Source organism: Onychostoma macrolepis, chromosome 17 (genome assembly GCF_012432095.1).
Source record: "Onychostoma macrolepis isolate SWU-2019 chromosome 17, ASM1243209v1, whole genome shotgun sequence".
NCBI lineage: Eukaryota > Metazoa > Chordata > Actinopteri > Cypriniformes > Cyprinidae > Onychostoma > Onychostoma macrolepis.
In genome coordinates this window covers 29244943-29348310 of record NC_081171.1, presented here as the reverse complement: position 1 = coordinate 29348310, position 103368 = coordinate 29244943, and the positions used below count along the sequence as shown (strand labels likewise).

Below are 103368 nucleotides of genomic sequence, written 5' to 3'. Positions count from 1 at the left end.
CTACTATGACCATTAAATATTTTGAAACCATTAAGTGTCGTTATCTCTGAAAAATAACTGATCATTTTTTCATTTGCATTTCACAAACATGCTTTGCACTGTGGGATATAGATCTCAGAATACCTGTTAATGTGCCTCAAATTGACACTAATGACCTCATCTGAGGAAAACACTCCTAGTTTCAACATTATTCAGACATTTCTCTCTTGGATCAAAGTGATCCACTTGATTGACTGATTCCACCCTCCCTCCCTCCCTCCTTTTTTATGTCCATATTTAAAGAAATACCCTATTTTTAGCCTTGAATGCATGTACACACCCTAATAAAAACAATTATTAACTATTAGTTTGAATACTTTTGGAGTAATACATTGAGGCTACCGGCATGTAATATAACAACAGTCAACAGGGTTTATGGGTCTAATAATAAAACAAAAATTGTGTCACCTTTCAAATTATACATATGGTTTTACTTGTAGTTGTGTTGTAAATCATAGGATTAAATACTAAATAATGGATTACGTCTTGATTAAATATTGATCAATTGCATTTAATATTTTGGCTATGATCATGATTTATGTGTTTTCTGAAAAATCAGAACTTGCGCTTTGGCACAACATGTTTCAAAGCAACTTCACAGAATTTTAGTTTTATTTAGGAAATTTGGCTGATTTGACATTGAAACACACACACACACGTTTGTTAAAAATGAACTGTAAAAAAACCTTTAAAATTATATTTTTACTTTTTATTTCTATGCCTAATTTTGTAATGCATCAAATAAATATACAATTTTATACATTCATATTTAATGAAATGTGGAATTGTCTGCAATTCGGGTGCCAGATGTCAGAATGTAATGTCTGATTCAATCAGTATATAAGATTGGCAGCGACAGCTGATCCCACAGGCCAATAAATAAGAAAAGTGACACGTTCTTTAAACTATTTGCACAAGTTGATACCTCGTTCCTTAGTGACAGCGGTAAGCAGCTTCCGGTAGCATTCTTGTTGATGACAAAGCATTTCACAAACTCTTGGGAACACCCAGAGAACAGGGAGTGAAAGCACCTGAGGTCAAGGATGTGGAGACAACTGCTGATCTGTGACTCAAGCAGACTCATGTTTGAACTATTCTGGGAAGAACCTGTGAATGTGTACTCATTCTACTTAAAAAAAAAAATTAATGACAAGCATTTAACTATGTCATACTGCCATATGAACCATAAGTGAAATAAAGCGCTACATAATACCACCCAGTCATGTGTCCAAATGAATAGCATAACCACTGCACTATAACACACACGGTTTAGTTTGGAGATGAAAAGTCAGCAAAGTATCATATCAAAGAAAGCTAATGCTAGAGAAACAAACATTTGTGTGGATTTAGCCCTTTGTCAGTTTACACATGTGACTAAGGACTAGCCCAGGTTTACATTTTATTGCCGTGTATTTTATCATGCTGCCCTTTGTATCACATTAATGATCAATTAATGTTAAAGGAATAGTTCACCCAAAGAACATTAACATTTCTTTAAAAAGGTACACATAGGCCTATAGTATTGCCTCGAGTTTAAGTAGTTTGCAAAGAAGTCTGCCATCTCCAACATACATATAGGTCATTAAATAGTACCTTTTTATATATTATAATGATACTGACTACATATTGACTGATTGATCAGACATGACTGAATGTATTGATATCCAATTAAAATGAGGAGACATTTACATTTATTCATTTAGCAGACGCTTTTATCCAAAGCAACTTACAATTGAGGAACACAATAAGCAATTCATCATAAAGAGGCAAATAAATGCAGGACGTGCTTGCAATACGAAGTTTCAGAGTAATACAAGCTAGACAGGGAGAAGTTAAAGAAAGAAAAAGCAAAGTTTTTATTTATTTATGTTAAGATGAAATCAAATGATGATGGAAGAGATGAGTTTTCAGGTGTCGCTTGAAAATTGTCAGGGATTCAGCATTCTGGATATGGGTGGGAACGGTGAACGAAAACGACAATACAATATATTGTGTAATATGTCTTTATAATGAGACATTATATTTGAAGACATACCTGGCACTTTGCATTATTCTTTATAACATCATAAAGCAGGGGCCGCATTAGATCCATTTTTGAGATTATTATTAAAGAAAATCTCCTTTCATTAATTGCAGCTTATATTTACATTATATGTTTGTTTTTGTACATGTGTGTGATTCCAGAAATCATTATTACAGATTATTATTATGCAACAATTAAGGCAAGCAATTGTTAACAGCCTGAATAACATCAACAAGATACTACTGCCCGGGAAACTGAAGCTCTGGTGCCTACAGTTTGGACTCCTCCCCCTCACAATGTGGCCACTCACAGTGTATGAAGTCCCATTAACAACTGTGGAGAAGATGGAGAAGATCACTTCGTGGCTCTGTGTCTCATGAATTGATGTTTAACTAACATCAGCCTCCATGGCAGGGGTTCTCAAAGTTTACACTCAGAGGTCCGAATCTGGATTCTCATCAACGTCAAAAGGTCTGAAATAACTGTTATTAATAAACATGCTTACAACTTTATATAACAATTCAAATTTATATATGCTAATTATCATATTCATGATGTCATCAAGTCATACTTGCATTTACTCTCTGAACAGTAGCCTACTTAATTTTTATACAACTAAATGGCCAATAAACTTCAACTGAATTGCTAAAATCTTAAATTATAACCGCAATACGCAGTATACAGTGAATAAGGCCTATATTACCTTATTTTATATATCATGCCGCACAAAAGTCCGTCTGAGTAACAAACTACGTGCATATTTACAGACGAACTACATTCATGTTCATATGCCCAGACAGTCAACAGTGATAGGTTTTTGGAAATGCTGTTTTGTACTCATTCATTCATAAGTCTGCTGCGGTTCAGTCCGTTAATGTGCTGCTAAGTCTGCCGGTCGAGAAAGACGAGCTGCGTCAGGAAGGCAAAACCTCATGCTTGCAGGGCGAAACATGTGACACTGCAGCACGGGTTCATGCAACCCTGTGTTTGCATGTGTGTGCCACGGAGGTCTGAGTGATACGAGTGCACTTGAAACACGAAGTGGAGGCAGGTCCGGATCGAATTCCCTCCTGGTCCGTATCCGGATCGGAGTCCAGACTAACAGCAAAGCATCCCCTCCATCCACCTGCCACACCCTCACTTCGTCTGCAGCCTTTTCCCGTTCTTCCTGCTTTCGACAATTGCAGCAGTTGATCGCCTCACAGGGGCAGCGGGACAGGGCATCCGCATTCCCATGCTGCACCTCAAAATCTCCAAACACAGAGCCACCTGACACTCTGGGTTTCGGAAACTTAACAGCCAGGTGATGGATGCGTGGTCTGTCTGCAGCTGAAACCTCCCATGCAGGTATGGCCAGAAGTGACGAAGGGCCAACACCACTGCTAGCAGCTCTCGGCGGGTGATGCAGTAGTTCCTTTCTGCTTTCTTCAGGGCCTGGCTGAAGTATGCAATGACGTGTTCTCCATCGTCACCTTCCTGGAACAACATGGCACCAATACCAACATTGCTGGCATCGGTGTCGATGATGAACGGCCGACCTGGACCACAGGACCTGCTCCATCAACTGGAAGAAGGTGGCTGAAGCATTACAGAGGCCAAATGGCATTATCCAGAACTGCCACATGCAACGGCTGATGGTGAAGGCAGTCTTAGATTTGGCCTCTGGAGCCAACTCCACCTGCCAGTACCCTCTCTGGAGGTCAAGGGAGCTGAACCAGCTAGACCCTGCGATATAGTCCAAGGTGACGTCAATTTATGGTAGTGGTTCAGAGTCTTTTTTTGTGACCGCGTTTAAGTAGTCCCCACAAAACTGCCACGAGGAGTCCTTTTTGACGAGTACGGCTGGGGCTGCCCATGGGCTGTTAGATGGCTCGATTACTGCAGTCCTTTCCATCTCCCGGCTCTTTGGTCTGCTGCGGTCTGTTTGACCAGTGCTGTCGCAGACAGATGGGTGGAGCTGCGCCTGTATCAATGTCATGCTGTACTAGCCCCATTCGTCTACAGTCCTCATCCCGTGCAGCAAAGATGTCCCAGTTGCGGTCAAGCACTTCCTGCAACTGTTGACGCCGGCTCCGTTGCCACAGCCCGGCGTGGTGCTAACATCCCTGGGATTAATTTTCAATGTGAGTGCTTGACTATTCTGCCCAGTTGCTTGCCCCCTTGCTTGACCCTAGGGTACATCAACTGCCCTTTGCACCTTCTGTAGGGGAATGACGTCCCAGCCGATCTGAAGGTAAGCCCCAGCTACATTGGTACATGCCCCACTCAGTGTCAAAAACCTAGTCCCATAATACAAGTATCTTCTATGTCAGCCAGCCAAAACTCATGGATGAAAACATTCATGCCCACCATCACCTGAAAGTGCCTTCCTCCTTTAAAGGCTGCCCACTCCCCGGTTACAGTTCTCATCTGCATCGTAGTAGCTGACCACCCAGTTGGAGTTGACTCTTCCGTTCCAGACAGGGTTCCCGGGCAGACAATGGAAATGTTGGATCCCGTGTTGATGAGGGCCCTGCTAGCATGACCGTTCAGAACACAGGATATGTACAAACCCTGGGTGTGGCCCACTAGTGAACATTTTCCATGGAGAGGTGTCGACTGTGGTGGGAGCAGCCGTCCCTCCACCCGACCTCTTGCTCCTAGTTGTCAGAAACTGCAGACTTGCGGGGCAATCACGGGCCACATGCCCCACCTCCCCACAATGGGGCTGCTGCATGGGTATTCAGAAATACAGCCTCTGCCAATGCTTGGGTCAGTGTTTGTGGGGCAGATAAGCGAACGTGCCGTCTCAGCTTCTCTGGAAGCAGGGCTTGCAGAAATGCATAGGGAGCCAGCTTCTCCTGTGAATCTGCGGCGCACTGTGGGTATCCTTACCGCACATTAAAAAAGGCGCTCCCGTAAGAGTCTCATAGTCTTTCTGTTCTGCCAGAGTGAGATCAAGTAGCACTTGTAATGCTGGCCCTGCCAGTGCCAATGCCAGCTGAGCCGTTGAATCTTGCTTACTCCACCCAGCCCTATGTGCAAAATATGGCTCAGGTGGCACAGATCCGTCATACCTGGGCAGCTTAACATGGACAACAGCTCAAAACCAGCACATACACTCCCACCGGCTGAAGCACCGTCATCATCCTGGCTCACGTCCAACTCGCACAGATCTCGTGCTCATCACAGAAGAGATCGTGGCTTTCCCATGTTCGTGCACTCACTCCAGCCACTTCTCACACTCCCAGCGCAGGTGTCCACATCATGGTGGGTTTCCCCACCGTGGCTTCACACTTCGTCTCACATTTCCTCCATGAGGCTGCTTAGATCATGCAGGATGCGTTCGAATTTGCGCTCCGACATCCCACTTCCCACCATGCCTGAAGAACAAAGAGGCTCTGTATCTTAACTTTAATTAATATGCAGAACAACTATGTTACAGGCGCACCAGCCTAACTCACTCGTCTCTCTCTTTTCCGGGGTCTTCTATCTGCCAGTGCAAAAATAAACAGCAATTTCACAATAATTATAAAGTATGTGCACTACAGTATCAATGAATTTGACCATCATTCAATGAATAGTGTCAGTATTCCTGAATTACGGGTTTATGACCATATGAACACAGGCACTGATTTTGTATCATTGTGAGATATTAATTCATCGTTAAATGTTCTGTTAAAAGGTAGGGTAGGTGTAGGCGATTTCAGAAAGGCTAGCGATAGCAAGCTAGCTTTGAAAGCAAGATCCCCATCCTCCCTGCGTAATCGCTCTGCAAAGCCACGCCTCCTCCAAAACACATGAACGTGCTCAGTGCCGGTGAAGGATTAAATGCAACGCTGTCCCATTACCTCATGTCTCATTATGACAGGACAGATCAGAGCTGACAGGAAGGAAAGGGAAAGAGAGATAGGGGCGGGTTTGGGAAAGGTCCTCAAGTTGGGATTCGAACTCGGGACGCCCGTAGCACCGTAGGAATGCTGTCCGCACAGGATATAAAATCTAATCTAAAAGTCTAATCTTTTCTTAAAGGTTTCCATAAGTTGCTACATGTAACAAACGTAACTGACTGTACCTGCAATAACATACAAATGTAATACCAGTTTTATTTGTAGAACTACAATACACTGACAATATAGTTTTATACAATTATTTCAAAATTAAATCTGAAATATTATGTGCTTAGTGTTCAATATGCGTTATGTAATTAAACATAAAAGGTTTCTTGGAGAAGTTGTCACAATTCCTCTGTGGATTTAGACCGTCTCAGTTGTTTCAGTTATGAATTCGATCTCTCTGTGGGTCATATACTGTTGGACTTCTTATTCATTTAAAAAAAAAAAAAAAAAAAATCACTGGATTAAAAACGATATTTGTAAAAGGAATGTTCAAAAATTGCTATACATAAAAACATGTATAAATTTAAGGGTTAATCTTCTACTGAACAATGTTTAACATTTGATTTTCTTTTTATTTTACAATCTGCTTAATGACGTTGTGGAAATATGAAATATCTAAAGTACAACATAATCTTGACAACTGTCATCGATTCTAAAACATGTATGTTTCTGTAAAATTACAACTTATGGAGCAGGTGACATCCAGCGCTACAAAAAAATAAAAAAAAAACCACTCAAAACACCAAAAATATTTAATACTAGCCTAAATTTAACCTTTCCTTTTAATTCTCTGTGTATTAATTTTTTCCGCTTATGCCTATCCATAAATAGCCTAAATAAATAAATCCCTCTGAAAATATGATAGGATTTTAGTTCGAAGGAATTTTTCATAAAAAAATATATTCTATTTAAAGACGAAGTTTTGAAGGTCTGCCACAGAACTTTCTTTTCTTTTCTTTTCTTTCGGACATTGAGCGCTTGGACACGGCTGTCACTTAACATTAGCAATTAGTCTCTAAAGCAGAATAGCCTATTGTTAAAAAGAGAGTAAATATTGCATTTACCTTTTCTGTCCGCTGATCTAAGAATAAGATCGGTAAAGGTCAATATTACCATGATGTAATGTTTCCAAATGCCTGTGAAAAGCAGCGCGCTTCTGGGTTCCAGCGTCGCTGAGACTGAAGAGCAGCACATGCACACGCGCTTTCGGTCTCTTCTACCTCCGTGTGTGTCACCCACCCTCACGAGCCTCTCTCCCCCTCCTCCCTGAGCATGTGGGTACGGATGGATGGCGCACAGGCCCGTCTGAAAGGACAATAAAGCGCAAAGACGCTGGTGAGTTCTTTTTTTTTTTATCTCTGCGAAATGTCGCATTTAGAATATCCGCGTTATGGCGCGGCACAGGAGATATGATGGGATACATGTGCAGCTGTGTTTCACATGAGGAGCTTTTGTGTGCGCATCACCTCCTGCGAACCGCGTCATGAGCAGCATCCCTTTAAACCTCAAGTGTTTCCTTCTTACACCGAGACGCAAACGTGACCGCACGTGCCATTTCTGGGCACGAACTGGGTTTAAGGATTTATTAATAAATCATTTCTAAAACAGCCAGCCTGTAATTTTGATATTAAATGACAATATGTGCTGTGGAAATGCGGATGTAGGTAAAGAAAAATAAGACCGAGATTGGAGGAGATCTGTGTGTCTGGACTTCCGTTTGAAGTCAAAGCGAGAGACAAAATAAGGGAACATTTCTAACTGAAGATGGTCTTCGACCAATGCAAAGGTGTCGATTTGAACTCTGCGCAATGAACTGATACTGAACATGCGATGGCATGCGGTTCATGATGTGCATTTGACCACTATCCATGCGAGGTGTGAATATTCCGGTAACTGATATTACATAATGCATATTTATATTTCATTTTAATATATGCAATTATATTATTGGAGCCTGTATAAAATGTATGATAGCATTGGCTATAAAGAAACTGTTGCACTGTAGACAGTATAAATATGTAATTTGGTAATTCCTAAAGTTAATTCTTCCAGTCTGTTATCTCTACAATAAATCATGATTATTATTATTATTATTGTTTTTGTTACTGCAAATTAACAGTGATATGTGGCATTTCAAGTTGACAGTCTAACACTGAATTATTGTCTATAAAATATTTAAGAAAAGTGAACCTAGTAAAATCTATAGCAACCAAGCCAGTTCATACATGGTTGAACATTATATGATTCAGTCTTTTCAACCAGCCTACTTGATTTGTTTATGAAATTTAACATTATTATTGACTTGAAAGTTACTACGTTGCAGGAAGGACTCTAATCTGACTCAAATCCTTTAAAAACTACTTGCATTGGTGTAACTCAATATATTCAGGCCGAGTCAGTCATATCCTCCAGAATTTAGTATTTATTCACGTCATTACATTGTTTGGAGCATAATAAAAAAAAAGAAGGAAAAATAACATTTTTGAAAAATTATATTTTATTCATATTTTATTCTATAGGACTAGGACTCAGTTTTTCTAAAAAAAAAAAAAATAATAATAATAATAAAATGGCATGAATAGACATCAAAAAGGCAAAAAATATGGGATTTTTTTTTTTTTTTAAATCACCAATCAATTTTTAGGTTTCAGGATTTTTTTATACTAAACTTTAAGGGTGATTCTCAACTAAGTCATAAAATATATAACAAAATGATTTGATATACCATTTTGTTTTATGCAATATGCGTGTAAAAATTTCCATAAACTGGTTTAAATTAAACCCATTAAACAATGCATCTATACGCTATCTAATTTGCATATTAATGTGTTTCTGTTGGGACAGCATGTTGAAAAAAATAATTGTCATAATGGGAGTAATAATTGGCCAGATTTTCATAATATCTAATATTTCTTAAGAAAATCGATATATAATTTATTTTCCTATTCAATTGTTATGTCTCCCAAAATGTATAATAAACATGCTTTTAGTCCCGGTGTCCTCGGATATGTATGAAATGATGTCCTGTTTCATAACAGGAAGTCATATTTGAATTTGAAAACCCATAACATTTTCCTGAGATGTTGCTTTATGACAAACAATTTGATAATTATTCAGATTTAAATGACAATTACAAAATATAATCATATTTCCATAAGGATGTAACATTTTTCACTAAATTAAATTTAGACTACATAGCTGGGTCTCAGGAGGATATTCAGTAAATGAACAGGTCATTTAGATGTGACACTTTGTAGGTTATTTGACCAAAAATGTACAGAACAGCGAAATAATAAGATTTCATTTATAAAATATGATATGATTGCCAGTTTAGTTCAGTCAAGCAATTTCATTTTTAACATCCATATACACTTGCAAAGACTAATAACTTTTTGTACACCATGTTTATCTTCTCAGATCTTGCTGAAGAGCATGTGTCCAAATGTCTAGTTTCCTCACTGCCAGTCCCTAAAATCCAGTCAATGAAGTCCACAGAAACTCTCTCTCCCTGCTCTGAATGGAGCCACCCTAATAAAAGGTTAGGTTACTTCACATAACCCAGATTATTACATATGCACCATGTGATTTTCTCATTAATAGCGATTTACTAGAGATTTGGCACCATAATATTGTATACATTAAGTGGATTAGAGTTGATTTATATAGTACATTAAAACAATTCTGACACATTAGATTTAATATCAAATAATATTGCACATTTTGTCAAAGCATAATTTAATTTGTAATAAATTTTATCATAATTTTGTAATTCCAATCCAATGTCTTTTTTTGTTCAGTTGAAATGGAGGATGAAGATGGTACTTGTTTATTTGATGTTTTGTGGTAAGTGTTGTTACATCCAGTAAAATGAATTCTCTTATATTGTGTGTATTTTAAAGCATCCATAACACAAGATTTGCAAGATATTTTGCTCATATGTTAACTTTTAAATGTTTACTTTGAAATAGTGACCCTCAAGCTCTGAATGATTTTCTTCATGGGACAAATGAGGTACGGAGGGATCATAATATTACGATGTGGCTTTAATCTTTAATGTTAGTAACATTAGTGACTATCTGTTACAGTACTTTTGCCAAAACTTTTTGGAACCTTTGCACTCTTCTAAGGACATATATAGAGATATCTACATGGATAACTTTGAAGAACCTTAAACAGATCTTGTGTTTGTGTATACATTTTTCTTTGCAAATGCAAGTTCTATAAAATTATCCCATGCAATTAACTGTCCCTCCTCCCTTCTGTTCAAACAGCTGCCAAGTGGAGACTTACTCATTAATTCATCCTCCGGAGAGCCGTCACTCTTCACAGACACTCCAGTGAGTCTAGATCGCACTCCCCATGGAAGAGGGAGCATATAGATTTGTTTCAGCTGGGACATCCCAGAACATGCCAGTCTGTCTTAAAAAAAAAAAAAAAAATTTACATACATACATACATACATACATACATACATAATTAGAATATCATCAATAAGTTGATTTCACTAATTCCATTCAAAAAGTGAAACCTGTATATTATATTCATTCATTACACACAGACTGATATATTTCAAATGTTTATTTCTTTTAATTTTGATGATTATAACTGACAACTAAGGAAAATCCCAAATTCAGTATCTCAGAAAATTTGAATATTGTGAAAAGGTTCAATATTGAAGACACCTGGTGCCACACTCTAATCAGCTAATTAACTCAAAACACCTGCAAAGGCCTTTAAATGGTCTCTCAGTCTAGTTCTGTAGGCTACACAATCATGGGGAAGACTGCTGACTTGACAGTTGTCCAAAAGACGACCATTGACACGTTGCACAAGAAGGGCAAGACACAAAAGGTCATTGCAAAAGAGGCTGGCTGGCTGTTCACAGAGCTCTGTGTCCAAGCACATTAATAGAGAGGCGAAGGGAAGGAAAAGATGTGGTAGAAAAAAAAAAGTGTACAAGCAATAGGGATAACTGCACCCTGGAGAGGATTGTGAAACAAAACCCATTCAAAAATGTGGGGGAGATTCACAAAGAGTGGACTGCAGCTGGAGTCAGTGCTTCAAGAACCACTACGCACAGACGTATGCAAGACATGGGTTTCAGCTGTCGCATTGCTTGTGTCAAGCCACTCTTGAACAACAGACAGCGTCAGAAGTGTCTCACCTGGGCTAAAGACAAAAAGGACTGGACTGCTGCTGAGTGGTCCAAAGTTATGTTCTCTAAATAAATTTAGCATTTCCTTTGGAAATCAGGGTCCCAGAGTCTGGAGGAAGAGAGTAGAGGCACACAATCCACGTTGCTTGAGGTCCAGTGTAAAGTTTCCACAGTCAGTGATGATTTGGGGTGTCATGTCATCTGCTGGTGTTGGTCCACTGTGTTTTCTGAGGTCCAAGGTCAACGCAGCCATATACCAGGAAGTTTAGAGCACGTCATGCTTCCTGCTGCTGACCAACTTTATTGAGATGCAGATTTCATTTTCCAACAGGACTTGGCACCTGCATACAGTGCAGTATCTGGTTTAAGGACCATGGTATCCCTGTTCTTAATTGGCCAGCAAACTCGCCTGACCTTAACCCCATAGAAAATCTATGGGGTATTGTGAAGAGGAAGATGCGATATGCCAGACCCAACAATGCAGAAGAGCTGAAGGCCACTATCAGAGCAACCTGGGCTCTCATAACACCTGAGCAGTGCCACAGACTGATCGACTCCATGCCACGCCGCATTGCTGCAGTAATTCAGGCAAAAGGAGCCCCAACTAAGTATTGAGTGCTGTACATGCTCATACTTTTCATGTTCATACTTTTCAGTTGGCCATGATTTCTAAAAATCCTTTCTTTGTGTTGGTCTTAAGTAATATTCAAATTTTCTGAGATACTGAATTTGGGATTTTCCTTAGTTGTCAGTTATAATAATCAAAATTAAAAGAAATAAACATTTGAAATATATCAGTCTGTGTGTAATGAATGAATATAATATACAAGTTTCACTTTTTGAATGGAATTAGTGAAATAAATCAACTTTTTGATGATATTCTAATTATATGACCAGCACCTGTATGTATACATGTGTGTGTATATATGTATGTATGTATATGTGTGTGTATATATGTGTGTGTGTGTGTGTGTGTGTGTATACAGTGAGGAAAATAAGTATTTGAACACCCTGCTATTTTGCAAGTTCTCCCACTTAGAAATCATGGAGGGGTCTGAAATTGTCATCGTAGGTGCATGTCCACTGTGAGAGACATAATCTAAAAAAAAAAAAATCCAGAAATCACAATGTATGATTTTTTAACTATTTATTTGTATGATACAGCTGCAAATAAGTATTTGAACACCTGAGAAAATCAATGTTAATATTTGGTACAGTAGCCTTTGTTTGCAATTACAGAGGTCAAACGTTTCCTGTAGTTTTTCAGCAGGTTTGCACACACTGCAGGAGGGATTTTGGCCCACCTCCACACAGATCTTCTCTAGATCAGTCAGGTTTCTGGCCTGTCGCTGAGAAACACGGAGTTTGAGCTCCTCCAAAGATTCTCTATTGGGTTTAGGTCTGGAGACTGGCTAGGCCACGCCAGAACCTTGATATGCTTCTTACAGAGCCACTCCTTGGTTATCCTGGCTGTGTGCTTCGGGTCATTGTCATGTTGGAAGACCCAGCCTCGACCCATCTTCAATGCTCTAACTGAGGGAAGGAGGTTGTTCCCCAAAATCTCGCAATACATGGCCCCGGTCATCCTCTCCTTAATACAGTGCAGTCGCCTGTCCCATGTGCAGAAAAACACCCCAAAGATGATGCTACCACCCCATGCTTCACAGTAGGGATGGTGTTCTTGGGATGGTACTCATCATTCTTCTTCCTCCAAACACGTTTAGTGGAATTATGACCAAAAGTTATATTTTGGTCTCATCTGACCACATGACTTTCTCCCATGACTCCTCTGGATCATCCAAATGGTCATTGGCAAACTTAAGTCGGGCCTGGACATGTGCTGGTTTAAGCAGGGGAACCTTCCGTGCCATGCATGATTTCAAACCATGACGCCTTAGTGTATTACCAACAGTAACCTTGGAAACGGTGGTCCCAGCTCTTTTCAGGTCATTGACCAGCTCCTCCCGTGTAATTCTGGGCTGATTTCTTACCTTTCTTAGGATCATTGAGACCCCACGAGGTGAGATCTTGCATGGAGCCCCAGTCCGAGGGAGATTGACAGTCATGTTTAGCTTCTTCCATTTTCTAATGATTGCTCCAACAGTGGACCTTTTTCACCAAGCTGCTTGGCAATTTCCCGTAGCCCTTTCCAGCCTTGTGGAGGTGTACAATTTTGTCTCCAGTGTCTTTGGACAGCTCTTTGGTCTTGGCCATGTTAGTAGTTGGATTCTTACTGATTGTATGGGGTGGACAGGTGTCTTTATGCAGCTAACGACCTCAAACAGGTGCATCTAATTTAGGATAATAAATGGAGTGGAGGTGGACATTTTAAAGGCAGACTAACAGGTCTTTGAGGGTCAGAATTCTAGCTGATAGACAGGTGTTCAAATACTTATTTGCAGCTGTGTCATACAAATAAATAGGTAAAAAATCATACATTGTGATTTCTGGATTTTTTTTTTTAGATTATGTCTCTCACAGTGGACATGCACCTACAATGACAATTTCAGACCCCTCCATGATTTCTAAGTGGGAGAACTTGCAAAATAGCAGGGTGTTCAAATACTTATTTTCCTCACTGTGTATATATATATATATTTATTTTTTTAGTTTCAATAGAATGGATTTGTAACTAAGCTTTAAAATGGTGTTTGAATATTTTTAACAAACCTTTAACATGACTGTTGTGACCGTTCTGCAGAGCCCTGCGTCTCTGTTAGCAGATGATACTAGTTCTCAGGACACTACTGTCTCTGGCTGTGTGGATCTCTCCTTTCTGGAGGAGGCACTGCTGGCATCACCAGGATCCTCACTTGGAAGTGGAGGTCCAGAGGTGCAAGAAGATCCCAATATCCAACTTGTGGAACAGCAGAAAGAGTCAGACGAGATCTGCGACATTCTCCAGCAGAGTCTCCAGGAGGCTGACATCACTGAGGACACTCTCGCATTAGAGGCAGGACTTGCCCAGACAGTAGAAACTCTCCAGTTTGGTTTGTCTGGCACATCCCTTCCTTTGCCTTCATCACCATATTTCTCCAAACCTTTGACCCTTCCTGGCTTGAGCTCTTTACCAAAGGACACCCAAACAGCAGTGGAGCCTCCTCAGCCATCTTTATTAGCTGTTGGCCCAGGCTGCCCCTCACTCAAACCTCCAGGAACGCAGTTAATGAGTCTACTTCCTGGGAATGTCTTCCCCGTACCTCCACTCGAGGCATCCTTTTCAATTAATTCAGCACAAAGCACCAGCATGATTATCCAAAAGACCCTACCAACCCGCCAGATGTTGGCCTCCACCGTTACCCCATCAGGGGTCACGTTACAAAAAACCCCTCTACCCATTCAGCCTAAGTTACCAGTCAGCATCCAGCCCAGGCTTGTGCAGATCAGTCCCAGGCCATCAGGACAGAAACCATTGCCAGGATTTGCCTTCATCTCAACAAATGTGTCACAGAGTGTCTTGTTACCCCCTTCTGTTGTCTCAAAGCAGTCCTTACAAGCACAGTCCGCACCAGGTGTCAGCAAACCTGTTAGCTTGAATCTGGTTGGTCAAGGAGGCCCCATTGTCATTCAACCCCAGGATCCTTTTCAGGGCCAGAGACAGTTCTTCCTGCCGAGCCAAACACCTGCATCTTTGTCCCAGTCTACCAGCATCCCAAGGTGCATTCTTGGTACACCAAGCAATCAGGTGTCTAACAAACCCAATGTTGACGGTTCTCATATTGTGACTGTTCGGCCAAGGCAAATCAACTTCAGCCCTATTTTCACCTCCCCAACTGGACAGCTCACCCTAAAACAAGGGGCTCTTCTGTCAGGGTCCTTACCAATTCGGTCAACACCTCCTACAGTCCTCCAGATGCCAACACAGCTAGCAGGGACCTATGCACCTCAAGTGCAGGGGCAGCATGCGGTAGTTCAAAACACTGTTGGAAACCAGATCACATTGATTAATAATGCCAATATGATTATTCCTGATATGACCACCATACCAATAGAAAATGGTCAGTCTATGATACAAAGTCTGCCTTTGGTGTCTCAAGCCCAAAGTGCTCCAATATGTGGACCTGAGGGAAAGGCGTGTCTTACCCAGAATTCAGTGCTTCTCTTGCCTGAGAGAACAACTGAAGATCAACAGGAGAAAGTCAACAAACCGTTTCAAGTGAGTTTCTGTTGTAACAATGTTAGGAATGGTCTTTATTTTCATAAACAGTATTATATTATGTTTCAGAATCTTATTCAATTTTAAAAGCACCGTTGAATTTTATAACAGATTTGTGGCTTATTACATTTGTTCACAGGAGAGCGGATTGCTTCCTCCAGCTTCAGTGGAAGCACCTGTTGCAGAGATTCAGCCTCTGCCCTCTCCAGTATCAACTCTACTACAGTCATCACCAGATATTAGTTGTACCCATGAGACAGTGTTGTCATTATCCCCCCAGCTGATTACCCAGACAGGAGAGCAACATTTTACTGAAGGAGAGCATAACCCATTGAATCACAATCAGGCTTTAGTGCATCCTCCCCAACAGGTAAATTAAAACTGTGCTCTGTAAATTGCATTCAAACACAGATGTGAACTGTATCAGCGTATTAGGAAAGTATCCTCTACTTCTTCAGTAAATACAAAATATGTCTTTCTCTGCAGTATCCACAACAACCATCAGCCAGCCAAGATTTCTTAGCTGCAACTCTGCTTGTGCAAATGGACAACCATATCTCTGCTGCTGTAGGTGAAGCTGAGGACTCGCTCACATCCTTGACTGCATCTGAGACTTTCTCTTCATTGTGTGAGAGTGAAGAGATTCTTATGGCAGCATACCATGGTTCAGAGCACACAGATATTCTGTTGCAGTCTCCTATTGGCCAGTGCTCTGTAAAGACCACAGACATGGACTCCATGAACGGCTCAACAACTCCAGTCTCAGATGGGCAGGATTCCTCTGTGTTGATTGCTCTTGGCGCTGACCCCAAGTGTCAGGAGGGGCCAGTAATGAGTAAGAGCCTTTCCTCTTCCTCAGAGAAGTTGTTTATGTATCTGGAGCAATTGGGCCAAAGTCATGTGTTAAGTGAGTTTAGCAGAACCTCAGAGTCAACCGACCATGAGTACAAGCAGCAATACGGTGAACATGACACAGGTAAATTCTTAAATGAGACTAACTTTCCAACAGTAACAATGAATATTATTGCTGTAGCTATGAAAGAAGAACTAAACACAGTCTTTGTTAGAAAGCATTTTAAATTTCCCAGAAATAGGATACAGGAACTTATGCAATAGAAGATAGTGCTTCTTTAGGACATTTTCTTTTTGTGTTTGCTGTACACACAAATATATTCTTTATAACAAAAAAAACCCATCTATCATCCTTTTTGGTTTCAAATTTATACCTCCCCTAATTAGAGCTCACAGTCCCTAGGAACAATGGGATAATCTCTTTGAATCAGCGTGAGTTACAGGACAAGGTACATCTCGGGCCCAGGCTGTTTGCCCAGGACAAGGAGACCTACTCAACACTTCAAAAGAACCAGGTAAAGGTGCAAAAGAAACGTGAAGTCTTAGTCAAATCATGCTAGATTTCAGGAAGATGTGACATTTCGAATAGATTCAGAATTTCAAAAGTCATTCTGGATTTGAAGTATGTAATTAAAATTCCCTCCGTGTCACAGACTCCAACTGCAAGCGTGGATCCAAAAGAGGAGAAGCTGAGACTAACAAAGAGGCAACACAGGTAAGTAAAAATAGATTTACTCAGTAGCATACTAATTCTATGTAGACATCAGTATGAATTCAAAAATATTTAAGATGCAAAATGTCATAGGCAGGACTGTAGCTAGCAAGAAACTGTGTTGTTAGACCAGCTGATTGGGGAATAAATAGTCTCGCATAGACAGACCTTCAGACTGACGGCAGAAGTTCTGGGAACCTTGGCCGCTTTGAATGGCCAAGGCCCGCCCAAAAGGCCATATGACTGACAGGTAAAGCAACCATCATGTTTCTTTTTGTGCGGTGTCATGTTTAGGGGCGTAGAAATGTCCCCACAGTAACAGACAGGTCTCGTAAAACAGACAGTAAAACTCTCGGACATATTTTAAAGATTCTATGCCGCAAACTTTAAATATTTCACATACTTTTGAAAACCCACTGTTTAGTTTGATTAGCTGATCCTAAGTGCTCTTTGTCACAATTGTAAACACGACGGCTTTCTTCTTCCATGAAGCATTGGCATCACAGTATTTTGGTTTCCTGGCAGAACAGCAAAGAACGCAACACACACATTTCCCAGGAATTCTGTACAATTTAACCAATCTAATTTAAATTTAACCGATGATGGCTTTGAAACTTCTGAAGTGTTTCCAATTTTGTGTGAGATCAGCATCAGACATTCAGCTAACAGTCCGTGGGGGTGACGTCTGAGGCTGAGACTAGAGAATAAGACAATACATTTCAAGGCACCTTAGGTTAGGAATTATATTTTGCATATTGTTCGCACTACAATGTAAATATTTAAACTCTGTCATATTGGCGTCTTACACTGCGGGTTTGAGGTAGTGATGGGACGGTTGATTATGGGAAGGTCCGGACAGCTGGTTTGAAAAAAAATTAAATTTACTTTGTTGTGTGTGTGTACACTTATATGGGATTCGGCAGAATACTTTTGCATCAACTGTAACCTCAACACCAGACAGAAACTGAATGCACATCACACCTCTAATGCATTTAAGTATGTTCTATAACCCAAACAGCTCACCCAAACCTACTTACATCAATTATTATGATCACATACTTGTATATTTTATTGATCAATATGTGATCCGTTGACAAGACTACACGACACGAGTTGTGGTCTCATTGTCAAATCGATTTAGATGACATTAGATCAGATTAGACAGAACTGTGTTGATCCCAGACTGATTACACACTTATGGTGGAGAAGACAGGTCTGATGACCAGATGTCGCTAATGCACATTGTGTTTAAAGCTTCCAGTAATTAACCTTTTTTCAAATGCTTCAGAAAGCCTTGGTTTCCCGTCACTAGTTTGCGGGAAACGGAAGTTCAATCCTCTGTATGTCCTGCACATATAGCAGAATTGATAATAAAGTTGACTTTGAATGCCCAATCCTGATCCCAGATAGCTACCATCCTGCAGAATTCAGTTTCAGCTCCAGCTCTGCACCAACACACCTTTCTGTAATTCTCACGCGTTTCTGAATATCTGATTCACGTGTTTTTGATTAGGATTGGGTTGAACTTTACAGGAAGATCAATCTCAAGGAACAGGTGTAAAGACTCCTGCCTTAGGTATAAAAGCCTTTTGCACCCAGGGACAATGGGCAGAGGTCAAAACAAGACTCTCAAATAAATGCTTTGCATTGTAATGCTTTCCAGAACAGAAATACATAAAAAGCAACACTTCTAAACAAAACAAACCAGGGGTCTCCAACCCTGCTTCTGGAGAGAGCTACTGTCCTGTATATTTCAAGTATAACCCCAATCAAACACAACTGAACCAGCTAATCAAGGTATTTAGGATTACTGGAGCAGGATGGTAGCTCGCCTGGTAGCTCGGTTGGAGATCCCTGCAACAAAGCAAGTTCACAAAGGCTTTTCCCTAGAGCAGGGTTGCCAAACTCAGCTCCTGGAGGACCAAAGTCTTGCGGAGCTTAAATTCAACCCTAATTTAACACACCTGATCCAACTAATCAAGCCCTTTGGGATCATTTATAAAACTACACACAGGTCAGCTGAAGCCGAGTTTGACACCTCTGCCCTAGAGAGAAGAGAACATCTGTTTATAGATCCCACCGCAGGAACTAACCCCGTTTCAGGAACTATTTTGTTCTTTTCACACAAAAGTAACTATTTGGTCTTTTGAGTCATACCCCAAACCTTGTTAGATGCATCTATTGTTAGTACTTTATCCCTCGATCAAAGGAATGCCCGAATTCATTTAATCAATATCACTTACATCTGTCCAGTACAACTCCCAATAATGAAAGACAAACGTTAAGATACAACGGAACCACTGCCAAGCGCAAGGCCATTAGGCATAATAGGTGGAGGCAAGTCCTGAACAAGATAGATATTTTTCTGTGGAGAAATGGAGAGGCATTGCCAAGTCTGAACCCTAGACTAGATAGGTGGACAACCAGAATCAAAGCGTCTCGTTCTGCCTGTTAACTTGGAGAAAACAGGACGTCACCTCTGTATGCAGGTATTCTGAGACTGCTGATTTACAGTAGCTTTTATACATTCATTGATAATATAGGGTGCAACACTGAGTCCAAATGGCACCTTGAGACTCTTGTACGCTTTTCTTTAAGACACAAACTAGAGATGTTAACTATGAGCAACATAAATGCTATAAATAAAGCTCAGGGCTGAGAATCTCAAGGAGGTTGATGTTGCAGTCCTTGTAAGGAGCAATGAGTCATCACTATTATGGTTACTCAAATATACTTTCAGTCACTTTGAATAGAAGTATCTGCTGAATGACTTTTCTACTTAAGATGTCGGGAGTAAATGACGATTGTATGTTCATTATTACGTCCAACAACTGTACACCTCAATCGTTGAAGACGGTCTTGTCTACATCTGCTCCGGCGTCAAAACAATGGCGGACCGTCGACAGCTCACTCAGGGCGGGTCTGTGATAAAACGCTCGTGTCGTGGGAGAGGCCTGCCAAAAATCTGTGAACGACTTGATTTGAGAAAGGGGTTATGATTTATAGGGATTAAAAAAAAAAAAAGACACTGGGTGGATTTTTATCATTATAGTCAAGTCATTATTTATATAGCGCTTTTAACAATACAGATTGTGTCAAAGCACTTAACAGTATCAAATTGGAGGATAGAGTGTCAGTAATGTATAATAAGATTAAACACTCAATTTTCAGTTAAAGGCATTTCATCATTGAATTCAGAGATGTCATTGTCTAGCTCAGTTTAGTTTAAATGGTATCTGTGCCATAATCAAATCGACGATAATCGCTAGAAATTAAGGGTTAAGGGTAATTATAGGGTTGTTGTGTACACTCATTGCCAACACACATTTCAGTTCAAACAACATGTAAAAGTGAATTTTGCATCTGATGACACCTTTAAGATTAGGCCACACTTTTAGGGGACAAGGGTATAGTGGGAATTTGAGCCCTCAATATCTATGGTTCCCAACCACATTCCCCGTGTACCCCGATACTGCTCATTTAGTAAGGACTGCAATTCTTGTAATGGGTGTGTCAGACAAAGGTAAGCAGATGAGTTGAATCAGGTCCGTTTGATTAGGAAGCGTTAGAAAATTTGTACTGTTGGTCTGCCTCCAGGAACAGGGTTAAGAAGGCACTCACCTAGAAATCTCTTTAAATCTTTGTAACACATCCAGCAGGGTCCAATGGAGAAGCTGACCATTGAATAAAGAGCTAATCTACATACTCCAATAAGACTGAAAAAGGGGTCAAACCATTTTGAATGCTAGCTGACCTGAACGTCTGTTGGAAAGGATAGCATCATCATCTTCATGTAAGATGAGACTCCACTAGCAGTGAAGAAAGACCAAGATATGGCATTCTTTTGCTTTGTCTAGGACACCATAGCCAACAAAGAAATGTTTTGAAAAACAAAAAGAATTACATTTTTTTTTTAAATAGGGCCATCCACAAAGTTGCTATTTAACATACACAAATTAATTTAACATAGTACTACTTTTAACATATAAATACTTTGTATGTGCATTTGCAGGTTCAAACAGCAGCTGTTTTTAGACCACAGTGCTGTTCTCAACCCAAACACTTCGGCTCCATTTGTTTCGGTGGAGGATGCTTTGAGACATTTGTTGCCGTACCATACTTGTGCTAGAGCTCTACCCAACCAGGCTGACTTTATTTCAGGTTTGACTCCAATCATGCAGTTTGAATTTAACAATATTTTATAAAATTGTTGTCCTGTAATGGATTCAACAGTAAAATAAACATGAGAAAATATCTGTCATTCTTTATGCAGTGGACAAGCAGTTTGAATGCGTTTCAGTCGTTCTGCTGAAACGAATCAAAGACATGCTGAACAAGTACAGGAAACTACTTCTGACTGAATCCCAGGTAAATAAATGGCATAATTTGTAATAATAAAAAAAAAAACCTGCACCTAACTAATCCAGAATCACTGACCAAAGTAATTGTTCTGAAACTAAATTATTTTGGTTCTCTGGAATATAAGAGGTGGCAGGTCTGAGTTGTTATTGCTTTCTTCAGCAGGAGAGCCCATCAGCAGAGATGGTGATGCTGGAGCGTTTGTTTCTACAGTCAGAGAGAGTCTCACTGGCGGAGGACAGACGCAAAACCAGGAGAGATCCAGGTAACAAGGCACACGATTCTTTTGAGTGCCTTTGTTTCTCACGAGTAAAGCTGGGTTCCTTATATACAACCCTGGAGGACCACTGCCCTACAGCATTTAGTTCAAACCCTGCTCAAACTCAGGAGCCTGTCATTTTTTAATAACGGAAGATATTGATTAGCTTGCTTAGGTGTCATTGATTAGGCTTAGAGCTAAACTCTGCAGGGCAGTGACCCTCCAGGGTCAGATTTGAGAAACTCAGTTATAAAGTGTTGCAATTACAGCCACAGATTACATGCACTCTGACCTGAAACAGTGAAATGTGAACAGGTTTCATTATTTTGGTGGTTCAGCAGAGTCCTTCCTCATGTCCCGAGCCAAGAACTCATCTCAGCACAGCCAACTGTCGTCAGTCCAGACTGGCCTTGCCAGTTGTCCTCCATCTCCACCATCATGGACCTTGCAATCTGACAGACCTCCTGGCCTCAAGACATATCGCTCCAGCAGCAAAGGAGCAATACGCCTCACTATCAAACAAGAGTCAGGATCCCGCAAGGTTATCCACAACTCATGTGATGCCTCACATGTGATCTCTGGGTTTAAACGAAACTACAGCGGGCAGTTAACTAAGGGAGGAGCCATGCAGGGGAGAGATGAATCTCTCAAGCCTCCTTTGTCAAATGTTGCAGAGGACAAAAATGATCCGAGGCCAGATCAGCTAAACAAGATGAAATTGCACCTTGACATGGAGACAATTAGGACAGGTAGCGAGTCGCAGAACCCCTCTGATTCTGTGGCCACTCAAGACTATGTAGCCCCAAGGGTGCAAGGTTTACTTCCAGAGCAGTGCACTCCAATGCTTAAAAGGAACAAGCTGGCTGCTTCGGCAGCAGAGTCTCCCAGTTTGCCTGCATTAGTGGAAGAAGGGGAACTGAGTGAACACCTGCAAAGTGCTTTAGACAGCATCCTGGAGCTGCAAAGGTTGCAGGGATCTGTAGCAGGGGTTAAACCCAAGATCCAACAGCCTCGTGCACTGGATCAGGCCGTCAGCAGCATGCTAGAAGGACAACTATAAGACGGAAGAACTAAATGAAAAGAAAAGCCTGAAGATTGAGGATATTTGGCTTTCACATCCTGCGATCCACATCCAGCAGATTTTTATTCATTCATTTTCCTGAGGAAGAAAGTCTTATTTATTGTGTAAATAGAGTCAATAGAATCTGGAAAGTTTCTTGAATCTTTGAAACCTTTTTGTGGAGATACATTATACTAATTTATAGTCTTCTATCAGTTTAAAACAACTTTAAAAACACAAGTGCAGTTTGTCTATATGTATATGACATTTTGATGTGAATGTGTCTATAACAAGGTTATTTCTCTTTTGATGGGGACTTCGGTTTGCTTGACGCTGTTTGGTTGTTTTTAAAGGTGGGGTAAGTGATTTCTGGTAGCCAATGTTGAGATTTCAAATCACCAAAACAAACACGCCCCTAGCCCAAAAGGGTCTCACCCCTATTTTGATAGCTCCACCCCACACATACGTACGCAACCCAGGCAACGATTACTTCTGTGAAACAAAGCAAAACCAATGTTACTCACCTATCGAGAAGAAACGAAGCAACCTCGGCGTCCGATCGCAGGCCTTCCGAAAATACATACCCCACCTTTAATAGCTCTTTACCAAACTCCCCGGAAGCAGCAAACCAGAGTACATTTGAAAACGGCAGCTTGGGGTACAGTTCATGTGGATGTAAACTGGCCTAACAGCCTTAACCTGTGAAAACTGCCTTATACATCAATTGAGAGAATGTACCAAGGCAAACTGCTTGGTCATAACTCCAGTTTAAAAAACACCAGCCAAATGAACCAAACTGACGTCAAGCAGACTTGGGTCTGCAGTATAAACTCTAGTGTAAAAGCAGCCCACGTGTTGTAAGCACAGACAGTTCAGAGAATGATGTCAGTTCCCGCTTGTTTACCCCCAAAGAAAATATACCCCATTTCATCCTAAAGTCACCAGCAAAACCACCAGTGAGATTTCATAAATGTGTTATCCTGACACAGACTGAATATGTAAACGCAACAGAATCTCCATTGATTATCTGGCAGATGTAAAGTATGCCTTATTCTGTAATGAACTGTACTGTTCCAGTTGTGGTTTAAGACAAGATGCATAAATGCAAAAGCAATAAGTAACAGATGGTTGGTAAAATATGGTTGTGCCTCAATCAAAATACAACATTCTTTTGCATTTCCATTGCTATAGATCATGCAGCTGTTTGAAAAGTATTTGAGTCACTCCTAATGTTCAACACACACTTAATATTGTTAGAATACAGATCTTGTATAAAAATTCCAGTATCTGTTCACCAAAACCTAAAACAGTAACTAGAAACATCCAGTCTAGAGTTAGCTATAGGATTATAGGCTCTAGAATTATTTATGTTAATGTTTTTTCTTGACAATCTACTACAATGTCATGCTCATGTTATGCCAGCGATGATTACTTCTTTATTATATAATGGAGTAGTATGGCGAGGCATTTTATAAGCGTTTCTTTGTCCGGTTAGTTTCGTCACTCGATATACATTACAAATATTGTGCTCAAGTTATACGTTTGTTAACTTTTTATGTATTGCTTCCCTGACAAATGCTATGCACTACTCTTACAGAACACTTAGCCGCCAAACTAAATACTGTGACCGGCCCTAAATGTGACAAGATGTATGTAACAAATTATTTTGCTTGATTTAAACTTATGTACTATACTGTGAAATGTAGCATATTTGGCAATGATCCAAAATGGACATTTGATAAACAGATTGTTCCGACGCCACAATCAAAGAGGCCTTAAAGCTGCAGTACAAGATTGTCAGAATCACTAGATAAGTCACCACTAATGTTAACCCCCACTTTTAGACCCTTTTTCCCTTTCTTTTTTACAATTCTATAGATTATTTATTAAATCTTGATTTTCTAAGTAATAAACAGTAAAACTGCATGAGTGTTGGACTGTTTTATGAACTGCTATACTTCAGGATGTGAAAAAGTAGTATATTATACAGCATCTACAAGGTAAAAAAAAAAAGAACAGAACCTCCAGACAACTCATCCAGTCTTAACATGAAATTTAATTTTTTTTATTGACATTAAGGAAACATACAAGCTTTTAATAGGTTACATCTGGACAAATGTAAATAAAAAGGAAAGCTTTAGTGTTTCTTAAGTTAAATTACGTTAGGCTCAGACTTCAGTGTCCTTGATTTGGCCATTTATATTTGTTTCCATCCAATGGAGCTCAATCTCTCAGGCTGAAACTGCAAATACAACACAAACTAGCACTACAAAATCTTGATCGATGCAAGAATGAATTTCATCCACCATTTTAGCTGGTCTTCAGTGTGTCAGGGGTATATATACACACACCAAAAGATGTTATGCTGGTGTGTTTTGGAGGTGTCCTGACTCTAAGAATGATCATTCATTGTACAGACATCATGTGCTGAGCAGTGCTCAATTTGGTCCAGACTTACAAAGATAAATTAAGTTTTCCTCAACCCCCCCGCCCCCCCAAAAAAGCCTGAAATTAAATCAAAACGATAGAGCTCCATTATAAGTAAAAATGACCATTTTGTTTAGCCTCAAAAGACAAACTGATTTAACACAAACACATTTAATATGGCCTCAAACCTGCAAGAATTGTAAGCTATGAATCTTTTATTCAATTCATGATTAAGAATTAAGAAGAGCAGGTTTGGGCTGGTTAAAACACAGTAGATTCTACTTTTCACAGGGAAATGAGAATGCTTTTCAACATTTTAAACATTAAAAAGTGTGCACATTACGCTTTTTTGTTATTTTACCTATCACCATTTCTGTTCTTGCACTATCCTTGAGTTTAACGCTCTGCTGTTCACCACAGTGGCTTTCGATCCCCAAAGAAACAAGCCTATCTCTTACCCAATCTCCATCTGGTCCCTTAGGGCCCAGTCAAACTGGGGCCACAGTCTAGTCTTAGGTTGTTGTTTTTTTTCTCATTTGGAAGTCAACACCGGAGCTTACCTGTAGCCAAGGCGGGTCAGTCTCTGGTACACACTCAAACGACATAGGACGAGGAGTGTTGCACACGCAGTGGAAACCTTCCTATCTCAGCAGTTGTTGCACAAAGTCTCTTTTTGTTTGTGTGGTGAGGAGCTCAGTTGAGCTGGATTTGCAGGTCCTCACCGTACTTGCGGAGATATTTGTCATGGTTGTGGCTGACGGACCAGAGAGGGGGCAAATGGCGGGGCTGCATGCTGGTCAGAAAGTGTTGTCGCCAGCAGCGCTCCAAGTCCATCAGGCCCCGCAGACCGTGCTCGGCATACACCTGCACTACCTTCAGTCCATGTGGCACATAACTCTCGTTAAAGATCCTGCAAAGGTAAAAGACATCGAATTTCACAACCTAACAACTCAGAACTGCATCTTCACACCCTGTATGTATGTAAACATGACTGGTTTTGTGCTCCAGGCTCACATATAAGTAGCACAGGTATATTTGTAGCAATAGCCAACAATACATTGTATGGGTCAAAATTATCGATTTTTCTTTTATGCCAAAAATCATTAGGATATCAAGTAAAGATCGTGTTCCATGAAGATATTTTTTAAATTTCCTACCATAAAGATCTCAAAACTTAATTTTTGATTAGTAATATGCATTTCTAAGAACTTCATTAGGACAACTTAGCCTGTCAAGTTATGGGTACTACTCGTGTTTCGTCTCCTCTGCGTCACCCTAGCGCCATTTTGGAGAGTATCCACTGAACGCAATGGCGCAGCTCTCCAAAATGGCGCTAGGGTGACACGGAGGAGACACATTGTTGAATAAAATCATTATTTTTGTTTTCTTTGCGTACAAAAAGTTATCTCGTAGCTTTATAAAATTACGGTTGAACCCCTGATGTCACATGGATTATTTTACTGATCTCCTTGCTGTTTCTGGATGTTGATTGTGTTAATTACATTGCTGTCTATGGGAGGGTCAGAGAGCTTTCAGAATCCATAAAAAATATCTTAAAAGACAAACAAAGCTTTTACGGTTTTGGAGTGATTAATGACAAAATTTTCATTTTGGGGGTGGAGTAACCCTTTAAAGAACAACACATCATGATCTAAAGAAATTCAAGAACAGATGAGAAACAAAATAACTGACATGTAACAGTCTGGAAAGGGTTATAAAGCCATTTTTAAGGCTTTGGGACTCCAGCAAACCATGGTCAGAGCCATTATCCACAAATGGAGAAAACTTGGAACAGTGGTGAACCTTCCCAGGAGTGGCTGGCTTACCAAAATTACTCCAAGAGCACAAAGATGACTCATCCAGGAGGTCATAAAGAACCCAGAACAACATCTAAAGAACTGCAGGCATCACTTGCCTCAATTAAGGTCAGTGTTCATGATTCAACAATAAGAAAGAGACTGGGCAAAAACAGCATCCATGGGAGAGTTCCAAGGCAAAAGCCATTGCTGACCAACAAGAACACAAAGGCTCGTCTCACATTTGCCAAAAAATATCTTGATTATCCCCAAGACTTTTGGGCAAATGTTCTGTGGACTGATGAGACAAAAGTTGAACTTTTTGGAAGGTGTGTGTCGCGTTACATCTGGCGTAAAACCAACACAGCATTTCATAAAAAGAACATCATACCAGCAGTCAAACATGGTGGTGGTAGTGTGATGGTCTGGGGCTGCTTTGCAGCTTCAGAACCTGGATGACTTGCCATAATTGATGGAGCCATGAATTCTGCTCTCTATCAGAAAATCCTGAAGGAGAATGTCCGCCTGTCAGTTTGTGACCTCAAGCTCAAGTGCACTTGGGTTCTGCAGCAGGACAATGATCCAAAACACAGCAGCAAGTCCACTTCTGAATGGCTCAAGAAAAACTAAATTAAGGTTTTGGAGTGGCCAAATCAAAGTCTGGACTTAAATCCGATTGAGATGCTGTGGCATGACCTTAAACAGTCCATTCATGCTCGAAAACCCTCCAATGTGGCTGAATTAAAACAATTCTGCAAAGAAGAGTGGGCCTAAACTCCTCCACAGCGATGTGAAAGACTCATTGTCAGTTATCGCAAACGCTTGATTGCAGTTGTTGCTGCAAAGGGTGGCACAACCAGTTATTAGATTTAGGGGGCAATTCCTTTTTCACACAGGGCCATGTGGGTTTGGACAGCTTTTTTCCCTTAATAAATGAAATCATCATTTCAAAATTGCATTTTGTATTTACTCGGGTTATCTTTGTGTAACATTAAAATTAGTTTGATGATCTGAATCATTCAAGTGTGACATATGTGAAAAAAAAAAAAAAACAGGAGGGTGTAAAAACTTTTTCACACCACTGTATTCAAATAACAAATCAATAAAAATGATAATGATCTTATTTTATAGTACAACTGTGAAAATGTCAGGAGCTGCATACGAGTAAAAGAACGCTGCTGCGCTTCTCTCTGAAACAGCACAGATATTTAAAATCGCAGCCTTAGTGATTTGATAAATCACCATGATCGTGATTGATTTTATTTCAGTAAGATGTTCTGCCCCACAAATACATATAGAATGCACTTCTCAAACTAATAGAAAAAAAATTAAATAATTTGTCTTCCATGTTTTAATTCTAAAAGTAAAATGGTTACATTTTAATTTGATTACAATTTTAAAAGGCAAGTTAAATAGTTGTTTCTTCCCTTCACTTGATTACCACAATTTTTCAGAACAATTAAACAATTTCTGAAAATAAAACATTTCATAGAGCCCCATTATTGTAAAAATTGTAACGTTTTATGAATTCTGTTGATTAGACATGCTTTTTAATTATTAAAATTTAAATGAAACCATTAATCATATGGAATACAGAAATCTTAACTGAAAACAAAGAATTTGGGGAAAAACTAAATCAAATTTGGGAAAATATAAAACCGATTTCATATGGCCTTAAAGTTTAACAAGAAAATTTCATTTTTAAGTTTCAATTGTGACACTACAATACTACACCACTCACATTTTCTTCAAGAAATATGAATTTCTAGTTCCAGTTAGTATATAATTAATGTTAAGAGAAACATGTGAGAAAGTTATGAACACTTTATGCTGTTCATGGTGCTTTGTTCTCAAGTAATAAATTAAACCAGATGTAGTAAAGTTATTTGGTTGTTTCTTGATATTTCAGTCAAACTTATTTTACATATTACTACTCATTTTTGTTGCTGGTGAAGTGTGTCCAAACTGCTGACATGTTTAGCTGTTATGGCTTATCGATCACCATTTCAGTCATTCTGAATGAATCAGTTGAATGATTCAATGACTCATTCATTGAGACAGTAACCTGCTGCCACCTACTGGTAGTTTTCGTTTTCATTTCAAAATTAATTTTTATATTTCAATATATTTCAAATATTTAAAACACTTTGTTAATCTCATTATTTGCAGTTGTAATGCAAATACATCTAAATGCAATTTTAGGTGCTGCTTCTGTGACGCTTTTGCAGTGCAACAATGGATTTTGTTCATACTGATTTAATTTTGATTAACAGCCTACAGTGCCTCATTATTCTAATTAAAATTAATAATTAAATATGAGAATGTGACAAAAGATGATATTAGATAGCATAGATAAGTTTAGAAGAAAAAAAGTACTTTATAATAATTAGAATAATTTAAAATAGTTATAGTTTGGTTCACATTTCTGTCAGCCCCTTCCTGTCTCCACGGGTGGTTTTGGTCAAAATAAGCTACCTGGTTTCCAGCGCGGCCGCTCTCTGAAGCATCTCTTGCGTGACCTCCTGCTGTCCGTTGCAGAAGAAGCTCTGCATGACTGACAGGAGCTCCTCCTTCCTGGACTGGGGCATCCCGTCGCTGGCGCTAAGGAGAGCCCTAGCGGCCGATCGCACCCGCCGGCGGTCTGCGTCCTCCAGCAGCCGAATGCCCTCCTCGCAGCCCTGCGGAGCAGAGTGCTCCTCGGCCAGCCGCTGCTTCAGGACCCCGTCGTGCACATTTGAGGCCGCATGACAGGAAGTGCACAGCAGCAGGATGTCATGCGAGTTGTGGTCCTTCATCTCAGCCGGGAAGTGGCGCCTGTATTCGTGTGGGACAATGTTCTTCCTAAGATAGCATGGACAGACAGTAGTTGAGATGACTTAGTTTGGCAAGTCCCACTTTGCAAACAAACTCAAATAAATGGCAGGAAGCACGAGACACACCTGATGTAAGAGTCGGCTTTCCCGCACACCACGCAGACGTTCTCTTTGGCTGTGAGGTAGTAGTCTTTCTGGGAGTCTGGACGGCCTGACGGCTCAAACAGCAGCCGGACGACGAAGGGATCTTCGCTGACCAATTCTGAGATCATGAACAGATCATATTTTACTTGCAATTATTATATTTGATATTATTCAAAGTAGGGGTGTCGCAGTATACCGGTATTGATGATAATCGTGATATTCAAAGCATGAAATATCGCCATTGTGTTAATTTAGATATATCCGCAGATAATATTAATTTCCACTGACGAGGGGCACGATTGCTTTCTAATTACTGATAGATTTCAGCTGGAGTCTTGGCTTTCCATGCATTTTTGCGCCTCCCTTTCTTTACGTGTTCAATACTTTTTCCCTGTGTCATTCCGTTTTATTACGTATAACTTAATTTCTGAACTTATTTGTTTTCTTTTCTTTGTATGTATGGATTGCTTGGGTTGTTACTGACATCTGGTGAACATTTCAAGTCAACAGTGCCTTTAGAAATATATTTACTGCTGTAAGTAAAATAAGTACTTATTTTTGTATTTGCAACCAAGTCATGGTCAATACGGCCTGTGCGTAGCACTTTATTTCTTTGTTCAAATCTATTGCACGATTAAAACTGATCTGTAAAAACTGAGTGATCACATTGCTACATTAAACTCTGTAAAATGTAAAGTTGGTCGCAGTGCCATGCACTCAATGCCTCATCTGGGGCCGTTCTAGACGCACATTAAAACTGAATTAGCAGCGTGCTTACTGCAAGCCTTCATTGGCGCCAGCGCAACTATGTTAAAGAGTTTAAAATAGGGGTACGCAAGTGAACAGATTAAAGTATCAGTTTTGATGTCAGTATTTTCACACTTGTTATTTCATAGAGCTTCAAAGACAGAGAATGCCAGAGTCTTGTGCCCTGTGTTTATCAGTATCCTTATGCTCGTTGGGTAAACTTTATTTAGGTGGATTTGCCAGAGAAAACCTACAGTTTCTCTTACAATTGTATTGGTGGTTATTTATTTTCTGTTAATATAGTCATTCACTCATTTTGTCTTGGTGAGTAAGCAAACGGAAAGGTTGTTCTTGACCAGTGTGAAAGTCTGACAATTATATGCAAATAATCGCAGATGGTGGAAGTGTAAAGATGGCTGTATACTCACTCAACTAGTATGTTTCATCCCCGACACAAAGTTTACATGGCAGGACATTTGGCACAACAATGGCACTTCGACACTTCAATGAAAGTTTAAACAACTTTCTCCTCTATTTTTATTATGTAGTAACCTTATAAAACTAGAAAGCATATCAAACTAAAACAAAATTGTAGGATTTATAAACCCTGAACAATACAGAAAGACATAACCCACTTAAAGACAGTTTTTGCACTGTAATGAAGTGTTAATTTAATATCAGTATCACTAATGTACCGTTATAGTTTCTTAATATTTAATTCAATTTTATTATTATATTGTAGAGTTGTTTTTTTTCATTTTTATTTTAAATTTATATTAAGGCTTTTGTTTTAATTCATTCATATTTTAATTTTGTTGTGCTTTGTCATTTTTTTTTTTAGGTCTATTCAGTGTTTATTATTTCAGTTTTTTAGTAAATCAAGTTAAACTAAAATCTTAGATGTTACCTTGGCAATTAGCTGAAAAAAAAAAAGTTTATATTTTATTTCAGTTAATGAAAACTAACTTTTTAACTTTAACATTAAATATGTGAACCCTGGTAATGATTTTTTTGGGGTCCTCGCCCCCTTCAGTATTATATTATTGTAAATATAAAAGGCGTTACTGCTATCATGAGCAAACTGCATCATGAGCTTAAAGTAAACGGCTTTGTAACATTCACACGTGCACTGCACAACAAGATGAAAAATGCATTTGGTCAGCAATAAGAAGTCATTGTGTACCTCCTATACCCTTCTCCAGGTACCATTTTGCTTTCTTCTTGTCACATGTGCAGAGCGGCTGGCCATCGGGAGCATGAAGGAAACAGTTATCATAAAGGGGTGATTTCCTGAATCAAGACAAACAGCACAGTAGTCACATAAAGGAGTTCAGATCCGAATATCCAAAGCATGTCAAATTTTAATACTTTGTGCAAGAGATTTCTTGAAAGCTTAGTCATGTATTTTATTATCTTTAATCAGATATATTTTCATTGTGACTAATACGACAGCTAATTACAGGAGAGGGCAAACACCTTCTTCATTACCTGGCCGAGTAACCAACTCCCAGTGGTTTGCGTTTGTTCCGCCGCGGGTCTGGAACTTGCTGGTCTCCAGACTCGGGACTCTCCACGGTGGACTTCCGGCTTCTCCTTCTCCTCTCCCCCTCTTCCCCCTCTCCGTTATAGCGCGCCCTGAAGGGCACGTCCACCAGCCCCTGGCAGCATGATGCCAGCTGGACAAACGTGCTTTCACCCTCAGCGGGGAGCCGGGGCTCTGTGTTCATCCCCAGCAGGTGAAAAAACAGGGCAACAGAGATCTGGGCATCATGTGCTGCATAGGCCATCTGGTGGATACAGTATGACAGAGTTTAGTGTACGGACACCACGATGACAACAGTTTCACTACACAGAGTCTATTCCAGCTGGGTATTACAGAATATTTCTAAGGCATTATTGACAATATGAAATTCAAATCAACAGTGAATATCACAATGACTTTGTTGTGCAATTATTAAAAGCACCAAGATTTAACTGCATGCCTTATTTTTAACTAGATTCATTATGCATTTTACTTTTTAAAACTACCTAACAGGAACAACTGTTTGGTTGGAGAACATATTGAAAAATGAAGGCTTATTAGTCATTTTTAACTATTTAATTTTGTTTTTTTTAATAATAATAATAATAAAAATGGTTTCCTCAATTAGAGTGGTTCAAAACTCACCTAACTTTTTTTAGATATGCAATCTGAATGAAAAAAAAAAATAATCATTTGATGAATCTAAGTGGTCAAAAGTGTTTGATTTTTTGGCCAAATGAATGGGAAAGGCCTTAACACAGGGCAATACTGTATTGGTCATACAATGCATAAATAACCTAAAATCCTAAATCAATTGCATAACTTTGTTATTACTACTCCAGTAAGCTATAACTTTAAACAACAACAAAAAGTTAAACTCTTGGTGTTCCCTGTCATAAATGAGCCAAGCTGTGACTCTTTTTGAATGCAGTCAAATGGAAAGATACTGCTGTAAACCAGAGGATCTCCTCCTCACCTGTTCTTGGGTCAACACATCCGCCTCCCAGTCACTGCAGCGCAGCTCCAGCGATTTGTCCAGCGTGACGTTCAGCAGATCTGCAGCCAGAGACTTCAGACTCAAGCCGTTATTCAGCACCGCTTGCCTTCAACACAATCCAGAGCACCTGGATCACCTCAGGTCACTCCACAAGTGCTTTAAAGTCTTACTGAGATTTGAATTTATGACATTTAGAGACACCTGGTAGCAACTATAATTGCCTACCTTATTTACTTGAACAAATTCAGAACTGATTACACTAATGACAGTGTTATTGAACTGAATTGAGCAGAATATTAACACTATTCTTCTGTAGAGCTGCTTTTCAGATGAAACTGAATTAGTTATACAATTCCTGAATTATACAGAATTTACATTTATTTTCCTTTAATGTGAGCTTTTCTGAAACAATCTATATTGCATGTAAATGTGCCTGGATCATTTATTCATAGTAGGGTTGCATGATTTAGTGAAAAAAAAATAATCTAACTGCAATTTTTCTGATAAAATTGTGATTGCAACAATGCATTTTTTTCATAATTATAATAATAAATAAAATAAAGAAATTATATATTCATATAAAAAATATGTTTCACTGCAAATAAAAAAAGTATTCAATAATAATAATAATAATAATAATAATAATTTAGGAAATCACCAGGAGATGCTTGCATGTAAATGAACAGAGTGCTGTGCTTCACTTAAACAACATTAAAATTATAGTCTTCATGATTTCAAAATTGCACTCAGCAATGCTGGGTTTTAGAGCTGCACGGTTCTTGATAAATTGAGAATCACAATTTTTTTTTTATCATGATTCTGAACAAAACAAAATAATGTGTGACAATATTAATTACTGCAGTCGAATGAATTAAACATTTTGGTATATAATATGTATTTAAAATATAACAGACAATATTTAATAAAAATTTGATATTAAAATAATGAAAAAGTGGTTTGAACGAATGATTCAATGACTCACTAAATCATTTGTTTCATTACTGGATGAATCAGCGTTTTTGAACAAATCTCTTGAATGAATGATTCAATGACAAACATTATTTGAAGCGCCTGTTTTCAAAAGATGACTTGCTCTATTTTGATCCCAGTATTTCTGTGACTGTAAGACAGAAATAATACTATGTAGTTGATCTGAATGCTCCGTTATGACTTTTGCAAAGGTTTAATAGACACGGGTGAATCGTTGTCATTTAGAAATTAGATCGCGATCTTTTAACAATTAATAGTGCAGCTCTACTGGGTTTATTTCGATAAGCTGTGCAGCTCTAACAAATAGCAACATTTAAAAATTGACTATGAAGTCTTGGATCAAACTGGGGCATTACCTCTGCCTGAGGGCCAGGTAACGCAGGTCCACGCTGCAACTCAGAGTCAGACCATGATCATGAGTCAGCCGTTTCCCATCCTCATAACATCCCACCCCGACCTTCAGCACACGGGGGTCAGAGAGGACCCTGACGAGACCCTCAGGGAGAGGAAGCTGTGCATCACGAAACGCCAGCAGTCTGACCAGCATGCAGCGGCCGGAGAACGTGGCCAGCTGGAGTAAAGAAACCGCAGAGGCCTTGCCTTTGACAGACACCTGTGAAAGCAGACAACATCGTCTAGTGCTGCCGCTACGCATGCAATGTTTGACTGAGCCACACACAGAACCATGCTTACACGCATGCTTTTTACCCATTCACAGTCCAATCCCAGAACCGGATAGATGGACAGTTCCTTCTGGAAACCAGGCCAGAGCGTCTCCCACTCTTCAGGCGAGCTGACGATCACGGGCGGCACCTCTAACAGCGAATGCGCACGCAGAAGCTTCTGGGCTTGCGGCTCTTGCCTTGCCGGCTGTGAGGCCGTGACGTCCGCTTCGAGCTGGGCTTGAACGGGCTCAGCTGAAGCGTCGCCCTTGAGGGCCTTTCTCTTCCGCGTGCGGATGCTGCGCCACAGGAACAGGCCGCCGAGAGTGGCTCCTAACATCGTGGCCAGAGCCGCGGTGAACGTACTCTGCTTGGACATCGCTGCAGCTGCACCAACTCCACGCTGAAACTGAAAATTAATACGCATTATTAAATGCTCACCGTGGTTTATTTGATAAAAATACAGTCATTTGTGAACTATTACTGCCATTTTAAATAGCCGTTTACTGTATATTTTAAAATGTAATTTATTCCTGGTGACAAAGCTGTATTTTCAGCATCATTACTCCAGTCTTCAGCATCACATGATCTTCAGAAATCACTCTACTATGCTGTTTTGCTGCTCAAGAAACATTTCTGATTATCATCAACGTTGAAAACAGTTGTGCTGCTTCATGTATCTGCAGAAACTGATACATTTTTTTTTCCCAGGATTCCTTGACGAATAGAAAGTTTTAAAAAAAAACAGCATTTGTTGGAAATAGAAATCTCCCATAACATCATAAGTGTGCTCACTGTCACTTTTGATCAATTTAATGTGTCCTTGCTGAATTAAAGTATTAATTAATTTAAAACATTTTTTAAATAAATAATATTTATCCCAAACTTATTTACTAGTGTATCACAGTTTCTACAAAAATATGAAGCAGATAATAATCAGGAATGTTTCTTGAGCAGCAAATCAGCATATTAAAATGATTTCTGAAGATCATGTGACACTGAAGACTGGAGTAATATGTGCTGGTGATAACTGTCCCTTACATTGATGTCCATTTAACCTTTATAGGAGTAATTGTCTAATCTTATTAAATGCATGCACCATCTTATAGAACCATCTTATCTTACATTTCATCAAACTCGATTAGATTATTAAAACAATACAGAGATGCTAAAATGAAATCGGTATGAACTGGATTGATTCAGTAATGAAACGCTACTTGCTTGGAGATGTGAAAGCTCTGCTGTGGAACTGCTATCACTTGCGAAACTGAGCAAAAACAGACAAAATGTTGCATCTAAAATTTAATTTCACTCAATATTAACTTCTTGTGATACTCGTTTTATACCTCAAATCAATAAACATTCACAATTGTGCTGATATTCAGAGAAAGCATCACTCTTGCTCGTGTCTAAATCATAAATATAAAAATAAATAAATAAATCTTGAATTTTGGTGGCATTTTTTCTTCAAGCCTCGTTTGTATCATTTGATGCTGAAAATGGTGTGAAAAAATGTCTGAATATGGGCCAATGAATGACTTCTCAGTCTACCATGATTTACTACAGAAAAACCACACTGAAATCCAGAATTTGTCATTCTACATCCTTTTTTTGGTTGTTAACAGTACTTGGTAACACAAAGTTACAGCAGCTTTATTGTAATGACCGTGACATTGTGGCAGAAACCAAAACTGAGGTGATGAACATAAACTGACGACGCTTCTGTTGTTTCGAGTAAAAACCAACAGTAAGCTTTATTCAAACATAACTATAACTAAAGACCTGCCGTGATGTATTTCCCAAAGTATTGTGTTGACACACTCTTCAGAAATCTACTGTGCTTTCGTGAACACATTTTTACGACCACTATTTAAAAACAGATACAACTGAAACAACATCATTCTGAAGAAGAGTTCGTGGTGAGTTCAGAAATAAATCAACATCTAATTAGACCACTCAACCACTTTAATCGCAGTGTGTTTGTGTTTATGTCAGAGATGCAGCACTTCATTCTGACGGACTGTTAGGACTCGCACATCTAAATGAATCCCTGTCTAACATGTCATTCTCGTGTGAGTGTTGCTGCAGATATACGCACCTGGAAACTCAATAGATGTCAGAGTAACGAGTGAACACTACTGTAGACACTCTCACGCACGCTTATGATGAACAGCTGCAGCGCGTCTTCTTCTGCGGGTTTATTTAATCGGCGCTCGCAGGAAACATTCGCGCCACAGCGACGCCTCTGCCGGAAGCGCGCCACTACGCCAAGACGTTTTATAAACACCGTTATTATTTTGCATTTTGTAGAAAATTAAGCACGGTGATCATTACTGTAACGCTTCTAGATGTTGTACACATTAGGTGTGAAACTTGCCTCAAAAGAGGTTTCATAAAAGAGCATTTGGTGTGAATGTTTTGTTTTATTTGAATGAAACATTGAAGTATTTCATGTTCCACAAAACCAGTCATAAGAGTCAATATTCGAAACGAATCTGAAAGCTGAATAAATGAACTTTCCATTGATGTATGGTTTGTTAGGATCGGACAATATTTGGCAGAGATACAGCTAGCTGAATATCTGGAATCTGAGGGTGCAAAAAAAAAATCGAAATATTGAGAAAATCGCCTTTAAAGTTGTCCAAATGAAGTTCTTAGCAATGCATATTACCAATCAAAAATTAAGTTTTGATATATTTACAGTAGGGAATTTTCTAAATATCTTCATGGAACATGATGTTTACTTAATATCCTAATGATTTTTGGCATAAAAGAAAAATTGATAATTTTGACCCATACAATGCATTGTTGGCTATTGCTGCAAATATACCTGTGCTGCTTATGACTGCTTTTGTGCTCCAGAGTCACATTTGTTTTCCAGAAACACAGATCATCAGTAAAACCAGGATTTCATACCAGGATTTTATATTTCCAGTTTTTCATTTTATTTTTAAAATGTGTATATAGTTATTATTGATGTTTATTTCCGTTTTAGTTACCTCAAGTAAAAAAAAAAATTATATATATATATATAAACTTAGAAAAACTAAAAATACACATTTTATGTTAATATTAAAATTATTTCAAGTATTCAATTTATTATTATTTTTTTAGTTAACGATAATAACCCTGATGCCAAGGAATACCGCCTGCTTTGAAACTAGATATTTGGACCAGCAACTTTTTAAAAAATTATTTTTTAATTAAAAACTGCTAAAAGTACCAGGTACCACACAGGCATGCCTGCCTCAGCAGTGCTGAACAATAATTATTATACACCTGAATAATGACACTGGAAAAAATTTAATAGTCATTAAACTGAAAATACACAACAGAAAACAGAATAATTATTATTCCAACTCATCATACTTGACCAATTATAGATAATTAATTCATTAAGTCCTCCCTTTACCCATTTCATATGCAGGTATATTGATATTGTAACAGTCCCTGTCCCAAATGATGCTGCCGTCCCTGTGCAAGTACAGGTGAAATACATTAAATCATACAATAGAATAATTCATAAACATTTTTCAAGGTGATGTTGTTCAACGGTGACACCTGTGGATAGTTTCAGAAGGCTGCAGCATCTCATTTGCCGCCTCCGAGCTCATTTGAGATCCTTGAGCACACAAGAGCTTGCAGTTCATGGGCCAAACATCTTACGACAATGTTTATTTAGTATCCTCAGTTGCAAAACAATCACAGACGTTAGATACAAGAGCACACAGAAAATCATGAATCCTGTATGTGGAACAGAAGCACACAGAACCGCTTTCCTCTACCACCAACGTTTTATTCAATCTTTTAGATTAAACTTTCCGTAAAGAATTGGAATAATACAATGCAATACTTACAAAATGGAATCAAAACCTAAAAACAGGACCAATCATCTTTACGTCTGATAAAACAAAAGGGTTGATGGGATTGCATGAAAAGCAGGGAAAAAACATTCACTGCAATCATCTGAGTTGAGTTGAAAACACAGGTAATTTCAAGACAGTGAACATCATAGCTCACTAACGCCACAATGTCACATCAACCGTAAGTGGCCAAATGATCGATTAGTACAGTGCTTGTGCTAAAATGAGTATCTTCTTATCGAAATAAAATAAAAGTGGATTGACAGTTGACACTGTCAATAGTGTTAACATTCATAAAAAAATTTGCTAAAAAATTATCATGATATGTAGGCAATAGAAATCAAAGTACTCGTACTATAGTACAAAAAATAAGGTTAAAATGACAGCACGAAAGACAGATAACATTGTCTGGGACCTGTGTGATTTAAAGATCCTCGAACCCAGTCTGGGTCCGTAGGGATTATCTATTTACAAAAGATGAACATCCAAACTATGCATGATGGCCAGAAGACTAAAATTGTATAGAGATGAGAAATGAAAACAGTCCCTTCACGCATATATATGTATATATATATATATGCTCTGTTCCTGTATGCACACAAAATAAGCCTGCACCTTTGGAAAGATTATTTACAGCTCTTCAGTTAAATTTCAAAGCTATTTAAAATATACTTAATGCATAAAAATAAAGATTTTGGCATTCTCTTGCTTCATCCTCTTCTGATTGCGAAGTTCTACAAGAACCTCGTGAACCCGGAAGGTCTGTGAAGTGCCTCGTCCTTCAGGTAGGGAGCAGTCATCCAGCCTGCTAGGGGGCGCTGTGAGAAGGGTTAGTCGGGGTAGAGGGAGTACTGAACAATACGGGGTCAACGTTAGAGCATCTAAAGATTTCTTTTAGCATCATCTTGTCACTCTAATTCATCTTGGACATAAATGCGCCATAAATGCCAGAAGTTGTACTCGCTTTGTTTCTGGGGGGCATCTTCATTAACCCCCTTGTCTCCATTTGTTCATGTTACAAGCAAAAACCAGACACAGACAAACAGACAAAGAAATCGAAAGACGGAGATATGCAGCTGAAGTGGTTTGCGGGGTCGAGGTCTCTCCATGAATGTCCATCGCATTGTCCTTCAGAGTCGCTTTGTGTGCACAGTGTGTCCTTAGAGTTGGATCTCAAACGTCTTGTGGAGCTCGGTGGAGAAGGGGTTTGTGGGTGATGGAGCGGTGCGTTGCTGCGAGCGGCTCTCCAGTGCGGCCCACTGGGCCTCGAAGGCATCGGCCTGTTGATGCGTTGCCACAGACTGCGCGGGTGACGACACTGCCGCCCAGCTATTAGCCCCATTAAATGTGGCATTGACTTTCGGTGGCTGCAGTGCTGTGGCGTTTGTCACCGGAGGTAGGAGCGGTTTGCCGAAGGGGCTGCACACCACCTGGGTGTCAAACTGGCCTGTTGGTGGTGTGGAGAAGGGAGAAGATTGGAGCTGCGCCTGGGGCACTTGAACAGGTACCGGGATGGGCTGAGTTTGCGTGGCAGAACCGAACACGTTGGCCACCATCTGCGAAGGTGTAATGCCAACCACCGGAAAGGCTGGTTGCACAAACGGGATTCCATTGGACACTGGGAAGGACGCCGGCGCCTGAGCGTGGAATGCCGGCTGTCGTGGAGGTACGGTAGGGACCGCAGATGGAGGGATGCCTGGCATGAAGGGTGCAGAAGGGCCGGGAGCCATAGGGGCGGGGCCGGGGGCAGGGAAGGGCTGCTGAGCGGGAGGCGTGTTGGTTCTCGTGATGGCAGCGGGTTGGTGGGCTCGCACAGACTTGGACACCTCCTCCAACCAGCGGTCGGCTTCCGATGGCGTACGTTTGTGAGAGGAGGCAGGTGTAGAAAGATTTGCATTGACAGTGGGTAGGGCTCCCGCTGCGGGTGCAGAATTTGGCCACTCGCTCCCTACAGGACACAAGAAGAAGAGTTTTTGGTAAGTATGCCATTTATTCTGGTAAACAGTTTAGAGCAGGGATCCTCAACTCTGGACCTCCAGATCCACTTTCCTGAAGAGCTTAGCTCCAACCTGGATTAAACACACCTACCTGCAACTTTGTAGTAATCCTGAAGACCTTGATTAGCTTGTTCAGGTGTGTTTGATTAGGGTTGGAGCTAAACTCTTCAGGAAAGTGGATCTCAAGGTTCAGAGTTGAGGCCCTTACTTAACACACCTGCTTGAGATCATCAGCTCGTTAGTTCAGTTCATGGATCTCTCTTCTAACGAGCTGATGATCTCAATCAGGTGTGTTAAGTACGGGAGACATGCAAAATGTGCAGAGCAGGGGGCCCCCAGGACTGGAAGTGAGAACCACTGGTTTAGAGCAGGGGTGTCCAAACTCGGTCCTGCAGAGTTTAGCTCCAACCCTAATCAAACACACCTGAACAAGCTCATCAAGCTCTTACTAGGCATTCTAGAAACTTCCAGGCAGGTGTGTTGACTCTGCAGGACAGTGGCCCTCCAAGACCGAGTTTGGACACCCCTGGTTAAGAGAGTCTCTCACTAGGGCTGGCACTCAGTTCCAAATTCGGAATTGAGAGCTGATTCTGAATTTTGAAATTGATTCTGCTCCGTGGAGCCTTATTCAATGCAACAACAGTTAATTTGCTATCCTAAAAAGTTAATCCATACATCATTTGTTCATACACAATGCGTTCTTATGCATTTTTAAATGTTGAACATGACAGTTTTTTAAGTTGCCAATGGTCAACAAATTCCATCTATCCCAGTGGTTCCCAATCCTAGTCCTGGATTATCCACAGCACTTTTTAGATGTGTCCCTCCTCCCCAAACACCCGAATCAGATTGTTAGCAAAGACTTAAAGTCCTCAAATGGGTGTATAGGATAAGAAAGACATAAAAATTGTGCAGTGTTGGTGGTTCTCCAGGACCAAGAATTTGTAACCAAAGGGTCCCCAACCCTGCACCAGGAGGGCTACTGTCCTGGAGAGTTTAGCTCCATCAAACACACCTGAACCAGTTAATCAAGGTGTTCAGGATTACTTGCAAACAACAGCCAGGTGTGCTGGAGCAGGTTTGGAACTGAGGTGCATTCCATTTTACCTAAAGTACCCTGCGAAGTGGACTTATTCTGCAGGAATGTAGCCCTTCAGGAGCAGGGTTGGCTAGCCTTGGTCTAGCACAGTGTTTTCCTGGTCCTAAAGGACCCAAACACTGCACGTTTTGTATGTCTTCTTAATAAAACACACCTCATTTAAAGCATCAGCTCATTAGTAGAAACTCAAAGATCTGAAACGAGTGTGTCAGACAAAGAAGACATTAAAGAGGACATCGTCTTGAAGCGGCACTCCGTAGACCGATCTGTGTTTGACATCAATACCGCGAGAGCAATTCGAAAGCATGCAGAGCCGTCTGATGTCATACATATTCAAGTCTAACATACCTATTAAACCTAATCAACCCTAATCAAACACACTTGAATGAGCTATTCAAGGTCTTTAGAATTACTAGGAACCTTAAAGATAAACATGTATAGTGATGAAAGACAAAATATTAAATGTCACAGATGTATATTTTACTAAGTAATCCACTATTTTGTAGAGGGGGGTCAAAATGACAATACAGAGTGAATTGGTAAATTGTTCACATTTTCAAAAACCAAATGTGGGTCATTTTACATACAGCTGATACTTTTTTTTTTTTTTTTTTTTTAAAGATGAATATCTAAAGATCAGATATTGTTGAAACTAGAAATTGTGTGATTTTCTATCAACACAATTGCATAGAACATAACTGTCTGAGTGCCATAAATATTATTTTTCTAAAGTTTACATGCCTGTAACTAAGTATTCATGATATTTTAATATCATTTTAGATTCTCATTCTAAATAAACTTTCCTTTTGAAATCTTATTTATAAGGCCCTATATGGTAGCCTGGTAATACCAAACTCTGCTACTTCGCTTTGCTTTGTAGACAGAGTCTGGAAGGGCATAATTGACAAGCGTTTACTTTCTCGTGGGAGAGCGCTTGTCTGAAGTTTAAAATCATTGGTGTACCCATAAGCCAATCACATAACGGGGGACACAATCACAATTATCGCCTTGCCGGTAGATAAGTGAAAATAGCTGTATTTTTTAGTGATATGCTATTTACACAGTGCAAATAGCTTTAGATTCTACTTATTCCATGTTAAAATAGCAGGATATTCTGCTAATCACTTATTGCAAATAGTGGCAATTATCTGCACCTCAGCATTGTAATTCATTATAAAACATTATGCAATAACTTATTGAGTGTAATTTTTAAAATTTCAAATTATTAAATGGATGCCACCTTATTGGGACAAGCCCTCCCTAGACCTACCCTAACCCTAATCATAACCCTAATAATCTGGGAGCTGGTTTGCTATATCAGACTGAGTATAGAAGCGAACTGAAATTGAGCGGAAGTACGAAGTCTGACGTAGTCAGCTACCTATATGGTTGACTCCATGTCCAAATTTTTTTATTTGACCAATGGTCAATAACCAAATGTAGGTATGTAGATTAAATGTGGATTAACTCAGTAAATCACATCAACATTTAATATTTTGGCTTTCACCACCATACATGTTTATCTTTCTTCAGAAAAAAATATTGACAAAATCAAAAATTTGAGCCAGGGACCTTTGGTTGAGTTGACAGGGAATGACCCTACAGCATAAATAGAATATGACCATGACTGTCTGCTTAGTTGCAAACTACAGTTAGCATCTAAAATGAAACAATTCTGATGCATGCTTACACTTGTAAAGTCACTGAAAAGCAGTTTTATGCAACAGCTGCTCACAGCTGTGTAGCCTTACATTACAACCAAAATGAGTTTCTCAGCAACTATTCTGCATGGTCAGCACTTCCTGTGGCAGGAAGCCCAGCTCTTACCTATGTGTGCTGTGGTGGGGGCTGTGTTTGGGGTCTTGGCCCAGGGGTTAGTCTCTCGGACAGGCAGCGGGGGCGGCAGCACGGGTGAGTTAGCTGCAGCAGTTACAGTGACACAAGGCGGCGGGAATGCAGGAACTGCACCGTTAACTACAGCAGCAGACAGGACGTGAAGATTAGAGACAGAGCCGGACACAAGCAGACAGAGTGCTAACACATAGGAATGCGTGCACACACGCGCACACACACACACACACACACATGCGCACACACACACGCACACGGTTGCGAAGACGATTAGATTAGTTCTGCCGCTAATCAGGGTTCTGGGTCTGTAATGACTAGTCTTGAATCACATGATTTTAGTTGTGCTTATTCTAAGTATGGTGACAGCAGAAGGAAAATTCGTCTGTCATCAACATCTATGACATGAGCTTTGTATTAGTAATGGAAAATGGCTGACAAATATACTAGCTAGTTGTCAATGAGTTTATTTATATACTGTATGTATCACGCTTTCCACAGAATTATGAAGCAGCACAACTGTTTTCAACATTGATAATAATAATAATAAACGTTTCTTGATCAGCAAATCAGCATCAGAATGATTTCTGAAGGATCATATGACACTGAAGACTGGAGTAATGATGCTGAAAATACAGCTTTGAATTACATTTTAAAATACATTCAAATAGACATATTTCAAAATTTTACTGTGTTTTTGATTAAATAAATGCAGCCTTGGTGAGCATAACAGCCTTCTTTTAAAAACATCAAAACTTTTTAAATGAATCAAATTTTGAATGGTAATATATATTAAGTTCTGTGTTGAGTATTTTACATTAGGTAAACACTGAACAGCTGACTAATGGCTAGTGGTGCAAACAACTATTCCTTTGCAAACTACTGAGAGAGTGAGGGTGTAGCTGACCTGGAGCAGAGGGTGACTGCGGTGAGGAGGTGGGTCTGGGCATCGGCGCTGAGGAGAACGGGTCCTCTGGAGGCCCACTGAAGGTGGATGTGATCTGAGTGCACAGAGAGCTGATGCTGTCGCACTCACCCTCCATCTCCGGCACTGACAAACACAAACACACAAGATAATATTCACTATTTACATCTGCTGCAGGACACTCTGGTGCTCTGAAGGTGACAGAAGAATACCGTTCAAGTATTAGGTACAAAAAGGGAAGGAGAAAGAGAGGAGGATATCTAATATAGCAGGGCTGATTTTTCGCAGTTTTGATTAACTGATATCGGCTCTTACATACCAAGAATCAATCTTTTAGTCTGTGCTGTTTTAGTTGGATGCATGAACAATTTCACCAAACATTTGTAGTGCACTTACCATCCAATGATCACAATAAGTGCTGTACTTCACTATTTTTGATAGGAAACAAAGTCTCGACTTTCAAATTCTGTCAATTTTATTATGAAACTCATTCAATGTGCAATGATAGATCATTGTAGTACCTCAGTTCAAGTGGAATATCATCTCTTTCTCTTTACTACTAGTTATAGCATGAAATAAACATGAATGAACATCAGGTGTTGAAATAAACAGAGCAACTTACTGAAATGTATCATGTCTCATGTAATCACTTAATCAGTGTTTCAACCACTGAAAGATGTCAAATAAACAGCTTGTAAACAATGTTTTTGCTACAGCTACCGTTCGAACGATTATATTTCAAAAAAACGAATTGTAGAAACAATTATCTCATTAAAAACTTGTATTCTTCAAGTTAGTGCTTTGCGGTATACCTGTTCATACTGAATATACGGGTTTATTTTTGCTATGATATGAATTTTTAAATACTGCAATATTAATATGCTTAAACAACATTCGGAACGCGACACTATTTGAGAGGGGTCCCTTTTCACTGTTGCACCGTGGTGAGGACAAAGCTGTATGCGTTACCAAAGCTGGCCGCACACTAGAGGATTTTAAGGCCGATTTGCACCCCCGAAAGATCGAGAGGTGTGGCCGGATTCGTGGCTTGTCGCAAGAGATTTTTTGTCCCAAAAATCCTCTATTGTGTGGTGTCATTACAATTATTTAACGGCTCCCGATTGAGACCGAGTAAATATCAAACATGTTATATATATACACACACACACATATATACAGGCATAAAAGAAGATAAAACTCTGAAACAGTGAAAATCAACGGAGATCAATGGAGAGGATGTAATGCCAGACTGAAAAGCCTCACCAGTGTTTTTGATGGGGAAGTCTGACTTGCGCTGCATGGTGGAGGGCAGCTCGTTCATGCGCAGCGACATCTGCCGCTTGAAGGGAGAGGTCTTCTGACTGAGCGCAGGGAAGCCCCTGAACGAGCCCTGGCGTGCGAGAGCCTCCACGGGTGCGTGGCGTCGCGGGATGGCGTGAGGATTGGCTTCCTGAGGGGCCAGTGTGGCCATGGGCAGAGGAGGGGAGGATGAAGAGCCATTGGGTCCAGCGAGGGTGACCACAGGGTTAGACACGCTGACAGAGGAGCTGCCCAACACACCCTCAGAGTCTGCTGACAGAGGAAGGGTTAGACCGTCTCACGCAGTGACCATCAAAATGCATGTTACTTGTGACTGGACTCAAATTTGGGGTCCGAAAGATTTTTTTGTGTTTTTGAAAGTAGTCTCTTAAGCTCACCCAAGCCTGGATTTAATTGATCGCCAATACAATACAGTAATATCGTAAAATATTATTACAATTTAAAAGAACTGCTTTCTATTGTAATGCATGTTAAAATGTAACGTATATTACAGTGTTCGGTGTCACATGATCCTTCAGAAATCATTCTAATATACTGATTTGCTGCTCAAGAAACATTTCTGATTATTATCAGTGTTGTAAACAGCTGTGCTGCTTCATTTTTTGTGGAAACCGTGATACATTTTTCAGGATTCTTTGATGAATAGAAAGTTCAAAAGAACTTGAACATATTTGAAATATAATCTTCTGTAACATCATAAATATCACTCACTGTCACTTTGGATAAATTTAATGCATTCTTGATAAATAAAAGTATTAATTTCTTAAAAAAAAAAAAAAAAAAAACGTATCTGACCTCAAATTTTTTAAATAAAAAAAAAATGTATGCTTGATCATAAAAACAGATGCTATGACTGATCCACTAAAAACCACTTGACACAGATTAGTTGAAAGTCATTGCAAAAATGCACCAGAAAAAAAAAAAAAGGGTAAATTTGGTTTGATATTTTGTTAACTAAAGCAGTGGATTTCAAACATTTTGACACTAAAGGACTCACAAATTTGGATATTCCCTGAGGACCGACTTCCTGCAAAACTTTCATCTAAAGAAATTCCAATTAAATTCAGATATACATTATGACACTTAATAAATAATAATAAATTATCACAAGCAGTTTTACAGAGAACAGTGCTCTACAAACGCAAGTGACTAAGAGAAGACAGTGGCAAGATGAAACCATATCGTTTGTTTTTAAGAAACTAATTCTTCTATTCAGTAAAGCTGAAATAAATTAATCAAAAGTGACAGTAAAAGACATTTACAAAAATGTATCATATTTTCCACAAAAAAAGCAGCACAACTGTTTTCAAGACTGCTAATAATCAGAAATGTTTCTTGAGCTGCAACTCAGTATATTAGAATGATTTCTGAAGGATCATGTGATTCTGAAGATTGGAGTAATGATGCTGAAAATACAGCTTTGATCACAGAAATAAATTACATTTTACAATATATTACAACTGAAAACAGTTATTTTAAATTGTAATAATCACAACATTACTGTTTTTATTGTATTTGTGATTAAATAAATGCAGGCAGGGTGAGCACAAGACTTTCTAAACATAAAAAAAAAAAAAAGAAGCTAATCGACCCCAAATTGTTGAATTGTAATGTATTTTTTTTATTTAAATTTAATATAAAACCCATATCTAATACGTCGACATTCAGTTTTCTTTGGATTTTAGGATCCAGAACTATTCGAGGGCACTGTATTAAATCTCTCACACACACCTTTCTTGGCATCCTGCAGCTGTCTCATGACCTCCTCTCGCTCGGCCTGCTCCGTGGCTGTGGTGACGCGGAAGGATCCCTCCCGTGTGAAAGTGGTGCGGTTGGCATCGAAAGTGGCCGTGACCCCGCACTCCTTCTCCCTCTTCTGTTTGCGCTCCAGACAGGCTGCAAACGCACAGCCCACCGCATGGCTCAGACGCTCGCCCTGAGGCCAACGCCAAACATTACAAATACAAAACATAGTCAGAGTCATCCTTCATATGAAACGAAGGCTGGTGGGTTTAATTATATCATATATTGTTTGTTTTCACAGCATTAAGTAAATCATATATAAGGCAATATATTTCAACTCATTTTGGCTCATATGCATATTTTTTCCCCTATGTTTGGAAACAACACCAAGTCTCTTTTGTGCAAGGATTATAAATTATTTTCCATTTTGGTTAGTTTTGTGCAAAAATAAGATTTTTTTATTTTTTATTCCAGTTTCACAGTTTTGAGGTCTCCTTAACAAAAGGTTGCTCGTTAGAAATAAATAAAAGTTATTTTTATAATGAGTGTATAATGATTTTTTTTTTCAGACAGATGCAGATGTAACCTAAATAAATGCATATATGTGATATAATATAAGTAATAACCTGACCTTTTTAATCCAGTTTGCATATTGTATTCTGGTCTATATTGTTGTCATTACACATATGGTGTGTTTATTCTTAAATGTCTTAAAATGTATCCTGAACTTCATATAGCTGTTTTATTAATTTTCTTTCTTGGACACTTTGGAGTTGTGAGTGACATTCATAAAAATGTGATATTTTATGTGGCTGTTTGGACACAAAATGTTATCTTTCTAAAAAATGACAACTTGGCAAAATATTGTCTGTAATGAACAACACAGATCATGTGATGCAGAACTTTTTACCTGTTGCTTGACAAAATGCATTTGAAAGATGTAAAGTAATTCTGAGACACTCAGTCTTCCAAACATAATTTTATATAAAGAGGCAAATAAGAAAAATATGGTCACAAGTCTCTCCACTGCATGATCACAGTGTGTCCATGAGAGTGTATAACAGATATGAGCATCTCACCGAGTCCTTGATGGCCATGAAGCAGTGGCAGATCCAGCGGCGCGTGGTCCCATCTCTGCAGATGTAGGAGAAGGCGTGCTCGAAGTTACGATCCGGCGCACAGAAGGAAACCTTCTCTATCGTCTGGTCCAGAATGAGATCCTGGGAACAAAACAGGCAAAATGCATATCATTCCAAGTGTCATTTATATTTTCCCAAAACAGTGTTTCAGAGTGTACAATCATACATCAACTCATCTGTAGTCATGCTGTATTCAAAATGAGCTAAAAAAGGTGAAAAAAGAGACAAAATGCAAACCCGTAGAAGAGTCTGGGGGCAAAAACTGAGAAAATGTTTAATTACCAGCTTTAAAATGTGGATTGAAGTACTATTTTTATTTTATTAAATTCTAAAAATAAATATATTGCTTAAGTAATTACACTACTGTCCTGAGAATATGAAAAGAGTATTTAATAACAACAATATTAATAATTTTTATAGAGCAAGAAAATAAATACTAAAATTGTGATGCAAATATTTGTGGCTGTGAATAACATTCAAACGTTTTGACGGAAATCTGCACTTCGGAGACTTGTTAACAACAGATTTATAAACGATTTTCATTACAAGCTTGAGAAGATCTGCATCAGTAAGAGCTTGTACATTTTTTTAAAATTCAGCAGCACTCATACGCAGCTAAATAGACCATCTGCCAGACTAAAATCCAGCAGGCCTTCATGCACCAGTGAGCAATAACTGACTCTCACCAGCAGGTGGCAGAAAACGCTGAACATGACAATTGTGCATGAATATACCAGTACTGATTGATCCACACCTCTCTTATGAACACAAAAAAAAGACATTTGGAAGAGATGCTCTTTTCTATGCATTTGCAATGAATGGGACCGAAGCTTTCAGTGACACAAGAGCATTAAAAAAGCATCGTGAACGTGGTCAGTATGATTCACACACGATATTCAAAGTCCATTTACTAAAGATCTTGACATCAAACATAATGTTATTATGAATCAGACATTTCATATCATTTCTGGCTCTGATTCACATAAGCGCTTTGAATCATTCCACTGAAGAAAGTCACGGATGTAAGTAAATGACAATAAAATTTTCATCTGGATTCACTTTAAGTGTACTTTTTTTAAATGGTCAACAGCGAACCCTTCATTATGATCTGTACTGTGTGTATCAGCACTGTAGTGTGGTTATCTGGTGGATCAGTTCAGAGTACCTTTGTCTTGTCATCTACGACCCTCAGGCCATCCGCAGACACCCAGAGCACCGCTCGCACAGCCTTCTTACCCGCCTGTGTGGACACACACAACACACACAGTGAGAGACGGACGGGAAGAGAGACGCACAAAAAGAGAGTTGACTTTCCCATAAGTTCCCCTTGTTGAGGCCCTTCACCCTCTTCGACTTTCACACAAATGCACTTTCATCTAATCAACAACACCTGAAAATAGAGAAAAGTTAAAAACATTGAGTTTTGAGAAGGTTACAGCAGTGTTAGGAGAAGGCTGCATGTCGTATAACGCGAGAAAGAAAGAAAGAAACAGTAGAAGTGAACCGCTCAAACAAACACACATCCTGATTCAGGGAGCTTTGAGTGTTCACACTTACCCAAGTGCAGAAATTGGCGGTTTCTCACACACACTCACACACTTTCGTTACATGAAAGACGACAAGATGAGTTCTGAAACTCAATTTGCCCTCTCGCACACACTTCTATTGCTCCAGACATGTTTTAGGAGCAAACTAATCTATCAGTAGGGGGAAGAAGTGTACACACTCACACACGTTTGAGCCACAAACATACTCTGTGCAAGTACACAAACGCACCTCTGAATGCATCGCAATCGTGCAATCCCATTACGCACACTTAACATTCAATGATTTATAGCTGTGGTGGTACCAGATCTCAGGACTCGAGAGCAGAGGTTGACCAATATGCTGATTTTACAGATGAATTGGCAAAGTGTGGAAAACCGGTTAAATAAACAATGACTGCAAGTTGTACAGAATAACAGCGCCCTCTAGAGATGAAATTAAACCAGCTGCGGATTGCTGTGACAGGTGCCTACACTTTGCATTAGGGAAAAGCCAAGGTTTGTATACAGTACGAGTTATCATTACATAAAGTCATGGTACAATAAATCAACCATGCAGCATTATTAAATTAATAATAGAGTGCTGCAGTGATGACATATTTTTGTAGGCCAAAACCTGGAAACAATTAGCATTTTAGCACTTCTGGGTCCATCGTCCTGAAGCCAATGAGAAACAGAACAAACTGAGACAGACTAAATCCAGAAGAACTGTGGCAACATCTCCAACACGCTTCAAGAGACCTACCTGCAAAGCTGCAGCACTGTTTAAAGTTTTAGGCACTTTTGTAAAAATGCTGTAAAGTGAGGATGCTATCAAAAATAAGTCATAAGTAGATTTTCTTTATCAATTCACTTCTATTAACTAAATTAAATCAACATTTGGTGTGAGCATCCTTTGCATTTAAAGCAGCTTTTGCCCTCGGTGCACTTGCACAGAGTTTTTCAGGAAGCATCTTGGAGACGTTGCCACAGTTCTTCTGGATTTGGTCTGTCTCCGTTTGTTCTGTTTCTTCATGTCATTCCATGTGGAGCACAAACAAAAATCTCACTGGATTATTACAATTACTGGCAAAATGAATGTTTGGAAATATAAACTGATATTTCCTACTAACACACTACAGAAAACAATAGAAATAACTGATTAAAATCATTTTGGCCACCCCATGTATAAAAGACTGAAAGAGTTGACAGAAGTTTAAATTTATTTCAATCAGTTATTGGACATATTTTACAATTTAATTAACAGGTATCTGCAAAATCAGTCGACCTCTTCTCAAGCGGCTGGTGATGTTTCTGTCAGATGTGCTGTTATTCACTCTCGTCTTCCATCACGACAGTAGCTAAACTGAAAGAGAAAATCGACTGCAGAAGAAGTTGACTCTAAAGACTGCTATAGCGCCCTTGCAGCTACACTGAATGCTTCATGATTTGGCATTATGATTATAAACCGAGGACTGAAGCAACGACAGAAAATCAAGCTTGAGTAGCTAGAAGCGCTCGAGTTCATGTACTTGCAGAGAGTATTTTCTGGACGGTACATAAATGCACACAGCAGAACTTACTTTTGCAAAGAAGCCCTTGAAGAACTTTCTGTCCTGGAATGGAGGTTGGTAAGGGGATGTTGGTGGGAGGAAAAGGCAGGAGAGGGTTACAAATGAACTCAGACACTATGTCCTGTGAGTGCGTGTCAGGACAGACTCTGGTTTGACGGGTTTTGGTGGTTAGGAATGACAAAGTGGTGAAGTACGGAGAGGAGAGGAGGGGGAGATCACACCTCTAGCTCACCAATCAGCCGTCAGACTCACCACGTGTGCAGTTTAAGGTTTATGTGTGCGTGTCAATGTTATTGGTGCTGTTACAGTTCTAGGATTATTACTCCACTATGTGAGTTTGATTACTTCACTACTCTTGAAGGAATAGCTCACCCATGATGAATAATCGCTCACTTACTCCCCTCGTGTTGCTCCAAACCCATATGACGCTCTTGACAGATGTTAGGCAAAACGTGTACGCTGCTCTTTTCCATTCAATAAAATGCTGAGCTACAAAAATGAGAAATCACAGAAGTAGACCATGCAACTCATAATGCTGCAACATTTTTTTTTTTTTTGTTCAGTAAGTTACTGATTATTTTTTGATCATCTAACCTCTATTAGTCATCACGAATAGTGCCAAGTATGATATGTCTACGGCTGATTGTAGAAAAAAAAAACAGAATTTAGGAATTATTGTAATTAATATTTGGAATTGCACGTTTTTAGCTTTTGAGGAGCTTCTTATGGTTTTAAATGAGAAAACTAATAATCAAATCAGAAAACTAGCAGAGGCACAATAAACCCTGCGATACGAGTTAACATTTTCTTGATTCATGCTCACGTGAAAGTGCAATAATTCTGATGAAATGTTAAAAGAAGTTTATAAAAATCGAAATTAATAATAGCGTTTATAATTTTCCAACAAAATGGTCATGATTAGTTTACTTTCATGGTGCTTCTTGTGTTTTCTTTTTGTGTTCACTTTCTATGTATGGAAAAGAGCAGCCTGGACACTGCTAAATTTTCTCTTTTGTGTTTCACATAAGAAAAAGACCATACAGGTTTTGGTGAGGGCGAGTAAATCATGGCAGAATTTGATTTTTGGGTGAACTATTCTTTTAAATGAATGGTGTTATGATGTTAGTGATGGCAGCAGTTTTGAGCAGTAGTTCATTAGGATTGCTTCTGATGACCTCACATGGCATCAAAAGAGTCACAAGGAAAGAAGTGATCTTGGCTCCGGTGTTCACTACAAACACACACCACAGCTGAGAGAGGAAGAGTGTGAGGATTTCAAAAACCATTCTTCAGCCACATACACACCAGGCTTATTATAGTCACCTTAAGCTTAAACCATAAAAAAAACATTTCTCATTTTCATTTAGTTTATTTAAAAAAATAAAAATACATTGACTTACTAATAAAAACACAAAAATAACTTAAAGCTTCAACTAAAATTAATTAAAAACTAATTTCAAACTATAATATTTTTTCAATCATACTAAAATAACACTGACACACACTGCAGCTAAAAAGCAATCCATTCTGTACACTCTTCAAAATAAAGGTTCTTTATTAGCATTGATGGTTCCATGAAGAATCTTTCCATTCCACAAAATGTTCTTTATTCTTGATTTAAAAAAGTTCTTGTAAGAACTGTTCGCTCAAAGGTTATCTGGGGAACCAAAAATGGTACGTCTTTCTTTTAAGAGTGTACACAGTGTTTGGTTATTTATAGGTATGATGCAATCTACTACTGAATTCACAAACCACCCGCATCATGTTTCTTGTTTATGTGACTCCAGCGGTTATTCACTATGTCAACCATCGTGTGTGTGTGGGGAGTAGGTCTGATTGCTGTATTTCGAATACTGTACATGTGGAATGATAACTGCGGAAATGCGTCGTCATTCTCTAAACCTTACAGTGTGTATGTGGCCTTTGTAAAACAAGAAGTTCACCGTTCACCAAGCCTTAGACTCACTTCCTCTCATCTACACTGGCTTCATGTCCCTTAACTGAGGTTTGGGTTGCAGTTCAAGTAATCATGAACAGCAAAATCATTATTTACTGAGCCCACATCTTCAGTTAAGGCACAGAAAGAGGTGGAGGCTACATGTTACGAGTTAAAGTTACTGTTTGTTTCCACACGTGTAAGCTCATACACAGCAGTAGAAGGAAAGCGATGCTCATTGGGTTAGAAAAGAGGTTTAAGGGGTCAGAGAGGATCGAGGTGCTTTTAATGGCTCATGTCAACAAACCTGCTTAGAAAAAGAGAACATCATAATGCATTCACTTCAGTACATATGCAAACAGATGGAGGAGGACTGCCACTGATGTTAGACATCTTGAGCAGGGTGGAAAGAACTGAAATACAGAAGCTGGAGGTAAAGAGAAACAGGAAAGTCTAGAGGAAAGAAAGCGAAATATCCTGTTGCTCTTCTTTCTCTCAGAATCAGCCTGCATTTCCACTGTTTGAGAGCTAATGTTGTCGTAACGGTTACTACATAACCGACCTACAAACACAGCGCAGTATGGTCTTCACCAGTCTGTGAACATGTTGTAACTTTCCAAGTCATTTAATTCATTTCTTCATGTCATCATGAGCTGGCTGTGAAGGAACATTCAGAAGATAATAATAAATGAGCATGATTCACATCTGGCACTTGTAAATGATTTGATTTCAGAAAGGACATGGAAAACGAAGTATTTGAAGTAGCCATGCAGCATGACAAAATAAGGCTGTGTAAACTGAATGCACATTATGCACGCACTGAATTTAGCATCTGAAGTGCATACAAGTTTATTATAAATGTTTTGTCTCGGTCTATAGCAGAATGTTTAAAGAAGTTATTTCAGCTAGTTGCCAAAGCAACATTTATCATTTTCATTTAAAGTAAAGAAAAAACTAATGAAAGTGTGAAAAACAAAATTAAAACTTAAAAATACAAAAAAATAATTGTAGCCTACATTATTGTAGGCTCACACATAAAACAGCTTAAAGTGCTTCTAAGATCAGATTTAAAAAAAAAAAAAAATAGTAATAACCTAATTAAAACAACAAATTAAAACTTAAAAATATATATATTTTTTTAAATAAATAAATATAAAAATAACATTTTCAGTAACTTAAAATCCTGACTTAAAAGTTTTGTCTTCACTTGCTTTTTAAAAATGTGAACGCTTGGAGCTCATCAGTTTTAATTGGTAAAAGGTTCCACATTTTTCAGACTGGCATTGGAAAACAGGAAGTAACAAGGCAGTCTGTGGCCTCCTAAATTCCAACCGTTAGAGGTCAAAGATCATCAGCAAACACAAACAGCCTGTGTGTGACTTGGGAAGTGCATGTTTGCTCTCATCCTTCAGAAACCTGAAGGTTAAACTAACATACTGGAACCTCCCGAAAAGCCACCGCTAGACATGACGCTTATATCCTTCATGGATTCATCATCCCAACATGCAGCGCAGTGAAAGGAAAAAAAAATAAATTAGGTACTCAAGCGCATTAGATCTTCACAGGCCAGAAACACGCTTCATAAACACATTTATCATGTTAGCTAGCACAGTAACAATAAACAACAAACACAAGTGGATGACATCAATAAAGATGAGCCTCTGCAGAGACACGTGGACTTCCTGAACACGGGTGGCAAGCTTCCAGTGACAGGAAATCTCATTACATTAGAGAACGCTCCTCACATACACACATGCACACACACACACAGGTCCAGCCATTTGATTTGGTGCTCCGGGTTACAGTGGTGGTAACTTAATTAGTGCTGATAAGTTCTGGGAATAATGAGGTTTGGACTGTCCGAGCGATGGTTTGAGTAGGTTACAGGGTCATGAGAGATGACTTATCTGTTAAAGCTGCCTCTTTAAAGCTTCTATGTCATTAGTTACGTTCAGTGTGTTTGTGTCTTCATGCAAGAGCCATATGACTCTGACTAGAGCTGCATGATTATTCCAAATAAAATCAAAATCGTGATTTGGCTTAATTTTATTATCAAATCATAAATATTATATAAATATTTTTTTAAATGTAAAAAAAGACCTATGTGCTGAATGTTTAAGAGTGAAGCTGTGTTCAATTACACGTGAGCAGCTCATGAGTTGGTGTTTTCAGCATCTCAGTAAATGCTGCTCCACATGAATTCCACCTGCATCTACTCGGAGTTTGCGTTGCTTTAATGTGCATTTGGAAAAACAAATGCCAAAATCATGCCATTCTAGTAATGAGAAGCACTTATCAAAAATGAGGTGTTAGGGTTCTCTTTATTATCATTTTTTAATGCTCTTTTTTATTATGGAGTGAAATATTTCTTATTTTGTTAATTTTTTTAGTTTTTAATAATAACAGTCATCATGCTAATAATAATTTTTTTTTTTTTTTTTAATAATCATTTTGAAAGATTAGCAATTTTTATAAGAAAAGCTGATTTCGCCAAATCATGCAGCTTTTCCATGAAATGAAAGTGCATGGGATCAGTGGCTATCGAGCTCCAAAAAGCTTGTACACTATATTCCAAGCTTTCTGAAACCACCTGAGAGCTTTGTGATCAACAGACCAAAATTTAAGTCTTGCCAGTTGAGGTCATCATTCACTTTCACTGCATAGAAAAGAGCAGCTTAGACACTCTGGGTTAAGAGTCACATGGGTTTTGAAAACGAGTAGATCAAATGACGCAATTTTCATTTGTAGGTGAATTCTTGTTTTATTACTCTCTGTGAAAACAGGCATTCGCAGACGAGTGGGAGTTCATTCACAGATCTGTCAACTCTGATCCTTCGGTTCTGTCAAATGGATTGAGAAATGAAGTTCTTTTCTTTGACAGATTTAAAGTTAACAGGTTTAAAGTTACCTAAAACTTAAAATAAAGCATCCAACAAAATCACTACAACTTTAAATTTAAAACTATAAAATATACATAAATATAAAAAAGAATTATATGAAATCTAAAAATAAAAACTCAAAATATTAATAAAAAGTATCGGATGGTTCGTCACGATACGATACGATATTGATTCTCATACCCAGAGATACGATATTTGCCGATACCTCAAAAAATTAGACTATACGATTACAATTAGATTCGATTTAGGAGTATATCGATCGATATATTGATATTATGATATTATATACCTACTTTAAACAACCATCTACATTTTTATTAACTCACAAATGCAACCAAAATATATAACATGAACATTTATCAGAAATTTTCACATCCTGTACCTCAATTGACCTATCGGTAAGCCCCGCCCCCCCTTAGTTACTGTTGCTCCCTCGGACAAACAAACGGAGTTGCTCACTGTCTTTCAATGACAGCTACAGTGTGAAAACCTTGTCCCACAATGTTTTTGCACAATTTTGGACACAGAAGGCCACCAAATGGGAATTACATATTCCATGGAGGGATTTATAAAATATTTAAAAATAAATCTGGTGGGTAACTCGAAGCGAGGGTTTACAAGATTACAATGTAAGCGGGAGAAGTCTCATCACGATCGCGGATGACAACATGCAGGATCAACACTGTTCATGTATTGCAGGCTACGATTAAATTAATGTACATTTAACCAGTTTAATATGGAGAGGCACTGAAATGTAGACCGTTTGTGTGTTTTTGACCTACACTGTACAAGACGCGAGAACAGTCCGCTATTTATGTTTGTACGTTAGCATGGACTCACTAACTTTAACATTAGCTAGTTTTAGCCAGAGATACCTTGCTAAAGCACAAGATAACATTAACGTTCTGCTTGAGCAGATGAAAACTGTAACTTAATGAGTGTATGACAACCAGAAAATGAACGTTTTTGTCTTCATTTGTATTGGGGTGAATACTTGGGAACATTTTGCTGTTTTGTTTGGATTCAGGAAATGTAATAAAATAAATTCCATTGCCCATCCTCTCCGGATATCTCGAATCAGTATTACAAGTGCCCCAGGCACATCGTTTTACCATTTTTGCGGCACAATCACCACAAAACCGACGAGAACTCGCGATCTTCCAATGCTTTTCTATGGCGCTGAAACCTAAAGATGTCCGAGTTCCGGTCCCCGTGCAACTGATACTCAACTGCTATTGGCTCATCAACGTTCTAGGGGAGGGGCTTACCGATAGGTCAATTGGGACATTCACAACAACAACAACAAATAGGCCTATACACTTAAAAAAAATTAAAATAAATAAATAATAATAATAATAATAATAATAAAGAAAATAAACAATTGGAAAAACAATTCTGGCTGCTACTATGGGCTCAGTGCTAAAACTATTTTCTACAGATAACCAAATTACAAGCAATAGCAGAAAATAAATACAATAGAACAAAGATACAAGTTCAATAAACAGTGCTTTTCAGGTTTTTCAGCTCAGTCTAAAATAAATTTTCAGGTACTCTACAGAAATGTAATAATCAAATGTAAAATAACTACATGGTCTTCACTGTATAAATCAAATATAGATTAATAATTTTTGATGTTACAAAGGTTATTTAGTCAGGAGCAAGTCAGCACTTGTATTTTTCTTTGACAGCATTAGATTTATTATTAGTTTACTTTCACTTTAAGAACAAAAATCACAGATTTAATATAGCCTACTGATACACATGCGTTTTCTTTCTCAACTGTTTACGTTAAGACATATGCCTAACCGACTGTATTTACTAGGATATTCACCAAAACGTGCATTTTGATGTAATTTTGTCTGCATTTATGCATCCATGAACAAAAAAAGCGGAAGCGAGCACAATTCAGTGGACGCTTCAGATGTGTGCGCAGACAGCGCTCGACTGTTCCGCCAACAATCCCAAGCGTCTTTTATGCTCGCTTTGTGCCTTCGGGCAGTCCTTATATCGAGTTCTGATACGAGAACGCACGCGTTGGCGGTAATGCATAGACGGATGTTACGTGAAAATGTGGACAGTGTCAAAATAAAGGTGCCTATTTATACTACAGATATCGATATTTTATGTGTGGCATCGATGCATCGTATTGTCAGACATAATATCGATGTATCGATCCATATCGATGAATCGTTACACCCCTAATAAAAAGTATAAAAGGATCTCAATAATACTGAAATAACAATTACAAGAAAGAAACTGAGAAAAACTGTAAAGGACAAAGCATCACTAAAGTGATTAAACGCAGCAATCTTTTTCAACAGAAGGTCAGACGAAGATGATGATGATGATGATGATGATGATGATACGCTACAACTCAGAGCAAGCCGTCAGGTGGAAAGTGACAAACATCATGACTCTACTTTCTCCAGAGCTTAACCTGGGTGGAGGCTTGTGAGGCCTTGTCAACGTGAAAATAGACAGTGCACTGGACTTCCTTTTCCCTGAAGAATGGAATGTCTTCCGCTGGACGCGGTCGAGACAGGAAGCTCACGCCTGTCCCTCTCTGAGCGGACCGTGTGCTTACGTGTCGAGGTTTGGACGAATGATAAGTTACTTGATAAGGTACCTGTTCTCTGCATTCAGAAGAACGTCTTTATAAAGAATAAAGTTTTCAAAACAATCACGGAAAAGTCTGTGCACTGGCTTTCTATTTTTTGCTGTGCTGGCATTTTTCATTTAATTTTTCAGTCAATCTGAAATGAAATGATTTTATTTGCAAATGTGATGCTCATTAAATGCTTAATTAAATAGCTTTGGATGTTAACAATGTTATCAAAACTAGAAACACTTGTAAACAAAGACTGCTGTTGCATGTTGGTTTGTGGGCAGGTTATGTAGTATGTAGGTTATGTAGGGTGAAGTCAGCAGAAACGCAGTGATTCTGAGAGAGCTTCACAAATCCTCCAGCAGCGTTTGGGTGGAAATCAGATGGCAGTGCAGTGGAGGGATAGGAGGAAAGCCATACAGGGCTCTACATCTCAGAAGAGGTTAAAATAATATAAAAATAAAAGAATATATTGGGTTCAACAGAAGTTACGCTCAGTTTGGGACCAGTAAGATTTTTAAATGTTTTTAAGGAAGTATTTTATGCTCATCAAGGCTGAGTTTTTTTTATATTATATATGTAGATATATAATAGATATATATAAAACAGTAATATTTTGAAATATTATTACAATTTAAAATAATGGTTTTCTATTTTAATATATTTTTTAAATTGTAATTTATTCCTGTGATCAAAGCTGATTTTTCAGCATCATTACTCCAGTCTTCAGTGTCACACGATCCTGATTTATTATCAATGTTGAAAACAGCTTAATATTTTTTTGGAACCTGTGATACTTTTTTCAGGATCCTTTAATGAATAAAAAGTTAAAAAGAACAGCATTTATTCAAAATATAAATCTCTTTACTATCACTTTTTTATCCATTGAACAAAAGATTTTGATTTTAAATAAACGCTGATCTTTTAACTTTCTATTCATCAAAGAATCCTGAAAAAAGCATCACAGTGCCTAATGTTACAGTAACGTTTGTTAAGGGACAAGCTGACAATCAATTTCTTTGTAATCACCATTATGACATAAATGCTGTCGACTGAGCTCAACTTATATTAAACATGAAGCTTTTGTTTTGATGCATGACAGCATGAGCAAGACCAGCAGAAGAGGAAGAGAACAGCAGGAGGAGACAGACACGCTTTAAATAGATCACTTGGTGTCGACTGCAGGAAAAAAAAGAGTTGTGGTGTGAGCAGAGGAAGACACAGACTGAGGAGACTGTTCGGGTGAAGAACAGGAGATGTCGTCCCTGCACTGATGAAGGAAGTCTGTGTGCGTTTGTACACCTACCGTCTTCAATCTCTTGACGGCATCTTCACAGATGTGCATGCCACGAGACTCCTCGACCTCCACGTGCCCCAGATACTACAGACACACACAGAGAAACAGTAGTTTAGCTTTGAAGCATTGACTCAGGGTTTCCTGTTCCAACAGGAAGAGGTCACGCAGTCCCATCTATTCCTGCTGGAACTACCGGAACGGTGGCCGCTGACACTCAATGTGCGGAAACAGCGGCGCCCTCCTCTACCCACGGCAGAGCGCTCTGGTAGAAGACATCACTGCGTCTCGCCCCAAAGACTCCTGGGACTGAGGTCAGACCAAGAGGCGGGCAGCTATTGTACTGACAGGAAGTCCTTCCCCTTCCCCTAGTAAAACACACAGACCTCAGGAGCTACTATTGTCAGTTTGTGACATCAGCAGAGTCACATATGAGAGCAGCTAGAGAACCACGAGTCATGTGTGCACCTGCTTATCAACCCTGTAAAACCGGAGATATGAATTAAGAGCCTGTAAAGTAGGGTTGTGGCGATAGACCATAGTATCGTGTATCGACGATAGTCAGAGATATCGCCTGTGGCTGATGCCTCTGACGATAGCAAGACGATCCATCATATTTCTTTTTCCGTGTTTTTACAGTGTTGCGCGTTCTAACTAATTCCGTTGAGTTTATGAATCAGAGATGTAAACAGGTAAGGGAGGAAAAGGTGAGAAAGTTGCACGGATCTGGGGCATGGTCCACACAGAATTTCTTTTAAAGATATTTTACATGCTGATTTGTAGTTACTTTAAGGAATTTTTATAATATTTTTTATTACCTTATATGTCCTAAACTAAGTTTTCACCGAGAAAAAAACAAAAAAAATTTTAACATCTTGTTGCAACACTTTACAAAAATCAAGACTGAATACATTTGGTCAAAAGCTCATGTTATAAAAGATGAAGTGCTATGCAGGCTGTTCAAGACAATATTGGCAGATTAGACGGCAATGCTGACCTTAAAAGCAAAATGTTTGCCCTCTCTCTCTTCAAGATTCCCACATCTCAGACCTCAAATACATTAAATATTACCCTTTTTAGACATAGATTTTGAATTAAAGAGTAAAGAAAATACTATACAAAACTCATTGAAACAACCAGTGACCGATGAACACTACTGTAAAGTCTCATTTTTTAAAATAGAATAGTTTGAAACTAGGGATGCACGATATTATCGGACCACTATCGGAATCGGCCAATAATGGCTTTAAAATGTAAATATCGGCATCGGCCCGATATGAAAAATTATGCCGATATGTCTCGCCGATAAGAGGAATAGGTTAACTCACATGTGCTCAGGGTGTGCTAGCGATTAGATCACGTCAGCAGTGTGGCTCATTCTTGAAGCAAAGTTTTGTCTGAATGATTAGATTCACTGTTTTGGATCGCTGCATTTAAACTGAGAACGCACATATAGAATGACAGCCTCCCCCGGGACCTAATGCCCCCTCAGTAAGGAATTTTAATTTTGTAGGGGGCGCTGTTAGCCTACTTCTAATAAAATAAAAGTAAAATACACAAATAACATTTTGACTGTGTTTCTGATTAAATAAAGCAGTAATTGATGTCATAAAATCACGAGTATCTGATTTAAAGTACAGAAGCTATAGCTTACATGAATAAAAAAAATATCACAAACATGACACTTGCAAATTAAATAATTCTATATAAACTGATTTATTCATTAATGTGTAATATGTTATATATTTTTAAACAAATTATGATCTCTAAAAGATTTTCAGAATTTTTACAACTCTTTTGCTTTAGACCATCTCTACAAATGTTAAATCTTAAAATAAAATGTTAAGGTTACTACTGCATCTTTCAGAGAGAAAAAAACGTACAAAATCAGCAGGGGATCAAATAATTTTTTTTCCCCCCACTGTATATGGCTCATATAGGTTGCTATAGTGAGAATATAGAGGATAAACACCATAATTTCACTCAGGGATACAAACGAAGCAAAAATATGCAATTTGATGCAGATGTTTATATATTTATATGGCCAAAAAGTAAGATGAAATTCTGATAGCTTGTAATGTAAATCAATGAGATCTTTAAATCACAATATAACTGACATATAGAATATGATACAGTAGGATATATAGGGTTAAATATCAGCAACTTTCATTCAGGAAATCTAGTTATGTTGGCAAAGGCTTAGTTTACATAGACTGCTGTAATCTGACTATATAAAATAGTGCTAAAGCATTACATTAACCAAAACATTACAATTCTGTCATGTAGTTTCAAATAGGGATGCACCAAAATGAAAATTGTTGGCCGAAGCCGAACAAAATGAAACACTTGGCCGAAGGCCAAATACCGAACACGTTTTTGTTTTTGCATTTTTCCCTCTATGTAGGCCTATTTTGCCATTTTTTTCAGCATTGCGTAAATTAAATGGCCAAAATGTGTTTTGTCCTGCTTTTCAAATGAAAAAAAAAAATCAAATTACAAAACGATTTAAAAATATTTACTTAACACTGATCATTTTTTAACATTCAGACATTATACCAAAGCAGCACAATTTAACTTAAAATTAATAAGTTACTAAAATAATATTTTTTGGCCATTTTTGAGACCCCCTTCTTGAATCAGGCATGTATTTCTTACTGTACAAATAAATGCAGCCTTGCTGAGCAGAAGAAACTTATTTTAAAACATTAGAATATATCCCAATTTGAACACTGTGTGAGAATGTTATAATAAATGTATAGAGCTGTTGTAGGGTAATTATTATTATTATCATTATTATTGTCTTTTTTTTTTTTTTACATAACAGTAAAATTACAATACTAACATTTATGAATGTTGATGGAGTTGTTGCTTTTTCTTAGATTTTATTTTGGCAGAAACCTGCAGGAAGATCTCAGTGCTTCTTTTTGTTGACAACAGCATTCAGATATTTAAATGATTCTCGTTATGAATTTGGGAAGATGTTTGTCGCATGCTGTCACATCTTTTAAAAAAATTATAGAAATGTTACTGAGCAAATGACGAGTAACAGTGCTTCAGTGCAGATTTTTCTCGCGCTTTGGACTTTGAACCCTGGCGCCACGAGCTCGTGCAGCACTGTTTGAATACATGCAATTTGTGCGTGTTTTAGAAAACTGCATTCTGAAGTTAATTTACTAATCGTTTGAGGCCACTTCGCGATTTCAATCATCATAGTAACCAGCAACAACCACCCCATCCTCTTCTCATCGAAGACATGAGATGCAGCGCTAAGCAGTCTCTCGCTGTCGGTGCTTCGTGCTTGTAATGGTTTTTGCATACTCTGACAGTTTTAAATACTTTCACACTGCTGACATGTTTGCTGCATTCACATCATTGTTCGGTACAATTTATTCAGTCTTTTTGCTTATTCGCTTATATATTTTTTTTGCTATTTTCGGCTAAACAATTTTGGTTGCCGAACATTCGGTGCATCCCTAGTCTCAAACCTCTATGACTTTTGTCTGTGGAACATATAAGGAGATATTTTTACAATCAAAAATGAATATGCATATTAAAATAAATAAATAAAAGTTTATTTTAAGCCACTGACACAAGTCCATATTACCATCTACATACATGAGTGCATTATCGCATTAACTGGCTCTACACGAAGAAGAAACACGCTCTCACATTTTGAAAATCTGACTATTAGAACAAATCAGAAATGATTTAGATTTATCCAGTGTTCAGATGATTGTGTGATGCTCTGATGTTTGACATTCATTTAGAGAGCTGGCAAATGAGGTTTTAAGGTCTGGTCTCCATCTGACATGGCTTCTAACCTGGCTCTGAAGCAGTTATTGAGCATGAATGAGAAAAGCAGCTGTCTATAACCACCAGAGCAGCCGTTTTCCGTAGTCTGTAATAGAACAGAGCAGTGATTTAGCTGGGAAATGGGCACAGAGTTATTCATAGAGCTGCTCTTCTTCAGCAGTCACCGCTTACGTGAGTGAGTGTGTCCTCAACACTACCAAACCTCTGTGTCAACTGCTCATCACATATGTTAAAAAATGTAGGCCTAGTGTTAAAACAAAGCCAGGTATCAAACACACGATCTTCAGAGTTCAGACTATTTTAGTTAATGATAACTGGCTGTAAGTGTGAAGCTCACCAAAAAAATGTGTCTGTTCAAGTGCAAGACATGAGAGAGAGCTCAACACAGTACTCGCACGCTCCAGATCTCACTTCTTGCACTTGAATATTTCAATTGGAGAGGATTAAAAACGTGCAAACGGCAAACTTTCGTGACGACGCAACACTGGCCCGATCAGGACAGTAGTTCTGTCAGGATAGTTCGGTCCACTGTCCCGAGCGTCGTTCACGCTGACCGCGGGCCATCCGGGAGTCCGCATTATCAAGTCCTGCATATATTTTGTACAGAATTGATTTCGGCTTGGCAAACATTTTTTGCAAGGCTTTACAACACACATTCTGGGGTTAGTGTTTATTAGATTTCCACTGAAATTTTTAGTGGCTTGTAAAATGGAGACAAAAATGTCACTAATGTGTGTTGGGGCCTGAGCTCAGAGCTGAGTAACTGTATGTCTTCAGCTTTACCTCCATCTGCTTCTAACACACATCTATTCATCGCAGACATCAGTGACCAGCCACAGAAAGATGAACTGATTAACACTAGCAATATGCAGAAGAAAGTCCTGTATAATGGCTTTATCAAGTCCACCAGACTCGGATCAGACATACTTCACAGGGACTTATGGACACTTCATGCAGTCTTTTAATGGTAGAATTGTATATTCAACAAATAAGACTAAATAACTATAAACACTTTACTTGAAGCCTTTATGTATAATGCATTATAATTATTCATAATGTACATTGTAACGCAATATATCTTCTCATAAATAACTGTAATCAAAGTCAAAAAGCACCCTCGTTACATCTGAAATAGGTTGTTTGTCATGTGTTTCAATGCATTATACTTTCTGATGGAATAGATAAGTATTATAATGTTTTATATTTCTAGTTACAATTATTCACAAGATCATATAATCACAATTATTATTATTATTATAATACAAGGTGCTTTACAAAGCATAATTACTGCATTAAAATTACTTTTCTAATGCATGTAAAATGAGCAAAGTGATACCTAATGATCAAAGACCAAAACAACCGATTTCACTGATGTCATACTCCTTAAAAAGCACCTCATGTAACAAAAGTACAAACCAAATAAAACACTGACTCACTGTACACACACTTCACATACTGAGCTGTATGAAGTATATTTATGATCAGCAGGAGGAGAAATAAGAGCTCAGATGATGTGAGCGAATCTAGGACACAACACAAAACAAACACACGCACACACACACACAAAGACATCAACCCGCCATAGGCCACCAATTTACTGTGACCTTACGCTACGGTACGATAAAGCAGACTAAAAGCACAGAGGCGAATAAGCAGCTCTACAGGAGAAGAGGAGCGCTGATGGTCAGAATGAAGAGGAGTCTTTGGTTTCAGGCTGCTCCCTCTGTGGGATCGTGGGTAAATGTGGTAAATCAGAGACGCATCAAAAGCAGGTTAAGGACGCCGCGGGCTGTGCAGAACCACTAAAGATTACAGCCAATCACATGGTGTTTTTTTTTTTTTTGCATCTCTTTGCAACTTATAAAAATATAAAATCAAAAATAATTGAAAACTAAACTTGCTAATCAACCATTTCTAATTTAATAACCTTTGAGACACAATTTAAGATTCAACTTTCCTGCTTAATTTAATTGCAGAAATAAAATTAACACTGCACGTCTACCCATACCCATACAATCTCAAAATAAATCACGTAACTCAAATGATTTGACTTATCAGGCACACATTAAACAATGACATACACAGAAGAACACTTACTAATGCTGTGCTTTTATTATATTTGTTGAGCTATTCTTGTCACAATGCCTGGTTTCCATGTCAAAAACCATATCGAGAATTTTCCAAAATGGGTCACACACACTGTGAGGTTCCTGGCATGGTGTGATCTGTGTCAGAGTCAAGGCACAACAGCAGTCGACAAGTCCCTCAAAGCTCTAGTAATCTCTAGCATTAAGCGCATGAGAATGATTGACAGCTGCAGGTGCCTCAGCAGCACAGGTGTGTGTGTGTGTGTGTCCATTACCTTGACGGCGAAGCTGCATTTGCCCCCGCGAACGGCCTCCTCATCTGTCTGCCACTGGTGCGGCCGGCTGGACTCTGGCACGTAAACGTCTTTCTTTCGCCGGAAACTCTGCCGTAGCTTATTCATCGCTCAACCTCCTCCTGCAGACAGACAGACGGAGACGTTTCAGACAGATGAAACAGACAGACATCTGATTATCTGCTCCACTGATGACTGAAAATTAAAAAAATAAAAACAAAACAATAAATACAGATTATTTCACAGACATAGTATCAAAACTTCAGAAGTCAATAACAGCACCAGTATAGCGCTCAGATACCATACTGAGCATTTATTAGAAAAGTTAAAAACACTGGCATCGTTACCTTGAATTGTGGTCAACTAATATAGATTGTTTTTGACGGCTAATGCTGATATTTTGGAGAGAAATTTGGGTGATGGCTGATATGATGCTGACTATTTAAATGCACATTTATTTTATATAATATTCACTAAATTAGAAATAGATCATTTGAAAATGAATCAATAGGATAAAAAACAGCAACATAAACAGATTATACTTAAAGGGATAATTCACCCAAAAATGAACATTTTACTCAAACTCATGTTGTCCCAAACCTGTATGATTTTGAAGAATGTTGGTATTTTTATCTATACAACTGGACATCAATGGCTACCATCAGCTGTTTTGTTACCAACATGCACAACATTCTTTAAAATATCTTTCTTTCAGCTGTTGAACACACAAAAAAATTCACACAGGTTAGGAACAACATTGAGGTTAAGTAAATGACAAAATTTTCATCTTGGGTGAACAATCCCTTTAAGGAACTTGAATTATTGTATTTGTCACAAATAAAGACATGAATAAAAATATGAATAAAAAGGAAGTAAATACTGTAAATCACACAAACAGTACATGCGTTTGTATGCAAGCTTCAAATGCAGAGGATCTAACGGCTGGATTCAGGTATTGGCGTCCTCAGCGCTGTCAAAATAAAAGTCCCACAGCCAACAAAAAAAAAACTACGCTTTGTATAGAAGTAGCTGTTCTTCTGAGATGACTACTAGTAGTGGAGACGACTACTGTAGCAGTGTAGAAGCAAGGAGTTTTACATTTCTCTGTCTACTTATCATAAACACAATTCTTCTCTCGCTAACACAAAAGTGAACAAGATCCGAGCGGCGTTCACCCCTGAATGCACCAGCACACACACACACACGTGTGGAGTCACGCAGCGCTGAGTCACATCAGAGCCACTGCAGTCAGTCAGTCAGTCAGTCACCTGCAGAGCCAGACAGCAGACAGACTCACACACACACACACACACACACACACACACACACACACACACACACAAAGCACAAGTTTCAGAGAGAGCAGCACAGAAACAGGCTGAAGATTCATTGAGTGAGCCTTTTACACTCAACAGAAGCTCAGATTTCAACAGCATAACGTGACGCTCATTTGAATGAGCCAGGAGAGGCGCATAACCCCACACACACACACACACACACAGGCAGTGAGAAACAGCTTGTCTCGAAAGGAGGAAAACACAATAGCACATTAGCATGAGAAGCCAGTGCCGAGCCCAGCTTGTGTGTGATGTGCGAGTGACAGAAACAAAAACCACACACACAGGTTTGCAACTGTAACCAAACATAATTACCCACATGCCATTTGATTAATAGAATTTTTATAATTATTTTATTCAGCAAGGTTGCATAAATTGATCAGAATTTACATTAAATATATTTATTTATTTTAAATAAATGCTGCAAACTCCCAAACCTCAAATATCTGTAAAAAAAAAAGTATGTTTTTAACAAAACATATTTGGCAGCACATCTGTTTAACACTGAAAACAGTAAGAAATGTTTCTTTAGCAGAAAATCAGCATATTAGAATGATTTCTGAAGGATCATGTGACACTGAAGACTGGAGTAATGATGCTGAAAATACAGCTTTGATCACAGCAATAAATTCCATTTTAAAATATGTTACAACAGAAAAATGTTTCTTTAAATTGAAATAATATTTCACTGTATTCGTCACTAAATAAACACAGTCTTGGTGAGCAGAAGAGAAGTCTTTCAAAAACTGACTGCAGGTTTTGAATGGTATTGCATATAAACCTCGACTCTTCGCGAGCAGCAGCTCCTCTTTCGTCACACAGATATTCTTTCCCAGTCTGAAAATGCAGAGTAGCAGAAGAAAATGCAGAGGAAAAAATGTTAATAAGCAGAAAAGCTTAGCGCGCGTGTGTGGGACATCAAACGGACGGACCGGTGCCAATGAGTTCATCTACTGTCAGAGGACAGAAACTGTGAGAAACAGAAGAAAGCAGCACAGAGGAAGAGGAGAGAGAGAGAGAGAATCCTTCATAAAGCTGAAGTTCAGCAGCTTTCCTCCGCTCGTCTGTATTTAGGTCAGAGTGACTGCAGGCCGCGGGCGAAGCTCTGTCACTGAAAAACACCACTCCACAGATTTCTGCCACCACTCATCACTGAAATCTCCTCTCTGCTGACATCACTCTCTCCGTTCTGGTTCAGTCAGAAGCTGATCGTATCTCTGGAGGTCACAGGGTCGCTGGACTGTTGGTCGTACAGTAGATGCTCCTGCCGCAATTAGTGGGCTGAGTAACTGGCCAAAGCTTACGCAAACGTCACTGTTGGGTTGTGATGCCAGGATAAGTCATGCTAATTTGAGAAGGAATCAGTTTTCTTTCTTTTTTCAGAAATTCCGTATTGTTTGTTTTAATTTTTCTGAATTTATGATTTAACTAGCGATGTAACAATTAAGCGCGAGCCGGTTGGAAATCGATTCAAATATGTGACGATTCAAATCGGTTGAGATGCAAAACAAATCGCGAATCAGTTAGGGGTAGGAGTTTATATGAAAGTACGTCTGAGGGGAACAGACTGTCTTTTCTTTTCATCGTGCCTCTGTATAATGCATATTAAAGTTCATAAGTGCAGCGCTGCTTTGTTTACAGCGGAAACCAAGGAAACGCTTAAAGTGCCACCTGCTGGCAGAGAATGAATCTGTGTCTCATTCAGCTCGTCTGCCGTTTCGGTTTCATGCAGATATTTTTTATGTATAGTGTCACAAAACTGAAGTCAAACCATTCTGTTTTTGCTTTAAATTTTTAAATTATACAATCTAATTTAAATTAAAAACTGCTCATGCTGCATGTATGCAGCATCTTTGTTTGGATCATGATTAAAAATGCAGTGGTTGCCGTTTTAAAATTTAAATGGAATTTTTCCATTTTAAGTGGAAAGAACACAGACAAAGCCTTATTTTGTTTATATACTGTAAAATAATTCTGTAAAAATTTACAGTAAAAAAATGGCAGCTGTGGTTGCCAGAATTTTACCATAAAAAAATGTTAACAACATTTTAGGTTTTATGGTTTTAACTTAAATTTACAGTTAAATACCGTAATTTCATTATCTGATATCATGTTAATATACCAACCTATCGAAGTACTGAAATCTGTTTTGTATCTTTGTAATACACTGATAACCACCAAATGCAGGTAATGATGAGAAAGTCACATGATGAACCAAAGCCCATCACAAACGGCTTTTAAATAATAACATATATAGAAGGTGCACAGTGTCATTCACACAAACACTAAACACTATCATGGTGAGACTCATTAAACTGAAATATGCAATAAACATTAATTTAACAACATTAGATGTAACATACAACCCTAATAAACATAACTGATAAGAAAAAAACTAAGAAGAAACAGTTATTTCAAAGAAAAAAACCCATCAAATTCAAACTAAATTTGAAATGCAACGCTGGGAATTCTGGGAACGTAAATTTTACAGGAACTTACCGTTAACCATTTAACATGTTTTTACTGTAGCATTTTCACAGTTTTTTACCGTTAAAATCACGGTCATTTTTTACAGTGTATGAAGAGGTTTCTTTTATTTATGTTACTTATTTATTTGATTTGGGGCTTGTTTTAAAATTTCTATTTAGTTTTGTTATGTACATTATATTTAAATTTTGTTATTTAGCAGATGCTTTTATCCAAAGTGACTTACAAATGAGTCTACAGCTCAACTTTTGATTTATTCATCCAAAATTATACAATTTCTTCTGTTTTTCGTGCTTTTCTTGTTTTTTAATGTAATGATTATTAGAATGACTAATAAACTATTCAGGTGTTTAGTACAACAATTTCCTCATATGCTCCTTTTACATTTCTTGGTCTCTTGAGTTCACTCACCAGACACAAGCTCTCTCTTCGGTGCCTGTAGCAAATCGATGCATCATACTATCATACTGGATGACGACTGAAGCTGCATCCGACTCTCTTGCACATTATGACAGACTTCCTGTTGCTTTGCCACTGAATTGTCTTTTTTTGCTCGTTTCATGTCTCTCTGTGCAGTGTGTGGGAGAGTGAGTCTGGTGTCAAGGGGGTGAAATAAAAGCCAATGAAAGAGAAAGAGAGAACGAGCGTGAGAGCCGGTGGGAAACAGAAACACACAGAGTCATGTGAGGAGGCTTAACTTCACAGCACAGCCACTAACAACCTTCACACGTTTCAGCTCTAACTGCCGTTAAATTGATGGATTTATTTATTTAAAAGATCCATCTGTTATTTACAAGTTCCATTCTTTCACACACCATTATCAATATGCTCTTACAACTCTGAAGTAATTTGCAAGGAATTTTCTAGTAAATACAATTAGAAATTACATTTACACAGCAGCCCTGGAAATACAGTAGGCTAAAAGTAAAAAAAAAAAATAATAATAATAATAAATACACAATTTAAAATCCAGGCATTTCAGAAAGGTAGAAAAGAATAATTCATATTTTAATTGGGGAAATAGATTTGAGTTCTGAAACTTGCAGTATTGTTATTGTAGAGCAACCTTCTCATGTGTAAATATCATCCTCAACCTTTTCATTCTCTTTGATTTCATGACCCCTTTAAATTGTTTTATGAATTCATTTGATCACCACAGGTTTGGTGATAAATTTGCTTAGAAAATTGTATAGAAAATAAAAACAGAATCCATTAATGATTAAGCAGAAATCATAGATTTTGTAAAAAACATATGTAAAAAAAATTAAATGGAGCTAAGAAAATTTATCAGATTTCCCTATTACATCCAATTTAAAATTTAAATATTAAACTGTTAAAGTGTAATGAATTTAAATTGATTAGACAATTTATGATTAATAAAATGTAATTTAACCAATACAACTTATTCTTCACGTAAAAATGGGCACTCCCATTTGTTAATTTTATGGGTCTTGCTTCCGGTCTCATTTACTTCCAGCTATTTTTAGCTGCGCGTTTTGCTGCTAGATACTGCAAATCGGTGTGTCTTACCATATTATTTTATGAACACACTGGTTTGTAATGCTAACAGATTTACCGTTTACTGCACATTGTTATTCTTCTCGTTATTACGATTATGGATGCCACGATTACATAATCGTTCAAAACCGCGATTACAAAAATAAATAAGCAAACAATTAAAAATGCCCACCTGCATTATTCTGTGTGCTTAAGAGGTGTTTGCAGCGCGGGGTTTAACAAACTCAAACACACTGGATAAAAGACATTGTCTAACTGATAGTCGTTGTCACTCTGTTGTGCACAATAGATATGTTAAACACCAAACGTGTCAAAAGCTGAACAAAATAGCTGTACGTTTGAACTGCGCGCCACACGGACCTTTTATCCGCTCGCCTCAAAAGAAAACAGCGCAGCGCGAGCTTCGAGATTCGAGCTTCGATTTGTAATTGACTGAATGTCTTTAGGTTACTGTTTTTCAATGCAAACACCATGGAAACCATATAGTTAGGCTACTTTTTTACCATGGTAATGAGGTGTTGTACTTTTGGTTATGACCTACAAATGTATAAAAGATGAGGCTGTTACAGTTTTCACAATGGTACTGTTTTTGTTAATAAAAATATATGTACATCTGCATCCCACCTCAAGCTCCTGTTCTATTTCTGTTGCATTTCTAAGAGACAAAATTTGTAATATTATTACTACATGTTCAGTGCTACCAAATCAGGTGCTGGTGCCACTGCTCTCGAATGTTAGTCTGGAGTCCTGATAATATAAATTGTACTGTAAAATGTTACTGTAATTTGAAATTTCGTCTATTTAATTGTAAATGAAATATATAGCTTTAGTAAACCATTTTTTCTTTTTTTTTTTTAATTTTAGTTTTAGTATAACATTATTATACTATGCATAATATTACCTTTTTTTGTTTAAAGATGAAACCAAGCCAATGTATAGTTGACATTTGAGGCTCAATGCTATAGAAAAGCAATAAAACTTCAGGAAGAGTGTTTTCAGCCTTATATATATATATATAAAAATATGGCATGCAGCTTCAAACAATGGCATATATAAAAATATGGCATGCAGCTTCAAACAATGGCATAAATGTGTTCAAATTAATCGTTATTAATAAATCGCAATTACAATTTCAAGGGAATAATCGACAATTATGATTTTTGTCATAATCGTGCAGCCCTATTATAGAGGCTAATGAACCGGAAGTCTCGACCATAGGCTTACTTCCTCGTTTAGGAATAAGGTGGATACAACAGAAACCAGAAAAATGTAATAAAAATTCATTAAATGGAATGAATGAAACAGACTTCAAAGGGGGAGTTAACCAAGGAGTTAACCATTGCTCATACTTGCTTGTTGTAAGTTAAGTTTTAATTAAGTGTCAAAAGACATATGAAGGTGTCCATGAAGTAAATAAATGAGTAAGTGAATAAAATAGAAAGAGAAGGACTGACTGAATGAGTGAGTAAACGGTGTGAGTGAAGGATTGAAGGGCGAGCCTCTCTCAGCCTGTTGTCTCTCTGTGTGTGTTAATGAGGCCATTAGTGCAGTAGAAGAGCATTGAGCTGAGCTCTGGCCAAACACAAGCCACTCGCTGCCTCAGTCACGCGGCTCAGAGCACACACGAGCGCTGGCCTCCGAGAGAACCTATTTAAATCATCTCTCCAGGAACGGAAAACACTTATTAATTCCTGCAAAAGGAACCTGGAGAGGAAGACAAAAGCGCTTTCAGACAGACAGAGAGAGAGAGAGAGACGCTCTCAGAAAAGCTCTCATTCCACACAACAACACGTGGCTCTGCTCCATGTCAGACGCCTCATGAATGAAAACTCTCCAAGATATGCATTTAAGCTGGAAAAAGCCATTTCAGGCGTCACTGACCACTTATGTAATGATGGAAAAAATATTTACATGAAGCCTGAAATACTGAGAAGTTACTATCAATCAGACAGCGCTGATTAGAGACAACTATAAATAAGGCTGATCTCTCTGAAAGAATAACACTGTGGCTCTGTACTGAAACCTTGCTTGCTTTGTTTGAAGATCTTGATCAGCCCGACACAGCAACACTGACTCAACCAATGCCATGCTTTAGGGGCAGGGCTACATGTTTTCCCAACCAATGAGTGGCAAACACTTTTTATTAAAGGGGTCATCGGATGCGCATTTTCCACAAGTTAAAATGATTCTTTAGGGTCTTAGTGAAAAGTCTATAACATACTTTGGTTAAAATTTCTCAATGGTAGTGTAAAACAACACCCTTCACCTGTCAAAAACAGTTCTGTTCACAGCGAGCCGTTTCGGTGCATGTCCCTTTAAATGCTAATGAGCTCTGCTTACCCCGCCCCTCTCTGTGTGACGTCACTCTGCCAAGAATCTGAGAATGGCTTAATCTGAGAAAGGGGTTATGATTTATGAGGATTTAAAAAAAAAAAAAAAAAGCACTGGGTGGATCTTTATCATTATAGGGTGGTTGTGCGCACACACATTTAAGTTCAAACAACATGTAAAAGTCAATTTTTCATCCGATGACCGCTTTAATAAAAATAATAACAGTAACACTTTACAGTAAGGTTCCATTTGCTTACATTAGTTAACTACATTAGTTAACGTAAATTAACAATGAAAAATAATTCTAAAGCATTTAGTAATCTTAGTTAATGTAGATTTCATGATTTACAAATACATTATTAAAATCAAAAGTTGCATTTATTAATGTTATTTAATGGACCTGGGGAAACATGGACTAACAATGAACAGTTGTATTTTTATTAATTAACATTAACAAAGATAATATATACTGTGAATAAATACTGTGACAATGCATTGCTCATTGTTAGTTAATACATAAAAATGTAGTTAACAAATGAAACCTTATTCAAAAGTAATAATAATAACAACAACAACAACAATAGTATGACCATTTTCTTTCATGTTTTTATTTTAACATTAAACCTCTGTTGTGCTACAACAGAGAAATGATCAATTGTGAATTACATTTCAAAGATTAAAGTGTCAATGTTTTTGGCCTCCTTTTTTGCTTACCAATAAATTTGTATTAAATCATAAATACAGAAAAATTCAAACAGACAACAGAATAAATAAATATTTAATTTTGTTAAATTATACAAGTTTCATGATTTAAATTATTTAGACAAGCTTTCCGATTACAAAAATTTTATTTAACCATCATTAAAACAGAAAAACTGAAATGGGAAGGGGGGAAAAAAAGGATTTTGGGGGGAAATAAAAAGATTTTATAGGGCCCTAAACAAGGACACTGTAAAATAAAGTGTTAACAAAAGTACTACACCGCGCTAAAACTAAAACTTTTCATTATTATTAAGTTGTTTTTTTTCTTCTTTTTTTAATGCAACGTAATGAGGTCATGCGATGCGTATTGCTGCATAATGCCTATGAGTCAATGACGGCAGTGAGTCAATGATCTTACACAACAGGACACAGTTAAACGGGAAGTGAAAAAGGGCTGGGAAGGAAGGGAACCCTCTTCTGGATCTAGAACGTTGTGTAACTGCTGGTTCATTTCTTTCTGAGCCATGACAAACAGCCAGTTTTAGAAACAGCCGATTACAGCCAAGCAAAGCAAATCTATTGAAACGCACAGAGCGTCGCACAGAGGAGCAGCCAGAACAGAGGACAGAACGATAACCTTCACTAGAAATATCACAGCCATTTACAAAATACTCAAAAAATGTATAATAATATTGCCAGCTGATATTATTGGCAATATTTGAAAAAATATTTTCATTTCATCACATTCAGACCACACAGAATGTCACTGACAAGTCTTACGCATAACATATCAGTCAAGGCTAATCAGCTCAGTAAATCATATCTGCTTGTTTGTTTTTGATCCATGTATAAAGTAATTAAACAATTGAACAAACCACTAACAAACTACTACTGCTGCCACAATATTTGGTCTGGTCTATGAAATAAGTTATTTTTCTTTTCCAAACTGTGGCAAAAGAATCTCTAAAATGTTATTATTATTATTAATAATATTAATATAAACTACTACTACTACTAGATATCAAAGTTGGCGCTGTCCATATCACAGAAAGGCTTGTCACAGTTGACATGATGTTATGAAATAAACAAGAGCAATGGAGGCCTGAGTTTATCCATCAGATCTGACTGAACTGACAGCTCTTTTGTTTCTGTGTGTGTAGGGCATCTGGGTTACACACAGACCACAAAACTGATGGGACCAGCTCTGCTGTCAGACAGAGATCACATCCAAAGCCTTCAGACGACACGCTGCTCATATCACCATCTCTGTGAGTAACCAAAACCCCCACACACACACACAAGGAGCAGTGTACACATGCAGGCCTGACACACACTAGCTTTCCAAACTCGGTCTCAAAATACAGGTGTGAATCTAAAAAAAATTTAAGTGTCCTAAAAATTCAGATGTGGTTGTCCTCATTGTTTATAATCAAACCGTTCCCCTTTTACACCTGTGTGTTTTCCAGAAAGCAGATAATGTGACACACCCTGCTCAGCAAACCTCAACTTCCGGTTCCAACAAGGAGGGTATGAAAACTGAAAAACATAGAAATGCATTACAGGAAACAGAACTCGAGGCAGGTCTATTGCTCTTATATTGACTTGAAGCACAAATCCATTTCGACATTTCAAATTTTATGGTTATTATGTCAAAGATCGCGATTTCACGTTCAGTCCCTCATTTTAATATGGTGTGGGATTAAAAGCATGAAAAATACAACTTTTATTTAGGCCTAATTATGAATGGATTATAAACAGCAAGCGAACAAAGTTTTATACAAAAAGCGAGCAAAGAGCATTCTCTTTAAAAACAAATCTGTCTATACTGCAAAATTAACCTCATATTTACATTGTTTATAGCGAAACAATTCATAATCAAGAATTGAGCAGGTACTTGGGACTGCCATCCTGTGGAAAGGCTGGTACTGTTACAAATTTAAAATTGAAGTATCAATTTAGTGTACTTTAGTACCTGTACTTTAGATAACACTACTTTACGACTGTAAAGTGCCTTTACACTAAAGTATCCACAGTGGCTCCTGGATTCAGCGAACGTCTCAAGAAAATACACAAAACTGACTGAACTTACTCCAGCACTCGTTTTAGGTACCAATAACCACGGGTAAGAAGTAAGTTTTGGTTAAAAATGAGAGTTTGGGGTCTATATGATATGTTAACCTTGCTTTCTGCAATAACCCCTGATATTATGATGCATTTTAGTCAAATAGATCACATGTGGAAAACACTAAACACTGGTGTAAATTAGAACTGAATATCACCAACAAAGTCATTATACAGAGGCCTTGATTCATATCGCGACATAAACCACCAAACAAGATGAAACACTGTCACTCACGTGCAGCAAAACCAAACAATATCACCACCACAAACCAAGAAAAAAAAAAAAAATGTCTAAGTAGACATATTAAAGAGGCAACATACAAAGTCAACCTCCATTCAAGCAAAAACATTAACACTCTTCATTTCTAAACTGATTAAAAAAAAAAAATTAAAACAGTGGTATACCTACAATTTCAAAATTTCCAGATTACCGTTTCCTTTAAAAATAAACTTTTTTTAATCCGACACAGAGGATGCAAGTACATATAAGTTCACAATCGCAGACATTACAGTTGAGATGTTTTGTATTTATTATAATTCATCACTGAATAATAGCAGATTGGGGGAATGAATTTCTTCAATTACGTTCACTCTTGGGTCAGCTTAAACCTTGCTGTGTTTGGCCTGTATATTTCACAGACATGCATATTTCATAGGGCTGGGTTTTGACAAATTTCACGATTCGATTCGACTCTCATTCACAAGCATGCCGATTCGATTTGATTCAATATTGATTGCTACAGCGATCTGTCACTCCACATTAAACAGCACCAAAAAAACTAAATTTATTGTTTGAATACTGCAATACAAAGGACATAAATTGAAATCTGAGACTTGGTTTCATATTAAAAGTACCAACGCACAATGCTTATTGCGATTTATTGGATGGGAGGTGCGCTTCAATGTTCCATCCATTAATTGAAAAGTGAAAACAGGCTAGACTAATCGATTCTTGGGGTTTAAGAATCGATATTATTTCGTAAAAATGAGAATCGATTAAAATCCTAATATTTCATATTCCAAAACGAGGCCATCAAAACTGAAGTGCTGCCAGTCATAACCAAAGTCTTATCCAAGATCTAAATCAAACAGTCCAAAAAAATGAATGTAATACTAGAAATTACTAGATGAGCTATTAATTGTCCAAAAGTGAATGACTCCTGGAGTTCAGATACGCCTCTGATTAGGGCTGTGACGGTCGCCGTGACAACCGCATCACCGTGATGGTCGGTTGTCACCGCGGTTGTCTATTGCCACCGGCGGTAGTGCACGTGACGTCACACACTCTATAACAAGCATAATACAAAGTTTTGTTTACAAGTGTAATAATATACAGTTGCAGATTGTTTTATTTAGACTATAAATCTATGCTAATTCACTAATTACCTCAAACACCATGCAGGGCATTTCCTTTAGATTGGCAGGTTTGAGCGCAGGAAAATACAGTTTATTCTGCATTTAGCAAATTTATTTCGTGATGAGCGATGGACCTTTTTGGGAAACCAAATACTAAACTTAAACAAATACACGCTTGCTTGGTGGCGGAACAGTGCACTGTGTCTAAACCGGACGCCGCGTCGCAGCACAACAGGTCGAGTCTGTCTACAGGACATCTGAACTTTGTGTCAGTACATCATAAATAGGACGAGGCAGTTTACTGTGAGGGATTTGTCGTGTCGTATCGCACCTAGGTTCGCATCTAGTGTAGACGGCATCACTGATTATAATGGGTTCTCTCCGCGGCGCTCGCGTGAGGTAGACAGTGTATTTAACTTTATTTAAGGCTACTTTCCTATTTAACTGTATTATTTCTTTGATATTTATTTTAGTGTTTTGCAGGCTGAGTGTTCACTGACGGAAGTGCTAAAGTAAACAAGCACATTTGTTAATAGATGATTGAGCCTCATTTATTTATTTTTGTGATTCATAATTCATATATATATATATATATATATATATATATATATATATATATATATATATATGTCTGATGGGGGCATCTTCACCCTTAAAAACTCCATACCAGAATGGAGAAAGAGCAGGAGGGATGGACAAAAAAATGGAGAGAGAGAGAGAGAGAGAGAGAGAGAGAGAATCAGTGGGGGCTCAGCATGGTTAATTCCTTTAATGACTCAGACAAATGCAAAGAAACTGACTGACACGTCATGTTAACAAACCGTGCGTCTGTGTGCTACACGAGACAGAATCACACACGGACAGGTGCAGAGGCAGATCTCTCCAGTGCCGTCAGTCTCACGCTGGAATAACGCTCTGTAAGCTGCTGAAACTGATCACTGAGCTTCGGCTGGGAACCAAAACCCGCTGAGGTGCCTCCTGACACACCAATACCGGACATCAATAAGCGTGAAAGAAAGTGCAACCCGGCTATCTGAAAGGTGCGCAGATGCGCTCTCTTCATAAAAGCACTGAGACGTGGCGACCTCAAAAGGAGGAAACACATCAAACTAACAAAACACTTTAACCCTCAAAAACCGAGACAGCCGCCCACGGCTAAAAATAACTATTGTTCTTAAATGTTTAATACATTTTGAACCGCTAATCCTATCTGAATGCTTTAAAAAGTGTCGTGAAGCAGAGATTTGTCTCAGTTGGATATTCAGAAGCTCCGCAGCGTACGTGATTACGTCATCACATTTTGACAACATTGATTGGTCAGAAGAAACCAATGTATTTCGTCCCTCTGAGCCAAACAGGGACGATTGTTGAGGCTAAGTCCCACCCTGTGCCCAGATTGGTTCAAACTGTCACATATTCAACCATAAACATAGGTTTTGGTCTTTTGAACCATTGTTTGGCTTGTTTCTATGGGAATTTGAGCAACGCAAAGTGAAAGTAAACAAACACAAAACAACACATTTGCATGAGAGCACTCTGAAAAAGCCCAGAAAAACACAGGACAGAGCACTTTGGCATAAAACAACCAAAAGCAAGGCTGAAAAAGCGGTACATATGGGATAAAGCACTGGAAATTAGGTATTCGCGTCGCGAGGCGATGTCCCGGTAAAATCGATTCTGACGCAAAGTGCAGCCAGCGGATCGATCCATTTGGCTGTTATATTGTGTAAATAATACTTATATAGTTCATAAAGATCATTTGCACTCTATTGCACTCTATATATTTCTCACCTGTTTTGTGTGTAGTTTGTGAATCATTTGCACTGCTTGTATTTTTGTTGCACAAGACAATTTTTTCACAACTTGCTGCACTGTTTGTGTTTGTTGTTTATACTCAGATTGAATTTTTTACTGTATTTTGTTATTGTATAACACGGTTTCCATTTTCTTTACTCCCTAAATGTTTTTTTGGACACATCTATATTGTTAGTAAAGTAAATAGAATTTTTCACTGAAAAGCGCCTATAACAATATTGTAATAAATGGCTATAACTTGCTTGGGGAATGTTATATGTAGACACAATTTTATTTGGAAGTGTAAAACAAAACAAAAAATCAAAACTTCAGGAGTTTCTGTTTGAGTACACAGTAAAAAAACACCCAATTATTAAAAACTGAAAAAACAAAGAAAAGTACAGGCGTGTCAGGTGCCCCAAAAATGTTCTAGGTCTTTAAGGGTTAACGACCGACACCCGGAGCAAATGAAAGAGTTCAAGCAGGTAAGTTTCAATGTAATATTTAATATTTAGATCTTTTGTTATGAATATTATTCCATATTTTAATTTGAATGTCGGACTGAAATAAATGTCGCCATTAGTGTAGTTAATCGTTAGCATAAGCGCGGCTAACGCTAATATAATGAGCATTAGAATGAAGTTTTTTTTATTAACTATTTAATGCGCCTATAACTTTTATTTGGGTAAAAAAAAACAAACAAAAAAAAAACAGGAGGACATTATGGCAGTTACTGTTGTCACACACCAGAGGCTTTTAGATGAATTGTGAATCTAAAGTATGCATGTTAGAGAATGTACAAATGGTTAACAGTGTTTATGTCTGGCTTTTTTTTTTTTAGCTAGTTAGTTGTTATTCTTGGCTGGATAACTAGCAGGTTTTAAACCCCCTTTAAAATTAAATATGTACACAATTTGGGTTAAATGAAAGTACAGTCAAATTTTATCTTCTGTATAGACTTTACAATAATCATTAACATGACTTCATGTTATTATCTAACATCAACATACAGTGAGTGAACAATATATTTTTACAACATGAATTAATGTTTGTGAATGTTATTTAATACAAACACTTGATTATTCATGTTTGTTCATTGTGCATTAAAAAATTTTAACAGATTGAACTTTTGATTTTATGTATTAGTTAATTTTGAAAATCAACCCCAAGAAGAATAATTACTATATAACTATTGTTTATTGATAGATCATGTTATCTAACAAATAGAATCTTATTGTAAAGTGTTTTAATACTAGTTTCCATCTATTTGATATACACTTGTCTTAAAATGTATGTTATCTAAATTTATTATAAAAGCTGAGGTTTGTTATTTACTGAAATGTTATATTTGAGCTGCAGGCTGAGGAAGATCATGAAGCACCAGCAAACCCTAAAACAGACAACAGTTTACAGTTGTTTTTCAGTGGCAGCAGACATATGCCAGAACCTTTTGGGTGAAACTTGTTTACTTTTTTTTCATACTTTTATTACTTGTGGAAAAACTTGAAACAATTTTAAATAAGCATAAAGAATGGCATTGATTTTTGTACGGTTTATTTTTGTTTAACCATTAATAAAAATAATGTGTTTTTATATTAGCATGTTTTTGTGTTTTGCTTTGGTACCGAGAACCGTAGATTTTCACTGGTATTGGTACCGAATACACAAATTTTGGTACCGCGACAACACCGCTGTTTCATATTTTTGTGGAAACCGTGGTATATTTTAGGATTGTCTTATGAATAGAAAGTGCAAAAGAACAACATTTATTTAAAAGAGATATTTTTTGTAATCATATAAATGCATTTGCTGTCACTTTTGATCAATTTAGTCCATGTGGAATAAAAGTATTTTGCTGTGGGAATTGCGAGATTTAGCTGGTTTTGCTATCAAGTACTCTGCTTAACTTATCTGCTTTATATCTGTAAGGATGAAAAGTGCAGATGAAAGAATATCTCTGCACTTCACAGATGACCGCAAACAGTATCGGAGTCTCTGCTGGAGACAGTCCAGATGTTTGACCACTGTGAAGTACACAGTACCACAGATAAGCCATTTATGAGAGCAGAGCAGAAACGCAAACAAAGGCACCGCTATTTGCATATCTAAATGACAGTAAGCACGTGTTAATGGCTCGGTCAGGGTTCAGTGTTATCTGTGAAGGGCAGGTCTGCATACCTTCACTTGACAAAGCCCTCGGACAGACACCAAGACTCCTCAGGACGTCAAATAATAGAAAGTTGACTCCGATATCTAATGTAATCAAGGATTTGCAGTTCTTGTTCTACAACTCCATTTGAATGTAATGTGCTTTTTCTGTTCAACTTGAGCAGGATGCATGAGATATATACAGTTTCATTAAAACCATGCAATATGTAAATGTTTGTTATAGAAATGCAAAGTTTGTCGCACAAGGCCGCAGGACATTCCTGCTTAAAGAAGCAAAACACCGCAGTTAATAAGTGACGTATTGAAACGGCCGGCCTAATGTGTTTGTATGAGAGAGAAAGAGAGAGAGAGAGAGAGAGAGTGAATTTGATCTCATTTAAAACATCCACAAGCCTATCCAGTCTCTGCCAGTTCCTCAATGCCGACAGGAAAAACATTCATGAAGAGAGTCAGAGAGAAGGAAACAGGAAGAGGAAGTGTTTGGGATAGAAAGCACACAGCCTGAAGCAATCTCAGGATGATAATGGAGACGGAGTGCACTAGCACATTTATTCATGTACACTTCCCTGGAAGAGAGACACAGTCTGCTGCTGTGAGAAAGACACACAGAGTCTATCACACAGTGTACGGGTTTCTTCCTAACAATAATGGCCTGACCATATATAAACCCCGCTTCGTGAATTATTTCCAACATGCCTTTAGACTCTGAATTTAGGTTGATCCACAGCAGTAACATTGCTGTACTCTGGTGTTGGTGAGGGTTGGTGGTTTGCTGTGCGATATATTTTTCGGAGATTTTGTTGATACAGATGAGTGTGTTTTTGTGCTGGTATCTTGGCTGGTTTAGGCCCGTCGTGGACAGCTGACTCCCAAAGATCTTCATATTCTGTGCAGTGGTCAATTCCCCACAGTGATTTTTTTATTTTAATTAAGGGGCGATATATGCCCCCTTTAATTGATTTCCAGGGCCGTTTTTACCTTTATAAGTGCATTTATGCATGCACCGTCTTCTCTATCAAATTCTTACATTTAATGAATAAATTCAGGTAGAATAATTAGACCGATCTGATCCATTACCAATCACATACAAATCAGTATTATACCAACTGTTAAATGCAGCTCAGAGGTGGCATAAATACAAGCATATGCGTTTAATTTTTCCCTACTCAGTGTTTCAAATTTTCTATTTCAATAAACTCTTATTAGTAGTAATGTTAGAGAAGTAATTGCTACGGAACAATATATAATGTATAATGTATAAAAAAAAAAATAATAATAAATAAATCAAACTTTTATTTTGGTGTGTTGTAGTGAAGATCTTTGAGTTTCTGGTGAGATGCTGGTGAAGTGACTCTCGGAGCAGCTCTGGAGATGAAGTTCATGTCCTCAAAGTCAGAGGCAGACTTCAGCACACAGTAGACGATTCAATTCGATTCGGACTCACACGATCTTGATTTGATTCGATTTAATATAGATTATTTTGGATATATGTCAGGTACAGGACATGCCAAATTTTCTCAAGGAAAAAAAACATTTTAATCTCTCAACTAACACTGGAAAATATAAATGAGAACCATATTACTATAATACTGAAGGTTAAAATTAACTGATTTATATACAAACACTTCAATTACACTCAATTAAATTTTTATAATAATAAAGTTACAATTACAATTTTATTTCTACTCCAATCCGTTTTTTTTTTTGTTTTTTTTTTAAATATAAACATTTAAAATGGTGGCATAAAAACCTGCCAGATTAATTTAAACCTAAATTACACACTGAAGAACAGTAAAAAAATGATGTTAGAGTTTATCTAGAGTTCATTTCTCTAGCTGACTAATGATTTTATGGTCACTGAAAATGTTTTTTCTGAGGTAAATGTGACGTTACCTGACATTGTTTACAAGCTGCTACATTGATGTTTTCCCGCAGTTGAAACAATGATTGAGCGATTACACGAGACAGGATACGGATTTCGGTAAGTTGTACTCTTTCTTTTAACATGCCTTCGGATGTTTATTTCGTGCTGAAACGGTTATTAAAGCAGAGGAGATGATCAGCTCACGCACACTTCATGCTACAGCGATCTGTCACTCTTAAACAGCGCCAAAGCGGCATTGAATACGGTATTAAAAATGGTAGAAATGTGAAATTTGAGACTTTGTTTCATATCAAAAAAGTAACAAAGCACAAAGCTTACTGCGATTTATTGGATGCTACAATGTTCCGTTCATTAACTGAAAACAGGCTAGACTAATCAATTCTTGGGATTTAAGAATCAATATCATTTTGTAAAAATGACAATCCATTAAAATCGAGAAATCAGTATTTTTTTACCTAGTCCTACATGAATGCAGGCTTCAGATTTCAATAACAGTCTTTTTGTGCTTTCATATTCATAGAAACTAGTCCATCCATATCACCATCTGATTAAGTGTACTTTTGATACAAAATTTTGCCAAATTATATGACACTCTTTGTTGTGCACCAAGTTCCATTTTTATGAATGGATTTTGCGATTCTGTCTGTGCTTTCCACATCACGAAAATCATAGGGCCCTACTATTACACTGCAATTAACGCTACGAGATTTTTCTTTAAATAATAGTAAACTCTAATATGAAATAATAATAAAATCTAAATTAATCACTTAATCATTCAACTGAGCGCTTTATGAAAATATGTAGTTAAGAAAACAGACAAAAACAGTCAGAGCCATATTCAGTAATCCTAAAAATATAACCAAGCTAGGGCTGCAACAACGAATCGATTAAATCGATAAAAATCGATTACTAAAAGCGTTGGCAACGAATTTCATAATCATAATGAGACGTTTGATTATTAAAAAAAAAAAAAAAAAAAAAAAACGAGCGGAGGTAGAGGAAAGATACATGGCGGAGGCAGAGAAATCCGTGCGACCCAAGTCATCCAAGGTGTGGGAGCAGGGGCGGCGTTTGCGTATGGCAGAGTATGGCAGTTGCCATACTCTAGCCCAGTCAGGTGCTGTGAAAAATTATCCAAACTTGAGTCGCTTATAATTCGTTTTTATTATTTTAAATCAGAGAGTTTTAAAAATAGTAAACCAATTATAAGCATTAAAATAACTTGTCAGTAAAACTTCGTAACGCCATTGGATCATCGAGCTCTCAGCGAGACCTCGTAACTTCACCCCGCCTCCGTTCAGATTGACGCACAGCCTGGAGAAGATGAGATCTCTGCTTTTTCGCAATGCAAGGGTGAATAAATAATTGGTGTTTGAATAGTACAGCGTTTTCTTTACTCAAACACTATGTCAGTAAAGGATAATGTTTTGTGTGTTTGAAGAGTGGAGAAGAATTAGTTATTTGCTGTCTATATCGTTTTAAATATCCTGTGCATTATGTGCATAAGCGCTTAATTTGAGATTTTGGCCAAGTGTATTAAACAACAAGAAAAACTAAGCGCCCATATAGCTACAATCAAAGTTATATAACCTGTAAAGTTGATGAAAGCATAATGCACTTAATGCACTTATGCACTGCATAACAGTTACAGCCGTTCTAACGACAGACAAAACACTCCATCTCCGTCATTCTCTGGTCAAAAACATTATTAACTCCATTTGAGCTTGATTTTCATATGTTAAGTGCAGGTGTCTGATACAATACCAACGCTAACGACGCAGTGTTGTTAAATTATTTAATTTTTTGCAGATGTAAAGCATACATGTGTATGTTTTTTGTGTTAGTCCATTTTTATTTTATTTTATTATTATTATAACAGCTCAGGGATGTTCAAGGAGCAACATGTTTGTGCACTTTCTAAAGATTTTAGTTCTGTTTTTGAATAAAGGGTTGGAAATGAATGCTTTTTAAAAAAAAAAATCTGATTCATCGATTAATCGAAAAAATAATCGACAGATTAATCGATTATTAAAATAATCGTTAGTTGCAGCCCTAAACCAAGCGCTCTGGTTGATCCCTACTCCTTCAGGAAAATACTTAGGAAAAAAAAAATTAATCGTTGCTAAATTGTGCTCAATGACCCAGTTTCCTCACTCCTGATACTTTACAAAGCTGACACAGACTCTGTTCAGGAATCATGGCTTAAACACGCATACAAACTCATAAATGAGACACAACTGACACATTCAAATTTTTTGGTTTTATCAGATGACGGAATCTTCCTTTAAAATTAATAATGAGTATCTCACATGACTCTGGGGCAACAGCAGCTGAGAGTTAATACGACTGAATCATATCACAGCCATTCACACATACGGCTGAAACTCCCTAATGTCTGGAAACAGAAAAATGCTGTTAAATTTATATCAGTATGTGTGAACGAGTCCTCATTGTGTTGACATCAATAGTGCAATTTATCACCAACTACTAGGGGTGAAAAGGTACACGTACTCGTACCGAACCGTTGATCCGAGATCGCTGTATAAACGCCTTGGACAGCCGCTTCTGGGACGCTTCAGAAACGCACCACAAGCACTGACTCGAGCGCCGCGATCAGCTCCGGGTCCCGGGTCCCGGGTCGTGACGCACCGCAGACTTGTGCAGAGCGGAGCGCGAGTGAACGCCATCATTCCTTCCTCTGGACTACTAGCTTTAACACGAATAAACATGACTGAACATCTCGCCTCATGTAATTGCTCAATCAGTGTGTCAACCGCAGAAAGACATCAACAAAACAGCACGGAAATACAATCTCATGTAGCATTTCATTTACCTCAGCAGGTCATCAGTGTCCACAGCTCGTAAGTTCACTAGAGAAATGAAGCATTTCACAAAATACTACACCATATACTCATTATATTTCACTAAACATGTTAGTCTTAATTATTTAATGTATGTTTAAATTAATCTGTTATGAAACATGCTATGACAGCCAGTGTGTCATTGAATATATTTTAACAAATAGCCTAGAAATTTTATTATTTATAAGTTAATTTAAAAACTGCATTATGTTCAATTTACATGTTAGCATACAATTTATTTATTTTTTTTTAAGTTGAGTGTTGATCATCTATTTAAAAATAAATAGTAATTAAATTTAGGTTTGGATTAAGTTGTGAGGCCTAATTGTAACCTTATAATGTAAAGGGCTCCCTATAGTTTTAAGCATAATCTGAGGTAGATTTTTATCACTAAGACCACTGTTTATTTAACTAAAATAAGTTTAGTTTTTCCTCCTGCTGTACCGAAATCATCCCGAACCGTGACATTAAAACCGAGGTATGTACCGAACCGTCATATTTGTGTACCGTTACACCCCTACCAACTACTACATGATACAACACACATCATTCAAGATATAATAAGAGAACTGAAGCTACACAAAACAAACTAATAAAAAAGTAGATTACATATTTAAACCCAAAGAAGAATATTGATCGAAAAAGAATTGCAGTAAAATACACCACAACCCTAGTTTAAAAAGGTTACATGGATTCTCAGTTCAACACATCATGATTCCATGTGGTGACAATGAAAAATGAAAAAGTCCAAGGGATCTGAATACTTTTAAGTGGCACCAATAAAAATTCCTCTTAAGTAACTCCAGATGAATTTTAGTTTTCATGTTGCCAATCACTTTCGTATTAAAAACTTCAAATGCCATTAAAGTAATACCCAATACCCTTCACTGCACAGTGGAAGCGCCTCTGAACTCTATTTGACCTGTGCTTTTTCAGAAAGATATTAACAGTCCCACTCCTACTGGTGTGGCTGACTCACGTACAGTACGAGCCCTGCGTCTGCTGTTAATAGTACTAGTCAGAGGCGGGTAATCTGGCCCATCAGCCAAAGGTTATGCTGACTATCTTAAAGGAGCTCAAGCAGGTCTTGTCAGAGTAAACTGTGTTTGTTAAATGCCCTACTGAAACCAGAGCCTCTCTGAAGGCTGTACTCATGTTTTATTCAGGCTCTGCCAGTCCAGCAACAAATACATCTGAAACCTGTGACTAAAATCACACGACCCATCCATCCCGACTGAAACCAGCAAGCCAGTAATACACCTGCAATCCTTCAGATGACTAACAACCATTCACCAGATTGAAAAACCTATAATTCTGAATAAAACTGTCAGGAACACGTTTGGATCATATTTCACAAAAAACATTTAAGGAAATATATATGTGTACCATTGGTATGGAAAAAAATAAAAATAATCATTTTGGGGGAAACATGTATAATTGTCATAATTAAAATAATGTCATAATGCAAAAACTTTCAATATGTTTTTAAAACATGCTTCTTTTTCTTCATTTTATTTTTCCCCCAAATTCTGTTTTTCCCAATTTAATTTTATTTCAATGGTCAATTTTATCGATCAAAAAGCATTTATCATCAGTTAAATTCACATTTTCAACAATTTAATGAAAGTTTTACAATAAAATGTTTGTTTGTTTTTTTCCTGACGTTTATGGATTTAAGATTTAATACACATTTATTATCAAAAAAATTAACAATTTAATCTTTTAAAATGTAATCAAATGAAAATTTTACAATTCCTTTTAGTTTTGGCAAACAAAGCATGCTGCTGCATGACAGAGGTTTACTGTTAAAATTAAAACATGGAAGAAAAATTTGCGGTATATCTTTTAAAAAAAAAAATCAAGTTTGAATAATTTTATTAATAGAAGCAGTAGTAAGATTGTCCTACGACTTCAACAGCAACAGCTTCACAAAGTCATGTTTGATGTAAGCACTAAGCGTTTGTAAAAGCTTCATTCGGGTCTTCAAAGAGCTTAGGTTATTTAAAGTGTCCAAATCAAACTCAACCAGAACAGATAAGAAATGCTCTGGGGTGCAAGAAGAAAGACAATATTGAAAGAACAGGTAACAGGAGCCTGTGTGACTCATAGTGTGCTGGTTCAAACCAGAGAGAGGATTTCATCACACCCTGTCCGACCAGTCTGTCCACTCAAGGAGGCCTGGCGAGGCCTGTGGTGTTTAACATTCTCCTTCTGGGTGACTGCGCTGCGCCTGAGTGACACCTGAAGCCACCAATCCAGCCATCTCTCTCCCTCCAGGCCCACAACTTCAATTGAACAAACTGAAAGAACTCATTGTCTGTCGTCCAAAACAATGGAGACTGTATTGCATGAGAAGCCACGGAGAGATCGCCATTCCACGGACAAATGCATCCAGCGGAGCAAAAGAAGTCCAAATAATGGAAAATTACCCAGCGGCACAGACCGCAGAGGTTTGACTGCTTTGAAGCAGTGCGCTCCGTAAATAGCAGCTCCTCTGCTTCTGAATGAAGCTCTGATCAGTCTCAGTGGCGTCTCAGGGGCTGTCAGGACTCCAGAAGAGCTGCAGCCCGACACCGATCGCTTACCGAGGGCAGGTGACCGCTGCTGAAGCACAGCGAGGCTTGTGTCCAGTCGACTGAAGAATGCAGCGAGCTCACAAGGCCTCTATCAGGTCCCGTGCACCCTTTTCTACCGACAGAGTGCCCAATCTGGCCCCATTTCCACCGAATGGGCGGGGGAATAATTTCCTCACGGAAATCCTTTTCTTTAATAAAAATAAAACTGAAAGAAAGAAGGAAGGAAAAAAATATTGGCTTGGCAACTAGCTGAAATAAAACAAGCTATTAAAAACTACTAAACCTGAAATAAAAAATAAAGCTAAATGGACATATTTAAAAACTAAAATGCACATAGCAATATTACTTATAAATAATACTAAAACAAAATTAGATCACTCCCAGTATAATCAATGGAGCGGTTTACACTGCAGCAGCCTAATGTCACATGCATTCAGTTAATCGATGCCCTGTTTCTATTATTGACTGCATTTACTTCGCGTGAGAATTATTCTAATTTGAATTGCATTCAGTGTAAACAGCGACTGGTAATGCATTTATGTCGTGCCAGATGAGGCTTGCACAGCCTGAGTGAGTGAGAGAGAGAGACAGCACACACAAAATAACTCACAGAGATTTATAGATGCATACTTACTGCACGGTAGGAAAAACAAAAAAAAGATAATTTACAAAACCCCCGAATATCAATATCAACACGATTGCAGTGTGACACTGATTTTATACAATAGTATTTCAATAAACAAGAAGTTAAAATGAAGTTCAGACAAAATATTGACTGTTTTGGCTTTTTTTGCTGATGGAAATAGTTAGCAGAACTGTTGTGTGTCTCCGAGCAACATTACTGAATGAATCCACGTTTTTGAACGAATCGAGTGAGTCAATGATTCAGTGGCCCATTCATAAGGACAGTCACTTGCCTCGTTTCTCGTTTGAATGAATGAATAAATGACTCACTCATTAAAACAGACACCTGCAGCCACCTACTGGTGGTTTAGTCATTTAAAAGTATCATTTATTTGTATGTTTAAAAAATATGCAAAACATTAATCTTATAAAATTATTCATGCATTTGAAATTTTGTAGTGTAAATGCATCTAATACCACTTCAGATGCAGCTTCTGTATTTCCTCTGCAGTGGAAAGATAGTTGTTAGTATACTAATTTCATTTGAATGGTGACAACTCTACAGTTTCTTATTATGCTAACTGAATTAATTGAAACAAAGTAAGAATTTGATGTGAAAGATAACACTTTTAATAAGCTTAGGGAAAATGACCATTTATAAACATAGTGGTAAATGACATCTGTTTTGTTACATACAGCAACTCATTTTAAGTTAACTATTTCTTCTTTCCAGTCACAGAGCACTTTATTTTGAGAGCTGTTTTAGTGAGTGAAAATCTCTAACTTAGTCCAGATTGGGGGGATTGTAATGTTTAATAAATTTATTTTATTATGTAAATAGTTTTTGCATTGAAATTTGCATAGATTTTTGTTTGTATATGCTGTCAATTATAGTTCTTAGAAAGAAAATCTGAATCGGCAGGTCACAATTCCAAAACAAATCGGAATCGGCCAAGAAAATTGCAATCGATGCAACCCTAATTTTAAGCTGTAATAATATTTCAAAATATTACCGATTTTACTGTATTTTTAATCAAATAAGTCCAGCCTTGGTGAGCAAAAGAGATTCTATTGTATCTAAACTATCACTTGAGATCAAAGCCAGGTAATGTCACAAAGTCATTGAATTAAATTACTTTGGCTGTCAATTTATAAAGTAACATAGTTAGTTTAAACACCGGCCGTTCCTGGGAAAGCTCTGCACCATCACCATTTCAGTGGAAAGGGTGTGAGAGAAGCGATGTGACTCATCTCACAGGCCCGGATCTCTGATAAAAGCCTGAACGGCTGAAGACAGTCCACTGATGCGGGGCAGAGGAAACACACTCCTCTCCAGACTGCCGTCTCCTCCTCCTCCTCCTCCTCCTCCTCAGGAAAGGAATGCACATTCTTCCCACGTTACTCTCGTCTTATCTGAGGGAGGGAGGGAGCGAGCTCTTGGAAAGCACAATATGTGCTTGTGTGCGTACGTGTGCGTGTGTTCACATTAGAATCATCAGTGTTGAAACAAACATCTGCATCAGCGATCTTCTGCCAACAATGCAGAACTGCATTTTTACAACGTAGCCTAGAAAAAAATGCATGTTTTGCAACAAATCTGACAAAATTGCTAGTGACTACAGGCAGGAAGAGACATCCAAATGAAGCTCAAACGACATATGACAAAACCTGTAAATAGAAACGCTCTACCCATAAACAAACCACAGGAAACATCCTGACTTCACCTCAGTTGCAAAAAGCAATGTTCTGCAGTAACATCAACAGCACCGCTAGCGAGCCTCGTGTTACACAACCCATCCTGCTGAAATTCCAAGCAAACCATGATGCAGCACACAGAACAGATTTCATGACAGCGAGGAGCCTTCGGTAAGCTCTCTGGCCTCCGTCACGATCAAGCCTGCTTCTGACACGGAGCCAAAATGTGAGCGCAGCGGCTGAAGAGGAGCCCCTGGCTTCCCCACCGCTGTTACCAGGAAACCAGCGTCAAAGCCTCGCCACAGGACGTTACGTGTGCAGGTTATTGAGAAGATATCACAGTGTGCCACAGGTTGCTGTCCTTGAGCGCGAGGCTGGCGATAACCACGCCGAGAACAAAGCACTGCGCTCAATCGGCGCCGCTCGTCTACGGGTCCCGCGCTCTTATAACTGCAGAGGCTGCGTTAACACTGCTGACTACACTCTTATCCTGATAATTAGCTTTACTATCAAGAAGAAGCTTCCAGCACTGAATCATCCCTTTCACAAAGGCCTTTTATATGAGAACTCCACATGTAAAGACATAGCGAAAGGAAGTTTAATTTTTGGGTGAACTGTGGAACACTCATTTTTTATATTCATAACAAAAGCATTACTTGGCTCTTAAGACATTTTCTAGATTTTTTTTAGTTTTGTGTAAGAGGATGCCTGTTATTTTGCTATGTCCCATGCACTGCTCACTAAATTTCAATGAGAGTAGAATAAATCATAGAATTTAAAAATGTTGTTCTCCTATTAGATGTGGATCTCCTATCTTACGTTAAATAAGAGATTACTCATCTGGTAATAAAAAATCATTTGGTAATAAAAACAATATATATATATATATTTTATAAGAAAAGAAGAGTTTGTCCATGTCCGTTGAATGGTTGTCCACCCTGTCATATTGGGGAATCCTGCCCTTTAAGAAAAGGCCATCCCCTTTAGTGACATCAGAACAACAGATTTTTTGTAAAATTGGTGACTTTTCAAATGACAAATTTTCTTCGTAGGAGTTTGCTTAATCTTACTTGCTTTGCCAAAGCTTAACATGTCCACCCCGTCGGCATAAAATATGCTGGAAGTGATTAGAATACAGCATTTTGAAAATATGCAAGTTTAAATATACCAAATTCTCTTCATCAACCAGACTAACTATTTCATGTTTTTATATCCACCTTTTTCTTCAACGCAGAAGTAAGCCTATGGACGAGACTTTCGGTTCATTAGTCGCTATAGGTAAATAACGAGGAGAATAACAACGTGCAGTGAACGGTAAAACTGTTTGCATTACAAACCAGTGTGTTCATAAGTAAGATAATACATTAAATAATCTGGTAAGACAATTTTCAAAAATCAAGCAGTTTTGTACAGCTAAAAATAGTTGGACATGGATGAGACCGGAAGCCAGACCCATAGAATTTACAAATTACCCATTTTTACGGCACGAAAAAGGTGGATACCTTTAAATATATATAAATAAATGTGTAAATTTCTCATAATATAATAGATGTCTAACGTTATGTTTTGTGGCATTGATTTGTCAAAGCAACAATCAAACTGTGCAAGTCTAAAAGTTTTTTTTTTAAGAATAGAATTAGAATAGAGAGAGGTGTGACGTTCTTCATTCTCTCTTACATTCTTTTTGGCTCATTAAAAATTAATCTTGCTGCCACATTAAGCTGTATCGCGATTTTGGTCCGTACCCAAATTTAAGACCTCTTTAAATCATAATTAAGACTTTCTGGTACAATTTAAGACTTTTTAAGGACAGCATTTCACTAGATTTGTAAAAAGACATTTTTGTAAACTTTCCACACAAACTCCAGTTTTCAACCAAAATAAAAAACTCTTACAAGGTGAAGAAATTAAGACAAAAGTATAGTAATTTTACTACTGCAATGGGAAGTACAATCATTATTATACTTATAATGAAATATTAAATATTATAATAAACAGTACAATGATAGTAATGTATTACTATTGTATAATAATAATATTTACTGTTGTTATTTTTATTATTATTACTATATTGAAATTGTTTAGGATTCTAAAACTACACCAGTGTGAATATAATACAGACTGAGGCACTATCACAAATAAAAAAGGTCCTCTCTAATTTAAGTTTAACTTTAAATTGTAAATGTCCAGAATTGTCTTCTGATGTGCCGCCCTAGACGGACTGAGGTTCAGCCCACAGACTCACAAAATCCTGTTGGAAATACTGTGAAAGCATCTGCAGATGTGTAACATCAAGAGCTCAATGTAAAGCAGCAGGACTGCTGAAGTTTCAGCCGTCAGGTGCAGTTTTAGTAACATGAATAGGTTAGTAATGACGTCAGCAGTGACGAGCTTCACAGGAATGTCACAATGTCCATTTCTTCAGTGTGCGAGTGGATCGCTCTTCCTCTTGCGACACGCTGATAGGTGAGGCTGGCAGGCAGATTTCAACACAAGAGTTGTCATTAACACCAGCATTGTGTTCCTGTAAATCCAGATCCTGGGTCTGAATGCAGATGGACTGCACAATACCTTAAGAAACAAATGTCTCTATTAGCATAAGCATTAACGATGCTTGAGACTTTATAATTTGCATTATTCTGCATGTTGATAAGGCTCCAGTGCAGTGATGAAGGTTCATTTCAGAGCTACATCACGAGTCCTCTCAAATGGACTTTCACAGTCATGCAACCAAGGGGAAAACGCCAAGCAGGGGCCTGAAACCGCTTGATGATTTTTTCAAAGTTATAGATAAATCACTGTAGGTATTGCTTTGTAGGCATGACAGTCTTCTCACCATCTAAAGCTTTCAGAACAACTCCAGCTAGACAAAACAAAACTAGACTGTATTTAAACCAACAAAGCTGTGCGCACTGGGCGGCATTTAGTCCACGGATACCCCATTTCCATTTGTAAAGTGCTGCAAAGCTACTCCAGCCAATTTTTATCCATCCAAATAAAAATTCAGAGGAACTATTACTTAAATAAATGCAAGGTTATAAGTTAAAAATCCTAATTTAATAATTCAATTAAACCTTAAATTTTGATGAGTTTCTGATGACATAATTACATTATTCATTCATTACATCAACATAATATTGTTTTTGTGTAAAAAAAAAAAAAAAATCACGTTTATGCTACAAAATAAGTTCCTCTAATTCATTATAGTTTGTTTGTTGAATATAATTTATTTAGAAGCTGCCAAAGACTGATGTAAACCTTTGTGGGGGGGTTTTGAGCAATTGTTTTTTTTAGTGAATATGTACAGTATTTTAAGTTGGCATAAATTCATAACTGGATCTTCCTGTAAAACGGCAGACTTCTCTCTGGTGACGTACACCAGACTTCTCCAATCATTTAGCTCACTTAAACTCCACCCTTTTCTTACAATCGACTGTATGCTCACATTCACATCTACCTCCATCCAATCAACAACCAACATTTTTTATTTTCCTTTTTTGAGTCACAACACGGAAGTAACCATCTGTCACGGTTTCATCCCGATTTTAAATAACTTTTGACTTCAGATACACTGAATTAAATTACTCAAAAGTTGAAGAGAGCTGCTCCTGAAGGAGAATCGCAGATCCCTGGCCAAGCACCAGCACCATTTTGGTGAAAATGGGGTATGGCTGGATTCCCAGATAACATTTCATGAATGTGCTGTCATTGAAAGTGATGTCAGCACTAAGTCAGAGAACTGGACGCATACCAGGCCAAAGTCCATGTGCAGAAACAGCAGTAATATCTCACGTCACAGCCATTCAACCTGTTGACCTCTCTTTACACGCAGCTATAAAACAGAGAATCTGAAACGCAGCAGACGCAGTCCTCATAGATGACAGGAATGGAGGGAAGACCTAATCATCCACAACAGAGAATGGTGTACGGCCTTCTTCAAAAAGCCTTATGACTAAATAAATGAGATGTACAGTCATATTTTATTAGGGTTATACATGCAAAACTGTACAACCTTGAGCACAATCATATCAAAACATAACCCGAACGATCCAGACCGGTCAGGGTACACAGTTTATGATAATGATTAACTGCTGAGCTGGAACCAAAGGTAGCAGAGTAAACAGATAAGAGCAGCCTCTTGATATCCATCTTGGCAAAGCCTAGCCTCTATAAGGAAATGACAAATGACTTCATCCCGCAAGAAAACCCATCATAAGTGTGTAGTTTGACAGCGGCTCCCATTCTGATGACTCATCGACTGGATGCACTCGTTTCCAAATGTCATCACACTTCTAAGAAAAGCCAACCCCTCACGCCAGTCTAGGTGAACATGTATGGTACAACAAAACCTGCTCGTTTTCGATGGAAATCCAACACTGGTGGGTTGGCATTCCAGCAGCTTCATCTATTAAAAATCTTTAGCTATGGCAGAACTTTAAAGAGGAAATAAGTTATTGCCATGTGTAATCAGCATATTATGTTACAAGAAAGTGCATAATCGTTCAAATATTCTCCAAGAAGATGAAGGCAGAGACCATCACTACAACCACACATCATGAGCTTAAACCTGTAAAGCCTACTGCATCATATTTAATAGACAAATTTCAATGCCTCTAAATGGATCACCACGATCAAAACTTTGTTGTACACAATCTACTGCATGCCTTCTTTCATCTGATTGATATTTTATACTTTATTAGCAAGTAAAAGGTCTTTTAATATAATTGCACAAACGTCCATCTTCAGTTTGTGTCATTTTGCTGTGAAATCTTTAATGATTGAAGAATAACTTTGATATTGTTAGTAATATTTCAGAAGAACCAGTGAGTCTCAAAAATTATCATCAGACTTTGGAGGAATATTTAACTGTTCATCTCTCAATCATCGTTGTACTGCATTGCATTACATCTTTTGATCATTAAACTAAGCATTTGAATATCATCATGATCCTACTGACTGAGACATATTATTGGAGACATAGAGTGCCGACTGGTATTTACATTATTTAATGTAAGTGTCTGCTATACTGTTATAAAGATCTCACTGAACTATATGACTAAAATATCAGCATCTGCACCAAATTGCATATTTTTGTGTCTCTGAATAAGGTCTGAAAGGTGTTTTTTCCAACATATTCTTAATTTATCTTGCTATATGAGCCATAAAAGCCTGATGTATCAAATATTATACAATAACAAACCACATATGCATATATATAGCCTAAAGATTCGATAAACAGTTCCATTAAAAAAAATAAATTAAAAAACAAAAAAACTTAATTCTTCTGAGTGTTTCATATGTCAGGGTTAATGACAGGCTGACCCATGATGCTGGTAGGAGATATAAGTGACTAATTTGTTGTTGTGTAAACTAGGATATAATCATCACTGAGCAGACCATCATTCTGGAGCGTGACAGCTGCAAACACTGGTTGTTTAGAGTCACTGGGATACTCTGATAATTACAAAGCCATAAAAAGACGTTAAGTTTCTGACTTATGTCACCCTAAGCTGAGTAACTCCAGCATTAACATCAGCAGCACTAATCACGAACAAGCAGCTTGATCAGAAGAAATTACAGCTTGGTACATGTCAATGAACTCCTAACGTAAAGATATTCCTGTAGTCTGGTGTTCGTAATAACAGAATGCACGATAGTGTAACGGAGCATTTAGTGTTTCAGTGTTGTGAATCAGTGGCAGGTGAGCTGCTAACCGGCTAGCTGAGCTAGCAACTCTTCAGAAAACTGTCCGAGCCAACAAACCGCTTAACCGAAGCTTAACCCTGCACACGAAAGAGAGTCAGCAAACTGTTTACCTCACTCAAAACATCCGTTTGAGTCATGTTGTCTCGCTAGGTCCTGGTTAGCAGCTGACTTAACTTAGCCGGATGCTACGTTATGAACTCAAAGTCAAACAGCCAGTTAGCTCGTTAGCTGGCTAACAACAACATCATCAACCGTCGTTATGATCATTTTTACTATTATCGTTGTAAAATCATGAACCCGATCGTCATCCTCGTCGGCGTCTCGTTCAGATGGAAAGGTAGAGGTGAATCGACTCACCTGTTCAGCGGCGGCTCAGAGATCCACGGATGAAGTGAGTGAACCCGGTCAGAGAGATGCGGAGATTTACACGATCAGGAAAATAAAATATTATATTCCCCAAGATATGGATGGATCCCACTGGAGCTCTTCAGCGGGCTGTGTGTGTCCCGATCCTGAGCGACTGTTCGCCGGGTTCAAGCAGCCGTCCGCCGCTGATCTGCGCTGGGCGGGGTCACAGTCTGGCACGAGCGCTCATTAATTATTCACAACATCAGTAATCTGTCTGGGAGGAGCATTCACAACACCAGCCAATTAATATAGAGCGAGAGAGAGACAGCTAATTGAATATATTAATATGCATGTGTGTGTGTGTGTGTGTGTGTGTGTCTACAAAAGTACAGTTAAGCATATTACAAGGCAGACAGTATAGTTCTAAAAAATAAAATAGCCTTATGATGAAACCCTATGGTAACCATTTCTACAACCTTAATGAACAGGAGAAGATTCACAATGAATATGAATGAAGTGATAAAAACTGCATGCATGCTATTTAAGCAATACTTTAAAAAAATGTATGTTGTTAATTAATTTAAATTTTATTTTGTGTTTCCAGAGGTTATGTTTTGTTTTTCAAAAATAATTAAATAAAAAAAAAGCTGAGGGAAAATTGTGTTCTTCAATATATACACACACACACACACACACACACACACATATATATATATATATCTATATATACATATATAAACAATAGTTATTGAGGGAAAATAAAAATATGATTTTTAGTCATAGTTAAAATGTATTTTACTATATTAATAATAAATTATTGAATTACTTGACTTTTTCACAACTATCCCTTATTTCAGTTTCAAAGCATTTTTCTTGTTTTGAAACATTTATTGTATTTTAGCAATAATTTGTTATGGCCAATAATTAACATGCTGACATATAAATCTTCTTTTTTCAAGAGTGTTCACAGTAAAGCTCCAATCCAGAATAGTGTGTTTCAAAATCAAGCATCAAAACATTAGAATATGCAGGAGTTCAGAAGATGGATAATAGTTTAACACTTCGGTATCCTTACACAGAAAATTAATATCTGAACTGAAGATGAGTCCATATGTCATCTGCTTCCAACATCAGCCGAATCAAGCAGATAATAAAATGCAAAGATTTGCAGATACTTCAACAGTCCCTATGGCATCCCTATAGAAGACCAGTATGAAGTTTTGAATCAGCAACACACAAAAATCTTCCTTAGGACTGCAGCTCTTTTAAAAGAAGATGTGCAATAAACGCAGCAGCTCTTCCAGATATCTCTGGTCTTCAGAAGGCATGGCACGGCTCTCACTGAGGAATGCATGGAATGCTAACGCAGCTCTACAAAGCTGCCGAGCCTGTTGTGCGGCCAAGACAAGGCCCTGTTTATCTCACCTGTCTCTCACCTGTCGCTGCCCTCGTCATGTGACCGAGCTCATTCGCTGCCTTCGGTCGTTTATGAAATGAGGAGCTATAAGGAGCACAATGCTAATTCGTCTGTGACATCGGTCCTGCACGTGTTCACAAACTGTATGTTCAAGCATGCGATAGTGAGCTGCTGGTGAGGCACATTTGATCCATAGGTCACACAATGCCCTTAGTGTTGACCTTAAATACCAGACCATCAACGTGTTGACAGACTGTAGGGACACTGTTTACTGACTGGAATATAAGTCACAGGCAAGAAGCATAAATACATGAATACAAACAGAGAAATATTCTTTCTGATAGTGATGTTGTTATTATGTTATTGGTAGGCTAGGCTATCATATAAAAACTATTTCCTTGAACACATTTGTGAATATATTGGCTGATTTAACTTTTAGTGAAAGTGTTTATACAAATATTAAACGTGTGTCTTCCTTTCTGCTTTCAGGGCAGGCTCCTAAAGCGTTTGTTATCTATTCTATAAATGTCTGATGGTGAAATTTGAATCTGTTGCTGTAAGGAAGTGTAATGTGTGTTTGTGATGAAGGCCTGACACCTGGTGGCCGCTGAGCGAACCGCAGCATTACAGCATACTGATGCCAATTATATCCTTACGATACTTCCACTACTGCCTTTTTCACATTTACAGTGTTGTAACTGGCAATTCCCTGCTGAAAAAAACAATAGAGCCCTGCCCAAAACACAATAGAAAATATCATGGATTTAATGGTTATAATGGGAATTGTATTGGTTTTAATGGAAACTATAATGGTGTCTGCTGGTATGTGATGGATTGTTAAATCCTATTGGAAAAATGCCCAAAACACACTACAAAAAGGAATTTTGTAATGGTTTTACTGGAAAAAACTAATGGTTCATAATGGTATTTTAATGGAAACCATTGGAATTTCTGTGATGGTTTCTATTGGGCTTCTATTGTTTGTTTGTTTTAGCAGGGCTCCTTGTACAGTTGTGTTCAAAATAATAGCAGTGTGTTTAAACAAGTGAGTAAAGCTCAAAATCCTTATAATAACCTTTACTTCAATACACACAAATGCAATGGGACCACAAAACCAGTCTTAAGTCAAATAGTTGTATCTCATTCAAATGTAATCCGATCCTAACAAACCATACATCAATGGAAAGCTTATTTATTCAGAAAAATTGACACTTAAGACACTTGGTTTTGTCGTCCAGGGTCACATTTGTTATTACTTTACAGAAAGTGAAGAAAAGGGAATATTAGACTGTTGAAAAAAAAATGGCAGTGTCTGCATTTTTCTTTACAAAGCCAAACATTTACTGTATAAACTGAAAACTGCTTGAAGATTTAGCTTTCTTGTGAATGACTGAACTAACATTTAGTTGTATAGCCATGGTTTCTGAGAACTGCTTGACATCTGTGTGGCATGGAGTCTGGCGGCTGTGAACAGGTATTCCAGCCCACGACGACTGCACTACAGACCACAATTCCTCTGCACTTCTTGGTTTTGCCTCAGAAACAGCATTTTTGACGTCACCCCACAAGTTTTCTATTGGATTAAGGTCTGGAGATTGGGCTGGCCACTCCATAACGTTAATCTTGTTGGTCTGGAACCAAGATGCTGCTCGCTTACTGGTGTGTTTGGGGCTGCTGTCTTGCTGAAACAGCCGTTTCAAGGGCATTTCCTCTTCAGCGTAAGGCAACATAACCTCTTTAAGCATTTTAATGTACTCAAACTGATCCATGATCCCTGGAATGCGATAAATAGACCCAACACGTAGTATGAGAAACATCCCCATATCATGATGCTTGCGCCACCATGCTTCACTGTCTTCACAGAGTACTGTGGCTTGAAAACAGTGTACGAGACCCAAAAAGAACAATCTTGCTTCATCAGTCCACAAAATATTGCGCCATTTCTCTTTAGGCCAGTCAGTGTGTTCTTTGGCAAATTGTAACCTCTTCATTTTTTCAACAATTCGGCTTCTTGCCGATAGCTTGGCTTCACATATGCGTCTTCTAATTGTTACAGTGCTCACAGGTAACTTTAGACTTTCTTGAGCTGATCATTGGCTGAGTCTTTGTCATTTTGGCTATTCTTCGATCGGTAGTTTTCGGTTTTCTTTCTGGTTTTGGTTGCCATTTTAAAGCATTTGATATCATTTGCAGCCTATCATTTTCTGATATGACTATCATCTTCTTTATATGTTTTTCCCTCTCTAAGAGACGACAGGAAAGCATTGGGAAGAGAGAGGGGAATGGGATTGAACTCGGGTCACAGTGAGCACAACTGCGCTATATGTCGGCACACTAACCACGAGGCCATCGGCACCGACTCTAATCAACTTTTTTGACACCAGTTTTTTCACAGGAGGATTTTCCTCTCTAATTAAACTCCACACTGCTATTATTTTGAACATGCCCTTTTCAACTAATGATTCAATTACACAGAACCAGCAGCGTGCATGTCATGACTGTTGGGTCTGTTGGTTTTCTATTACTCTACCACACCTACTAGTAAAATATTTGCCATGTAGAAATATAAAAAACAGTGATTGATCTGGTTAGTGAAGTTGGACTGCTATTATTTTGAACACAACTGTAACTCTACATACTACACACCTACTTCACATGCAAATCAGACATGATCGTCTCATGTAAAACTTAAAGCTGCCACAAAGATCATTGGGGATCCAGCACGTTGTTGCTATTGAAAACACTTGGTTCCACAAAGTAAAAGGCACAGTCTGACTACCTTAACCTTTTTATGTAGATCATTTTAATTGTTATTCATGCATGTCTGTTCAATGAATAATGCAGGTTGTGGCAATAATAAATCAATCCACATGAGGAAAAATGTCTTACTGGTTAAGAAATGTTTTTGTTTTATAAAAAACACATTATTTTTCTTCTGTTGTATAAAGTGTTGATGCTTTTGAAATTAAAATTTCTAGAAATCAAATTTAACTAAATAAGTTTGATCAATTAAAAGGAATTCATTTTAGTTTTGTTTAGGTAGACCATTATTGGTGTTTCATATGTTTGTACTATTTTCTGTTTATTCTTGTTTTTTTCTGTTTCTGATACATAAAAGTTTTTATATGTTTAATACATTTACTGTCATTAAAATGTTAATTTTAAAAATACTTTGAAAGGAGAATTCTGAAAGGAGATCCCATAGTATTTAATAATATAATAATACATTTAATAATATCATTTTTTATTAATATATACTATAATAATAGTTTTTAATTATGATGGTTTCATTACAAATACAGGTGCATCTAGAATGACATTAGAATGTCGTGGAAAAGTTCATTTATTTCAGTAATTCAACTCAAATTGTGAAACTCGTGTATTAAATAAATTCAATGCACACAGACTGAAGTAGTTTAAGTCTTTGGTTCTTTTAATTGTGATGATTTTGGCTCACATTAAACAAAAACCCACCAATTCACTCTCAACAAATTAGAATACTTCATAAGACCAATAAAAAAAAACATTTTTAGTGAATTGTTGGCCTTCTGGAAAGTATGGTCATTTACTGTATATGTACTCAATACTTGGTAGGGGCTCCTTTTGCTTTAATTACTGCCTCAATTCGGCGTGGCATGGAGGTGATCAGTTTGTGGCACTGCTGAGGTGGTATGGAAGCCCAGGTTTCTTTGACAGTGGCCTTCAGCTCTTGACATAGATTCTCTATGGGGTTCAGGTCTGGTGAGTTTGCTGGCCAGTCAAGCACACCAACACCATGGTCATTTAACCAACTTTTGGTGCTTTTGGCAGTGTGGGCAGGTGCCAAATCCTGCTGGAAAACGAAATCAGCATCTTTAAAAAGCTGGTCAGCAGAAGGAAGCATGAAGTGCT

At 38.0% G+C, this 103368-nt stretch overlaps 3 protein-coding genes across 18 annotated transcripts; 1 reads left to right on the top strand and 2 right to left on the bottom strand.

Annotated features, from left to right (window-relative positions):
- The first annotated feature begins 6538 nt into the window (after nt 1-6538).
- On the top strand, nt 6539-24250 carry si:ch211-168d23.3 (BRD4-interacting chromatin-remodeling complex-associated protein). 6 transcript variants are annotated; one of them, XM_058749782.1, is made up of 14 exons: nt 6539-7275; nt 9358-9478; nt 9738-9783; nt 9909-9951; nt 10212-10277; nt 13797-15251; nt 15391-15621; nt 15738-16227; nt 16491-16618; nt 16757-16818; nt 20828-20976; nt 21089-21183; nt 21337-21439; nt 21749-22158. In XM_058749782.1, the coding sequence occupies exons 3-14, from the start codon at nt 9743-9745 to the stop codon at nt 22006-22008; spliced, it is 3123 nt and encodes a 1040-aa protein (XP_058605765.1). In that variant the 5' UTR covers nt 6539-7275; nt 9358-9478; nt 9738-9742; the 3' UTR covers nt 22009-22158. The 6 variants fall into 6 exon arrangements, with proteins under 6 accessions (XP_058605765.1, XP_058605764.1, XP_058605761.1 ...); XM_058749781.1 differs by having other exon boundaries at nt 6540-7275; nt 15738-16086; nt 21772-24250; XM_058749778.1 differs by having other exon boundaries at nt 6540-7275; nt 21340-21439; nt 21772-24250.
- Nucleotides 24251-24542: 292 nt separating this feature from the next.
- Nucleotides 24543-36829, bottom strand: exd2 (exonuclease 3'-5' domain containing 2). Of its 3 annotated transcripts, XM_058749784.1 has the most exons (10): nt 36690-36766; nt 35813-35858; nt 34623-35000; nt 34286-34542; nt 32919-33045; nt 31909-32207; nt 31604-31710; nt 29656-29791; nt 29192-29557; nt 24543-25830 (listed from the first exon to the last, which is right to left on the bottom strand). In XM_058749784.1, exons 3-10 carry the CDS (start codon nt 34968-34970, stop codon nt 25614-25616), a joined length of 1857 nt encoding a protein of 618 aa, XP_058605767.1. In that variant the 5' UTR covers nt 34971-35000; nt 35813-35858; nt 36690-36766; the 3' UTR covers nt 24543-25613. The 3 variants fall into 3 exon arrangements, with proteins under 3 accessions (XP_058605767.1, XP_058605766.1, XP_058605768.1); XM_058749783.1 differs by lacking the exon at nt 35813-35858 and having other exon boundaries at nt 36690-36829; XM_058749785.1 differs by lacking the exon at nt 35813-35858 and having other exon boundaries at nt 34638-35000; nt 36690-36829.
- A 1046-nt stretch (nt 36830-37875) lies between these two features.
- numb (NUMB endocytic adaptor protein) lies at nt 37876-98297 on the bottom strand. Of its 9 annotated transcripts, none has more exons than XM_058748525.1 (11): nt 98070-98297; nt 66533-66745; nt 60370-60444; nt 51632-51664; nt 49691-49765; nt 48466-48606; nt 47375-47579; nt 45587-45895; nt 44306-44449; nt 43378-43524; nt 37876-40402 (listed from the first exon to the last, which is right to left on the bottom strand). In XM_058748525.1, exons 2-11 carry the CDS (start codon nt 66656-66658, stop codon nt 39615-39617), a joined length of 2043 nt encoding a protein of 680 aa, XP_058604508.1. In that variant the 5' UTR covers nt 66659-66745; nt 98070-98297; the 3' UTR covers nt 37876-39614. The 9 variants fall into 9 exon arrangements, with proteins under 9 accessions (XP_058604508.1, XP_058604507.1, XP_058604510.1 ...); XM_058748524.1 differs by having other exon boundaries at nt 66533-66672; XM_058748527.1 differs by having other exon boundaries at nt 45587-45892; nt 66533-66672; nt 98070-98296.
- Nucleotides 98298-103368: the final 5071 nt, after the last annotated feature.

Bases quoted from the DNA above. Each gene is read 5' to 3' on its own strand.
- si:ch211-168d23.3 (XM_058749776.1), top strand. From the start codon at position 9,743: ATGGAGGATGAAGATGGTACTTGTTTATTTGATGTTTTGTG. The intron at 9,952-10,211 runs GTACGGAGGGAT...CTGTTCAAACAG, and splicing joins TTCTTCATGGGACAAATGAG to CTGCCAAGTGGAGACTTACT. The intron at 16,619-16,756 runs GTAAAGGTGCAA...TCCGTGTCACAG, and splicing joins CAACACTTCAAAAGAACCAG to ACTCCAACTGCAAGCGTGGA.
- exd2 (XM_058749783.1), bottom strand. From the start codon at position 34,970: ATGTCCAAGCAGAGTACGTTCACCGCGGCTCTGGCCACGATGTTAGGA. The intron at 32,208-32,918 runs GTGAGGAGGAGA...TGTATCCACCAG, and splicing joins ATGTGTTGACCCAAGAACAG to ATGGCCTATGCAGCACATGA. The intron at 31,711-31,908 runs GTAATGAAGAAG...GTCTTGATTCAG, and splicing joins GGAGTTGGTTACTCGGCCAG to GAAATCACCCCTTTATGATA.
- numb (XM_058748525.1), bottom strand. From the start codon at position 66,658: ATGAATAAGCTACGGCAGAGTTTCCGGCGAAAGAAAGACGTTTACGTG. The intron at 60,445-66,532 runs GTAATGGACACA...GTGTGTCTGTAG, and splicing joins AATGCAGCTTCGCCGTCAAG to TATCTGGGGCACGTGGAGGT. The intron at 45,896-47,374 runs GTGTGTGTGAGA...TTCCTCTGTCAG, and splicing joins GCTGCAGGATGCCAAGAAAG to CAGACTCTGAGGGTGTGTTG.